The sequence below is a fragment of the Rhinatrema bivittatum genome, chromosome 7 (assembly GCF_901001135.1).
Source record: "Rhinatrema bivittatum chromosome 7, aRhiBiv1.1, whole genome shotgun sequence".
NCBI classification, from domain to species: Eukaryota; Metazoa; Chordata; class Amphibia; order Gymnophiona; family Rhinatrematidae; genus Rhinatrema; species Rhinatrema bivittatum.
The window spans coordinates 216383841-216517908 of NC_042621.1; the positions used below are offsets into that span (position 1 = coordinate 216383841).

At 44.0% G+C, this 134068-nt stretch overlaps 1 protein-coding gene across 3 annotated transcripts; it reads left to right on the plus strand.

The window, feature by feature from the left end:
* The first annotated feature begins 2595 nt into the window (after window positions 1-2595).
* Window positions 2596-119107, plus strand: LOC115095729 (lysosomal acid lipase/cholesteryl ester hydrolase-like). 3 transcript variants are annotated; one of them, XM_029609821.1, is made up of 10 exons: window positions 2596-2856; window positions 34250-34385; window positions 39631-39748; window positions 63130-63328; window positions 65169-65278; window positions 90490-90626; window positions 93052-93198; window positions 106446-106517; window positions 113714-113785; window positions 115822-119107. In XM_029609821.1, the coding sequence occupies exons 2-10, from the start codon at window positions 34257-34259 to the stop codon at window positions 116053-116055; spliced, it is 1218 nt and encodes a 405-aa protein (XP_029465681.1). In that variant the 5' UTR covers window positions 2596-2856; window positions 34250-34256; the 3' UTR covers window positions 116056-119107. The 3 variants fall into 3 exon arrangements, with proteins under 3 accessions (XP_029465681.1, XP_029465683.1, XP_029465682.1); XM_029609823.1 differs by lacking the exon at window positions 2596-2856 and adding an exon at window positions 30338-30364; XM_029609822.1 differs by lacking the exon at window positions 2596-2856 and adding an exon at window positions 30516-30744.
* Window positions 119108-134068: the final 14961 nt, after the last annotated feature.

A 134068-nucleotide genomic window follows, 5' to 3' on the forward strand; every position in this document is an offset into this window, starting at 1 on the left:
GCTCCTCCAGGTCTGCCACTCTAGCCTCCAGAGATCGGACTCGTTCTCTGAGAGCCAGGAGCTCTTTGCATCGCATGCACATGTACAACTTCTCACCGGTGGGTAAAAAATCATACATGTGACACTCGATGCAAAAGACTGGGAAGCCCCCCTCTTGCTGCTGGACTGCTGCCTTCATCTCAATTTTGATCAGTTTCTAGTTAAGTTTTAGGTTGCTATGGAAGTAGGAATGTGTCTAAGTTCCTTTAAATGTATTAGTGAATTCACTATATGTCTGGTAGTGGCCTACTGGGGTCTGATCGAGTTCTCCATAAAGTTTTTGTTGATGGTTTGTTTTTTGTGTGTGTGCAAGTGGCACCTGCCTATAAATTAAGGGATGAGCTTGGGGTGTGTGGGGGAGGGTTGGGAATTACAAACAGTCTAACTTTAGTTAGTCAGCCTGAGTTACTCACAGCTCCCTTGATTAACAAATGTTGTTCCCTATTCAAACCTAATCACACTACCTCAACACCTAAAATGAGGGGGTCATAGAATGAGAGTGAAAGGAGGTAGACTCAGGAGTAATCTTAGGAAACATTTCTTTACAGAGAGGACAATGGATGCATGGAATGGCCTCCCAGAGGATTTGGTGGAGACAAAAACAGTATCTAAATTCAAGAGAGCATGTGATAAATACAGGAGATCTCTGGAGGGAGTTAAGGGAATTATAAAGCTCAATTAATTGGACAGATAGGCCATACAGTCTTTTTCTGCAGTCATGTTTCTATGTTTAAAAAGCTATTACCGAAACAAGCTGTACAAAGAATGAGCCCCTAGCAGTTCCAGCATTCTGTCACACATTTTTTTCTAGTAACCCCATGAATACAATTGATCATTTTTATATTGACCATTGACATACTTATATATAATCTAGTATCTCCCTGAATATTCTTGTTAATCTTTATATTGACTATGAACATATTTGTTAATCCTTTTATGATTGTAATCTGCTTTGAGACTAGCCCTGGCAATGAAGTGGAATATGAAATGTTTGTAAATAAAATAAATAGTCTCAATGCAACACACAACCCTTTTATTTCTATCACTTTAAACTCACAGTCTCAGCTGTTAAGGACTTGGCTTTCACAGCTTCTCAGCTTTAATCTGTTCTTTTGAGCTTTACATTTATATACACACACAGACACAAACATTTTCTGAACTATTTATTAATTTTTAAATTTATAAAAAGCACTGAACTTCAGCTCAATTTTTTTCAGAGGCTCCTTTCATACAGAAGGAAAGAAAGTTTCTAATGAAAGCCTTATCTTTGGTTTAAAAAAACATTTATATTTCTTCTTACAAATCTCTTTAATTTTAAATACTTCTCACACAATTAAAATTAATAAAGCTTTCAGATAGTCACTGTGTGATCTGATAGGTGACTTTTCTTTCCAAAGCAAGTTACATAAACATAACTTAAAAAAAAAAATACTTTCAAAGACTTCAGAATACGCAGCATTTCCGTTTCTAATCACTCTCCCAGTATCTCTCAACGTTTCCTTCCGCACTCAGAATAGAGACAGCCTGTGCCGTGGTGCTACTGCGGCTTTTCTTCAACTCGATCTCTGTCATTCCTCAACTTTTTCTCTGTTTGACTCAGCAGCGGGCAGGGACAACCTCCCCCGCGACAGAGAGGTCCCCAACGATTCCTATCCAGCTTCAGGGTTATTTTATACTCAAGACTTTTACCGACTGTCCCCAAGCTCAGAGTCTCTGCCGTTCCGCTTTGTCAGTATAACACAAGGATTGAACCTTTTCTCCCCTCCCACCCAAGGACTCGTGGGTTGTTTTTTTTTAATGTACTATGTGCCCGGGGGTCTCTCTTTCTTGCAGCACCAGCCCAACCAAAAGTGCTTTGCCCCCGTTTCACGTTGGAGCTGTTTTATTGTTGCACTGCCTGTCAGCCCGCGCACGTCCAGGTTTACTCCGAGCAACAGCACCGTGAGCCTCCCTGCTGCTTTTTTAAATTCTCTCCTGGACTTCTTACTGGTTTAAGTCACCTATCAGAGGTGCTGTGACCGGCTCGCCACTGCTGCACATTCCAGGGCTCGGAATGATGATGGGAGTTGCCACCCTACAACCACGTCACTGTGTCTCACCAGCACAGCTCACGCCCCGTACTTATCCTGCTTTTTCTATACAATTTTTGCACCAGGATGCAGAACGACACTGGCACCCACCTGCCTCCTTTGACCTGTCCCACACTAATCCGGAGACTCCTGATAGGCGCCGAGACGCCCGTCAAACCTGCGCCCGTGATCAGTAAGCGGGACATCGCACCGTGGGGGATATGCAGTCGGGAAACAATGCTCTGGCCGCTGGCAGTGACTCACGCGAACAGGATCGGGACCCCTGCACCCGGCCTCCGCCTTCCGGCTGCTTCACCGTCCTGTTCAGTCGGCCCACTAAGAGAGAGCCCTGAGAACACAGCCTGCAGCGTTACACTTAAAGCAGCACAGTACAAAACTACTATCGAAGAACTTTGAATTGCTGCAAGAGCGATTCTGCCTGCACTTAACCTTAACCAGCTCTCTGTGCGCAAACCTGCTCCTCCCTTCGGGACCCAACTCATAGCAGCCGTGCCCGCCCAGTCATGATGTAATTAAATCAATGCCACCCCTCTTGTTACTGGCACCGCCTTCTCCCCGCCTCACGCTCTCTCAGTGCCGCTTCTGATTGGATGACCCGATGTAGCCTGAGCCAGTGATGCATATGTCCCTACCCTCTCAGTTTGTCTCTCGCTTCGCTCCTCACCCACCAATCTCTTGACGTTTCTTCGTCCTGTGACCTCGACGCTGCCAGCAGCAGGCGCGGTTGGTAAGTGTCTGTGGGCTGGGCTGGGCAGGGTACAGCATGGCACTTGAGCTGCCTGCGACCCTTGATAAGGTTGGAGGGAGCATGGCAAGAATCAGCCCGGGCTGCTTGCCAGTGGGCGTGGAGATGGTGGGGGTTCATGTGGTGCACTTCTCTCTAGAAATAACACCAGAATGCATCAGAAAGCTTTGCCTTGGAATAGGGGAGTGGGTCAGGTCCCGTGGCCTTTCCCACTCGTGCCTGAGGTGCCAGTGTACTGCTGTTACTCTCTCTCTCTCCTCACAGCTTAGAGTCTCTGGCGTTCCCCTAGCCTAGTCGATTTCGCCCGGCTTGAGACTTTTCAGCTCGAGCCGCATGAATAAGGTCTTTTATAATCTCTCTATTGTTTTCCTTGGGGGGGGCTTTTCTGCCCAGCCCAGAAGTGTTTTGGCCGCATTTCACGTTGGAGCCATTTTATTGTTGCAATGCCCCGCTTCCTATCAGCCCGGTTACCTCTGTGTTCGCAGCCCCCCGTCCCCTACACACACGATTTATCCTGCGTTATCCGCAGAGGCTGCAACTGATGCCTCCAGTATTTCCCACCATAGCTCTTACAGACCCTACCTAGCTCAACTCCATAAACAAGCTAAAACAAAACTTTGTATTTTTCTTTCAACTGGCTACTGATTGTAAAACGCTAGGAAAGCATTTATAAGAGGGATGCAGTTTTATTGCAAGAGCAGACTGTATGCATTGCTAATGCTTTTTAAAAAAAACTGCTAATCCTATTTTTCCATTTGTGCATTAGGCCAATGACGCCACTGGTCCTCAGGTTTTCAGGGTATCTCTGAGACAGGAGTAGGCAACTCAGTCTTCGAATGCTGCAAACAGGTATGGTTTTCAGGATATCCATAATGAATATGCATGAGATAAATTTGGAATTTGTGAATATCCTGAACACCAGACTTGTCTGCAGCAGTCCAGGACTGCAGTTGCCTACTCCTGCTCTAAAGAACATCCCTGAAATATATAGGCATGTACTGCCTCCATTGTTTGTAAATATACCGTATACATATTCATTAGGAATTTTTTTGAAAATCTGAATGACCGGGGGAGGTGTCAAGGACCAGTTTCAGAACCTCTGAAACCTGCGATTGGAAAATCAAGTGGAATAAAATAGGCTGCAATTTTGGTTAGAAAAACAGTATTCAAACAAATAGCCCCAGCCTAATGGTTAGAGCAGCAGGCTGAGAACCAGGGAAGCGTGGATTCAAATCCTGCTGCTGATCCTTGTGACCTTGGGCAAGTCACGTCAACTTCCATTGCCTCAGGTACAAACTTTGATTATGAGCCCTCAGGACTGAGAAATACCCACCATATATGGAAGATGAGTCTTAAGACTGTGCCTTTAAAGAGAATCTTAAAAACTTCTAAATCTAGCCAACCATAGTACCATACTAGTCTGAGAGTATTGAAACAGCAAATGCACCACCATGAAAGACTGGTGTAAACATTAAAATAAGTCTCTGCATAAAAATGCCATGGATATCTATCATGTTGCTATTAAGCTAAGAAATAATGGTACAAGCATAAAATGATCCAAAGAAGCTTTTCCAAATAATTACTCAGTTTTCCAACAAGACCCATGTCGCGCCTTATTGAAAATGTATCTTTAACAGCAGATCAGTTTGCAGCCTGTATCATCACTAAAGGACCTATTATCGGAGAAAGTTTCTCCTAAACTCAGTCAGATAGGAAAATACAGATGGCTTTAGAAGATGTTAAGGTTTCTGAACAGAATTTGGCCTATCCTAGTAAATAGATTGCATTTAATACCATATCTCTCTTTCACGGTGCAGAAAAGGATTAGTCTTTTGCTTTCTTCTAAAGCCTAGACCTATGCCTGAGAATCTTGTAAAAAAAATTAAGCTGGACTTTATGGAATCTCTGATTCTGATCAATATCAATCTGACTTCTGCTTTTCTGCCACTTAATTTATAACATGCCAGAATTCGACCACTTTTGAAAAAAGAATCTCTTGATCTGGGAGAAACTGACAACTATTTTTTGTGTAAAAGCAGTTGAGGAAGTTGTGACTGATCAATTACAAAAGGTTTTGGATACTGCTATTGTATTACATCCCAGGCAATCAAGTTTTAGGCAGGGCCAAAGTACTGAAAATGCCATACTAAATGAAATCGAAACATAGACATGGTGGGAGAAAAGGACCAAATGTTCGATCCAGTCTGCCCATCAAGTCTATGGCAGCAACTGCTGGCCATACAAGCCACCTTTATAATTATCAGTTCCCCAAACTGTCAGTCAGAGCCCTTGTTGGTTGCTGTTTGAGTCCAATTCCCCATTACCTCTTGACATTGAAGCAGAGGGCAATGTTGGAGTTGCATTTAGTTTTTGGTACTTGCCAGGTACTTTTCCCCTGGATTGGCCACTGTTGGAAACAGGTTGCTGAGCTTGATGGACCCTTGGTCTGACCCAGTATGGCATGTTCTTATGGGTCATCAGCATTAAGGCTTATTGGTTAAGGATAATAACCGCCGTATCAGCAAGTTACTCCCATGCTTATTTGTTTCCCCAGACTGTGCAATTCAGTGTCCTTGTTGGTTGCTGTCTGAATCTAATTCCCCTTTTCCCACTGCCATTGAAGCAGAGAGCAATGATGGAGTTGCATCAACAGCATAAAGGCTTATTGGTTAAGAGTAGTAACCGCCACACCAGCAAGTTACCCCCATGCACTCTTTTCTTCATTCCCATCCTCTAGCCTTAAGGTAATCAGTGTTTATCCCATGCCCCTTTGAAATCTTTTACTGTTTTTGTCTTCACCACCTCCTCTGGAAGGGCATTCCAAGCATCCACTACCCTTTCTGTGAAGAAATATTTCATGACTTTGGTTCTGAGTCGACCTTTCTGTAGTTTCATTTCGTGGCCCCTAGTTCTACTGATTTCTTTCCAACGGAAAAGGTTTGTCATTGATTGTGCATCATTCAAACCTTTCAGGTATCTGAAGGTTTGTATCATAGCTCTCCTACACCTTTCCTCCAGGGTATACATATTTAGGATCTTCAACCTCTCCACATAAGTCATTAGATGGAGACCCACCAGTATTTTGGTCGCCCTTCTCTGGACCGCCCCCATCCTGTCTCTGTCCCTTTTGAGATACGACCTCCAGAACTGAACACAGTACTCCAGGTGAGGCCTCACCAAGGACCTGTACAAGGAGATTATCACCTCCTTTTTCTTACTGGTTATTCCTTTCTCAATGCAGCCCAGCATTCTTCTGGCTTTTGCTATTGCCTTGTCACATTGATTCGCCATCTTCAGATCGCTAGACTCTATCAGCCAAGGTATCTCTCTTGTTCCGTGCACAACAGTCCTTCACCTCCCATCACATACAGCTGTTTTGGATTTCCAACCCCAGATGAATGACTCTGCACTTCTTGACATTGAATCCCAGCTGCCATATCTTCGCCCACCGTTCAAGCTTTCTTAAATCATGTCTCATTCTCTCTACTCCTTCCAGCATGTCCACTCTGTTGCATATCTTAGTATCATCCGCAAATAGTCAAACTTTACCTTCTATCCCTTCCGCATTGTTGCTCACAAAGATATTGAACAGAACCAGTCCCAACACCAATGCCTGTGGCACTCCACTTAACACAGTTTTTCTCTTCCGAGCAGGTTCTATTTACCATCACATGCTGTCTTCTATCCAGAGATCTGGTCGAAGACATCCAAAAGGTGGGAAAGAAAGGAGAAGTGCTGATTGTTGGAGACTTTAATATGCCGGACGTAGACTGGAGAATCCCGTCTGCGGAATCTACCAGAAGTAGAGAGATCGTGGATGTATTGCAAGGGGGTCTCTTCTTTTGATACAGTCCCACATAGAAGACTCATGAATAAAATGAGAAGCTTTGGAGTGAGTGCCAAGGTGGTGGTGAGATCAGTTTGTAATCTCACCACCACCTTGGCACTCACTCCAAAGCTTCTCATTTTATTCATGAGTCTTCTATGTGGGACTGTATCAAAAGCTTTACTAAAATCCAAGTAAATCACATTGAGCGCTCTTCCCTGATCCAATTTTCTAGTCGCCCAATCAAAAAAATCTGATTCGTCTGACAGGACCTTTCCCTTGTGAATCCATGCTGTCTCTGATCGAGCAACCCACTGGATTGTAGATAGTTCACTAACCTTTCCTTCAGCAGAGTCTCCGTTAATTTTCCCACCACCGAGGTGAGGCTAACTAGCCTGTAGTTTCCAGCCTCTTCTGTGCTCCCACTCTTGTGAAGCGGGACCACCATCGCTCTTCTCCAGTCTCTCGGCACCACTCCCGTTTCCAAGGATCTATTGAACAGGTCAGACAGCTAACCCGCCAGCACATCTCTGAGCTTCCTCAGTATCCTGGGATGAACCTCATCAGGCCCCGTGGCTTTGTCCATTTTCATCTTTCCTAGCTCTTCTCATACATCTCTTCTGTAAATGGAGTTTCGTTTACTCAACCCCCTTACACAGTCTTGTTAACTAGCGATGGTCCTTCTCCAGGGTCTTCTTTAGTGAACACCGAACTGAAGTATTTGTTTAATATTTCCGCTATTTCTTCGTCTCTCCACATATTGATCCTGGTCACTTTTCAATTTCACTGTATCACTTTGGACCTTTCTCTGATGTATCTGAAGAATGTTTTGTCAACTCTCTTTACCAATCCTTTCTTCTGCCAGACTTTTTGCTTTCTTGAATACTTTTTTCATCTCCCTAAGTTCTACCAGATATTCTTCCCTGTATTCTCCTTTTTGGGATCCTTTATAATTATTCTTGAATGCTGCTTTTTTTGCTTTTATTATGTCAGCCACCTCCTTTGAAAACCAGATTGGTTTCTTATTTCGCTTACTTTTGTTTACTTTTCTCACATATAGATTTGTTGCCTTTGTAATTGCTTCTTTTAGTTTGGCTCACTGTTGTTCCACCTCTCCCATTTTCTCCCAGTCTTCTAGTTCTACCTCCAGGTACATCCCCATTTCGACAAAGTTTGTATTTTTGAAATGCAAAATTTGGGTCTTTGTGTGACTTCTCCGTGTCTTATTTGCGATGTCAATTCATGCCCTTTGATCACTGATGCTGAGGTGGGCACCCACCTGGATATTAGAGACACTCTCCCCGTTAGTGAGCACTAGGGCGAGTATAACACCCTCCCTCGTGGGTTCCATTACCATTTGTTTTGAAGAGACCCCCTTGCAATACATCCACGATCTCTCTACTTCTGGTAGATTCCGCAGAAGGGATTCTCCAGTCTACGTCCGGCATATTAAAGTCTCCAACAATCAGCACTTCTCCTTTCTTTCCCACCTTTTGGATGTCTTCGACCAGATCTCTGTCCATTTCTTCCATTTGAGTCGGAGGCCTGTAAACCACACCAGTAAAAATGGATGAGCCATCATCTTTTTTTAGGATGGCCCATAATGCTTTTTCTCTATCCTACTTTTCTGGCAGTACAGTTGCTGGGATATTGTTCTTGACATAAAGAACAACTCCTCCCCCATTTCTGTCCTCTCTGTCCTTCCTTAATAAGTTATAGCCCAGTATGGCCATATTCCAGTCATGAGAATCCATGAACCATGTCTCTGTGACAGCAACAATGTCCAAGTCCGCCTCCACCATTATTGCCCAAACTACAAGCATTTGTAGTCATAGCTTTCCAATTTTTTTCCCTTGATTTGTTGTACTTCGTATGCATCTTTTCTGCTTTTTTCTGCTGATTGGTTTTGTTATTTTCTCCTCCCACATCCTGTATTGCTTGGAGGTGACATGTACATTTTATTGGCCATCTCCTGCCACCCCCATTCTTTAGTTTAAATGTCTGATAATATATGCTCTGAATTTCTCACTTAGCATCCCCCTTCCTGCTACAGACAAATGTAGGCCAGCCTTACTATGTAGCCTTTTACTGCTTCATACATGACCCCAGCCTCCAATGTATCCAAAACCTTTTTCTGTACACCAGGTTTTGAGCCAGGAATTGAAATTATTTATATGGCACAGCTTCTCATTTCCCTTTCCATGAACAGGTAATACTTCCAAAAAGGCAATAGTCTTTGCAGTATGTGTTATTATCTTGCCTAGATTTTGGAAATCTTTTTGTACATCATGGATACCATTTCTATTGAGATCATTAGTCCCCAGATGGATGATAACACTGATATCAAAGTTCCTACTTTAATCTTCACTGACTTGGACTATCTGGTTTGCATTTATACCAGCTGAGGATCCTGGAAGGCATTTAACTGTTGTGTCACCATCAAAAAGTGCCCCCAATTTGGTTCCTCTAATGATCGAGTCTCCTAGCAGAAGCAGTTTTCTTTTATGACATTTGATTTTGTTGCGGGGCTTCTGGGTGCATTGGGTGACTTCACTTTTAGAAATCACTTCCATATCTATTGCTGAGGTTTCTTCATTCTTCAGTGCAGAAAAAGCATTAAGTAGGGCTAACAGTGGGGAGAGTGGGTATCTCTTCATCACAGGCCTTATTCTGTCCGAGCCCACTGTTATCCAATTGTTCCTGGGTTTTTGAATCCTGGATGTCTGACATCTCTGTGGGAATGGGGGTTGATGCACAGGATGCTGTTAAGGTGGGGAAGGTGGGTGTCTGTTTGTCACATGTCTTGTTCTACCGGAGCCCACTGTAAACCATTTTTTTTTTTGGGGGGGGGGGGGGGGGGAGGTTCTGCAATCTCTGTGTGAGATACTGAATGGTTCAATGAAGAGGAGTTAATTGAAACCTAGACAATTCCTCCCTTAGATGAATGAGCTCTATTTTAATTGCAGACAGCTGAAGGCAAAAGGGACAACCTTTGATTCTCCAAATGATAGGTCTTCAACATACGCTCCACAATTGTTGCATTGATTGAAAGACATTTTTTTAATTTATCACTTATTCCTTAAATCAGCTAAGTAAGGTAAGATAAACGTTAGGCCCTAGCAAGGATTTTTATTAGGTATTTGAAGTGAAGACTGAAAGTATTCGTGTTAGCAAGTAAAGAATAATAGGAAGACAGTTTGCGTTTTTATTATCTGAGCTGTAAAGAGCTACTATGTAATGGTAGAAGAAGTAATTGAAGCTAATTAACTAGGCGTGGAAAGAAGACTATATAAGAAAAGTAAACTCTGTCTTTTTTATAGATATGATAGCTGCTTTCAGTACCAGTGATTATTCACTTCTCATGGCAAGAGTGGCTGAATTAGGTATAGACAGCACAGTTTTCTTTTTTTTAGCATGGTTCAAATATTTCTTTCAAATCAGCTGGAGCAACATGTTATCTGAAACTAAATGTTTTGTTAGTGGAGTACATCAGAGCCAAAGTTTAGGGTTCAACTGTTACCTTATATCATCAGCATATATAAATAACTGCTTTTATGAATCCTAAAAACACCAACAGTATTTCTTATTTTAATCACTGTCTTTATCCAATTGCTAATTGGTTAACGTCACATGAGCTTAAAGTCAATCCTAGCAAATCAGGCCATATGGATTACAAGAAGAAGGAACAACCCCATTAGTTTGGTTCCCCTGATGTCTGGAGTTGACAAACCACTGAAACACAAACAGACCGATGCAATATTGGCGCCCGCTCTCCTAACGCGCACTGATCGACCTCTTTCGGGTCCCCGATACAATATGCAAATGGACTACTGCAGTAAAAAGGAGTCACTAGGGGAAATTGTGCGCCCCTAGTGCCTCCTCGACTGCGGGTGCCCAATAGCGGGTTAGGAAAACGGACGTTCAATTTTAAGATAATATCGCCACGGTATTAAGTTGGAGGAAGTACAGAAAAGCAGTCTTTTTTTTTTTTTTTTTTGCTTTTTGCTTTTTTTGTCAACTTTTTGGGCTCCTCAGAACTTAACACTTGCTCTGGGCTTGCTTAATATTTGAGTGTAAAAATTTGCATGTTGGGTGCACATTTTTCTTTTTTGCATTGGGGGGAAATAGCTAATAGCTTCATCAACATGAATTTACTTGTGATGAGCGTTATTAGCTATTGGATGCACTAACCTCTGTTTTGCATCAGGGATTAGGGACCAAAACATGCGTCTAATTGTGTGTTAAGCCGTGTGCCATGGCCAGCGCACAGTATTGTATCGGCCTGAATATTTCTGCATTGGGAAGAAATAAAGTTAGATTCAGAATTATCTTTGTCCCAGCAAATATCATCCTTGATTCAGTCAGCATTTTTAAATCTTTGTTGTATTCGGCAGATCAGATTTACAATCTTTTGTACATTCTTCAGTAATGACCCTTCTTGTATATAGGACTTTTGATGACTGCTTTGAGAAGAATTCAGCTATTTCAGAATACTGCTGCCAAATTGTTTTTAAACTCTTGAAAATGTGATCATGTTATGCCACTTCTGAAAGATCTTCATTAGCTTCCAGTTATTGAACCAGAAGGGCCAGTGAGCAGTTTTGTAAAGATATTAATACCACCCAAAAATGTGCAATTTTATGAATAAGCTTCAAAGCAAGACTAATTTATCTTACTTTTTTATTATTATCTTGAACACTGTTACAATGAGATATCTAATAGAGGGGTGAGCACATTTTTCAAACCATGGATCCCTTCCATTCTGGATTCCTGCCCTCCTTGCCAGCCAATCAGCTCTTGAATCAATTGCCGCAGCTCAAAGGCCCAGTTTTGGCTCTCTTCAAGTTGCTGAAAGGAGCAGACACTCACACATACACACAACACACCAAATAGAGAGAGACCACATCAGGTAAAAAGATTACATCATATCCACAGGCAGATCACACCGAGCAAACACCCAGACAAACACACCACACCCATACATAGAGCAGGTTCTTCTGTTTAGTTGACATATTTAAAAACTAAACTTTTAGTTCAGCTCCACAGCAGTACTACATCACTGGTGTTTCAGTATGCCCCCTGTTTGCACACACCTTTCTTACAGGCTGATGCAGTACTGTGTGCTGGCTGCAGTGCACGGCTCGACCCGAGTCCATAACCCCCAACGCAAAACAGGAGTTTGGACACACGGTTTGGACGTACTATCACGCACTTAGCTAATAGCGCTCATTATATATAAATTCATGTTAATGAGCGCTATTCCCCCGATACAAAAAAAAAAAGTGAGCCCGATGCGCACATTTTTACTCTCCAAAATTAACGCCTGCCCAAATAGTCATTAATTTTGGAGGAAGCCCAACAAGTGTTCAGAAAAGCAGAAAATACTGCTTTTCTGTACGTCCTCTGATTTAATATCATGGCAATATTAAGTTGGCGTAACAAAAAGGAGTAAGGTAAAAAAAAGTATATATATTTTTTAAATGGTCTGACCACCTCCAAGGTCTGGCTTTGTGGGCCGGTCCGGGTCAGACCCGGGTATCCAGTATGTGAATTTGGAATCCAAGATCCTTGAAAACCGCCTTTGTCAGACTGCAAATCTCGTCCCTCCCGACCAGAAACCCCTGCCGGATAGCCTCTTCCGGCAGGGCTGTTCCCCGATGGTCCTTTCACTGACAAATATCAGTGAAAAGAACCAATCACCTTTCAGAAGGCTGTCCTGTGACAGCGAATGGACTGTTAAATGCTTAATATTAATTTATTCACTCCTTCATTTATTGCCGATTGGTCTGTTCACTGTCACATGAAAGGTGATTGGTCCCTTTCACTGAGAAATGTCAGTGAAAAGGACCAATTGGAAACAGCTCTGCCAGAGGAGGGTCTCCGGTAGGGTTTTCTTGCCGGGAGGGACGAGATTTACAGTCCGGCTTGGGTGGTTTTCTCCTAAGGATCTCCGATTTTCAAATTCAGCTACTGGACCCCCAGATCTGACGAAGACCGCTTGGCCCATTGGGCCAGACCTTGGGGGGAGGGAGCTTAGGACCGATCAGCCGCTGGGCGTCCAGCCATGTCTCCTACGCATCCAATGTCCAGGATGTGCTAGGGAAGCACAATATTCCCTAGTGCGTCCTTTTTAGCATGGCAGACAATTTAAATATGAGATTGGGTGCCCAGGAGAGGAGGTGGGTACGCATTAGGAAAGCGGGCTTTCAGCATTAAGCACCTGCTTTCTATTCGCCGATTATTGCATCGGCCTGTTGGACTGTTTTCAAATTATTTTTTTATTAGGAATTAAATCTTGCAAATAAAGACAATGAAAAAAGAGCAATTAACATCAACAGTTGTATAATTGTAAGTCAAAGAATACAATTATAAATAGAAAGCCCACCACATATAGAATAACCCAGAATCCAAAAAAAGCACATCTATTGTAGGTGAAAAGCCAGATAGAAAATAAACATCACTCCAGGAGAGCTTGTTGATGAATATTCAAAAATAACACCAGCTGCTCTGGCTCAAAAAGCTGGTGCCCTGGGAACAATAAACACCCCTGTATTATCAGGCACACAGTAAAACCCTGCAAAAAAAGCCACTTAAGCACGTACCCTATCTTTCATCCAAATGTGTTATGGTGTTAGTGCAGGCAATCATCCTTTTCGCATGCGTTAATGCATTGTAACGCATGGCGCGAATGTAAATTTTGGGGGTGGGGGCAGGATCGGGGCAATATCGCACGGTTTTAACTCCGGAAATAACTACACCTTTTTTCCTGGCGTTAAGCTGGGTGATATGCCTGAAATCGCCATAACGCAATTCACGATAAATTTTTGGAATTGCATTTTGGCAGTTCAGGGCTTGAGGATAAAGACAGTGATTAAAATCAGAAATACACTGGTATTTTTAGGGTTCATAAAAGCAGCTACCTTATATCATCAGCTTGATGGTACCCTGCTAGGCTGAGAGAGCATAGCAGAAATTCCATCTTTGTGAGACTTTCCTCACTCCAAATGACTTCAAATCTTCACTAAGCTGTACTGTGCTGTTGTTCGTCTCACTCTACATGCGAAACTGGCCTCCTCGACCACTACTAACACCTCATCTTGACCTATTAGATGGACCTCCTATAGAGGTATAATACTTCCCTACTAGGAGGCCCTTGTAGATAGTCAGTTAGTCTCTCAGTCTCTCTCTCTCAGCGTAGGATATGAAAAATAGGGACTAAGTTTACCGCACCATGCGATAATACCTATGTGAAGTGGTAAGTTACCACATGGTGTGGTAACTTTAACAATTCCATAAACACACCCCTTTTTCTTATCAATGCGTTATTAACTTCTTTTTTTTTAAGATTCTAGGGGATAGATAGCAAACCTGCCATACCACAACAGCACTAACACATAACTCAAATGACATTAACCCTGTATTACCTCCTGCTGCAGAACACAAATACAACACCTAGTAGGAGAAGCATAGAATATAATGATAGAGCAAGCTGGATTGCTACAGATCCATACACAGAACCTTCACCTAACTGAATCCCTCGCTATGATCAAACATCCATATCATACAGACAAACCCTCACCAAAAGCATAAGTGACCAGAAATAGAAATATGCAGACAAAAACTGATATGGAAATCCAATTCTGCACGTAATGTAATATCAGAAATACAGAAACAAAAATGCATTTCCTCTTGAACTGTGCAAAGTACAAAAACATACCAGAAATGCATACTTCTCAAAACTAACCAAGAAAATCAGACTTCTCATGTATGAAAGAGCAGGAAAAACATGATATAATCCTGAGTAAAGTATGTTGCATCCTGCCACCAGGCCAGAAAAAAAATCTGACCAGGGACAATATGAACCAGCACCAAAACCTGAGAATTGTCCTTGCTATTAACCTTTCTGTACCCTGTAATTTTAATTACTGTTCCTAGCAGTAATTAGTTTTTTTCCATTTTAACAATTCTCTGGGGGTGGGGAAAGGAGAAGGGGGAAAATAGAAAGAGGGGGTTAGGGCGGAAATATATTAAGAGAGCCTAAGCATCAGTCAGACTTTTAGGAGCCAGGGAAATTTCTTCCTTAATGTTTTCTCCCTTTTTCACTATTTTTTGTTACTTAGTTGGGCTTTTTTCCTTTAGTCTTTTTTTTTTTTTTTATAATATATTTTTCTTTCTCTTTTCCTTTATTATTTTTTTTACTTTTCTGAATTTTAGGCCCTTGGTGCAGAATTTTAGGTACCCAGGTGACCTGGCTTCCAGGATTTTTTCAACTCTGGAGAGTTAGGAGAAAAGGAGGGGGTAGAAAGGAGAGAGGGTGGGATTAGGGGGGCAAGGAGGAGGTAGGCAAGAGGGGATTGAAGGGAGGAAGGATGGTAGAGGAAGGGAAAGAGGAGAGAGGAGGAGCAGGGACAAGTACAGGAGCAAGAATGCCCACCCTACACCTCAGTACCCTTGTGCCTAATCCTCGTAGTTTCCTAAATGCTCAGTGGTCACCAATGTGCTATCTTCCCCCAAGCAGTGGAAGGCATACATAAAAAGGAAAAGGGACCCTCCCATCTTACCCACTTTCCCCAGCAACGTTCTCAATCAGGCCAGCTGCCAGCCAGTGAATCCTCCCCTGGCCTGGTCAAACAAAGTGCTGCCTTCACAGATCCACACTTGGCTTCTCCCTGCTTTTCTGGCTTGGGCCCCAACAAAGAGGTCTTAAGAGTTGTGACCCTCCTGCCTCCAGGGGATGGGTGGCCTTGCTGCCACCGGTCCACACTTCCTCCTTCTTTTGAAGAGGAGGAGACTCCTAACTCTGTGGGTGAGGAGGAAGCACCTTGCCACAAATGCTCAGGTTCAGATTTAGCATAGGCAAAATAGGCACGTGCCTTGGTGGGGCAAATTATGAAGGTGCTCAAAACCTGGGACTCCCCTCCAGCTGCTTTCTGAGAGAAGGAGAAGAAGGGAAGCCCTTAAGTCTTTTGCCTATGGGTGCCATCATCTTAATTCCGGCCCTGTGATTGCTGCTTTTCCTCCTGCCTCTAGAGCAGGGGTGGTGAGGGCCACAAACAGGCCAGGTTTTCAGGATAACCACAATGAATATGCATGAGAGAGTTTTGCATACATTGGAGGCAGAGCATGCAGATCTATCTCATGCATATTCATTGTGGATATCCTGACAACCTGGCCAGTTTGTGGCCCTCGGGGACTGGAGTTTGCCACCTGTGCTCTAGAGGCTGGGAGGGGGGCTTTCCATGATCATGCTCACTTTTTTCTGCCTTGAGGGAAAATAGGATCCTTGCCACAATTTGCCTGGCTTCCTCCCGCCTTGGGGGGGAGGGGAGGTCCTTGCTGCAATTGCCATTTCTTCTTACCTTAAAGGTGGGGTGGTATTCTTGCTACGATTGCTCAGCTCTTCCCCCTGCCTTAGGGGGAGGAAGGCTCTTGCCCCAGTTGGCTTACTCTTCCTCCTACCTCAAGAGGAGGAGGGGCCCGTGCTCTGATTAGCATGATCTTTGTCTTGCCTTTGGGCAGATGAGGTTGTCCTTGTTGCAGTTGATCACTCCTAGAAGCTCCTCACTTGCCCATGGAAACTTGCAGGTTGACTCTACTAATCTTGTGCATTGCAAGATTAGCAGTGTCAGCCTGCAAGTTTTTAAAAAATGCTTTCTCATGCTGACAGCTGGCATTTTCCTCATTCCTCTTCAACCACTGGCAGGCCTCATGGAAACATTTGTGTGAAGGGTGGTATGGCTGTGAGCCCTTTGTGCTGCAGCATAGTTGATGCAACCCCGTAGGTGAACCTCCGAGGCTTATGACAGCAGCTGGCAAATGCACCCTATAGTGCAGTGGTTCCCAACCCTGTCCTGGGGACCCCCAGCCAGTCGGGTTTTCAGGATATCCACAATGAATATGCATGAGAGAACATTTTGCATATTCATTGTGGATATCCTGAAAACCCGACTGGCTGGGGGTTCCCCAGGACAGGGTTGGGAACCACTGCTATAGTAGAATAGACTGGAGCTTCACCTATACCAGCTGCCTTCCCCTCAGGTTGAGCCGGCAGGTCTTAAGCAGGTCCCTAGGGTGGTGGCTAGAGCAAGAGTCCAATGGCATGTCAAGGTCAGGGCAGGCAGCAGGCTAATGGAGTCTGAGATAGGCCATGGTTGGGGCAGGCATCAGATAATGGTGGTCAGGACCAGGCAAGAGGCAATTTTGGAAGTCAGGCTAAGGGTGGATGAGGACACACAGAGATATTAGACAAGATGGGTAATATGAGGCAAGGCAGGACAAAAATCAGGAATACAGGACAAAGGAACCAGGAACTCAAAGGCAACACACACTGGTAAGGTAGAAGACCCGTTGCTGAGGCAAGGTAGTACTGCAAAGCTCTTGCTTAAGCAGGCCGTTCAGCCTGACATCATAGGAGGGCTCTGCTCAGTGTTTCCCGCCATGGGATCTATGCAATGTGTGTATTTGCACGCATGCCTAAGGCACGGCAGCAGGAGCGGTGTCTGGCATCATCTCGGGCTGCGCTGGGAGGCTTTCAGAGCAGAAGGCTATATGCCGACCACAGGATGGGTCCAGCCATGCTGAGTGTGAGTGAGGTGGCTTGCAAGGCCCTCTCGTGAGCTGTCGAATATAATAGTTTGGCAGGCCACATTCTGGCCCCTCCGGCCGTAGATTGCACAAGCCTGAATTAAATTATTATCCTTAATGTTTAAAATCTTCTATATTGGTTGCCCAATTTATTCATCTAATATTTTAACACTCTGTGAAATAGTAAGAATATTAAAGTCATCCCAGTATCAGTTGTTTACTATTCATTATCTTATTATGATTAGATTAGAGCATACCAGAGACTCTTTTTTTAGCTATTAGGGTCTCAAACTGTGGAGTTCTTTTTCATGGAGATTCACATCGAAGGAAACTACACAAAATTTAGAAAAGTAGTGAAAACATTACTTTTTAATCAGGTTTTTAATGAGTAATGCTCTCTGCATTGTTTTTTTTAACATCATTGTTCTTGGTATATACATTGAAGTTAATTAATTTTTTACATATATTTTATGCTGTTAAGACATATAACAATGACATCTGTACGGTACTATGCTTATGTTTTATATGTATATTTATATTATGTGTGTGTGTATGTATGTGTATATATATATTGTTGGCTGTTTTTAGTAGTGTAAACTGCTTCATTAAAATTGTTTTAAAAGTGGGATATCAAAGACAAATATAAGCATACTGTATCTAAATGTAATTTGTCTTGAACTACCAATGAAAAGGCATGAGCTAAATCTCTAAAAAAAAATATTCTAGATTATGTGTCTGCCTTGGGACCAGCTAGGGCATCTAGGAACTGCACTGAAGTAGCCTGCCATGGAACAACAAGGCCACATGATCTCCACTGCTATCAAGGCTCCTGCTGTGAAGCAAGGTTGCCCACAAACAGGCACAACTCAACCCAGCATGTGCCATGTGGTATACCCGCAGCGCCACATCCCTATCACAGCTCTTCCCATCCCAACTGAAAATGCCCAAATAAGAGACCTCCTTGCCTGAGCATCACTCTTCGGAGAAGGGCTGAGCTCCAGACATAGCAGAATATCCTAAATTACACATCCCTGGCTCAGGTACATCTGAGCCAGGGATCTGTCTGCTGTAACGACAGGCGTGATTAGATAAAAACAAACCATAAGGTAGGCAGAAGAGAAAGCTCTTCAGAGGTGAGTGATGATGGATTCACCACCGTTCTTACCGCTATCCTGCACTATCAGCCCCTGTGGTGGTTACACAGTGGTGGGGGAGGAGCTGAGAGAACGGCACCTCATTTTGGATGGCCGCCCTAGCCCACTGCCTCTGTATAATGTTCATATAAACGAACATAAGAAATACCATGCTGGGTCAGATTAAGGTCCATCAAGTCCAACATCCTGTCTCCAGCAAGGGCCAGTCTGGGTTACAAGTATTCGGTAGATTCCATAAAGTAGACCTATTTCCTGTTACTTGCTCCCTGGGATAACAATAGCTTTCTTTAGTCTGCCTGGCTAAAAAAGTGTTATGGACACTTCCTCCAGCAACTTGTCCAAACCTCTATTAAACCCCGCTCTGCTAGTCTTCTTGAACATGTCCTCTTGACAACAGATTCTACAATTTAATTGTGCGCTCAGTAAAATAGCACTTTCTATGATTTATTTTAAATCTGCTGCTTGTTAGTTACATGGAGTGTCCCCCTTGTTTTACTATTTGAAATGGTAAATAATTCTCTTATTTACCCGTTTCACCCACACTCTGGCCCACCCCTTCCCCAGGATTCACCTTCCAGCCCTGGAGAGCTGGGTGCAGGCTGGAGATAAGGATGCTAGCTGCTGTGGCATGGAGGCAGGACACAGCTGCAAGGCCACTGAAGGGAGGTTATCTCCAACAAAAACACAGTCCAGTCAAAGCTGTGTTCCAAACAAAGAAAAAGTTTACTTAAAAAAAAAATAGGAAAAATTTCAGCAGATACAAAATTGCATCAGAGAGAAAAGCAACACAATTGGTTCTTTAGAGATCTTTAAAAAAAAATTACTTTCTTACACAATGTAAGTGTTTTCAATCGAGAAATTTCTCAAAGTACTCACATCTGCCCAAGTGGACAAAGTCCAATCTCCTTCTTTCCTCTCATAGATGGGAGTGATCCAGGACTTTCTATCTTCCTATAGAGGAATCCTTATTCTCCCCAGAAGCACTCCTGACAGCTCAGGTCAGGACAAACCGCTCCTTGCTGCTCCTTCCTGTCTTCCAGTTTCTTCATTCAAATCTCAGGTTGTTCCCCCTTCAAAACTCCTATTGCACAGACTCCTAGGAGCCCTCAACCAGGGATGCCAGCAAATTTGCCTCATGGGAATCCTTTTTATACTCCCTCCTTTGTCCCATCCCCTTAGGGGGAAGAAACCTGCCATCAACCCTAATCTAACTAGATAAATGAGGCTTGACCGACGTGCCGCAAATGCGCAGTAGAGAGCAGCTCTACTGCGCATCCACGCCTCGTGTAAACTTTTCATTTTCTCTTTCTGTCATTGTTTCCCTTTTTATATGCTAATGCACTAGTTTTACTTTGTCTTCTCTCTTCTGATTATATCAAATTTGGTTGCATTATAATCACTTTTGCTTAGCAGCCCAGGTCATGCATTCCACTGAGGTCTAAAGTATCTGCCTTCCTCATTGGTTCTAGGGCCTGGTCCATGAAGCAGTCCTTTATAGCAGACAGAAACTTAACCTCTCTAGCATGTCCTGATGAAACACTGATCAATACTGGAGCAATTGGAATCTCTCATAATTATTGTGTTGTCAAATTTATTTGCTTTTTTAATTTCAACCAGTCTTTCACGGTCCGTTTCTTCATTTTGTTGTTTACCTATTGTATTGAAGGAGGTTACAGCAGATAAGCAGCATCTAAGATTGGCAATCTATCTTTGAGAACCTTCATGCTCTCCAATGCTTTCAACTTTTATTACATACTTTAAAAGAAGTTGTTCCATTTTGAGGCTAAGATGTGTGTAGCAGTTTTATGTATTTAGTGTCGTTTCTCTGCCTTTAGGCTAAGTTCTAATTGTAGGGTTTGAGCTGTGAGCTAGACTAGTCCCTTCTTGAATTTTACTGAGATTGAGAACTTATATAATTAGGGAGTTAACTTCTTTCATCGAGCCCAGTCCATTACCAAAGCAGGACTAAGCATTCTGCTGAAAATTAAGAAGTAAATATATTTATGAAATTACTTTTTGGCCTTTTGGCTAAGATTGATGTGTGAGCCTTGAGCTGAGGATCATCCCTTCATGGCCTTTGGATGAAACTGAGGACATGTACAATATGGTGGGTTAACACCTTGCCGCTCAACCCCACTGGTGATATAAAAAGCTTGAACCCTAGCTAAATCAAGAATTAATAAACCTATAAAAAAATTCTATGTAAATATTGGTCCCCAGAGATAGTAAGACTGGCTGAGTAGGTTCGCTATGAGCTGATCATAAGTTTAAGTGGCTAGTGGAGGGCAAGCAGGTTAAATTGTTCAGGCCTCACAGATCAATTACTTCCTGTTTCTAGTAGGGATTGACATTGGGAAGAAACGAAATAGGAAATGAGATGAAATTTACTATTTCATTTCCTTTAGTGTTCAAAGAGAAATGATTTGAAAATTTGAGAAATTTCATTGTTTTTCATGTTTCGTTTTGAAAACAAAAAAGTGATCTGTCGGGTCTAGGCCCGAGCACAATGGGCCTTGCTTAGGCTTAGGTCACGGCTTGACACTGGAGCTGCACCTTAGGTCCAAGCATGATGCAGAGGTCATAGCTGAGACCCCAAAAATTGTCACAACTTACCTACTCCATCAGGGATCCGGTGCCAGGCCCAATACCAGGATCTGGTCCAGAGGCCAGGGCCTGCCAACAGGGTCTTGGCCCAGACCCAGGCCCAACCTGGAGGGCAAGGCTCGAGCCTAGGCCCAATGCCAAGGGGGTAGTCCAGAGGCCAGGTCCTGATGCCTGGACCTTGGATTGATGCAGGGTCCTGGTCTGGAGACCAGTCTCAACACTTGGGCATCGACCCAGGCCCAGAAACCGGGTTCTAATGCCTAGGCCTCAGCCTGAATCCAGGCCTGCCACCAGGGCCTCAGCCCAGGGTCAGGCCCAGACATGTGCCTGGGCCTCAGAGGTCGTCTTTATTCTGTCTGCATCGTTGAAATGACACCATCATCTTGGGAAGCACAGTTAATTAACTCTGGCATATCCTCCCCAGTGGAAGGTGTAACAGCTAATTGAACTCCGGTGCCTCCCGATCAGATGGTATCATTTCAACAGCAAATACAGAAGATCTCCGAGGCCTGGGCACCAGGCTCGGGCCTCCAGGCTCAGCCTAGGCATCGGGACCTGGCCTCCGATCGGACCCAAGCGGCAAGACAAGGCCTCTGGGTTGGGTCTGGTTTGGGCCAAGGCCCAGGCGTTGGGACCCATTCTCCAGACCAGGCTCCCAACATCATTGGGCTGAGGCCCCGGCATCAGGACCAGGCCTCAAACCTGGGCCTTGCTTAGGGCCTAGGCCAAGGCTGCGGCGACATGCCTTGGCCTACACGTGGCCGAGGCTGAGGCCTGGACCTAAGTCTCATCATCCTGTTCCCCCTCCAGGACTAGGTAAATGGGGGCCAGGAATGATGCTGGCCCCGGCTTTTGTTTTGGGTGGGAGGGATGGGTAGTGGGTATTGTTTGTTTTTTTTTTGTTTTTTTTAATTTTATTCATTTAAGTTTTGTGGGGGGGGGGGGGGGGGTTAACTAAATTAAAATAAGCATTAAACGAAATGAAATTCAGGGGAAAATATCTGCCCCTCAGAAAACAAAACATTTTTTTTTCTTCTTCCCACTCCTAATTTCTAGTATGATTTCCCAAAAACGAAAGTCACACTCCCGGTGTTTTCTAAACTTGGCTGTGCTTTATTTACAAAAATCTTCATATGCTTTCAGAACATTTTCACAATGCCAGTAACTTCAATCTACTTTACATTCTTCACAAACATATTTAAAAAGAGCTTTTCTTCAGGCTTCTTTCTCTTCACATTTAAGCTTTGCAATCCAAATGCCACTGCTGGAATTACACCACCAAGAAACATTCAAACTTCAATAGTGCTTTCTGCCACCAAAACAGATTCCCATAGCAGCAAAAAGAGAATATAATCTTCATTTATCAGGTTCTTGCAGAACAGCCCTGGGGATATCTGCATTCTTCCTTTGGTTAATCTCACGACCCCACAAAGATCTTTTCAAAACAAGTAGCTTCTTCTTTCACATGCTTACAGTTTTCCAATGAGAGAGTTTCTTTAGAGGAGCACCTGATCCTAGGTCACCAGCATGATGAGACTAGCGTATTACATTTATACCTACGAGAAATCTCGAGAGATGCTGCTTCTCCAGCTCTCTCAGAAAAAACTCTGGATCTTTCATCAGACTGTTCAATCACAGCCTGGACTGAACCACATGGGCTCTCTCTCAAAGGGGTGTTTCAGGGGCATGCCAACAATACTGTGCGCCAAAGTGTTTAGCACAAGATACTGCCAGATGGTTATAAAACTTTTTTTCTTTTTTAAACAAATACTATTCCAAAGACAAGGCTGATAAAGTCAAGAATGCTTGAACACATTCCTGTTGGTGTGTGTAGTGCTGAAAGTAGCACTGCAATCTCTTTCAAAAGTAAAGATATCGTTTTATTGCACTGTGATTTTTATCTGCATTTTTGGACATGAAATGTGTCAACACTATTCATGGTCTCATGGTTTTCTGACAACCTATAAGCCACATCATTATGCTTGGGCTCTGTGTATGCTTTCTTATTAGGTTCCAAAGGTCCGTCAGGAGTGCCTGACTCCTAGGAGACAGAAAAAAGCAAGTTTGCTTACCGTAAACGGTGTTTCCGTAGATAGCAGGATGAATTAGCCATGCTGTCATGGGAACTGTCATTCAGGGCCCGGGAGGCGGAGCTTCCTAAGCAGAAGTTAGAGCTTTGCTCTTTGCGGCTGTGCCTGAGTTCCCGCGCAGGAAAACAGAATCTCCTTAGTCTGTAATAAAGCTTACATGAACTAGAATAGAAGGTCAACTAACCAGGGAGGAAGGAGGGTCAGCATGGCTAATTCATCCTGCTATCTACGGAAACACTGTTTACGGTAAACAAACTTGCTTTTTCCCATTGATAGCAGGGCTGAATTAGCCATGCTGTCATGGGAGTCTCAAGCTCCCGATCACGCAATGTTATAAGTACTTATTGTCCCCGCGTGATCTAGTCATGGTGGCAGTCGACATGGTTATGTTGATAGAGACTGCAGAACTGCTCACCCTAGTTTGGCGTCGGCAGTTGTTTGCCGATCTAGGCAGTAGTGGGACGTGAAAGTGTGTAGAGAGGACCATGTAGCCACTTTGCAAATGTCCACGGGTTGTACCTGTCTGAGATGTGCTATCGATGCAGCTACTGCCCTGACTTGATGAGCATTTGGATGGGAAGTTAGAGGTAACTTTTGTTTTTCATAGCAGAATTGAATACATTGTGCAATCCAGCTTGAGATCGTTTGCTTGGTCACCGGTAGTCCTGGAGCGTTTGGATTGAACGAGACATAATTGAGAGGCACGGGAGTCGGATTGTGTCCGTTCCTTATAGTAAGCCAATACTCATTTGCAGTCCATTGTGTGCAACAAACGTTCCCTATCATTGTGATGTGGTTTTGGGAAGAATGTTGGCAGTTCTATTGCTTGGTTCAAGTGGAACTGCGACACTACTTTCGGGAGAAAGGCAGGATGAGTCCTGAGCACTGCTTTGTGATGGTAAGATTGCAAATATGGAGCATAATGAACCAAGGCATGTAGTTCGCTAACTCTCTGAGCAGATGTCAATGCCACGAGGAAGACTACTTTCCAAGTGAGGTATTTTATGTGGGCTGAGTCCATTGGCTTGAAAGGGAATAGCATGAGTTGCTCCAAGACGGCATTCAGGTTCCATGGAACCAGTGGCTTAGAGGTTGGTGGTCGAAGGTGTGATTAGACCTCTGAGAAATCGAGATAGCAAAGGGTGATTGGAAATCAATTGACTGTTATGCAGTTATGATACGCTGCTATGGCGCTAAGGTGAACCCTGATTGAGGATGTTGCTAAGCCAGACGTATATAACGTATGGAGATAGTCCAGAAGCAATTCTGGTGAACAGTCTAATGGTTGGATTCCTTTGGACGTGCACCAGGTGGAGTAATGCTTCCATTTAAAACTGTAGTTCCGTCTAGTTGATGGCTTCCTAGATTCTAATACTAGCAATGGTAACATGGAATAGACTTAGTTTTTGGGTACTTGCCAGGTTCTTATGGCCTGGATTGGCCATTGTTGGAAACAGGATGCTGGGCTTGATGGACCCTTGGTCTGACCCAGTATGGCATGTTCTTATGTTCTTATGTAATATGACATCTTGGGCTGCAATGGAGATGCCTCGTGCCGTCAGGAGGAACTGCTCAATCTCCACGATGTTAAATGAAGGGATGAGTGGAGTGGAGAAGGGTTCCCACTTCCTGTACTAGAAGAACCGGTCGATTTGGCAATCGAATTGGCTCCTCGATGGAGAGCTGTAAGAGGTAGCTGGGCCAAGCCAGAGCTATTAGTATTAGTTGAGCTGCATCTGCAATGCAGTGTTGTATTGTCCTTGTAATGAGAGGTATGGGTGGAAAGGCGTACATTAGGTCCTCCGTCCACGGAATTGGAAAGGCGTCCTGCGCTGTCCTTTTCTGACTGGGCCATACTGAGCAGAAACGAGGAACTTGTGCGTTCGCCTCTGTAGCGAAGAGGTCCATCGTTGGAACTCCCCACTGGATGAAAATTTCTTGAGCCACTTGTTGGTTGAGTGACCATTTGTGAGGATGGAATATTCGGCTTAATTTGTCCACTCTGGTATTGACAACTTCTGGAAGGAATGTTGCTTGCAATTGGATCGAATGGCGATGTGTGTAATCGAAGAATAGAAGCGCTTCCTTGCAGAGGGACCATGAACCGGACCCCTCATGGTTTGTTTATGTAGAACATTGCTACTTGGTTGTCCGTGTAGACCATGACCCTGCGGCCCTGCAAGTGGCGTAGGAATGTTTGCAAGGCGTTTCGAATTGCTCTGAGTTCTAGCAAATTTATTTGTAAGTTTTGCTCTTTTCGAGACCATAGTCCTTGTGTTTCTAAGAGATACAAATGTTCTCCCCATCCTTTGCAAGAAGCATCGGTGGTAAGCACTACATTATGTGTGTGTGGGGACGACGACGACTGAACAACGCCCCTTTGGATAGTGTTGACTTGTTGAGCCACCAGTCTATATCCTTCGTCATTTCGGAAGTGAGTACCAGACGTGTCGTTAACATTTGTGAGTCTTGTTTCCATTGTCGTTTCAACCCCCACTGTAGTCGACACATATGCAATCTGGTGTTGAGCACCATAAATATGGCTGCTGCCATGTAACCTAAGACTGTCAGGATTTGATGTGCTGAAGGTTTTTACATAATTTTGAGGGAGCATAGGAGCTGCCACATCTCCCATTTTCTGTCCTCTGGCAGGAATGCTCTGCTTCGTGTGGTATCTAATCGAGCTCCTATGAACTGTAGAACTTGAGTTGGGTACAAGGTCGATTTGTGGTAGTTGATCACGAGTACCAACTTGTCCAAGCATTCGATTACCTGTTGAAGATGCTTGATCAGTGTTGTGGGAGTTGAGGCTACTAGAAGCCAATTGCCCAGGTATGGAAAGATTCTCATGCTCCGCTGACGGAGGTATACCACCACCACCACCATACATTTGGTGAAAACTCTGGGAGCTGCCGATAGACCAAACAGAAGAACTTTGTATTGGTAATGTTCATCCTTGTATCGGAAGCACAGGTAGCGCCATGAGGATGGATGGCTAGGAATGTGGATATAGGCATCTTTCCTATCTATTGAGCACATCCAGTCGTTGGGTTGAAGGAGTGGTAGAATGGATTTGAGGGACACCATTTTGAATTTCTCTTTGAGACATTGTTCAAATCGCAGAGATCCAGAATTGGACGAAGGCCACCGGAATTCTTGGGAATGAGGAAATATGGTGAATAGAAGCATGTGTTCCGGGCATTCGGTGGAATAGTTTGGATTGCCCATTGACATTGGAGGGATGATATCTCTTCTCTGAGTTGGGGATGTGACATCCTTGCTGTCTGAATCGCTATGTGAGGAAGGGAGGGATTGGTTGCAGACTGGAACTGATAGCCCTTTTGAACCCATCGATCGGATATTATTACTTCCCACTCCGGAAAGCAAGATGTGATCCTTCCCGGGGGCGCTTGAGGTATTGGTGGCGGCCATAGCTCTAAAAAGAATGGGTCGGCTTTGTTGAGGTTGCCGGTTGTTGACCTTGTTGTCGTTGGGTTCTTGGTTTGCCTCTCCTGTTCTGTGGTTGGTACTGTTGTGGTCTTTGATACGGTTGGTATGATGAAGGTCGGTAAGGTTGATAAGACCTATAGGATCCGAAGTAGCGTCGAGAGGATGAGTAATTGGACAGAGCAGTTAGCGATTGCACAGCCACCACTTGATCCTTCAATTTTGAAACAATCTCCTGAAAGCGGTCTCCGAAGAAATTATCGCCAGTGCATGGCAGATTGGCCAGCTTATCATGTAGGTCTTCCCTTATTGCGCTTGCTCGGAGCCACGCCATTCTCCAAGCTGCAATGGCTGTAGCTAAAGCCCCGGAAGAGGTTTCAAAGCCTTCATAAATAGCTTGAAGCAGATGTCTCCTACCCTCTTCCATGTCTTGGAGTGGTTGTAGAATCGGGTCTGCAGTGGAGGTGAGCATTCCCTTAGTTGCCTGAATACATTCATACAGGTATTGCACCATGTAGAATTGATGATGCTGTATGCGAGCAGCTAGCATGACGTTCTGGTATGTTCTTTTTGCAAAGTCGTCCAAATAACGATTATCACGACCAGGTGGGTTAGAGGCATGCAGTTTAGATTTTTTAGCATGCTGCATGGCAGACTCTACCACTATGGACGCATGCCTCAACTGTGGCGAGGAGTAGTAAGGCGATTTATGCATTCTGAACTTCAGATCAGTTTTCCTGGAGACTGATGGAAGTGAGAGGAGTTTTCCCAGGATTTTTCAAGTACCTTGGCCAGTACTTCATGAGGAGGAAGGGAGGTTGGCTCACCAGGGACATTGAAAAATTTTAATAAACCTAACTTCTTAGCCCTTGGATCAGGGAGTTTCTGGATATCCAAATGCAGTATAGCTCCCATTTTCTCCAAGAATCTTGGATAGGACAAATCCTCAGGTGGCGAGTATGGCTCCTGCAGTTTTTCTGGCGGGTCTGACGGGTACCCGGCGGAGGAACTTGGCGAGGATTGAGGGGAATCAGAGTCCCAGGATGAAAGAGGCCTGAGCGTCGGTGATGCAGGCCGGAGCGTAAGAGGTGACCTCGTAGGTTCTGGTGATGGTTCTCTTGTGGCCTGTGGTGTTCCTGGAGAACTCGAGGAAGATGCATGAGGTAAAGTGAAAGTCGTCTGAAGAGTTTCTAAGAAACCAGACAGTGCCTCAGACAATTGAGAAAATGCCTGTTGTGTTTGCGGAGGCATTTGCGGGCGACTCTGCTTCGGCGGTGGTACTGCTGAGCCTAATATGTCAGTCTAGGTTCACAGATTCCTTCCCCGATGGCAGGATATATCCCGTGACCTTTTTCTTCTTTGGTAAGGGTTCTGATAGATCATAGTCCAAGGGACGCGGTCTTGATGCCGATGATCTGTCAGAGAATCCCTGTGAAGATGAGGAGGAAGAGGTTACATGCATCCACGCTTCCTTGGAACAAGAAGTGGCAATAAGGTGCCGTGTGATGAACTGGAGTGATGCGAGAGATGTGGGCTAGCTAGCTGTCTGGCTCTGTCCCCAGCCTCATCCCTATGCCGTCTGTGGCTGGCATGTTGGTGTTGGCGTTCCCTAGGGGCAGTGTTATTTTTTTTGGCCGGCTGGTCCCAGGAGACAGTTGTCGATGTTTTTGTGTCTTAGCAGAGCCCTGCGACGCTGGTGATGATGGATGTCAAGACTGTGCTAGAGTTGACCCTCTGAGGTGGAATGCGTCGAGTGCGCCGTGCTGTGAGCCAATTGCGTCCTCTTTCGCACCGGCTTCAGTGCCCGGTGCGTCAGTTTCGGTGTTGAGTGTGTCGACTTCGGCGCCGTGGGAGCCTCCTTTGGCGCCAGGTGCGACATCTTTCCCATTTGATGCGTCCGCGAACCAGTGACATGTTCTCCGCTATGTGCCACATGTTTTGGGTGCGATTCCCGCCCCGGTACAGACGCTTCTCTCTGGGCCTGCTTAGACCTGTGAGGGTCTTGGCTCTTCTTTTTACCTGTGGATCTCACGTCATCTCCAGGCTTGGAGATTTTGGGATCCAGCAAGCAGGCTGTCTTAACTGTTGGGGGCCTGTTTGGAGGGCCCCGGTGAAGAGTGCGCTTCAGATGGCGGGGCATACGATCCTCCAATGCTGCTCTTGAGTCCCTCGATTTTTTTTGGGCGCGCTGTCCCTGGGCCCTTGGCGACATGCGGCCACAATGCTCACATTCGCTTCGATTATGATCAGGTCCCAGGCAGCGGTAACACCTATCATGTCCATCCTGCAACGGCAGGGTTTAAATCCCAAAGGTCTAATCTGTTTTTTGGACATTTCTCTTCAAAAACAAAAAAGTCGCTAAGGAGAACTAAGCTCCACGTGCGTAGAAAAAACAGACTGAGGAGATTCTGTTTTCCTGCGCGGGAACTCACGCGCAGCCGCAGAGAGCAAAGCTCTAACCTCTGCTTAGGAAGCTCCGCCTCCCGGGCCCTGAATGACAGTTCCCATGACAGCATAGCTAATTCAGCCCTGCTATCAACGGGAAAACATTTTTCAACTAAATTTTTAACCTGTATTGCACATGCCAGGAACAATGTTTTCTCCACATTTTTCAGGCAACTTGAACCATAGCATAGGTTCCAGCTTTTTAGGTGCTTCAGAACTGCTCAAGGTTTTGCATCAAACGATTGTGTTCCTGACCCTGACAACTCAGTGCTGCAGGAATGCTTTACCCATTTTTAATGTGGATGCCTCAGAGGTCCGCTTTTTCTTGAATAAACAGTTGTAACAATCATGCTGTGGCCCCCACATCCCATGAGATGCCACACAAAAGATATCCTATCCAACTATAAAACTAATTGCCTTAGTTGGCATCAGGCATGGCACTTTTTCCCAGCTCTCATTCATTGCCCTAAGGGGAGGAAAGGAGCAGTAAACATTTATATTAAACACTGTCCGAAGGCAGAAAGGAATCACCCATTTATAATGGGTGACCTTTTTTAGCTAATCATCATACTTTACCACTCTTGGTACAGGGATCCCACTGCCCAAAAAAAGCATAAATGAAAAAAAGAAAAAAATGTGCAAAATTAAATTATAAGTGGGGGGAGGAGGGGGCTGGAGCACAGGACATTGTGAATGGCCTAGGCATGCGGTAGTTTAATCTTAAGAGGATGGCTTTAATGATCAGCACATTTAACACCAATGGCTGCAGGAAGAATCTCTGCAGGAGCTGGGTACTCTCCTTTCTCCTGCAGGAGACTCATAGGATTTCTGACTACCAACAGGCTCCTGGATTGGCCCAGCAGGAAATGAGGGGGTGCCCATGGGCACTAAAGTGATTTAAATGTCCTTGCATGCTGAGGATGGAAGTTGCAGCTTGGTGGTAGTCAGAATTTGATTGCTGGGCCCAGATGGAGTGGCTGAAATTGTATCCCCATAATTGGCAGGGGGTTGAAAACCCCCGAGAGCTGGGGGGCTGGAACTAGTTGTATGTGAATAGACTGTGGTATTGGTACTGTGGCCGACTGGATGGTTGGTGTAGCTGGTGTCTCATCAACTATGTGGCCCCAGGACTTCATTGACTGGTGGGAATGTGAATATATCTGGCTCAGCTGGCTTGCCCTTTTTGTTAGTCTTGGCCATGTTTCTGAAGTTGTAGTATGCAAAAACACTTGAAAAATATTTGAAAAAGGGAGGCGTGTGTGTGCAAGGCCAATAAAGGCAGTAAGGTGGGGAAAAAAGGTGTGAGAGCTGGAGAGGGAAGCCGGGGAAAAAGAAAAAAGGTAAGCCTGACTTAACTGCAGTCAGAAGCCCACTGAAGCCTGCATTGAGCTGGTAATTGGGGGGGGGGGGGGGGGAGAAAAAAAAACCTAATTACTGCCTAGAATCTTAAGGCTTTGAATGGGAGAAGAAATGAAAAGGTGCCTAAAACCTTCTAGGCTGTCTTGGTGAGGGGGAAAGGAGAGGTAAAACAGAAAAGCTAAATGCCTATTTGGCCAGTGAGAAAGGAAAGGAAAAAACCTAAATCAAAAGGAGGAAATTACCCAGCTGGGTGGGGCACTCACACCAACAAACACCCAGGGGAACTAAGAGAGAAAGAGAAACCTTTTTCAGTCAAGCTGTGAAACTTGCCTTTTAGGATAAATGGATAATAGAAAAAAAGGTAAGTGAAAAAAAAATGTCTTATCTGCTCCAGAAATAACAAAAAAGCAGCCAACTGTGATTCCTTCAGCTGCACGCACCCCACCCCCACTGCTCTACCATGCAAAGAAGAAACCTGCTGTTGTAGCAGGGACCGTGCTTGCTTCTGAAGGAATCAAGGGCAGCTGTAGGAGCACCTGTGAGGGCTGAGAAGGGTGGGGGAGGGAGAAATCTGAGGAACCAGGGAGGGGGGAGGAGAGACTGAGTAGTAGTCTTTGGCCCACAAGCTGCTGGGGGCAGCAGTTGCCCGCTTCCCTCCTTCCCAAGAAGCGCCTGTGTCTCCTCTGTTACTGCTCCCTCCTTCCCCTGCAACCTTTTTGCTGGCTATGAATGTCTGACCACGGGGGGGGGGGGGGGGGGGGGGGGGGGGGTGAGGAGGCAATAGAAGACACAGCTTCCTGCCTTTGGTTATCTGTGGTGAGAGGAAGAGGAGCTGATAGAAAACTGGGAAAGAGAGTGAGAAATGGAAAGATGACTTGATAGAAGGGCTATGAGGGGAGAAGGAGATAGCTGGGAGGGGAGAAGAGGAGGGACTACTGTAAGGGCTTAGAAGAAGGACATTGGGCTGAGGGGGGATACAAGCTGGGAGAGGAGATGGGGAAAGGAAGAGAGTCGAGGTGATGGGGAGGGGATCAAGGGGCAAAGTGAGGAGCTTAGAGGGCCAGGAGAAGGGACTAAGACAGGGAAATAGTCTGTGAGAGTGGGGAAAGAACTGAGAGGAGGGAGGGGACATCAGCTGGTAGAAAGGAAGAGAAATAGGTAGATAGGGCCTAGTAGAATGGACCCAGGTAGTGAAGGAGACAGAAGGTGAGAGAGGACATGGGGAGTTGAGAAAGGGGAATATGGGCTGAAATAAGGACTGGGAAAGGATGAAGAGATGATATATGAGATGAGAGGGTAAAAAGAAGGCTGGGAGAGGTGCTGTGTGCAACTGTAAGAGGAGGAGGCTGATAGGAGAGGTGGTCATGGTGAAGAAAGGGAGGGAAGAGAAAAATAGGATGGGTGCAAGACTAGAAGATGAGAGAATTTAGTGCAGAAGCAGCAAGAACAATTGATTAGAATAGTGGTTCTCATCCCAGTCCTCAGTACATACTAATCGGTCAGGTTTTCAGAGTATCCATCATGAATATGCATGAGAGAGGCAGTGCATGCAAATAGATGTCAAGCATATTCTTGGTGGATATCCTGAAAACCTGACTGACTAGGTATGTCCCAAGGACTAATTTGGGAACCCCTGGAGGAAAAAACATGAGTGGAGTTTTGGGGGAGGGAGGCAAGAAGTTCCTTGCCTCCCCCATACTATGGGGTAGATTTTCAGACGAGCGCGAACAGCCTACTTTTGTTTGCGCTCCAGGCGCAAACAAAAGTACGCTGGATTTTAGTAGATACGCGCGTAGTCGCGCGTATCTACTAAAATCCTGGATCGGCGCGCGCAAGGCTATCGATTTTGTATAGCCTGCGCGCGCCGAGCCGCGCTGCCTCCCCCCGTTCCCTCCAAGGCCGCTCCGAAATCGGAGCGGCCTTGGAGGGAACTTTCCTTTGCCCTCCCCTCACCTTCCCCTCCCTTCCCCTACCTAACCCACCCGCCCGGCCCTGTCTACACCCCCCCCTTACCTTTGTCGGGGGATTTACGCCTCCCGGAGGGAGACGTAAATCCCCGCGCGCCAGCGGGCCTGCTGCGCGCCGGGCCGCGACCTGGGGGCGGGTACGGAGGGCGCGGCCACGCCCCCGGGCCGTAGCCACGCCCCGGACCCGCCCCCAAAACGCTGCCGACACGCCCCCGGAACGCCGCGACGACCGGGCCCGCCCCCCGACACGCCCCCGACACGCCCCCCTCCGAGAACCCCAGGACTTACGCGAGTCCCGGGGCTCTGCGCGCGCCGGGAGGCCTATGTAAAATAGGCTTCCCGGCGCGCAGGGCCCTGCTCGCCTAAATCCGCCCGGTTTTGGGCGGATTTAGGCGAGCAGGGCTCTGAAAATCTACCCCTATATGCATTTTCCAACTAGGCTCTTTGGCTTCCTTCCAAACTTGACTACCATATCCTAGTTCCCCTCCTCGCTCCTGGTCTTTTATCCTGACTCAGCTCTTCAGATTGGCTGCTTACTGCTTGCCCAACAGGGCTGTATTTGGTAGGCAGGCTGTCATGTGGACATGCTGTTTAATCCACTGAAGCTAGCACCATGTCTGGCTCTATCCCTCAGAATGCGATCCCTTGGCTTCCCAGCTCAAGGATTGGAAGCACTACACGCAGCTGCAGCCCAGGGATCGGAGAGCTTCTGGCTACTAAGCTGCCGGGGTTAGGGCATGCATGAGTCAGAGTGGTTCACATGAACTCTGTAGGCATGTGACTGCCACTGGTCTGAAATAGGAGTACATGCAGATATACTGCAGGAGCTGGAGCAACAGGAGTCACACCAGAGAGCAGGGAAGTGCCTGGGATCTGTAAGGGCTTGTGAAGGAGGAAGAATCACAAAATGAGAGGTGAACTGAGCTTTGTGAACACTATCTCTTCCACATCAGCAGCTCCAGCCAGCCCAAGGAGCAGAGAGAGCCCTGATCAGGAATCCCGGTCAGGGCCTCTGCATGATACCATCACAGCCAAGGAGATCGATCATTTCCCCTGTCCATTTTACAGTAAATGACTTAGTTTATTGGAAAAACTAATTGGCTATTACCGACTATACTTTTCCTATTGACAGATTAGCTCTAGTGCTTGGCCTTGAGAAAGGTTAAATAGTTTACAAATTAAAGTGAACTTTGTAAAATGTGTGATTGCTTTATCAGTAATGCTGTTGGTAAACTACAATTTGAGAGAAATATTGTTGGCGGGTCTTTTTTTAACCAGGGATTCCAGCCCTCAGTGGGCGTGCCACCTTTCGTTCTTTCTCATTCATGCGCTACGCACACCCCGACTTGTCTAGTTCCATGGTGAGTAGTGCTAGCTGGCAGAGAGCTGGGGGACGTTCTGCACATAGGCAAACGGTGGCATCCCGTTCTCAGGCTAAATAATGAGCCCAAATGTTTGCCTTTGTAGGACATCCTGGATGTTCGGCAGGGAGTAAACGTATTTACATGCTGGTAGATCAGACCGATATCGTGAGACAATTGAACCCAGGCTGCCAGGAAGGGAATTTTATAATCTAAGAAATAAAAACTGTCGTGCTTTTTTCTTTACTAATCATGTTTTCAGCGCTAATGTTGTGTCGGAGGGAAAATGAACTTATATTATTGAGAAGAAAGCTTTTCCCTAGTGGATCATTTGCTTGGAGTTGATCATGTCTAGACTCTTAATGAGACCGCCTCACCGTCTTTGGAAACCCTTGCAGTTGAAATGGTGTCCTGCCAAGTGTATTTTCTGTTCAGTGTGTATTCTTTTTTTTTTCTTTTACAGTAATGGATCCAGTCACTCAAAGCCAAACTGTATCATTATGAAACTATTAATATGTATTTGTCTTATTTTTCACAGAGCCAAGATGTGGCTGTTGCTTGCTATGGTGTGTTTGATCCAAGGATTTGTAAATTCAAAAGAGCTCTTCAGAAGACAAAAAGACACAGGCAACCTCTTTCCAGCTGATGGAGATCCTGAAGCAAGAATGAATATTGTACGTAATCTGCTTAAAAAATCATTGAGAAATATTTAGTGTTACCACTTCTATCCATTGGTCAATGGAAAGCTACTTTGATGAAGCCTGATTCAGATCTTGTGTTACTTGGGAGGCAGAGGTGAATCCACGAAGGCCTGTGCTAAGTTTTCCACAGAGCTGAATTGACTCCTGCTGCATCAGGGTGTGGTAAATCCAAATCTAGATTAATAATGGGGTAGATTTTTAAATGAGCGCATGCGGGGTACATTTGTGCGCACTACTGTACACCCATTTGTGCGCACAAATATACACCCGATTTTATAACATGCGCGCGCTGCCACACGCATGTTATAAAATCCGGGGTCAGCGTGCGCAAGGAGGTGCACACTTGTGCACCTTGCACAAGTGTGCACCTCCTTGCACGTGCCGAGCCCTAAGGGAGCCCCGATGGCTTCCCCTGTTCCCTCCGAGGCCGCTCAGAAATCGGCCTCGGAGGGAACTTTTCTTCCGCTCCCCCCCCCCCACCTTATTTCAAGGAGTTGCGCCTGCTGGCATGGCCACTATGCCACAGGCATTGGTCCCGCCCCCGGACTGGTGCCACACCCACGACCCCGCCCCTTTTTCAAAGCCCCGGGACATACGCGCGTCCTGGGGCTTGCGTGCGCCGCCGAGCCTATGCAAAATAGGCTCGGAGCGCAGGGGCAGGTTTTTGGGGTTACGCGCGTAACCCTTTGAAAATCTACCCCAATCTGTTTTGTTATTACACAGCACTAGTTCTCTTTTTGCATACTGTACAAGGTGCATTATTGCTCTTGTGGGCACCTCTTTTTGGTAGCTTAGAGGGGATGAGTATTTGCCATTCTCATAAAGGAGATAGAACAGAGTGAGAAGATGAACCACAGACCAGTGAAGAGGCGACATGGTCAGAGTCAATAAAGCAGGTCTGAGGATGCCTAAGACTGCTCTGTGTCAAACATTAGCAATTTCGATTAAGTCACTTTCTGATAGAGACAGGTAGAGGGTGAGGAGTGGAAAGGAGGAGAACTGGCATTCAGCAGCATGACACCATCCAGGAGTATAAAAAGCTGCTGTTGATTGTAGCATAGGATTATGGTGTGCAGTTTGCAAAAACCTGGGAATCCCTGTTATTCTTGTAGCTAATTCTGTCTAATAGCAATGGATCATTCCACTGTGTTGAATGAGGAAAACTGTTTTTCTTATATTTCGCTCTCATAATTTTTTTAAGTCAGTGAACTGATGGTGCATTAAGTTAAAATCGCTCAGTTGGCTGACAGCTAAAAGACTTATGAAGGAACATACAGAAGTGAACCCTTCTGCCCTTTGGAAGCAGGACATGTCCTTGTTTTCAAATTAGTACATAGAAAAGTATATAAACTACTGTGAGGAGAATATGCCTTCTGAGGGTGGTCTTACGGTTTTTGAATAGACCGGGTCTACAGTCCTTTCATCCAGTTAGCACAAGTCTAACATCGTAATGGGCCATCTTGTCCGGACTGGATTCTAAATTAGTGTGTCCTGCAGGAGTAACTCCTCTGCCACCAACATATTCTATCACTCAAGTTTGAAAGAAACATGAGGCAAGCAGTTTAGTATGGCCTAAGGTGCTTTATTTATTTGGTAGATAGGCTACATTTCAAAAAGGGAAAAGTACACTTTCCACAAAGCTCACCCTGCCCCTCACTATATATTAAATTTAAAAATGCCTATAACCTGACTTAATATCTGAACTCAGAGCATGTATCTACAAAGACAATCTCTTTAAGAACATAACAATTGAACTAGCTACCACACTTCATCCCTACTATGCTCCCTAAATGTACTAGAACAGTGATGGCGAACTCCAGTCCTCGAGTGCCACAAACAGGCCAGGTTTTCAGGATATCTGCAATGAATATGCATGAGAGAGATTTGCATGCACTGTCTCCAGAGTATGCAAATCTCTCTCATGCATATTCATTGCGGATATCCTGAAAACCTGGCCTGTTTGTGGCACTCGAGGACGGGAGTTCGCCATCACTGCACTGAAACATCCTTGTAGACCTACATCACCCCTGATTCTGATCTGTAATCTGTTAGTCAATGCATGTGTCATATGTTCACATTAAGCCAATGCTCATGTCAAATCTTGTATGTTATGTTGTAAACAGTTTTGATCTTCATTTGGAACAACTGTATATAAAATGGCTGAATAAATAAATAAAATAAACTGGGAAGTCCAGCTGCCATTGTCAATGTTGTAGCAACACTAAAAAAAAACACTAAAGAGCCAGCCCCTGCACAGGTCTTCTGTGTAATCAGAATTCAGTCTAAACAGATATTCTGACTACCACAGAACTACTGCAGTCTTTACTGAAACTTTAAAGCATTGTTCAACCGAAACCATACTTGGTATTCAGTATTCTTATGAACACATAAAACCTACAAACCGGTGAGCTATGCGGAGAGTAACTCATATGTATGTAATATTCTGATTCTTTAAAATACTGTTGCAATTTAAAAAGAAGTATGCAAATTAATGTGGCAGGAAATTAAAATGTTAGCTTTCTCTGTTATTAGTGTATTGCAGGAAAGCTAAAAGTAGTTTACCAACAGAAGACTTGGGGACTCATGCTGCAATAAGTGATTTAAAGACGCTCTCTTGAGATTTGTCTCAAACACCCTGCAGTATCCTGCCTCGCACATCCAGCAGCTGCGTCAGCCTGACCCACACATACATCCTTCTTCCTCCAACCATGTCTCTCACAACACCCACCCTCAAAAGGCAGACCCAGTGTGAGTCAGCACAAAACTTGTTTCCTCGTGATACTCTACGGAGGTTTTTAGAGAATCACATTTTTGCCTGTAATTCCCTTGGTAACCAGAATACCCGATATTCAGTTCCTTCTATCTGACTTCCTCAAAAATACAAAACACACAACTGACCTCAATGGAATACAGTTCAATCATGAGACAAGTTCTCAAGAGTTGCCCTGAATCAGCAACAAAATGTTCACAGAAATGCTTCCAGGACTGGAATCCCTTCAAACCTCAGTAAGAGTCTGCAGGTAATTTTCAGTACAGGATGCACATGAATAAACATTTATTACTGCCACATCAATACTTACAACATATTTTACACAGCAATCCTAGATACCTATGATAGGATAACAGGCGTTAATGGTTATTAAAACTTTACATACTGGTATAAGAGAGAGTGGAATATAGAACAGGCTAAAGAATCTGCTAGGTCCAGCCTGTGATATTATTGTTAGAGACTAACTGTTGTCACCTCTGAGAGGAGCTTTCATTAATTAACCTTTAATATTTTCTTATAAACTATACTTCTGTGGAAGTAACAATTTATATGATGTTTAGCTAATCTTTATTAGCTAGAACATTTTTCAGTTTTGCAGACTCATCCAGATTTTATGAGTGCTTAGCCCTTGTTATGACCCAGACTGACACTAGCACTTTGGACTCTGAGTCATCTTCCAGATCTGCTGCTGGTGCCTGAGCTGAAGTGATTTGGCAGAATGTTCAATCTGAATTCTCATCCTGTCATAGTTGAACATAATGCTTGCCTATTTTTCCTTCCCTGCGGAATATTTTCCTTTCTAGAAGCTGGAGAAACTCTGTTTCAAAACTCTGCAAGCATAGCCCAGTTGTTGGCATTTTGTACTTTTGTTTGTTTCTTTAAATCCCAAGTACTAGCTATTGTAACAAATGACATGGCAAAGTGTGCGGTAAAACTGGAAGCTGTAGGGCTGCCCCTGTGACTCAGGCTGCAATGCTGAGGCACAAGGGATCCATTTTTGGAGTATGATAAACATGTATGTATGTATGTATTTATTTATTTATTTATATATCTATCGAGTTTTATATACTGTCGTTTGGTTTAGCCATCACAACGGTTTACAAAGTTAAAATGTTTAACAGTGTTTCCAAAAAGGTTCATATGGTTGCTAACATAGAAGGTATCAATTATGAACTTGGTTTGTAGATTAATTAAAATATATTACGGAACTGTAATATGAACATCACACTTCCTTGTCATAGAGATCTCTCAGCTAAGGTAGCTACAATTGAGGAGGTTCATATTCAAAAGCCATTTAGACGGATAACTCAAAAGTTATCTGGTTATAATTTAGACAGATTAAAAAGGGGCATTTGGGGGGGCATTCCAGGAAGGGGCAGACATATCCAGCTAACGTAGCCAAATATTGGTTATATCCAATTAGGTTAGCCAGATAACTTTTAGACCTTGAGTGGCCGCATAAAACACTATTTAATTGGATATCTTTAAAAAAACATCCGGCTAAGTAGCACTGTCATTCCCCCTAAAAACAAATGTTAAGACTAGAGAGCGGCCGGTCCCCTTCCCCACCAAAGCTGCTGCTAAAGACTTGCCAGGCCGGGGTATCCTACCTCCACCCCCCTCTCCACAAACCTTTTTAAATCTTGAGAACGTGCCCGGGTCATTTAAATTCCCATTCAGCTGCCTCCCCGCCTTCACCCACCCAAAATGAAGGTTCATGGCTCCCGACCCTCCCCATCCCGGCCAATACCGTCTTTATCTGTGCCGGGAGCGAGGGACTCTGCCCCACACCCGGTGCTTCCATCGCTGCTTTGGAAGCCTAAGCAAAGTTGTTTTTCTTTTTATGCTTCCAGCGCTGTCGCTGTCGGAGCAGGGCTGGAAGCGCCAGGCGTGGGGGCAGAGTCCCTCGCTCCCGGCACAGATAAAGACTGTATTGACTGGGATGGGGAGGGTCGGGGAGTGAGGGGGCAGGCACCATGAATCTTCATTGGGGGGGGGGTAGGTGGGGAGGGGAATGGGACTGTGGCCCGGCATTCGATGCCAGGCACTTTCTCAAAACTTAAAAAGAGTGGGAAGAGGGCGGATGGGAGAAGGATACTACAGCCTGGCAAGACTTTAGCAGCAGCTTTGGGGGGGTGGGGGGGGAATTGGCCACTGCTTAATCTTAATCTTTGTTTCAGAAAGTAATGACAGTGCTGCTTAGCTGGATCTCTTATAAAGATATCCGGTTAAGCATCATGTTATGTGGCCACACAAAGCTGGATAACAAAAACTTAACTGACTATATTCAAACATAGCCAGTTAGGTTTTTATTATCCGGCTGGAAAACTTTTTAGGCTGGTCATATTCAGACAGGGTATCCGGCTAAACTTGTCCACTAACCGGCTTACTGAATATGGACCTCGTTGGAAACATTCTCAGGCTCACGTCAGTGATTTCTTCCTCTAGAGTGAACTCATCACCTACAGGGGATATCTCAGTGAGGAGTATGAAGTGGTGACAGATGATGGATACATCCTGAGTGTTAACAGAATTCCTTGCGGGATAAAAAAGGTTGGGAATGAAGGTATGAAATATTTGTTTGAAGATTTGTTGGGAATTAAAATAAGGTTTTTTTATGATGTTGTCTGGAATTTTAATGCTGAATTATTACCAGGCAAGTGAAAGAGAATAACTCCAGTTCCTTTCCTTCATTTGGGTTACTTTCCTTGCTGTGCATGCCAATTTTAGACCTCAACATATTTTTCAGGCTGCACTGACTGCTTTAGTAGGAAGAAGGAAGAAAGCTGATTCTCCATTTTTTTTCTCCCCCCCTTGTTTGCATTTACCCAGTTCACTCAGCACATCCGCAGGATTGTGGAGCAATGCCAAGAGTCTTAAGGCTTGGACTTCCGTATTCATAGCAGCCTGAAAACCAGATCATTTTGTGATCCTTGAGGGCTGGAATATGAGATCCCTGAGCAAAATGTTTGTGTTGCAGCCACCCTTGCCTGTTGGCCTAAGAGCCCCATGGGTCTTGTGATGCTTTTATGTTACTTTCCCAGTTATATGCCATTATGTTTCTTGCCCAGTTTACTATAAGCAAAGGCGAACAAGTATGTTGTACCATTGGACATCAGCTGGATGCTACAAGGGTTTTCCTTGGGCACTGCTTGCCCAGGCACAGGATCCCAAATCTCTTATTTCTGTGCAGGTTGAGTAAACGTTAGTTAGTTATGAAATTTGTTTTCTGAGCCATGTAACTTTTAATTATTCTGGGCAGATCACGGTTTAAATCTAAACAGCATATATTCAGGTGAAATACACTAAGCAGAGCATGTTTGGCTAGGCATAATACAACAATAATATATACAACAAATAGCTTGTATTTTGTGGAGAACAGATAACATCAGACATGAAATTCAAGAAAAAAAGAGTGATTTAAAGGAGAAGAATAAAGATGAAAGTTTGGCAATAAGTTATTGCCTTTTGCTACTGCTGTGACCAGCTGTGTTCCTGGTTTGAAAGCTGTAGTTCCATTACTCTCACTGTAAAATAAGTTCTATTGCGAACATAGTGTATATGCTTCCTCATTAGATTCAAACTTTAGTTCCAGTTTCCATTTATTTTCATTTTAGGAACGTAGAATAGCCCTCATTAACCAGTACAATTTGAGGAAAATCTTAGGAGGTTTCTGTGCAGAAAACAAAGCCAACAAGCTACAGTTTTCTTGAGTTCAGATCCTACTTGCTGCTCATGAGCCACATTCTTGTGAGAGAGGATTGTCCAGGTCTCGCTCACAGAGCCATGTCTGCTAACTCACCTTCAGGCAACACAAGAGGCAGTCGTAGTGCCTGGCTAACGGGCCAATACAGTAAAAGTTGCGGGATGCGCACAATTTAGTATTCAAATGAGGGCCCGTGGTAAAAAGAGGCGCTTGGGACACTAGCGCGTCCCTAGCGCTTTCTTTTTTGACAGGAGTGGCGGCTGTCAGCGAGTTTGACAGCCGATGCTGAATTTTGGCGGCGTCTGTTCTCAAACCCGTTGACAGCCACGGGTTCGGAAACCGGACGCTGGCAAAATTGAGCGTCCGATTTTCAAGCCGCGGGCTGATTTAAAAAAAATTTATTTTTTTTTTAATTTTTTATTATTTTTTACTTTTGGGACCTCTGACTTAATATCGCCATGATATTAAGTCGGAGGGTGTACAGAAAAGCAGTTTTTTTACTGCATTATGAAGGTCTAGTGCAAAGATGATTTCCCTTCCTTTCTTGTTCATATTTATTTATTTATTTAACATTTTTATATACCGCAATTCATGTAGCAGAGTTACATATCATTTCATATGTTTGTGCAGAAATATTGATCCCTCTAGAGAGAAATTTTATAATTGCTGCTTTTTCTGTCTAGCATGTAATATACTTATTCACCTATTGGGCCAGTAATTTGAGAGCCAAATGAACCTAAAGGGCTTCAGCGCTCACCAGTAGACACTGTGGGACTTAGCAACACTTTCGTCATTATTGGTTTTATATGGCACCTTATGAAATATGTAGAAAATCTATCATTAGACCGAAGAAATGGAAACAGCGGGACAAGGAGGCACTTCCAGTTTGTGGCTGGCAGCACTGAGAGAAACAGCATTATGAACATGAGGAGATAACTTGTTCTGCAGTGTGGCGGCCGGATGAGAAACACTAAAACGAGATGAAGTTTGTTTTATACAGTGCAGTGTGTGTGACTAAAGGAGTGGAGAAATTACTTACCTAGTAATTTTGTTTTCCTTAATGTAGACAGTTGGACTCAGGACCAATGGGTTATGTGTGCCCCTGCTAGCAGATGGAGACAGTCAGGTTTCAAAACTGAATTCACCCTAGATACACCCCTGCAGTGACCTCAGCCATTCAGTATTCTCTTCAAAAGTCATTGTGGACATACTATTGAAAAACTCGATTAGAATTTTTGGATAAAACTTTATAACTTGATTAAAAAAAACTGGAGACCGCAACTGTACTCAACCAAACCTAAGCGCTGAATCCCAGCAATACTATGGATGCCCTGAATTAGGGATAGGGCGACGGCTTACCCATAACCTCTTGGAATCGAGATTCACCTCATGGGCGATTCCTTGGTACCGTTCATGGGCAGCCGTGGGCGGGATGCTGAGTCTATCTGTCTACACTAAGGAAAATGAAATCATCAGGTAAGTAATTTCTCTGTTTCTTAGCGTGTAGCTAGATTGACTCAGGACCAATGGAACGTACAAAAGCTACTCCCAAACGGGGCAGGAGGCTGCCTGCGGTCCGGTTAGCACCACCGTCGCAACGGCTGCGCCCACAGTAGTTTTGCTTCCAGATCAAAGAAAAAATCTTCTTCTGGAGATTCTGAAAGGTATACATTAAAATGATATCAGAAATTGTCTGAAATAACTAACACAACCTAGGTGTTGCGTCCGTCGGTCGCAGATGGCTGCAACTGCTCTGCCTCCCCTCTCTTTTACCCATTTCCTCCTCCATTGGAAGAATGGCTGCCTCCACTGCTGTTTGCCGAAACCCTCGGCATCTCCGAGCCAGCATGGGCGTCCCAGTCCGCCACGCTTCTTCCTGAGGCATCCTAGGGCACGCACGTGTACGCTGCCTATGTTTTGAATACATTATGGTGGGAACCTCGGGGGCGGCCCCACCACATGACATCAGTATCTCCGGGTATTTAAACCTCTGCTCTACTCCAGTTGAACGACTTAGCAAGGACTTTGGTTTTGCTACTCTGACTGCTTCTAAGCTGCTCACTTGGATTCCTCACTGCCCTTCAAGGTATCTCGCTACTACAGATGCTCGGGTACCCGCTCCTTGGGAGCCTCTTGCTTCTACTCGCCCTCCGGGATTAATCTGCCTAACCTTAAGGACACCCGCTCCTCGGGGGTCCTGTCTGCTTTCTTTCAGGAACCCTCGGCGCTCCTAGGTACTTGCTCCTCGAGGGTCTATTCTGCTCAGGGTATCCTGCACCTTGGTCCTCAGGTCCCTCTTTTCATTCAACTACCGAAGGAAGTTATCAGCACTGCTACTCTGTGAGTACCACTACGTTCCAGCTCTCCTCATGCCACCCTTCAGGTTCACGGCCTATCCCGCACTGCGGAATACTACCGGACCTTTGCTACATCTGGATGAGACCATCATCTACAGAGACCAAGCACTGTGATATCTCTGGACTACAGCACTGTCCGCTCCTTGGGCAAGATTCTACTCATCAACTGCAGTATAATAAAGCTTTTTCTCCTCAGTGTCTGCTTACTAGAGTCTAGCCAATCGTTGTGGTTCCCCACGGGGCCCCTCCCTGTGGGAGGAGTCATCGCCACTTCGACCAAGAGTCCACAATATGCCACAAACCCAACACTAGGTAAGATATTCATCTTAATTGCAGCAATCCTTCCTAATCAAGATTAAGACTATCTATCCCAGATATCAAGATTGTTATACAAAGAAATCAGTAAGGAATCATAATTAAGTCAAAATAGATGTGAAAAATCCCTACCCAAATTGACACCTAAATATCTTAGTTTCTCCTTTGCCCATCTAAAAGAAAATTGTTCTTGCAAATAGAGTGCTTCTAAATCCTAGAAGAAGAAATCCAGTAGCTCTAGTTTAACCATATTCATTCTGAACCCAGAATCTTGTCCAAACCTCTCTACTTCTGCCACAATAATCTTTCGAGACTTTTCTAGCTTGGTAAGAATAAACATTGTCATTCTCATATAAGGAGATTTTATGGCCACCCCCAATGCTAAGGCCAAATGTATTGGAATGTCCCCTAATCCTCTCTGCAAAAGGTTCTATACTAATAGCAAATAGAAAAGGAGAAAGTGGGCATCCTTGTCTCAAACCTCTCCCTACCCCAAAGTCAAGAGAATAACCCCTATTAACCTCTGTACAAGTTTTGGGATTCTTATATAATTCCCCCACCCAATGCACAAAGTGACTTCCTACCCCTGTTTTTCCCATCACTTTAAAAAGAAAGGACCAGTGAACCCGGTCAAATGCTTTTTCTTCATCTACTGCCAAAAGTAAAGATGACAACTGACATTGTTTAGCATAATGGGCCAAATTAATCATTTTCCGCACATTATCACAGGCATAAACCCTGACTGATCTTTGTGTATCAGGAAGGGGATAATAAACCTCAACCTCTGGGCCGAAATCTTAGCCAAAATCTTTAGATCTAGATTAATAAGAGAGATTGGGTGGTAAGAACTACAAAAATTAGGATCTTTCCCTTCTTTAGGCAAAACCGTACACTCTGCCACATTTGCCCCTGACAAGAACTAACCTCCCTCTCAAATAATTAAACATGTGTGTTAAAGGAGACACCAGCCACTCCTTGAAAGTCTTATAAAATTTTGGGGTGTAGCCATCAATACTAGGTGCCTTACCCGATTTCAAATCTTTCATTGCCAACAACACTGTTACGCTGGAGGTGGATCCTTGGGCTGAAGTGGGGTTGATGCAACCCGTGGCAAGGGCCCACGGGTCCCCACCGTCAGCAGGTGGAGTGGGCTGAAGCTAGAGGCCACTGGAGCTTCACCTATACCAGCCCACATTCCCCTCGGGTTGAGCCTTTGGGTGCCGGGGCCGGCAGGACTTAGGCGGGCCACAAGATAGGAAGATGAAGGTAGCTGGCTCAGCCCAGAGACAGCAGCCAGCAGGTGGCATAAGTCTATCCGAGACGGGTTGCAGAAATGGAACCCAAGCACCAAGGAACAGAGAGCGGCTGAAGGTGCTTGAGCAAAGAAAGTCCAAAGCCTTGAAAGTCCATGTCCAGAGGATAGAGGTAGAGGCGTCTCTGTCAAACTCAGATAAAGGTTGGCGGCCAATGGAAGCTGTGGTGAGCAACGTAGAACTCTGGACAAGTAAGAGTCTTTAGCAAGGTTATCTGTAGCAATGGTCAGGGCGCGGAGAAGGCAGGCATGGTCAGGCGTAACAATGGTCAGGGCACGGAGAAGGCAGGCGAGGTCGGACGTAGCAGAGGGCAGGCTTGGAGAAGGCAGGCGAGGTCGGACGTAGCAGAGGTCAGGCTTGGAGAAAGTCATAAGACAGAGTCAGGCAAAGCAAAGTCCAAATCCGTGAAGTCAGACCGAAGCAGGGAACGAGGAATCGGGAACACAGGGCAGAGACGAATCTCTAGAAGCAGCAAGCACTCGATCAACAGGGAACCGAGGAGACCTGTTGCAAAGGCAACGCTTAGGAGCGCTGCCCGAGCTTAAGTACGCTGAGGGTGATGATGTCAGCATCCGGGTCTGCAGCCAGGTTCCCGTCGCGGGCCCTTTAACCTTTTAGATCCTGCTCATTGAAGGAATTATTTCCTGATGCCCCTTTTTACATATCTTAGTTAACTAGACCCAAATATGGTATAAAAAAATTTGCAAGTAATTAAAAGTATATGAAAAGATGTTCCACTCGTGGAACGTTGGTACCTAAAAGGTTAAAGGACTTAGAGCTGCATGCGCACCTAGGAAGGGGCACGGCACCGTCATCAGCGTATCTCCGCGGAGCAAGCAGAGAGGCCTGCTTGGAAGAAGAATCCTGGCTGGAGGTCCCGGGCAGCATGGCAGGACCAGGAACACTGGCAGGGGTCCGAGGTCGGAGCCAGCAGCCGACTACCACCAACGACTGAGAGTTGAGCACTGAGGTCTGTCTGGGAAGGTGAGAAGGCCGCACTATTTATTTGCAATTTTTGTATACCGACATTCGTTCGGGGAACATCATATCTGTTTCCATATAACATAAAGTAGCCAACTGGGCTTTACAATGAACTGATAGGCGGGCAGCAATCATAACAAACACTTCCCCTGAAGTAACGGAACCACCCAATTTTTCTCTATCCTTTACCCCCAAAGTTGGTAAATTAATATCCCTTAAATAGGCATCTATCTTTTCCTCAATGTCCCTATCCTGTTCATATAGTTCCTCATAAAATTGAGAGAATCTCCGCCAAAGACCAGCCCCAGCTAATAAATAAGCTACTTCCCTGGTCTTGATTTTCATAGTTTGTGTCTGTGTAAATTTTGCTTTTAAGTGTGTGAGCTAAGAGTTTCCCAGCCCAATTTCCCAATTCATAATTTGATTGTTTGACCAAATCTAATTGATAAGCTATATCCTTAGCTTCCACTAGTTGTAACTTATGCCTTGTCTTCCAGCTCCCTAAGAATATTGCATTCAGATTTTGTTTATGCTTCAGCTCTAATGCCAAGATTGCTTTCTTCAATTCACATTTAATCCTATTGGTCTCTTTCTTTTTATAGGACGCCAACGCTATTAGTTTCCCTCAAATAACTGCCTTGAGACAATCCCACACAAGTGTCGGTGTTACCTCTTCAGAATCATTAGTCTCTAAATATTCTACAATAGCTGCTTGTATTTGTTGGCTGACATTTATTTCCTGCAATAAGGGTCATTAAATTTCCAGAAATGTCTGCCTGAATCATTTATAACAAGGCTAACTTCCCACCATACTAGTGCATGGTCTGACCACATGATGGATCCAACCTCAGCCCTCTTCGTCTTAGCCATTTATCCACAAGAAAAAACTGTATCCTTGTATAAGAATTATGTGGCTTTGAATAAAAGGAGTAATCACTAGAGGAAGGATGTAGAATTCTCTATACATCTATTAATTGTCATTTATCCATGACAGCCTTAAGTCTAAGTCTCAAAGCTTTTAAAGTGCAACTGGACCCTGAGGAACTATCAAGAGATGGATTCCTAATAAGATTAAAGTCTCCTCCTAATATCAAATGACCACTGACATGTAACACTACTTTCTCATCCATAAGATCTAAAAATTTATTTTGATGAGAATTAGGGCAGTATTCTTTCACCAAAGTATATTTCTCATTGGCAGTTTGTAGCTGAACAAAAACATATCCCCCATCCAGATGTCTATGCACACGATCAGTACTTTCAGTGACATCCCTACTCCTCCATATTTATTTTTGGAAGTGCATGGAGCAAGGAACATGTTAGGATATTGCCTAGATTCTATCAGCTCTCATCCCATTTACGTAGATGAATCACCAGATTAAAGGCAACCATTGCTCCCAAGGATCTCAGTTCTTTAAACAGCATTTTTTTCTTAAAGGGCGAATTCAAGCCCTTTACCTTTAAAGACACATTTAAACCCCTGCATTGAATCGTACAATAATTCCACAAAAAATATTATCAGACCATATCCCACCATTGCATTCCATTTATCCCACCTCCACACTTACCAAGCATACCCTCTACTCACCCCTCCCCCATCCGTACATCCACCCTATCCTTCCCATACACAAAGGAAAACTCCCCCTTTCCAACCTTCCTTCCACACAACTGCCCCCATATTCTCACTAACTTCCCATTCCTGTCCCCTGGCCCCATTACTAGTTGCAAATAGAGCATCTATTTCTTCCTCTTAACCATACATAGAAAATAGTAGAAATGCCAACTATTATTTTTCAACCCAACATTCTCCTAAGATATCAAACTGTCACAACATGCAACATGAATTCCTGCACAAAAAAGAGAGAAAAAGACAGCAACTTATAAGCTGCCCACTATCATCAAATAATGCTCTACGTTACGGTCTCCCAGTCTAGGACTGAACAGATGGGATGCAGCTCCTTCCAAATTTCTTCATAGCTGGCGTCCCCCCCCCCTTTCCCACTGTTTGCCACTTTGGTCTTTCCTGCTCTATATGGCCCACGGCTAATGAGGTTCCCACCAGAAAAGATAAATCGGCAGCTTGCAGAAATACCATGGCCTCAGCATCAGTTCTGAATCTGGAGGTGACCCCACTGATTGTAAGTACTAAGCCCACTGGGAACAGCCGCCAATATCGAATGTTTCTTTGCGTAACAGTAAGGTCACAGCTTGTAGTTCCTTGTGATTTTTTATTGTGGTGGGGGCCAGATCATTATAGACCACTATATCCTTTCTTTCCCATGTCCTTGATCCCATCTCGCGCGCTTGATTCATAATTTTCTTCTTCAATCTGAAATCATGTAAGCAGGCAATGAAGTCTCTTGGAGCATTTCACGGGGCTGCGCCCAGAGCCCTGTGTGCTCGATCAACAGCAATGTCGACCTGACGTGGCTGCTCCTCAGTCTCATCACTGACCATTAAGATGGTCCTGCAAATCCGCTGCACCACCTCTGCAGCATTTTCATAATCCTCTGTCTCTGGCAGCTCCCAGATTCTCAAATTAGACCATCAAGAGTGATTTTCTAAGTCCTCATATTTATTAGCCAACTCGGTGTTGGCCTTCTCTAAATCCTTCACCAAGGATTGCAACTGCATTGCCAGAACTGATTGCTCTTCCATTTTGGCCTCCACCGCCTTCACTTGCCTTGCATATTCCACTTGCTCCACTACGCTGGCCAGGCCCTCGAATCATAGGAGAAGTGGCTCAGATTGACCGTTTTTTTGCGGCTAGACATTTCCATGATGCCTTGGAATTCAGGTCAGTAAAGATCTGGAATATTTTCCACCAATAAATCAGTTTTATTCCACTTGTTTGAGAAATGTGGTGGGGAGTCTATTGCTTAGGCATCCATTTTAGCAGGCTGATGTCACTTCCCCCGTGCCTATGCTTTTGAGATCATGTAAGTCCCATCTTCAACTGAATGACCCATGTCTTGAAAGCTTGTGTACAACAATATTTTGAGATCATTCTTAGTTGGTTTTGTCACAGCCTGCAAATGATCTATTTTTCTCCCAATCTAATACAACTACTCGATCTTTGCACTATAGGTAGTAGTTGTGAGAGAAGAGCAAAGTTTGCATACATTGCATAACTGAAGCTATAAATACCAAAGACCAAAAATATAAGAATGAAGAAGAAAGGGGGTCTGGAGTGACCCCTACAATTTTAGAAGAATCAAATATAGGAATAGAAAAAGTATCAGAAGGAACATTTGAAGGAATGCAAGTCTTATTGTGTTCAGCATTAAGAGGTGTGAAACTACCAAAAGACATGATGACAACTAATGAGACACAATAGAGAGATAACAAAAGGAAAGAGAGATTGGTGTATCTTCAGTATAGGAATGCTGCCTTGATTTTATAAAACTCTCTAAAATTGGTTCAGCTGTAAAAAATAAATAAATTATAAAATTGTTTGCTTTTTTTTTTATCTGTCATCTTTAAGAAAGGGCGCAGATACTAGGGATGTGAATCGTGTCCTCGATCGTCTTAACGATCGATTTCGGCTGGGAGGGGGAGGGAATCGTATTGTTGCCGTTTGGGGGGATAAAATATCGTGAAAAATCGTGAAAAATCGTGAAAAATCGCAAAACCGGCACATTAAAACCCCCTAAAACCCACCCCGACCCTTTAAATTAAATCCCCCACCCTCCCGAACCCCCCCCAAATGACTTAAATAACCTGCGGGTCCAGCGGCGGTCCGGAACGGCAGCGGTCCGGAACGGGCTCCTGCTCCTGAATCTTCTTGTCTTCAGCCGGCGCCATTTTCCAAAATGGCGCCGGCCATAGACGAACACGATTGGACGGCAGGAGGTCCTTCCGGACCCCCGCTGGACTTTTGGCAAGTCTAGTGGGGGTCAGGAGGCCCCCCACAAGCTGGCCAAAAGTTCCTGGAGGTCCAGCGGGGGTCAGGGAGCGATTTCCCGCCGCGAATCGTTTCCGTACGAAAACGATTCGCGGCGGGAAATCGCTCCCTGACCCCCGCTGGACCTCCAGGAACTTTTGGCCAGCTTGTGGGGGGCCTCCTGACCCCCACGAGACTTGCCAAAAGTCCAGCGGGGGTCCGGAAGGACCTCCTGCCGTCCAATCGTGTTCGTCTATGGCCGCCGCCATTTTTCGGCGCCATTTTGGAAAATGGCGCCGGCTGAAGACAAGAAGATTCAGGAGCAGGAGCCCGTTCCGGACCGCTGCCGTTCCGGACCGCCGCTGGACCCGCAGGTTATTTAAGTCATTTGGGGGGGGTTCGGGAGGGTGGGGGATTTAATTTAAAGGGTCGGGGGTGGGTTTTAGGGGGTTTTAGTGTGCCGGCTCACGATTCTAACGATTTATAACGATAAATCGTTAGAATCTCTATTGTATTGTGTTCCATAACGGTTTAAGACGATATTAAAATTATCGGACGATAATTTTAATCGTCCTAAAACGATTCACATCCCTAGCAGATACCATTCCCTCCCAAACTAATACAAATCATCTTTTGTGACTGAAAATGCTATAACATTTTTAAGATTAGTACGATCTTGCAGTTGACCTACTGAAGAATTTTCAAATTGTAATATTTAGTCAAGAGACCGTACTTTCTACCCCATAGACTTGCACTTCATTTTTAAATTCTTAAAAAAAATCACGTATGCAAATATTAAAATGTTTCTCCAGAATCCAGATGTTGCTCCCAGTTACCTGGTTTATACAATGACAACAAGGCTGACCCCATACCTGGCTTCTGCTACCTGGGCCATCCTGGACTGTGGATAATCCATAGGCATCATTCACAGTCTCAGAGGTAGGGTTGACCATCGTTCAGTAGTGACACCTAGTGGGCAGACTTATTCCACATCAGCTGAGTTACTGAGAGAGTTGCTGTTTGTTTCCCATGGCTAAGGGCTGTTGCTGTGATAACTGGACTGATTTGGCTGTGAGATATTTCCCCTGTAAATGTGTGGTAACATTTAAGGGGTAAAATGTGTTTTATTTTGTGTTTTTTTCTTTTTAACCTTCACAATTGACAGAATTTCTTAATGATAAATGTCCGTCAGATCCTGCTCCTTCTATGGCAAATTTAGAAGTTCCTACCCTCCAGGAGAGTTTGGCGCATTTGTATAATGAGTATCCTTACTCTCTCTTCGGCTTTAATTCCACTGTTTTTCCTTCTTTCAGTTTGAATCTTCTCTTTCTTGTGGTCTGACTGAGCATAAGAGTTGTATATGATATTCCTAAAAATTATGATTTTGTATTTTTTTATTCTGTTCTTTTATATACTATTTCTGTGCAAGTCTGATTACAGCTGCCTATGGGGGAGGAGGAAATCATGGTTATTGCCAGTCAAAAGGCCTCTAAATTTGTACCCAAGGTCACAAGGAACATCAATGGGATTAGAACATAAGAACATAAGAAAATGCCATACTGGGTCAGACCAAGGGTCCATCAAGCCCAGCATCCTGTTTCCAACAGTGGCCAATCCAGGCCATAAGAACCTGGCAAGTACCCAAAAACTAAGTCTATTCCATGTAACCATTGCTAATGGCAGTGGCTATTCTCAGCCTGCAGCTCTGACCATTAGGCTACTCCTTCACTCTCTTTTTTTTCCCTCAGCAGTAGCATTTTCTTTTCTTTCTCTAGTTCAGGTCTTTCTTCCTGTTTTGTTTTGTTTTTTCTCTATATCTCTGGAGCCAATGCAGTAAAGTGCACCCAGCCTAGCGCACAGTTGGGCACGTGTTTTGGGCGTGCTACGCTAGCACCCAATGCAGTAAGGAGATTAGCGTGCCCAAAACGTGCACTCTAACAAATGCGTAGCCGATAGTGCCCTTCACATGTAAATTCCATGTAGATGAGGCTATTAGCTATTACCCCCCCCCCCCCCCCCCCCGCCCCGTCCCCGCTGCAGGAAAGCACTGGGCGCCCAACATGCACATTTTAACATGGCAAATTTAACTCCAGCCCCGGAGGTGGAGTAAAGTCAATTAGCGAGTCAAAGGCTCGTGAGATATAAAAAAAAAAAAATACAGTCCTCTATGTTGCGATGTGTCATCCTACTTAGTATCGTTGTGACACTTTTTTATTTACTGCCTGTGTTGGAGAAATAATAAATGTATATTGACTTGATTTAAAAAAAAAAAAAAAAGTTTTTTCTTCTGGCTGTACAATTTACATGCCCCTAGCAAGGGGCGCTGTATATAAAGCACTTCAGCATCCTCAGCAAAATAACAAAAAATTCAGCCTGAAGAAGTGGGATATAAACAAGCGTTTATATTGAGCTCCCGTTGCAACTGAGCGCTATGGACACATCATTCTCCCCTAGCGCGCCCTTTTTTATGCAGCCCATCATTTGAATACTGCATCGGGAGCCCAGGAGATGTGGCTGCGCCTGCATTAGGAAAACGGACACTCGATATGAGCGCCCATTTTCAGCGCGTGTCTTGTTGCATCGGCCCCTCTGTTTTTGTTTTTTTTTCCTCACAGTTCATTTCTTTTCTCCTTTTCCTTCCCGCCAGTCTGACTCATTTTTTTCTTTCCTCCTCTCCCTCTCTCCTCTACCTTTTTCCACATCCTTATGCTCCAGTCTCTCCCTCTTTTTGCCACTCCTGTGTTTTTTTGTCCCTTCTCTCCACTTTTATTTCCTCCTCCACCAGTTTCTTCTCCCCATTCTTTCCCTCTAGTGACAGTTCCTTCCTTGCCCTCTTTCTTCACCGCTTGCTGCAGCGTTGCTTGGTTCCGTTTAGTGTGAGTCACACCCACACAGTTCCGGCAGGGGTAACTCCCTTCCTCATAGTTCACTGCTAAGCCTTATAGAGTGTGAAACGAGCACAGCAGCTAGTGAGAGGAAACAGCCTGAGCAGTGGCCACAGGAGGCAGTGAAACAGCCCAAATGGCAGCAGCAGGCATGGTGATTGAGCAATAGTGGTAGCATTGCTGAATGATGAGCGGCCATGCTGCCTTGCTTCTTTGGCAGCCGGCAAAATCTGTAGCAGTTACAGTGAATGCATGGTCCTGCTAAAAATAATAAAAGTATTCATCTTTGCCAGGTGAACATTTCTTAAGTTTTATAGCATTTTCATTCATAAAATCTGCAGCAGCTTCAGTACCTTAAAATTGGAGTGTGGCCAAAGTAACGCCAGTTTTTAAAAAGGACTCCAGCGGTGCAGATACAGGCCAATACAGTTTTTAAAAAGGACTCCAGGGGTGATACAGGAAACTGCAGATACAGGCTGATACAGTAAACTGAAAACGAAGGACCCTACAAATAGTCCATGCAGATACAGGACACAGTAAAGTGTCCTGTGCGCGCGATTCAGTAAACTAAAATATTTAAATTAGGGCCAGTGGTAAAAAGAGGCGCTAGGGACACTAGCACGTCCCTAGCACCTCTTTTTGGACAGGAGCAGCGGCTGTCAGCGGGTTTGACAGCCGACACTCAATTTTGCCGGCGTCAGTTCTCGAGTCCGCTGACAGCCACGGGTTCAGAAACCAGATGCTGGCAAAATTGAGTGTCCGGTTTTCAATCCATGAGCCGCGGGCCAATTTCTGATTTTTTTTTTTCTTAACTTTTTTTAACTTTCGGGACCTCCAACTTAATATTGCCATTAGTCTCGGGGGGGGGGGGGGGTGTTAGACGTGCGTTTTCGACGCGTTATTACCCCTTACTGAATAAGGGGTAAAGCTAGCACATCCAAAACGCGCTTCCAAATGCAGGTTAACACTGTACTGTATCGGCCTGTAAGTGAGCCTGATGACAGTGCCAGGGAAAATGGCTGAAACTATCATAAAGAATAAAATTACTAAACATATAGATAGTCCTAGTTTAATGGGACAGAGCCAAAGGAAGTCTTGCCTCACCATTCTGCTACGTGTTTTTGAAGGTGTGAATAAAATTGTGGCGAAAGGTGAGCCAGTTGATGTAGTGTATCTGGATTCTCAGAAAGCATAGTAACATAGTTCTCATGGCAGAAAAAGACCAAATAGTTAGGGACCTTCATTTTCAGGTTTAATTGTTCTTTATTTTTCCTGGGAATTTATCAGTGTATTATGAGAAGAACAAAAACAGGAGAAAATCAGTTGGGGGAAAAAAAAAAGTCTTATTTTTCTTGGTAAATATCAGAGTTATTTTGGTGGACAGAAGCCAGGACAAAATATTAAGCAGAATCTCCCACCCAACCACTCAGCAGCATCTCTGTCTCTGCCTACCCCTGCGCTGCAACAGCGTTCATCCTTACTGGATAACTCCAGGCTTCTCTCCGTCAGCTGCATTCTTACTGAGGCTCCTGTGCTGTGCAGGGCCAGGGAACCTGCCAGGAAAATGCTTCTGGTGGACAGGGCCTGCTTCAGATGCTTTCATGGCACCAGACAGCAGCCACTTTGCCTGCTTGGGGGATGAGGCAGGTCTTGAAATACAACATGGGCAGCACAGGAAGGTGAGTGCTTTCACTGGTGGGGGGATGGGACATGAAACTCAGCATGTACTTTGGCCCATACTGGCTTCCAGCAGTAGCTGGATACCTTGAAACACCTCATCTGCAACTCTAAAGGAAATTTTAAATCATCCTAAAATTAGGGTGACTATCGGTTTAAACTGATTGTCACCTTTGGAAAAATCTGGGAATTTATGAGTGAAAATCGGTTGAAACTGAAATTGAAGGACCCTACAAATAGTCCATCCATTCCACCCAGCAAGTTTTTTATGGTAGTTACTGCCACTCCGAGCAGGTTACCCCCAAGCCTTATGTTAAGGGTAGCAATATTAGCAATTTAAACCAAGCATCTATAAAGCCCATATCAAAATTATTGCTAGCAAGATTTTTACAGGGTGAGCAGCCTTCTTGATAATTCATACAGTGCTGCTTGAATGTGCTTTTCTTTTGGACTTTGGCCGTAGAGTAGTCCTGTGCGTTTTCCCTAATATCTGTCTATCAGTACCCCGGACCATAAAAGTCAGGGCCCAGCATCGGCTGCCGTCTTAATCCAATTCCCCCTTTTTCCCCCCCACAGTCAAAGTGGAGCGCGATGCTGCTTTTGCATCAAAATCATGTAAGCTAATTAGTTAAAGGTAATAATCCCCATGCCTTCTGTTAGGGGTAGCAACTACCACTCCATGCAGATTACAGTCTATGCACCCTTTAACAAAATACCTCGAGAGACTCCTTGAAGAAATTAAAAAGTAATAAGATAGGAGGCAGTGGTCTATTGTGGACTGAGAACTGGTTAAAAGATAGAAAACAAAGAGTGGGGCTAAATGGTCAGTTTTGTCAACAGACAAAGGTGAAAAGTGGAGTGCCCCAGAGATCTTTACTGGGTCCGTTGCTTTTTAACATATTTATAAATGAGTGAGGTGATCAAAATTTACCGATACAAATTTTTTCAAAGTTGTTTAATCACAAGAGGACCTTATGAGACTGGGCATGCAATTGGCAGATAATATTTAATGTGGAAAAGTGCAAAGTGATATAAGTAGGGAAGAGCAACCCAAATTATAACTACAAAAAGCAAGGGGTAGATTTTAAAAAGGTGCGCACGGGCATACATGTGCGCGAGCTACCCGGCGCGTGCACATGTACACCCGATTTTATAACTTGCGCGCGCAAGTTATAAAATCAAGGGTCGGCGCACGCAAAGGGGAGTGCACAATTATGCACCTTGCGCGCGTTGAGCCGCTCTGCCCTCCCCCGTTCCCTGTCCCCTAGCCTGACCTTCCCCCCCCCCCCCCCCCCCCCCGGATCTTTATTTTACCTTTTTGCGCATCGGCCAATTGCCGGCAAATGACCGCTGTGCCAGGAGCCGCCGACACCCCCCCCCCCCCGCCCCTTTTTTCAAGCCCCGGGACTTACACTCATCCTGGGACTTTATGCGCGCCGTAAGTCTTTGAAAATCTGCCTCCAAGGTTCCACAATTGGAGTAGTCATTCGGGAAAAGAATCAAGGCATTATTATAGATAATATGTTCATAGCCTCTACTCAGTATGCAGTAACGTCCAAGAAAGCAAATAGAATGCTAGGAATTATTAGCAAAGGTATGGAGAAAATAACAGAGAATGTCATAATGCCTCTGTCGCTCCATGGTGCCACCTCACCTTGAGTATTATGTGCAGTTCTGGTCACTACATCTCAAAAAAGATATAGCAGAATTAGAAAAGGGACAGACAAGTGTGACCAAAATGGTAAAAGGGGATGGAATAATTCCCCAGTGAGGAAATGTTAGAGAGATTAGGGTTCTCCAACTTAGAGAAGAGATGGCTGAGGAGAGATATGATAAAGATCTATAAAATAATGAGTGGAGTGGAATGAGTAAACGTGAATTTGTTGCTTACTCTTTCAAAAAGTACAAAGACTAGGGGAGACACAATGAAGTTACTGGGTAGTACATGTAAAGTAGGAGAATTTTTTACTCAATGCATAATTAAACTCTGGAATTCATTGTCAGATAATGAGGTAAAATCTGTTAGAGTAGCTGGGTTTAAAAAAGGTTTGGACAAATTCCTGGAGGAAAAGTCCAGAAACCATTATTAGGGTGGACTTGGGAAAATCCGCTTCTTATCCCTGGGATAAGCAGCAAGGAATCTTTTGACCTTTTGGGATCCTGCCAGGTACTTGTGACCTGGATTGGCCACTGTTGGAAACTGGATACTGGGCTTCATGGGTCTTTGGTCTCACCTAGTATGACGAATCTTTTGTTCTTATATACTGTGGCCATGGACTCACTACAAGTTTGGAGTTTAGTCATATGGCTTATCTTGTATATAATGGTGTACGTTGACACCAGAGTCTACATGTATTAGTATTACTATCTTTGCAAATCGAGATTTCCAGGCTAAACTGTTATTTCATTCTCAATAATCTAAGTTGTAAAATCAAGTTTATGCAAGAGATTTGAACAGTTTAGAATCATCGAATGTGTCAGAGGAGGTGTTATGATACAGTTTTTCAAAACTTTCACAAGAGTGCCAGGGGCCAGCCATTTTTGAAGCGGCCTTTTTTAAACTTTTGTTTTATGTTTGCATCCAGAGGCTCTACAGTGGGGTTTCTAGTCACAGATCAGTGGTCTAAATGTGAAATAGGCTGCATAAAGCATTGGTTGTTTGGACCTACAAGGTAATCCAGAGTTTCTGGACCTCAATTCAGAGGTTTCTTCACAGTTTTCATTAACTTAACTCTAATTTAATGTGTCAGAAAGTACTTTTTGGTGACTTTAGTGATAACAAATAGAGCTGTTAAATATTTTAAGGTATCTATCACTTTTTTTTTGGCTTTCGTATAATATTGCAGAAATTTGCTGTTTGATCAATGACTTTTATGTTTCCTTTGGCACTCTTTGTTTAGTTCTGTGGTTTATTGATTTTTTTTTTTTATATAGAAATGGCAAGTTCCATTTACCTTGGGTTTTCTTTCTGCTTTTTTCTTTTTGTTTAAAGAAAAACAGAAAAGAAAAATTGAAAAAGCTTCAGGCTATTCTGGTTAAAAGTTTTGCCCAGCAGTGTTTTGGGTGTAAGTATATTTTAGTGTTCAGACAGGTGAATCCAGAACCAGTGGGTTATGCACCTCTACTAGCAGACGGAGACGGAGCAAAGCTGACATCGCAGTATATATACCCCTGCAGTGACATCAGCCTACCAGTATTCTCCGTCTCCAGCAGATGGTGAATGTGCATCTCCCTACTGGGGATGGCTAAAAAAAAAAAAAAAAAGAATTTTCCAAAGGAGAAGAGAAGAATTATTCGCCCTGCTCTCTTATTTTATTTATTTATTTCTAACTTTTTATATACCGAGGTTCAATTAACAAGATTAATTATCACTTCGGTTTACATTATGTGATGATAGCTTATGGTCCTCCCTCAGTTAAGAATTCTTGAGGTGATTTCTTTGGATCCTTCTCTCAGATGAGTGCCTTGGTCCGGTAGCTGGTGTTTCAGCCAGCATGGACTTTAGCTGTAAAAATAAAAACAGCTGGAAGGCAAACGGGTGCAGGAGACAACGCAGTGGTGAAGGTCCTTGCCCTCTCCCCCCCCACAGCTGGAGACCGACCTTGTATTCAGCTGCGGGGGAGCTCAGGTTAAGGGAAATTAAAAAAAAAAAAAAACAAGAGAAGAAGGGACATTAAGTAGAGATTCCTCCTCCACCCCAGTCTCTGTGCTCAGCGCACCAATCCGATGGTAGTTCCCACCTCTGGGGGAGCTTAAGGGACATGGGCAGCTTGGCAGGTTGAGCAACCCTTTTTTTGGGCCTGGTCCCACTCTCAGCCTTGTCTTGTTTGCCAAGTGGCAGTCCATGGTGCCATTTTCACACATTTTCTCTGTGCAAAGACTGCCCTCTTCAGTTCCGTCGGTCTGTGCTTGTGCGCCTGGCTGTGCGTCCGGTTGTGCGCTTAGTTGGGTGCCTAATTGGGCGTAGATGTAGTTATTTGGCGCAAAACTGGCGGCGATAAGGGTCCTTACCTTTCGCCGCCAGCGATGTATCCGCAAAGTTGGCCCCGACTCCGCCCCCATTTAGTGATCGCACGCGAAAAGTCCCTTTTCGCGTGCGATCGCTTTTGAAAATGACCACCTTAGTTAGGTGCATAGGAGTGCCTACCGGGGTGCTTAGTTGTGTGTGCACTCACACGCACACACTTATTTGTGCACACTATCTGAGCATCCTGGTAGGAGCTCAGTTTGTGCGCTTATCAAGGCAGCGTGTTACGCGTCTAAATTTTGGGCACATTATCATCAGACGCCTGTTAGGGCATATTGACAGACTGATGGTGCCCATAGCAAAAAAGCTTAAGTGCCTTGCCCTATGAGTTGCTTGTCATATTTGGGCAACCCAACCTGGCGTTCCCTCTAGCTTGTGTCAGTGCTGTTTGGAGGCTCAGTGAGAATTGCCTCCATCTGAGTTTGCTAAGCTCAGTTCTTTCCAGTCTAGTGCAGGAATGGAAGAAGAGCTGCCAGAGGTGTCATCTGATTTTGGGACTTCCCTAACTGGTTTGTCAGCGAAGGAGGGTGGTTCAGTGGGCGCAGATCTGATGCCACCTGGTTTTGGCATGGATTCTTGCATAGAATTTTTTCAAGAACTGCAGTCTTTTTTTTTTTTTTCAGGTGCAGTCCTTGGCCCCGGCCAATCTTGACAGGTCAGGATCATAGGCTGCAGATCCCCGCACATCTGGTGCTGCGGGTAAGCGTCAGAGTAAGCTTAAATCTGCTGCGGGTCTCCCTGATAGGGACCCAGATAACACAGATTATGAAGCCGATCCTTCCTCCCTGGAAGATGGGAAAATTTTTCTGGGATTGGAGCCGTATAGAACTATGTTTCCTTTCCTTCATAAGGATAAGTTACCAGCTCTGATTTCCCAGACCTTGATGATGCTGGGAGTTCCGGGGGGTGTCTGATCCAAAGAAAGATCCCATTTTGATTATTTTGCATAAAAGCCTCTTGTTTCTTCCCTATTATGGAGGCCATTCAAGAATTGATTGAACTTGAATGGGGTGCCCTGGAAGCTAATTGTAAAGGGGGATGAGTCTTGGAAGGACTATACCCCCTGGATCTAGCTGCGAGAGAGCAATTGCTCTTTCTGAAGGATGATGCACTTGTGTTTACTGTTACCAAGTGGATGACTATCCCCATGGAAGGGGGAGCAGCCTTGAAGGATGCACAGGATAGGAGAATTTAGGCTATCCTTAAACAGGCTTATGATAAAAATGGCAATGAATTTGCAGATACTTTCCTGTTGTTCCCTGGTGGCTTGCTTTTGTTTACTTCTCTCTCAATAGGTCAGTGAAGCTAGTGTGAATTCCAGGGCAGTGATGGAACTAGCAGCCGCCTTTTTGGCAGATGCGGGCTGTGATTTGGTCTGCACTTCGGCCAGAGGGGTGGCTTCGGTAATAGCGACTAGGCGTCAGCTGTGGCTGTGGCTGAGAAATTGTTCAACCTGTACAACCCATTGGGTTCAAGTTTTTATATTACAATATAGGTCAATAGTAGATGAGTGCTGATGTATTTATTTTTATGATCATTTTTTTGCAGCTTAAACGGCATAATAGCACCCTCTGGTGGGAAGTGATTGGTTTTTTTTTTTTTGTTTTTAATCTAAAAAAGTACTATATATTCTGTCAAGTTCTCTAATTAGGAGAGAAAAAATAAAACAAAAGTAAGCCGGATAAAAAAAAAAAAATGTTTCCGATTGGAGGCTCCATATCCATTTAATGATTCTCACTCTCCTTCCAAACTTTCCAAAACTAAAAGGGGAATTTTCCAAGGCAAATATGTATTTACCTGACCACACATTTCTCTCCCCACATTACATAGCGTGTGTACTTTTAGCCACATTTAATGGAGGCGTTCTTGTGGGCATGTTTAGGTCAGGGGAAGAAGGGAAGGAAAGTAGCGTGCACTCATGGCCATATTATGGCTCCATTCTTACCTGATTCATAAAGTTACCCCATATCTTTTTACAAGAGAATTAAGATTGTCCCAGTTACACTTATTTTGTGTCCTGGACTACCATGAAGTTAGGCTAGAGAGAAACTGGCTGAGCATGTTTTCTGTTGCTGGCCCCAAATTGCCCCAAATAGGGTTCCTATTCACAGTACAGTCATCAATGATTTCCCTACGTTTCAGAAACAGCTCAAAGCCTGGCTTTTTAAGATTCATTACTGCTGAGGTTTTAGGTTGTTCTATTGTTGTTATTGAATAGAATCTTAAATATCTGGTTTTATGATTTAATTTTTCTTGTATTTATTTTATTTATTTATTTATTTATTTATTTATAATTTTCATGATATTCAATCATACAATTGAATCACATTAACAGAAAAGAAGATTAGATAGCCACCTAATCATTGTTATTTTTACATAATAATAACACAAACAAATTACTATCCTTCAAATCTGAATTTACCAAACTACTAAATTCTGGGAGTCCTGTATATGAGCAGTTATAAAACAAAGATAACATATCCTTTAATCTTGGATAAGCATATGTGGAAGAAATCATTTAAACTAAGCCTTATTTAGGTAACAGATTCTATTCTTCACCCTGGTTTCGTTGTGCCTCCAAGAATCTCTCCAATTGCTCTGGTTCATAATAAACATATCTTTCACCCCCGTTATACATTATGCACTTACAAGGAAATCTCAATTTGATTTGTAATCCAAATGTTCTAGCCTGATTTACTAAAGTCAAAAACCTTTTTCTTCTCTGTTGAGTATCTTTAGATAAATCTGGGTATATCCACACTTTCTGTCCCAAGTATAAAGAGGTTCTCTTTAATATAAACATTTTCAAAATTTTATCTCTATCAGACATCTGTTTAAATTTAACCAGCAGAGTGCCTCTTTTCTCTACTTGGGAACTGAAAGAAGTTTCAATTAACTCTGTAACATTAAGTGATGTTTCTACTTCATTTGGTACTATTACACTATCATTTTTCCAACTGATAAAGTAGGCATTATAAATTATAGGAAAATCTTCTCCTGACATTGATAGTATTTCTGAGCAATAGTTTTTTAATTGCTCACAAGGGGAGATCATTTTACACTTCGGAAAATTTACAATTCTTAAGTTTGTATACTTAATAGTATTCTCAATACTTTCAATTCTCTTTGATAACAAATTTTCACCTTGAATAATTGTTGTTTGTACAGATTTTATCTGGGTTACTTCTTGTTCTATTTTATTCATTTTCTCAGCCTGACTTGTCACTGTTGGATTGATATTAAGCAAAACAGCTTGCATATCTTTAATATTAATATTTAAACTTGCAATATTCTTTTGTAGTGCAACTATAGCATGCCAGATTATATCCATTGTTATATTTGAGGGATTTCCTGAGAATACACCTAGTATTGGAGTGTCTAATTGGTTTATAGGGGATTCTTGCCTAGCACATGCTTCCACGGGTGGATTTGAATCTTTCCTATTAGTAGGTGTACTAACCCTACTAGGTCCCACCCCCGGAGAAGGGAGAATTGCTTCTCCCTGCTCAATCTGCACTGACTCTTTTACGGCCACGAACTCCTTAATCGGGCTCAAAACCCCATGCGCAATCCGCAAGGGGAGTGAACCTGTTTCATGGACGGATACAGCGCTACAGGGGGGGGAAGGTGGTAATGGCGCCCCGGGACTAAGACTTATTTCTCCCGGAAGGAGAGATGGCTGCTCACCACTTCCTCCTTCAATGGGATACTCTGAGGCTATCCCTTCTGCCACCGGATAATATCCTGTAATGGCCGTTTGAACAGAGGTTGGTCTCACAGGGGTTAAGGCTTCCTGTCTGACCTTACCTTAACGTTTAGAATGAGGCATATCGTACTAAAATAATGGTACAATAACAAACAGCTCTATACAAGATAATACTTATCCTAGGTAACCAAATTTATACTTAGAAGAGTTTCCAGCTGGAGAGAGTCCTTCTCGCACCATACATCAAAGAGTCCCGGCAGCCTTCAGCCTTCGCCAGCCTAAGCCGGACCAAGCCGGCGCGCCCCTTACGGAGCGCGCGGCTTAGGTAGCGCGCCTACAGCGATAATGCGCCGTCTGTCGCCCCAACTTATAGCTCCAGGCACTTCCTGCTGATGTCACTCAGGCTCCGCCTCTCCGCTACGCCCGCGGCAGGCACGTGGGATGTTCCGGGGTCTCTCACCTCCTAGGAGCACCGAGGTAGGCCTCTCTGAGTGCTGGTACGAAATTGGAAAGTCTCTTCCTCTCCTCGGACTCCCGTTTCTTGTATTTAATTGTATTGGTCTTTTTTTAATAAGGAAAATGTGCTGTCACCTCTGCAGTATCTTACTGTTTTCTAGGTATTTCTTGCTTTGCTGAATCATACAGATTAAATTAGGTAGGATTTTATAGTGGTAGAAATGAAGCAGCACTGGGCTTAGTAACTGGACTGGGAAAAGTGTTTGGCTTGGCATTGTGTTTCTGTGAATTGGTGCATCGAACAGCAAACCAAGAAGGCTTCCAGAAAACGGAATGAAGGCTTTTCAAACATCTTTGTTTTTTCAAGTATTTTTTTTAAAAAAAGGACACTCAGAAGTCCATATTCAATGACTGTCTGGTTAGCAAAGTTAACGGATAAACTTATCCAGTTAATTTTGGAGATGTATTCAATAGTGCAGCCGCTCTATTAAATATAACCAGCTATTTTAAACCTCTGATTTATCCAGCTAAATGCCTCTGAATATGTGAGTGGAAATCTGCTGTAGAAATAATGGAAAAATTGTTTGGCATTTTGCAGGATTATTTATGTTCAGGTTAACTTTAACATATTTGTTTCTCAGGTTCGAAACCTGTGGTGTTTCTGCAGCATGGCTTACTCGCAGATGGTAGCAACTGGGTCATAAATCTTGCCAACAACAGCCTGGGCTTCATTCTGGCCGATGCTGGCTATGATGTTTGGCTAGGAAACAGCAGAGGGAATACCTGGTCAAGAAAACACAAGACCTGGTCAGTCAAGCAGGAGGAATTCTGGGCTTTTAGGTAAGCTAGAACTTGAAGTGATGGTACCACTAGTAACTTGGCAAGCTGAAAGCAAACAAGATCTTTGAGATTTCTCTTTCACAGTCAGATTTCTGTTTGATATTTAAAGGATCCATTCTAGAAGAAAACAATGTAAACAAAGCTTAAGTTAGCAGTCCCTGGGATACAGACTTTCATCATAGTCACTGAAAAAGTTTGGTTACTTAATCACCTTGATTAAGGTGGAATAATTTCACCACATTCAAAGGAAGGGATTTTTTTTTTTTACTTTAAGAATTGTTAACTTATGGAACATTTTGCCAGCAGAAATAGTTATGGCTACTATACTAAATCATTTCAGAATTAAATTAATCATATTTCTAGAGAAAACAAATATTGGTGAGTATGATAATATAGCTGCACAGCAGGGAAAAGCAACGACCAGTAGTTTTTTTTTTCCCAGTTTCAGATGCACAGTGATATTTTGCCTTCTCCTGGATTACCAGGTAGAGAGAATTGATATGAAATCTGAAGGTTGGACTCAATAGACCTCTGGTGGTCTTTTGACGTAATCAGCTATTTTGTACACCATTGTGGCTTCTGGTATAAATATCACCTGCGCACATTAATATCATGAAGCAGTTGAAATTTTTATGAAGGCATATTTATCCCAAAGTCTTGCAAATGTAGTTGGGGATTATCCCCATCCGAAATAGAATTGTTTTATTCATTTTCACAGAAATGGAGCCCTTTTAGTCTGAGGTTATATTGTAAAGGCCATGATTAATTCTCTTCTGTAACCAATCAAGAAAGCAAAGATGAGCATATCATGTGTGTCCATAGTACTGACATAGATATGCAGAAAATCCCGACTACCGATCCTAGCACCGGAACTCCAGCTTCCACCCAAAGACTATTAGCCCTAGACACTTTACTCCACCTCAGATTAGAAGTTAAATTTACATTGCTAAGAAAACATGAGATAAGCCAGTGTACTTCTCTGCATGGGGGGGGGGGTTCGATAATAGCTAATGCTATTGTTAGCATGGGATTTGCATGAGAGGGCACTAATCTCTATGCACATTGTTGTGCGTGCATTTTCAGTGCACAAAGCTCCTTGGTTCATTGGTAGTGCAGGTTAAACTATGTGCTGTGCTGCGCTCACCTTATTACATTGGCCTTAGAGCATGCCCTACATGTAGGAAGACCTCCCAGGGGTGTCATGCATAGTAATATCACCCAAATCCTGTGATGCCTTTCTGTCCCTGATGTTCCTGTTGTGAGATAATGCAAACTTCGGGCATTGAAGAAATGTCTAATGTAACTTTAGCCTGCCCAGTGTTTATGGATTGGACCAAGAGGGAGGTTACAAACATTGATCTGGGATGAGGCTAGGAATATGGACTTTTTAAAAAATTGCATTACAAATATTTAAAGATAATTGATTTGGAACCCATGATTAAAATATAAAGATTAGAAAGCAAAGGAATGTTCCATAGCTTTGATTCTTGTTTGATTGTTCCCTATAAACAAAAAATAATTTTTGTATATGTTTGGATATTATGCAGATTGAAGTTTTGTTGAACGGATATTAACCACTTTACCATACATTCTGGCAGCGCCAAAGTAGAAAGCATGTCCTAGCAGAACATATTTAAGCATTCATAGAATCACATTCACCTGTTTCAACAATGAATTTTCTCTCTGAAAGTATGGGGATGAAGCACACTTTTCTATATTCTGTCTGTGCCATTTACCTTATATTTCATAATGTACATGGGAATTTCAGTATGTGCACTTTCAGGTGCAAGGCAAGCTTATAACCTTTCCAGATCTAACTTTTTTTCTATTCATTTCATAGCTTTGATGAAATGGCTAAACAAGACCTTCCAGCAATGATAAACTTTATCGTTCAGCAAACTGGACAGGAACAAATATATTATGTTGGCCATTCACAAGGCACCACCCTAGGTAAGGAAAACAAGTCACTGTCTTGCTAGTCCTTGAGGATCTGCTTTATGCTGTTTCCAAGTGGGCACTGTCATCACAAATGATTAAACAGCTGAAAGATGTTTGATCAAGGCTTTAATGTATAGCTCCATCTGGAAGACTATCCTAACTTTCACAGCATGAACCTTAATATCTACTTGATGAATGAAGTAGTAGAAAAGGAAATGAATGCAGAACTGTCAAACTTAAGTTTTTGAGCAACGGGTACAAAAAGGCTGCAGTCAGTTTGCTTATACAATCTAGTGCCATCTTTTTAATTCCAGAATTTTAATTTCCTACAGCTAGAAAGAAAACAATATGCAAATAAACTCTTTTGCAAAGAGTACGGTGGGACTTCTGCCCAATTCTTAAATTTAGCACTTTCAGGAAAAAATTCCTGCCATGCTTTTTGCAGTAATTTTTTTTTTCCTGTGGAATATTTGCAATTTTTGTCTTTGCAGAAAAATTAATCCTTGTCCAGATTCTAGACATTCCCAACCCCTTTGGCAAGAAATGCACTGTTTCAAAATTGTCAGAAAGGATGCATTTGAAGGAGTAATCTCAAGAAAATACTTACTTAATCTGAATGTAACTCATCTTGAGCTACCAATGAAAAGGCATGAGCTTATTACACATTAACTAATAAAATAGAAAAATATGATTTTATGACATTTTATTTTTATACAAAAAAAAACCCCATGCAGGCATGCATGAAATTACATCACATACGTAATGAATGCATCAACAAATGGAGTTATGGGACATTTTATATAAGCATTGCATACAGAGAAATGAAAACCTACCATGAATCTGACACGTGTTTCGGTCTAAGACCTGTATCAAGGGTTAGTCATGTATGGTTTTTCCAGAAGTAAACATTGTCTGACGAATCTGATCAATTTCTTTGATTGGGTGACCAGAGAGTTGGATCAAGGGAGAGTGCTAGATATAGTGTACTTGAAATTCAGTAAGGCCTTTATTACGATTCTGCATAGGCGTCTTATAAATTTCTTGGAGGACAAGCAGGATGGTAGTCCTCACGCATGGGTGACATCATCAGATGGAATCCCGATGCGGAAAACTTTGTCAAAGTTTCTAGAACTTTGACTCACACAATGAGCATGCCCAGTATGCCCTATAGCACGCATCCACACGGGGTCCCTCTCCGGTCTCTTTTTTCGCGGAGCAGTAAGCTTCGCAGTGTGAGCTCACTTTTGACTGTTTTTGGCCTTGTGGAAACTTCCTTTTTCTCATAGTTTTTGTGCTTTTTGTCTCGTGGTTCCATCACCGGGTACCTCCCCATAGTATTACTAGTTAGTATTTTCGGTGATTCTGGACAGTTTCCTTTCGCAGTCGATTCCACACGGTGGTGGTGCCTCGGTGCCTGCTGGCCATTGACACCTGCACCTTCGTTTTGGTTTGCACCCCTTTTGTTTCATCCCGACATGGCCACATCCAGTTTTAGGCAATGGCCTGGTGGTCGAGGACCATGTTCATCACTGACCCGCATGACATATGTGTCCTCTATCTGGGACCATTGCATGACATAGCCCAACAGCCTGACTTAGAATTGTTCCATCACTTATGTAAATAAACAAACGCTAAATTACGCTCACAAGTTTTCATGAGGTCGGCTCCTTGCCTCCCTCCCATACTCTATTGCAGGGGTCAGGAACCTTTTTGGCTGAGAGAGCCATAAACGCCACATATTTTAAAATGTAATTCCATGAGAGCCATACAATATGTTTAAAACTAAATACAAGTAAATGTGTGCATTTTATGTAAGATCACACTTTTAAAGTACAATAAGTCTCTGAAAATATTACACCAGGCCTTAAGATACCAATACATCTCCTATTAGGAAAACGGACCAAGTCAGGCTGCTATAGAGTCCTACACAGAAACTACACACCAGCAGAAAACCTCACCTGAATCACATGTGCTGTCCCTCACCTAACATAGAATAAAGAGACCAAAACGCATAACAAGAAGCATGCAGAAAAAACTGAATTGGAAACTGCAACAAGCCAGAGTCTCTATATGCAGTGTAACAAAGGAAAAAAGAAATATCACCCATCCGTATAAAACAAATCAAGAAATATAAAATCATCAGCAGTAAAACTGTACTAACAAAAAGAACATATTTCGAAACAGCTGATGAGTGGAATATCCAATAATTAAAAACTCATATAAAACATTTTCAGATACCAACAAAATATTTCAAAATAGCAGACACAAAGACCCAGTAATGAAAAATAATAAGGATACAAAAATTTTTTTGCTCTGCATACCTGGGAACGTTTGATATCCAGGTGTCCTGAGATTGTTCTGAATTAACAGGAGGTGAGGTGGTTTGCTTGGAACTTTCTCCTCTCTCAGTCACATACCAGCGCTCTCTCTCACACTGGCTCTCAATGACACACCTATACACACATGCTCTCAGTACTCACATATACCCATGTTTTTTCTCTCTCACTTATATAGGCTCTTAATTACACATTTACACACATGCTGTCTATCTTTTCACGCTTACACACACACACACAGGCTTTCAATCACATAAATACATGCTGTCTTTTTCTCTCACACACAGACTCTCATTCACATGCTTACAAACATGTCCTCTCTTTCTTTCATTTACACACAGGCTCTCAATCACATACTAACATGCTCCCTCACCTAAATCAGCTCTCAATCACACACAGACACACATGGTCTCTCTCTCTCATTTACACACAGGCTCTCAATCACATACTCCCATGCTCCATCACCTAAATCAGCTCTCAATCACACACAGACACACATGATCTCTCTCTTATACACACAGGCTCTTAATCATACATACACATGATTTCTCTCACACACAAAGGATCTCAATCATACACACATACTCTTTCACACAAACAGGTTTTCAATCACAAACTTACACATACAGGTTCCCAATGGTAAACTTACATTCATGCTCTCTCTCTCTCTCTCACAGGCAGGCTCTCAATCACAGACATACTCTCTTTCAAATGTACAGGCTCTCAATCATTCACATACATGCAATCTCTCTCTCTCACACACACACACACACACACACACACACACACACGCCCCCCCCCCCCCCCCCTCGGCCTGGAAGAAGAAGTGGAGAGTATCGGGTGCCTGCGCGGCAAGAAGAGGCCACGCTAGTGCCTCGGCATTGGCCCGAAGAAAAGAAGACTGCAGCGCGGCTCGGAGGAAAATGAAGAGGTTAAACCGCGGCCGATGGGACTCCGCCTCCGGGAGGGCTGAAAATGAAGAGGTTAGCGTTGGGAGGAGGCTGCTGCTGCCGCGAGTTCCCGGGGTGGGGGTGGGGGAGAGAGAGAGTGAATGAGCGAGCAAGCTGTGTTTGCTCGCTCATTCACTCTCTCTCTCCCCCACCCCGGGAACTCGCGGCAGCAGAAGCCTCCTCCCATCGCTAACCTCCTTCATTTTCAGCCCTCGCGGAGGCGGAATCGCAATCGCCGCGGTTGAACCTCTTCATTTTCCTCCGAGCCACGCTGCAGTCTTCTTTTATTCGGACCGATGCCGAGCGCACTAGCGTGGCCTCTTCTTGCCGCGCACGCACCCGATACTCTTCACTTCCTCTTCCGGGCCGCGGGGGGGGGGGTGCGGGAAGAAGAGAGCACGCCGGTGCCGCTGACTCCAGCTGTCCTGCCTCGTTCCGCCCGGGCTGACAGCATTTTAAGCCCGGGCGGAGGAGGACCGGGGAACAGCTGGGTCAGCGGGAAAGTGTGGCGACTGTCTGCGAGCCAGATGCAGCCCTCAAAAGAGCCATATCTGGCTCGCAAGCCATGGGTTCCCGACCTCTGCTCTATTGTATATAGTACTTTATCTTTGTTCCCTCTCTTTATTTCCTACTCCCAGTTAAGGCATCCTTGTTATAATGTAACTTTATGCTCCTTTAAATTGTCTCTTGTTGATTGGTTGGCTATAGTTACTGCTTAGTTCGATGTAAACAGAGTTGATTTGATTTGTATCAAGAAAGTCGGTATATAAAAGCCTTTAATAAATAAATAAATAAATCTGGGGTTGCCTTTTATGCGCCCAGATGACCCCAAAGGGATGTCTGCTTCAACTCGACTAGATGGAGCACTCTTCGTATCGAAGAAGTCTAGGCCATCAGCATTGGCGGCATCAGCATAGATGGACCTGGGACAGCACGCTATCAACATGTGCTGGGGTGTCTGTTCTGTCAGTGCTGTTGGCAGATAGGGGCGCCAGAGTCCGACCTCCGTCAATCTCCTCCATGCTGAAAATGTCTGGTTCCTTGTTATCAGGGAAGGACCGAGCCAAGCATTGAGGGAAGCTGAAGAAGCATCGGCACTGGCCCCCATCAATGCACGGTGCCAGGCATGGTGATGCACGGCTCAGGCCGAGAAGCCCCCGAAGTGACCCCGCAGCGAGGAGAGCCAGTCCTCCATCGATGCCGGGGGTCCAAAGGGTCTCTACTAATCCGCCTCGTGGGTCTGAAGAAGATCTGGCCATCCTTCCTCCTTCCCAGTCTGTGTTGCATCAGCAGTGTTTGAGGAGGCACTGGAGCGCCAAGTCTAGCTGGCGGTGGATCAGGCGCTGCAGGGCTTCAGTCCTGTGGCACTGACAGCACTGGATCAGTGCCGCCCGTCCTCGTACTGCTGCTGAAAAAGCTCAGTGTGCTCCTCAGTGCATTACCAACCCAGCTGACATCTGTTCCCATTCTGTGGGTGCCAATTCCTGCTGCAGAGACTCTTGATGCTATCTCAAAAACATCGTAGGTCTCTTGGACCTCGTGTTTTCCAGACTCCAAGTCCTTGTGCACCAACAACATGAGGGTGTCCTACTGCTGCTGAAGCAGCTGCTCGGCCACCTCCTGCACCTGTTTCCACCTGGCTCATGTAGAACTGGTAGGCAGCTATGCATTCAATGAGCATGGTGCCTTGAAAGATCTTCCTCCCAAGAGCGTTCATTGCTCTATAGTTCTTCCCCAGGGGCGCCGAAGAGGGAGACTGAGATCACTTGGCCCTCTTGAATAAATCTCCAAAATTAACTGGATAAGTTTATCCGTTAACTTTGCTATCCAGACAGTCACTGAATATGGACTTCAGAGTGTCCTTTTTTTAAAAAAATACTTGAAAAAACAAAGATGTTTGAAAAGCCTTCTTTGTTTGCTGTTCCATGCACCAATTCACAGAACACAATGCCAAGCCAAACACTTTTCCTAGTCCAGTTACTAAGCCCAATGCTGCTTCATTTCTACCACTATAAAATCCTACCTAATTTAATCTGTATGATTCAGCGAAGTAAGAAATACCTAGAAAACAGTAAGATACTACAGAAGTGACAGCATATTTTCCTTATTAAAAAAGATACTATCCAATTGGCTAGCTGCCTACCAGTTCTACATGAGCCAGGTGCAAACAGGTGCAGGAGGTGGCCGAGCAGCTGCTTCAGCAGCAGCAGGACACCCTCATGTTGCTGATGCACAAGGGCTTGGAGTCTGGAAATCACGAGGTCCGAGAGACCTACGATGTTTTTGAGATGGCATCAAGAGTCTCTGCAGCAGGAATTGGCACCCGCAGAATGGCAAGGCTGCGGGCCTCGAGTCTCTGACCAGAGGTACAGGAATGACTTGCCGACATGCTGAGTATTGAGGAGAATCTCTTCAGAGATAGGGTGAACGATGCTGTGGCCTAACTTAGGAAAAACCATGAAACCCTCCAATAACTCTCCACCAGCATTCCCGACCCATCCTCCTCTTCCAGGAAGCCAGCAAGACAGGGACAAAGGAAATCTTTCTTTTGCCAAAGGACATACTATCTTCCACCTCCTCGCTCCCGTCAACACCATCTGGGCTCCCGCAGCCATCCCAGGCACCAGAGAGCCCCCAAGTCTGAGCCTGCACTTCAGTCAACTCCAGGAACGGGATTTTGACTGGGTCATAGGGAACATAGGCCACTCGCCTGTACCCAGGATGTTGGACCCTCCAATTGGGGGAAGACTGTGGTTCTTTGTAAACCAGTGACCCAGTATAACCTCAGACCCGTGGGTTCTTTCCATCATCCGTCAAGGGTATCAATTAAATCTATTGGGTATCCCGCCAAATTGCCGTCCAAGCCTGTTTTGGGGGCCGGTAGCGCATCAGAAAGTACTGCTAAGGGATTTCTGCTCCCTCTAATGGCCAGAGCAATTGAGCCTGAAGCTCCAGGGCGAAGATTTTACTTCAAGTGCTTCCTGATTCCAAAGAGAACAAGAGGACTCTATCCCATTCTAGACCTAAGGGCCTTGAACAAGTTTCTAAAAAAAAAAGAAAATTTCAAGATGGTTTCCCTGGGCACCCTAATCCCACTTTTACAAAAAGAAGACTGGCTATGGTCCCTTGATCTAAAGGACGCATACACTCACATAGAGATCTTTCCCAGTCACAGGAAGTATCTCTGATTTGTGGTGGGAAAACGGCACTTCCAGTACTGAGTGTTGCCGTTTGGGTTAGCGTCAGCCCCACGTGTCTTCATGAAATGCCTGGATGTGGTGGTGGCACACCTCTGCAGGCTGGGAGTGCATGTTTTCCCCTATCTGGACGATTGGCTGGTCAAGAGTACATCTCAGGCAGGGCTGCCAGGTCCATGCACTTGACTATCCGGGTGTGGAGTCACTAGGATTAGTCATCAACCACTCAAAGACCCATCTCATCCTGTCACTTCAGTTGAAATTTATAGGAGCCCTCTAGACATAGCTCAGGCCAAGGCCTTCCTGCCTCGTCAAAGGGCTGTCACTTTGACAACCATCGTGGCAGAGATTCAGCCAGCAGGTATCAGTCTGGCACATGTTGAGGCTGTTGGGCCCCATGGCCGCAACTGTCCACGTCACTCCCTTGGTATGTTTACATATGCACAGAGCCTAATGGACCCTGAGGTCACAGTGGCACCAAGTCACTCAAAGTTTCTAGGATTGCATCCAAGTCACCCCGTCTCTCTAGGACTCATTTTCCTGGTGGCAGGTACTTTCAAATCTGGAACAGGGGATCTGTTTTCAAAGTCCCCCTACCCAAATTTTCCTAACCACGGATGCAGCCACCTTAGGGTGTGGAGCTCATGTAGATGGGCTCAGCACCTATGGTCTCTGGTCCACTCAGGAACGCTCTTGTCAAATCAATTTCCTAGAGCTTCAGGCAATCAGCTATCCAACAAAGCTGACCAGGTAGCCATGTGGTAGGTCAATAAGCAGGGAGGCACAGGATTGTACCTCTTGTGTCAGGAAGCGGTTCAGATGTGGTCATGGGCCGTCCCATGGGATGGTGCTTGGGCCATGTACCTGGCTGGGACAGAGAACGTGGTAGCGGACAGTCTGAGTTGAGCCTTCAAACCCCATGAGGGGTCACTGGACTAGGAGGTAACGAATTGGATATTCCACCTCTGGGGGAGCCCAGACGTAGATCTGTTGCATCCCCCTGCAACAGGAAGGTGCCTAGGTTCTGCTCCCTGTACAGGTCAAAAGGCAAACCAGCCTCTGATGCCTTTGCCTGTTATTGGGGCAAGGGTCTTCTGAACGCTTATCCTCTGATTCCCTTAGTGGCAAATAACTCTCTTGAAGCTTCTCAAGGACAAAGGGTCTATGATCCTCCTAGCCCCTTATTGGCCGAGACAGGTCTGGTTTCCACTGCTACGGGAGTTGCTAGCTGGAGACCGAACAATCTGTGGACTTCTTCAGATCTAATCATGCAAGATAGAGGCAGATTGTGGCATCCTAACCTTCAGGCCCAGATGTTGAGAGGTTAATTCTGCAACCATTCGATCTCTCAGAGGATTTGTCTTGTGTCCTGGTGGCTTTTAGAAAGCCTTCCACTTGAAAGTCCCATGGAATGAAGTGGAGGAGGTTTTCTGTGTGGTGTGAGCGGAAGGCCCTAGATCTTTTCTCTTGCTCCTTCACAAAAGCTTGATTATCTTCTACACCTATCGGAAGCTGGCTTAAAAACTAAATCCGTTAGAGTTCATCTCGGTGCAGATGGGGCATACCACCAAGGTGTAGATGGTATGTCCATCTCTGTACAGCCTATTCTTGTACTGTTCATACAGGGTCTGTTTCAATTGAAGCCTCCCGCTGTGTCTTGGGTCCTCCAATATGGTATTAGCTCAGCTGATGAAAGCTCCTTTTGAGCCGCTGTGCACCTGTGATCAGAAGTACCTGACCTGGAAGGTCATATTTTTGGTGGCAGTCACCTCAGTATGCAGTGTCAGCAAATTCCAGGCCTTAGTGATTTATCCACCTTACACAAAGTTTTAATCTGACAGGTAAGTTCCTGCTTAAGGTGGTGACAGACTCCCATCTTAACCTGTCACTCGTCCTGCCAATATTCTTTCCCAGGCCCCATTCACACCAAGGCAAACGAGCACTGCACAGTTTGGATGCAAGCGAGCCTTAGCCTTCTGTCTATCTATCACCGGTATAAAAAAGGTTTTAAATAAATAAATCTGGAGTGGACAGAAGCCCAAAGAGAATCCACCTAACTTTTTATTTCTTTCGATAGCTATAGGTTGGGTATTGCAGTCTGCTAGCCAATTGGATAGTATCTGTTTGGCAACGGCATCTCCTTCTATTATGTCCAGGCAGGACTACATCTTGCGGGGTCATGTCAAGGCTTATTCTGTCGGAGCCATGGCAGCGTCGGTGGCCCACTTGCGAGCGGTTTCCATGGAGGAGATCTGCAAGGCTGCGACATGGAATTCTCTCCACACATTCACATTGCAGTGTTGTCTGGCTAGGGATGGCTGACGTGACAGTAGGTTCGCCCTGTCTGTCCTTCAGAGCCTGTTTGAGGTATAGAACCCAACTATCCCCGTGTAGGGACCATTGTTTGGGTGCAGGCTGTAAGAGACAACCGGGGGGGGGGGGGGGAGTGTTGCAGACAGAGGGGTTAAGGGTGCGCAGAGAGTAATTCAAACACTTCAATTGCATTTTATATATACATTGTGTCAACTGATTTTTAGCTGATGGTAGAAAAATCTGCAGCAGAGTGGACAGCAAGGAAGGGGTGGAAAACATGAGGGATCTAGAAAAGCTTGAGGAATGGTCTAGGACCTGGCAGTTAAGATTTAATGCTAAAAAATGCAGAGTAATGCATTTAGGCTGCAAAAACCCAAGGGAGAGATACAGTATTGGAGGTGAAATTCTTCTAAGCATGAAAAAAGAATGGAATCTGGAAGTGATTGTATCTGATGATCTTAAGGTAGCCAAACAGGTGGATAAAGCAATGGCAAAAGCCAGAAAGGTGCTTGGCTGAATAGTGAGAGCAGAAAAAGAGAGATGATACTGCCCCTGTATAGGTCCCTGGTGAGACCTCATTTGGAATATTGTGTACAATTCTGGAGACTACTCCTTCAATAGGATATAAATAGGATGGAGATGGTCCAGAGGATGATTACTAAAATGGTAGTAGTCCTTGTTCTAAAGTATATAGGGATAGATTAAATATCTAAACATAAACATTCTAGTGGAAGACGAGTTCCCTGTACATACCCAGATCAGTTCAGACTCCTGGGTTTTGTACTTCTGTCAGCAGATGGAGACTGATAAAGTTTTATTGAAACTGCTATATAACAAACAGGCCGATACAGTAAAAATCGCGGGAGAGCGGGCGAGCGCCCGCTCTCCTGTGCGCGCGATTCAGAAAAAAAAATTATTCAAATTAGGGCCCACGGTAAAAAGAGGCGCTAGGGACACTAGCGCGTCCCTAGCGCCTCTTTTTTGACAGGAGTGGCGGCTGTCAGAGTTTGACAGCCGACGCTCAATTTTACCGGCGTCGGTTCTCAAACCCGCTGACAGCCACGGGTTCGGAAACCAGACGCCGGCAAAATTGAGCATCCGGTTTTCAACCTGTGAGCCGCAGGCCAATTTTAAATTATTATTATTTTTTTAAAATTATTTTTAACTTTTGAGACCTCTGACTTAATATTGCCATGATATTAAGTCGGAGGGTGCACAGAAAAGCAGTTTTTACTGCTTTTCTGTGCACTTTCCCGGTGCTGGCAGAAATTAACACCTACCTTTGGGTAGGCACTAATTTCTGAAAGTAAAATGTGTGGTTTGCTGCATATTTTGCTTTCTGTATCGCGCGGGAATGACTAATAAGGCCATCAACATGCATTTGCATGTTGCGGGCGCTGTTAGTTTCGGGGGGGGGGTTGGACGTGCGTTTTCGACACGCTATTACCCCTTACTGAATAAGGGGTAAAGCTAACGCGTCAAACACGCGTCCAAACGTGGGTTAACAGTGCGCTTATCGGCCTGATAGTGAGCCACCTGCAGTCCCTCAGTATTTTTCTCCGTCTCCAGTAGATGGCAGATAGTGCAAAACCTGCAGTCTGAGTAAAAAAAAAAAAAAAGGAGAAAAACAGAAAATTTAGAAGATCTCAAAGGAAGCCTCCCAGGGAGTTGTAAGGTCCTGCTGAGGCTATCCTCCCTGGTCAAGGCGGACGAGCAGGAGGTTGCTGTGGGGCTGACATCTAGTGGTCCAGATCCCCCAGCTCACACGAGGCAGTGCTGTAACTGGCTGGTAATCCTGTCTACTTCATCAAGGATGCAAGAAAGTATTTTATTTGTCTTCCCTTGTTTTGCTTTGCTTGGTAAAAGTTATAAAAATAAATAAGGAAGAAAGGTGATTCTTTGTTTTATTTTTCTGCAAGGGTTCACTGCTTAGATCAGGGACCCAGGACAGTTGTGGTGCAATGAACAGGTTTCCTGGCATCAGTAATTCACGGCACTGCTTCCAGCTCTAATCACACGTTTAAAGTCATGCTGCATGCTTCGCTTTGCTGGGACTGCAGGGGATCGTGTTCATGGCTCAGTTGGTAAAGTTTATGCACTGGGTGTGCTGCTGTTGGGGAGGGTGCACCCATAGGGCCCTTGCCTCATGTTTGCGCTGCATCTTCGGCGCACCATGCCAGAGCTTTTCCCGGTGCCTCCCCAGCGCAATGGGGACGGTTGCCATTTTGGATGCTGCCATGCGGTCGGCCTAACAGTCTCCCGTGGTTTCGGGGGAGCCTGAGCCTCTTCCACCGTGCCTGTCCCCAGCTGTTTTATGGGTCTTGGGATGGATCAGGACAATTTTGAAGGGAAGGATTTCATTCTGGACGTGGGGCCTGCAGATATTGGATCCTCTCAGAATCAGGATTCCGATGACTCTCAGGTTTTTTCTTCTGAGTTTGTTCCCCTGATGCAAAAGGCCTTTCTGGCCAGGAAAGCATCAGGGGGGCTTGGTGACTCATGGCCTCAACTCTTGGGGGGGGGGGGGGGGATGGGGTTCAAAATGCTGTAAAGTCTAATCCTCCTAAGAGAAAGCATACAGATGGAGTTTGTTGTGTCTTGGGCCTGGCTTTGGGTTCTGGTAATCCGCATGGAGATACAAATGATTTGGAGGATCTGCGGGAGGCCCCAGGGATGGTCCCTGGGGAGGTTCCATTGCAGGATGTGCCAGACTTGATACAGGATCCGCAGGAGATGCCTGTGGATGAAGGGGATGATCCCAAGGTGGTTTGTCTTTTTCGCAGAGAGAAGTTTTGGCCGTTGATTCCACAGGTTCTCCAGGAGCTTGGAATCAAGGTGCCTCAGGAAGACTTGGACTTGGAGGGCGCAGATCCGGTTTTGGATGGCCTGAGAGGGCTGGCTAAGGTGTTTCCATTTCATAAATCTGTGAAGAAGCTGGTGGTCAGGGAGTGGGATACTCCTGAATCTGGTCTGCGAGTTGGAAGAGCCATGGCAAAGCTCTAGCCTCTACCGGAGGACACTTTGGAGTTGTTCTCTCTGCCCAAAGTGGATACTTCGTTATTGGCAGTCACCAGGAAAACTACTATTCCAGTAGCGGGCTGCACCGCATTTAGGGATGCACAGGATCGAAAGTTGAAGCTCATTTCAAGATGATTTTTGAGGTTTACACTTTGGCCATCAGGGCTGCGGGGTGCAGCAGTATGATGCTGAAGGGCTGTCTCCAGTGGATCCAGCAGTAGCAGGAGTCACATCCAGTGGGAGCATCGGAGGCTCAGCAAGTGGATCGTCTGGAAATGGCAGTGGCATATGGAGGCGATGCCTTTTATGATCTTATCAGGACCTCTTCGGATTATGATGTCAGCAGTGTCCGCTAGGATTCTGCTATGGTTGTGGAATTGGTCAGTGGATGCTTGGTCCAAGTCACAGCTTGGAGCACTTCATTTTAAAAGAAAGCAGTTGTTTGGAGAAGGCTTGGAGCAGATAATGAAGCATCTGAGTGAATCCAAGGTACACAAGTTGCCAGAGGATAAGCCTAAGGGTAATAAGTTGGTGCCAGTGCGGGATAGGTTTCGGGACAACAAGAGGTTTTGTCAGTCCCAGAGTTCTGGTGGTCCGCAGCAGCAGCTTTCTGCCAGGGCTTCATCCTGGGGGCAGTCCTTTCAAGGGGGCAGAAGGCCCGCCCAGAACAATTCTGGGACCAGTTCAGGAAGTACAAAGCCTTCGCAATGTTGCGAGGCCGGCTCACTCTTCTGGGTGTCAGAGGGCTTTTATCACTTTTTTATTTTTGAGGAGTGGGTCAAGATTACCATGGACCAGTGGGTCCTCGAGGTGGTAAGAAATGGCTATGCTTTAGATTTTGCTCGTCCCATCACAGATCCCTGTGTCATTTCCCCTTGCAGTCCGCTCACAAAGCAGTTGGTGGCCTGAGGAATGGTAGATTGAAGCTTCTGGGGATTATAGTGCCAATTCCTGTAGAGGAATAGAGAAGGGGGAGGAATTCCATCTATTTTGTGGTAGCAAAGAAGGAAGGGTCCTTTAGGCCCATTCTGGATTTAAAGAAAGTAAATTCGCCCCTCAGAGTTCTGCAGTTTCACATGAAAACCTTAAGGTCAGTCATTGCGGTGGTGTGCGGAGGAGAGTACTTGGAGTCTCTCTAGATCTGACAGGCTTATTTGCACATAGCTATCAGGCAGGAACATCAAAGGTTTCTGTGGTTTATGATTCTCGGAGAAAATCTTCAGTTTCGAGCTCTTCCCTTTGGGCTAGCAATGGTACCACATATGTTCACCAAGGTGATGGTGGCAGCAGCATTAAGAAGAGGAGTGCTCAGACGCCCTCAAGATGGCCGACTGAGAGGACGTGTCGGCAAAGAGCTCCCGATTATTTCCTTGCTTTTTTGGATTTTCATGCCGCATACCAAGCGAAAAGCAAGGGTACGGGGAGGTGAAAGCTCCTCTACCCTGCTGGAAGCTGCTCAGCCTCGCATAGGAAGCTTTTTCCCGGCTACACCACCATTCATGCCGAGCGGGCTGGCCCATGAAGGGGCGGGAGTGGAGCCTGAGCTGTCCCTTCGGGCCGACGAAACTTCTTTGAGCCCCGGCTCACCTACCAGACCAGCACTTCCAGGCCCTGATCTGGATAGAGGAAGGACGGAAACCGCCGACCCGACGGGAGGATCCCGGGAAGGAGTCAGAGCGGACTGGCAGGGATCAACAACTAAAGGACTTGCTATCGTGGAGACTCCAACTAAGGTACAGCCCCTCTGGGGTAATGGAGGAGAGGAACTGAGCAATGTCAATAGCCTGGGTGTATCTAGCCTGGGTAATGGTGCCGGTGCTGTAAAAGGAGGAGAAGGAGAGAGTCGGGGAACGCTGAGACTGGATACAATATTGCAGCCTACCTCTGAAGTGACACTCTCTACTATCTGGATTGCGCTGCAATCATTAGAGAAACCGATAATAGCTCTTACAAAAGAAGTTTCTGCTATTAAAAATCAGGCTTTTTCAAATGCGAATCAACTTACTCTGCAAAAACAAAAAAATGATTTGATGGAAGGTCGGATGGAAAAATTTGAAAAAAATACAAGAAAAATCAATGCAGAAGGAGATAGAAGTGGATAGGAGGTTGGAGAAAATTGAAAATAACCTGAGGTCTCATAACCTAAGATTTATAAACTTTCCTGTTTTGAAGAATGTATCTCCGATTGATATCTTTAAGTTATGTGATTCATAAGAACATAAGAAATTGCGATGCTGGGTCAGACCAAGGGCATCAAGCCCAGCATTCTGTATCCAACAGAGGCCAAACCAAGTCACAAGAACCTGGCAATTACCCAAACACCTAGAAGATCCCATGCTACTGATGCACTGATGCAATTAATAGCAGTAGCTATTCCCTAAGTAAACTTGATTAATAGCAGTTAATGGACTTCTCTTCCAAGAACTTATCCAAACCTTTTTTGAACTCCAGAGGAGATAAAACCTGTAGTAACTAAGGCTTATTACCTTCCCTATAAAGAATCTGTGCAGAAGGTGCTGGACTGGTTGTAGTTGCTAGACTGGATGGTGAATGTTCCAAAGAGCCAGCTCGTTCCCTCTCAATCCCTGGAGTATTAGGGGTGCGGTTAGACAGGCGGGAGGGAAGAGAGTTTCTCACGGAGGAAAGATGCAGACGTTTCAGGGGCAGATTCGTCACCTGCTGGGGCTTTCGATGCCCAGGGTTTGGGAATATTTGCAGGTCCTGGGTTCCATGGCTTCAACTTTGGAGTTGGTCCCTTGGGCATTTGCACTTATGTGACCTCTCCAGAGGGTTCTTCTCTTCCAATGGAATCTTTTGTCAGGAGAATTTCGTATTCCTCTTTCACTAGAGTGGGGAGGAAGGAACAGTCTCTCCTGGTGGCTGATTCAGACCAATCTGGAATGGGGAGTAACATTGGAAATTCCAAATTGGGTGGTGGTCACTACCAATGCCAGTCTCATTGGTGTGTCAGATCAGGTGACACAGGGCCGGTGGTCAAAGAAAGAGGCTTCTTGATCTATCCGTTAGTTAGAAACAAGATCAGTGAGATTTGCGATGCGTGCTTTTCTTCCAAGATTACGAGGTCGTTCAGTGAGAGTTCTGACGGATAATGCAATGATGGTGGCTTATATCAACCGCCAGGGTGAAATCAGGAGTCGGGCAGTGGCTCTGGAGATGCAAGAATTGGTTCTCTGAGCAGAACAGCATTTGAAGAGGAAAACAACATCGCACATTGCCAGAGTGGACAATGTACAGGCGGACTTCCTGAGTCGCAAGGCATTGGACACAGGAGAATGGGAGCTGTTGGAGGCAGCAATGTCTCTAATTTGCAAGATAAGGGGATCACCTCATATGGACCTAATGGCTATCAAAAGAAACATGAAAGTGCCTTGGTTCTTCAGCCAAAGAAGAGACCATGGTGCGGAAGACATCAGAGTTCTGGTTCTATTGTGGGCTCTCAATGTGCTGTTGTATGTCTTCCATGTATGGCCTCTGGTGGGCAAGGTGATATGGCAGATAGAGAAGCATCCAAGAGATGAGATTCAAGTGACTCCAGAGTAGCCGCACTGTCCTAGGTTCGCGGATCTTGTCAATATGGACATAGACGGGCCCCTGAGGTTCAGCCATCTAGAGAATCTTCTCCATTAGGGTCCTATATTTTTAGAACAGGTGGCTCACTTCAGTCTCACTGCCTGGCTTTTGAGAGGAGACAGCTAAGACAGAGAGGTTATCCTGAAGCGGTTATTACTATCTTGCTGCAGGCCAGGCGGACTTTCATGTCTCTATCTTATGTGCAGGTCTGGAAGGTCTTCGAGTCCCGGTGTATGGGTCGAGATGTGCAGGCATTGCATGCTACAGCATCGCGTATTTTGACCTACCTGCAGGAGGGTTTGGTAAAAGGTTTGGCTTTTAATTCTCTGAAGGTGCAGATGGCAGCCCTCAGCTGGCTCCATGATAAAGTACAAGGTTGTTCCCTGTCTATGCATCCGGATGTTGTACGTTTTCTTCATGGGAAAATAACTTGTGGCAGCCAGTGAGTAAGCCGTGTCCATCTTGGAATCTGAATTTGGTGCTTACAGTTTTATGTACGGCTCCGTTTGAATCGCTGAAGAGAGCGATTTTGAAAAATTTAACTCTTAATGTGGTTTTTCTGGTGGCCATTTGTTCAGCAAGGAGAATTTCGGAGCTACAGGTGTTATCCTGCCGGGATCTGTTTTTGCAGATTTCAGAGACAGGGGTGTCGTTGCACTCAGTACCCTCCTTTCTGCCAAAGGTAGTGTTGGGGCCTCCATGTTAATTAGACTGTAGAACTCCCGGCCTTTCCTGAGCTGGATTCCTCAGCCCCTCAGGCAAGGGAGCTGAGGCTTTTGGATGTCGGAGGGTGGTGGTATGATATCTGAATGTCACTAATGATTTTTGTACTTCACATCACTTTTTCATTCTCTGGTATGGCCCAAGGAAGGTGTGTCAAGCTTCCAAAGCTAAGATTGCATGTTGGCTCAAGCAGATGATCGGTTCCGCACATGTTTCTAAGGGTCAGTCAGTGCCTGAAAGTTTAAGGGCTCATTCAAAGTGTTCACAGGCAAGTCTCTTGGACTGAGGCCCAGCAGAGGTCTCCTCAGGAGATCTGCAGGGCAGTGACTTGGAAGTCGCTGCACACTTTTGCCAGACATCGTTTGGATGTCAGGGCTCCAACTGTGGCCTGTTTTGGAGAGAGTATTATGTGAGCAGGACTCTCCAGGTCCCACCTTGTTCAGTGGGCTTAGGTACATCCCAGGAGTCTGGACTAATCTGGGACATACAGGGAAAGGAAAAGTTGTTCTTACCTATTAATTTTCGTTCCTGTAGTGCCACAGATCAGTCCAGACACCCACCCATGATATGAGGGGAGAGTCATCTGTTCGGTTTGTAGTTATGACAGAGTTATTGCAGGGTTGTTAGCTGGTCACTATGCTGTTTTCACTTTACTTGAGTTTCTTTCTCAGAATGTTACAGCATCACCTCCCTCCTGTTCGTGGGGAATTGGGTGGGCTGTTAAACTTAGTGCTTGGTTTGGCATCTTGCTTGGATACAGTTCCATACTGAGGAACTGCAGGTGGAACACTGTTATATAGCAGTTTCAATAAAACTTTTATCTGTCTCCGTCTGCTAGCAGGGGTACAAAACCCAGGAGTCTAGACTGATCTGTGGTACTACAGGAACAAAAATTAGCAGGTAAGAACCAATTTTCCTATAGGGAAGGTATGATAGTCATTTAAATATCTCAAAGTTTTCCATGCACAGGATGTGAGCCTTTTTCAATGGAAAGGAGACTCTAGAATGAAGAATCATGGGATGAGGGTGAAATATTTCTTTACAGAGAGGGTGGTGGATGCATAGAACGGCCTCCTAGTGATTGAGAGAAAAACAGTATCTGAATTCAAGAAAGCATGGGATAAATACAGGGGATCTCTGAGGGAATGATAGGAACTATAAAGGCTAGATAAACTGGACAGATGGCCAGACTAGATGGGACATAGTCTTTTTGTGCTATTATGTTTCTAAGTTGTGATAAACAACATGAGAAGTGTAAATCCAAAATTCTTGAGCTTATAAACTGCCATGAGGAATTTTTAAAGATGTGCATTTTCTTTAGCTTAATTTGTAGAGTCCAGACAACATCAGCTGGAAACAAAATCTAAAAGGTTATTATTTAAAACAAAAAAAAAAAGCTCTCAAAAAAGTGAAATGAAATGTATGTATGCAACAGGCACTACCATTCCGTTACCAATAAGTCCTTGGTAACTTATGTTTCAGAGTGTCAGTATATGTTAGTAATTATGAGGAGGCACCATTCATACACAGCCCCTCCCTTTGAGGGATCTGGAATGGCCGGCCTCTAAAAAGCTTTATAACAGTTCTCTCCTGAGAGTCTTTGGGTATTCCTTTATGGTTTTTGAAGAGTTAGGAGGGAGTCAAGGAGCTTAATCTTGTTTAATGGAACAAAGTCAGCATGGCTTTACCCAAGGCAAGTCTTGCCTCACAAATCTGCTTTACTTTTTTGAAGGAGTTAATAAACATGTAGATAAAGGTGAACCGGTAGATGTAGTGTATTTGGATTTTCAGAAGGCGTTTGACAAAGTTCCTCATGAGAGGCTTCTAGGAAAAGTAAAATGTCATGGGATAGGTGGCGATGTCCTTTCGTGGATTACAAACTGGCTAAAAGACAGGAAACAGAGTAGGATTAAATGGACAATTTTCTTAGTGGAAGGGAATAGGCAGTGGAGTGCCTCAGGGATCTGTATTGGGACCCTTACTTTTCAATATATTTTATAAATGATCTGGAAAGAAATATGATGAGTGAGGTAATCAAATTTGCAGATGATACAAAATTGTTCAGAGTAGTTAAATCACAAGCAAATTGTGATAAATTGCAGGAAGACCTTGTGAGACTGGAAAATTGGGCATCGAAATGGCAGATGAAATTTAATGTGAACAAGTGCAAGGTGATGCATATAGGGAAAAATAACCCATGCTATAGTTTTACACAATGTTAGGTTCCATATTGGAGCTAGCACACAAGAAAGAGATCTAAGCGTCATAGTGGATAACACATTGAAATCATCGCTTCAGTGTGCTGCGGCAATCAAAAAAGCAAACAGAATGTTGGTAATTATTAGAAAAGGAATGGTGAATAAAATGGAAAATGTCATAATGCCTCTGTATCGCTCCATGGTGAGACTGCACCTTGAATACTGTGTACAATTCTGGTCGCCGCATCTCAAAAAAGATATAGTTGCGATGGAGAAGGTACAGAGAAGGACAACTAAAATGATAAGGGGAATGGAACAGCTCCACTATGAGGAAAGACTAAAGAGGTTAGGACTGTTCAGCTTGGAGAAGAGACGGCTGAGGGGGGATATGTTAGAGATGTTTAAAATCATGAGAGGTCTAGAACAGGTAGATGTGAATCGGTTATTTACTCTTTCAGATAGTAGAAAGACTAGGGGGCACTCCATGAAGTTAGCATGGGGCACATTTAAAACTAATCGGAGAAAGTTCTTTTTTACTCAATGCACAATTAAACTCTGGAATTTGTTGCCAGAGGATGTGGTTAGTGCAGTTAGTGTAGCTGTGTTTAAAAAAGGATTGGATAAGTTCTTGGAGGAGAAGTCCATTACCTGCTATTAATTAAGTTGACTTAGAAAATAGCCACTGCTATTACTAGCAACAGTAACATGGAATAGACTTAGTTTTTGAGTACTTGCCAGGTTTTTATGGCCTGGATTAGCCACTGTTGGAAACAGGATGATGGGCTTGATGGACCCTTGATCTGACCCAGTATGGCATGTTCTCATGTTCTTAATCTGATTTGTTTTTTTGAGGCCTAGTCTGAGGAAGCAGGCTAACCCAACCTGGGGATCCTGACCAGAGTTGGGAGGGTTTTTCCTTCCAGTCTACTCTTTAACTGGTTGGGTCATGCATCTGGGTTGTTTACAGACTTTAAGCTTTTTCGTGAAAGTCTGTACACCCCCTAGATTTAGGCAATGGGGAACCCTGTTTCTGGGATTGTGCAGGTTAGGGAAGACAAGCCCTCAAAGAGGACAGAGGTGACAGTGACCTGCTGGAAGGAGAAACTCTGGTGTTAATCTTGTTTGAAAGGGAAAGGACATTAAGTTAAAAGATCTAGGAGGAAGTTTGTTTTTGTCTGCGCCTTCCTTCCTGCATTGTAAGGGTGAGTCACCTGCATCCAGGGATCCCGAGGAGAGACTGTGAGAAACTTAAAAAATCCTGAAGATCTGCTAACCATGAATAAAAGAACTATAAAGATCATTAAGGACACCCTCACCCCCTGGGGAGACAGATATTTGAGCTCTCTGTGCATAGACAGTAACTACGTGGTGTTTCCAGCAAGCATTCGGCCCTAATTCTCAGGAAGACAGTTGAGTCATGTCTTTAATTTCCAAGAGGATAGTTGAGAGTCACGGCAAGGCACTAAATTTTTTGATTAGTTTAATCTTTATCTCTTATTATTCTTAAGTTTTTTAGAATTTTTAGTATACTTGTATTTTTAGTTTTTAGCTTTTAGTTTTAATAATTGAAGTTTTAGTATTATGAATATCAAATAGAGTTTATAATGGATTTTATTGTATTTTTTTCTTTTTCTTTTTTGAAATTTATTTGATGATTGTTTCTTTTTATAATGTAAACCATAGAGATATAAACTTGTTTTCTGTGCCACGGCATATAAAAACTGCATAAATAAATAAATAAATAAACTACATATTTTGCCAGTTTAGAAGTGGTGTCCTGCCCATCTAAGGGATACTCTGCCCACCTGGGAGCTCTATTTATTTATTTTTAATTTTTTATATACCTCTTAAACAAACAAATGTATAAAGCGGTTTTCCATGCCCTGGAGGGTAGAAGTTTCCTGATTCTGGTGCCAGAGATTACTGCACAGATTGAGGAAATAGAATGCAAAAGCGAAAGACTCTATAGTGCTGTGGATTAAGTTGTGCCATACTTCATCAAATTTCAATAGTAAAGACTTTATTTTGGACACTTAGTGGCTCCAGTGGTTTTATTTGGCACAATCAGCACACATAGTGAAAGAAAAATACCCCTCTCCCAGGGACAAGAACAAAGATACAAAGGGTTATGCCCAGTCCTCGGGGTCTTGGAAGTAATCTCCCCCTCCCCGCTACACACGCACACACTCAACCAAGAACCAGGGCCCTGGGATTAACAGACTATGTTCAAGCTAGCCTGGTGAGGTTCAAGTCCAAAAGAGTCAAACAAAAATCTTTTATGGCCCCAGCGGGTTGCAATCCGCATCTAAGGATGGGGTTACATGTATGAATAACAGTGAATATGAAAATAAAATGATGGTATGGAAATAAAGTTTTAAAAGCAGAGTCCATCTGGTATGAATAGTGATGATGAAATTATTTCTTATTACCACAGAAGGGCTGCTGATTTCTGCAATATAAACCGAAAAGTAATTTCAAAGTAGTAAAAATACATAGATCACTCTCTGGAAGATCAAATAATAGTACAAAAGGAAACTACTTTATAAATGTCATCTTTCTTTTTTTTTTTTCATTCAGAATTTAGCCAATTATACAGTAAATCTTCCAAAAAAAGATGTACAAAAGTAAAAGTGAGCAAGAAAAGAATATTCTCTTTGCCAGATACCCCAGCCCCCATCTCCCACCCTTGCACATCGCAAGTCAGTTCTCAGGTATAATAGGGAAGATCAAGCACAGAGTCACTCATTGCATTAAGTAATCATGTAGCAAAAGGAGACTAAATCTTTTCAAATTTGTCCTGAGTCATATGTTTAACCAGAGTGAGCTTTCCCAGATGATTGCTGCATGGCCTCCAACGAAGGGGCTGATACCTTCATCCAACAGTAGGCCAATTCACAATGTGCCACAAGGAAAATCTGCTGAATGAGATGCTGTGTCGAATAAGAGACTTGAGGCACTGGAAGGCCCAACAAGGAACATTTAGGGTAATGAGCTTAGGCAACCCCAGTTATTGAAGCAATCAAATTAAAAATCATGGAGCAGAAACTGTATATGATAGGGCATTCTCACCAAATTTGATGGAAGATATCCCTCCCCCACATCCCCTCCAGCATTTGTCATTTATGAAGCCTATCGGGGGTGTGAGGTACCAGCGAATGAGCACTTTGTACCAATTTTCCATTAACTTAGAAGAAACAGAGCATTTACCAACAGTCGTAAAATAGAAGACCCACTCAGACTTGCTCAAAGATTCACGGGGGTCTCATTCCCATGCCCTAATGTGACTAGGTTTCTTATTTATTTATTTAAAGGCTTTTATATACCGATGTTCATGTACTAGTACATATCGCGTCGGTTTACATAGAACCAAAGTTGGAAACCGGTTTATATAGAACCAAAGTTGGAAACCAAAGTTCTTCCCAGATCATTATTAAGCATAGCAAATATTTTGGAGATAATGTCTTTAGCATTTATCAGCTTTTTCACAAAGAGCCTCAAAAAGGGTTTTGCCTTTTAAATGATCAGCTGTAACCCGTACTTGCTCCACAAAATGCTTAACGAGCATATGAGCCCTGATCTCCTGGTGTTAGGTGGAACTTTTCTTACAACAATGCAGAAGGAATCAAAGACCACCCTTCCCGTGCATGCTCTAACCTAGAGATTCCCCCATCCTTCTAATGTTGAAATATACTAGAAAGGATCCCAGATTGATAGATAAAAAAAAAATCTCTTTATCAAACAATACACTCTTTCCATTTGTTCCAAAGATTGAGGGTAAGAGAAGTATATGAAGATTGTAAAAAAAAAAATGTAAAAAAATGGGCAACCACGACAGTTTAGGTATTCATATCAAGGTGCTCAAAGGCATGGAATCAACAAGTTGTTGTTCAGTGTAGAACCATAGTTTAACTTCATGTAGCCTGTACCAATCTTCCACCGCATGAAGCTGGGAGGCTGTAAATTACCAGTTCAGATTGGGAACACCAAGCATAACAAGTCTCAAAGCTTTAGGCGCCCTGACTTGCCAGATATAATCAAACATCTTTTTTTTTTTTTTTCAACAGAGGACTAGAGATCGCTATGGGAAGAATCTGAAAAAAAAGAAAAATGGAGCAAAATATTCATTTTTACTGCAGTGATTCTGCACAACCATGGCAAATTATAGCTCTCCCACCTACCCATATCTTATGAAATAGTCTCAAGCAGAGATGGATAATTCATAGTAAACAGCTGATCTGAGCTAGCCCCAATAAAACCTCCTAAATATTTCACCTTGCTTTTAGCCTGTCTAAAAGAAAATTGACCTTTTAAATAATCTGCTTGAGAAACTGTTAAGGAAATATTTAAGATCTCAGATTTATCTGCGTTTACCTTAAAGCCTGAGACTCAGCCAAATTCCTTCATTTCATCAAACACTCCAGGGAAAGAGAATTCAAGTGCAATTCAAGTAAACAAGATGGCATCCATATGATAAATTTAAACCCAGATTTCATCTTCTCCAAAGTTTTGAACAAAAACTGCCAGTGAACCCTATCGAATGCTATAAGAAGCAAAGAAGGCAATTTCTTTTTTTTTTTTTTACCCACCATATCAAGTCCAGAATCTTGCACACATTATTAGACACCATCCGTCCAGGAATAAATCTGGATTGGTCTTAGTGAATCAAAACCACAACCAGTATGCCCAAACGGTCCGTCAACATCTTTGCCAGAATTTTTAAATCTACATTAACAAGTGAGATGGGCCTGAGTAGGATCTTTAACACTCTTTGTAATAACTGTGATTCCGGCCAGGTTAGCGCCAAAAGAAATGGAGCCTCTGGAAGGGAGACTATGGAAAATGTATTCATTTATGTTATTTTAATTTAATTTATATTCTGCTTTTTTTTTGGCACTTCTCAGCATATTACATTCTGGTATTATAGATATTGAACATACTGACCATGAGTTGGACCAAGATAGGAGCAAATTGTTTATAATACTTTGCTGAAAACCTGTACTTACCTTAAGACCCTTTATAACTTTAAGAACTTCCAACTCCATAACCTCCTGATCAAAGAAGGATTGATGGTCTGGGGACAGGACAGGCAAATCAATTTCTTCTAAAAATTATCAATTGTTTCCTTACTTATAGATGTATCTTGTTGGTATAATTCCTCATAAAACTTCCTGTTTGCTATATTAGTAGTCACAGATTCCTCTGAGTTAATCTTTAATTTTAACTATATGATTCTGGGAAAATGTTGGTCTTTAATCTCCTAGCTAAAAGCTTGCTAGTCTTATTGCCCATTTCAGAGAACTCCTGTTTAACAAGATTCATCTGATGAGCAATATTATCAATGTCTAGTGAGCATAGATCATGCCTAGCTCTCTCAAACTTAATAAGTGTGGCCGGGTCCTCTCTATGTTTATGTACATGCTCCAAGTCACTGATCTACTGCAATAACTAAGTCCTAGCAGCCTCCTTCTCTTTTCTTAAAGACTGCCCTAGATACCTGTTTCTCTTGAACAACTGCTTTAAGGCAGTCCCAAGGGACCATTAGGTTAATGTTATCCATATCATTAAAGTACAGATATTCTACAATGGCTCCAGATAGCTGATCACAATAGTCTTATATCATTCAATACATTGTCATTAAGTCTCCAGAAATATCTGCCTGTGACCATATTTTAAAAAGAGTATTCTATCTACACCAGAGGGTGATCAGACCATGTAATAGTGCCTATGGCAACATCTGACATTCTAGAGCAGAGGTTTTCAACCGGTGTGTCGCAACACTTCCTGGTCCCCCGCTGACCCAGCTGCTCCCCCTACCAAGCGAAATAGGTCCTCCGCCTGGGCTTAAAATGCTGATAGCCCGGGCGGAACGCGGCAGGAGATCTGGAGTCGGCGGCACCGGCATGCTCTCTTCTTATGTAGCAATCAGAAAACTAACTGGTAAAAACTATAGAACTAAAATTTAAACCTCTCCCCACCATACCATTGTCCAGAGTCTTTCAAAAGACTTTAAAGTTTTTTCTTTATCCTATCAGTGATAGTTTGATCTGATCAGTTGTTTCTCATTTTCCTCTTAGCCAGAGTAAAATCCTTCGTCAGCCTATTTTAATTATCTCATAAACACTGCATGGCAATGCATGGTAGTGTCATGCATTGCCATGCACAAGGTCCCAGGTTTGATCCTTGATTTGCGTCTTCCGCTCCCTAGATTGGCTGAAATTGGTGATGCTGTGGAGGCAGCGTTCACAGCCCCTGGGGTGTGAGGAGAAGGGAGTCGTGGTCATTGCCTAAGGGTGACACCTAGTGGCCAGATTTATGGCCCATGATTGTAAGATTCTGAAAGGAGCCCTGGCAGATGGCCCCAAGCCGAAAACTGTCACTGTAGTGACCAGACTAGGTATACTGGGGGGGGGGGAAGAATCTTTGAGTGATTGTAAATGAAGGCTCCTGGTGCCAGATCCTAGCCTGGGTTCAATCGAGTCAGACCCAGAAGAGCAGGAGGAACTGCTGGATCAAAAAAAGAGCCCTGATAATATTTAATAGAACTCTTGAAAACATGTAAGAATTATCCTGGCCTTATCAGAAACATATATAGTAGGATGTGTGTTCAGTGTATTTTATTGCAGACTAGCACTGGCTTTGATGGTTTCTTGGCTCTTTACATCAAAGGGAGTTTGTACATGTGTGATTCTATCAAAGAAAAATCTTTTCTGTGTTATCAACTTGTATTCTTTAGCAGCACTGATTTCTTCCAAAGAACACGGGAAGTGAGGCTCAGAGTAGACATTTATTTCTGTTTTCAAAAGAATTGTTTGAACAGATGCAGTGCGAATTTTGTTTCCAAGTTTTTTTTAAGTTGTAGAACATTATCTTATTCACTAATCTTTTATATTTTCTTAGCTTTCATAGCATTTTCAAGTCTGCCACAACTGGCTAAGAGAATCAAAATGTTTTTTGCCCTGGCTCCTGTGGCCACAGTTAAGTTCGCCAAGAGCCCTCTGGTGAAACTGGGGAAGGTTCCTGAATTTATTGTCAAGGTATGTGACGTTCTATCTAAAGGTTTAAGTATGTAAATGGAAAACATTTCTTTGGATTTAATGAATACTGAAAAAAGATTCTGACTTTTAATAATGCATACAGAATTTGTACAGAAACATGCTGGAAAAGTGCAGTGTAACTTTAACATTGACACCTGGATTACGACAGAAGATAAGGACCCAAAGGCCCATCTTGTCTGACCAGTTTCGTTCCTGGTGCAGTGCCATAGATCTCAGTTTATCTTCTGACTTTCCCCTTCCTTCTTTGCCTCTGTGCTTATCCCAGGCTTAACTTTAAAACAAAAGTTTTATACTGCAGTTTTTGGCTAGCCTGAAAGGCTATGGAAAGAGAAGAGTCTCCTTGAGGGCGAACCTGTCTAAAATCAAACTTGGAGTGACAGTAAGCAATGATGGCCTTATTGTACCATACATTTATAATTTTAAATAAGTTTTATTTCACCAGAAGTCATGTTCTGCCCTTATTCTCTGAGGACAAGCAGGGTGCTTAGCCTTCACATATGGTCATCCAGTGGAGCCAGGTGCAGAAAGATTTCTTCAAACCTTCTAGAGTTTTCAGCATGCTTCCACAGAGCATGCACAGCCTTATAAATCTTAATTTTTCCGTATAGCCCATCGGTCACAGCATTTCTCATCTTTCTGTCTGATTCCTACAAAAAAATTATTTTTCTTGGTACAGGAGCTGTTTTTCAAGCTTTCTTGTTTGCCGGCTGCATGGCACACCAACATAGAGGCATTGATTACACCAGTCGTAATTTTTGTTTTTTATCATCCAGTCATTTGATTTTTGCCTTGTTAATTTTTCACAAGATGCCCCAAAAAGAGAAGAAATCCAGCAGCTTCTATAAGTGCCTTCTGACTGTCCTTTTTATGCCAAATCTTTGCGAGGGCTTTATACTATGATAGAACTGTTAAAGCTTCTGTAGTCAGATTTGATTGAGAACCATTGATTTGGCATGATTCTTCCACAGCTGTAAAGTAGACCCCTTCACGCTAAGTATGAGGGAAGTTGCTGTGGGAAGATATTTGCTTCAGACAGGCCCTGAATCCACTGACCTGCACCGCTGCTGACAATGCAGAGTTTATGTGCAGTAAGCCTTGGAACTGGGCAGAGGGAGGTTGATATTCAGCAGGCCAGTGAGTGGGAAGGTTAACCAGATAACTTTATGTAGATATTCAGCAGAACATGCCCAAGTAAGTGTTCTGTTGAATATACCCAACTAAGATTACATGGGCAAAGTTACTCCGGTGACTTTAGGGCAGCTATTTTTTCCAAGCAGATTTACCCTGCTAACTTTAGCCAGGTAACGATGAATATTGGCACTCGCCAGCTAAAGTTTAGTTTCATTCCCAGAACGCACCCCCTTCACCGTCTCTTTTTCACCCAGCTAAACGTGGGGCAGGAAATGGGGGGGACAGAATTTTGATATCTCAGTTTTTGTCTAGGTAACTCCAAAAGTTACCTGGACAAAGCATTTGAATATCAACCTCATAGCGGCTATCAGTTCATTACAGATTTGATCATGTTTCTTCTCTACTACAGGATCTTCAGTGGCTTCCAGTTGCTTCCAGAATTAGATTTAAATTTTATGTTTAACTTTTCAAGCTTTATACTCTGGCTTGCCCCCTTACCTTTCTAATCTCTTGATTTGTTACCAGCCTTCATGATCATTACAGTCCTCACATCTAGTTTCTCCTACTTCACCTTTTTATTTTGTGGAACTCCTTCCCTCTTGCTGTTCATTTGGAGAAGGTTTAATTTAAGTTTAGAAAGCAGACCAAATCCTGGCTTTTCTCTCAAATTTTCAGTGTCTAATAATTTGCCTGGGTTTTATTTTTTTCTATTTTACTGTATTGAAATAGTTTAATGCTGTTTTTTTAGCATGTGTCTGTTTTAATTTATTCTGTATGTTTTAAATTTTGTTCTACTTTTTCTTTTATCTGTTTTAAATAAGTTAAATTTGTTTTAGATTGTTTTATTTATTTTGATTTATATTCTACATTGCTTTGATGTCTTTATCAGGCGATAAATCAAGTTAATAAATTAAACTAAATCATTATTGTTTATTCATTAAATAACCTAAAATGTTTTTAAAATTAAATTATTACCTTTAATGTTTATAAATAATAATTGATAAAGAATATAATAAAAAAAATGAAATGTGCATGTGCTATAAACAGTCTTGGCAAATGGTGCACCCAAGCTCAGGGAGGAAAGGAAGCCATTCTGCCAATGAGCAATGTTGAAGACTGCACTGGAGGGAAGTGCCCCTCAGGCTGGTAAAAGTCCTCTGAGCCTCCCAGGCATGCCTTTCATAAGAAGAGGAAGCAGCAGAAACTTCTGAGGAGAAAAATGACAAAAAAAAAAATCCCTTTTATAGTGAACTCTGTCTTTGTATTTTTGTAGGACTTGTTTGGCAAGAAGGAATTCCTTCCACAGTCTCTTTGGCTGAAGTGGCTAGCTACCCACTTTTGTGACCATAAAATTCTGGATGAGCTCTGCGGCAATGTCTTCTTTATTATCTCTGGATTTAATGAAAAAAACTTAAATATGGTATGTATAACCCAAAAGCTCAGCCTTTTAGATCTTATAAGAACCTGAGATTTCTAAGAAGCAAAGAGGCCCATTTTCAGCCACTGTACGGCCAACAAAGTTAGCCAGATAAAGTTATCCAGCTAATTTTGTTGGGATATTGAGCTGTGTGGCGACACAACTGAATATACCCAACTAGCCAGCAAAATTTACCTGGCTAACTTTAGGACAACGCAAGTTAGCCAGATAACATATCCGGCTAACTTAACTCCGCCCTGAAGAGTCCCCAAAATGTTCACAAGTTATCTGGCTAAGTTTTAATCGGCTAACTACTTAGCTGGATAACTTGGAGGCAGTCAGGCAGCAGGGATTTTCAAATACCGCTATTTATCCAGTTAAGTCCAAACTTAGGGCCATATTCATTAAGACTTTTCTCCCATTTTGGACCTCATTTTCTAAAGTATCGCAGGCCTGCGATACTTTAGATGAGGGGCGGGGGCCGAAACGGGGGGCGGGCCTGTGCTAGCCGGCAGCGATCGTACAGTCGCGGTGCGATCGCTGCCGGTTTCGCACCCAATAGCACCACCATAGGAGGAGAAGCTATTGGGAGCGAAATAGGAAGCGAAAAGGCACCTACCTTTTCGCTGTCCGCGGCATCGGCGCAGAGTCGGCCCCAGTGACGCCCCGACTCCGCCCCCATCCTGGTATCGCACGCGATAAGGGACTTTTCGCGTGCGAAAGGTCCCTTATCACGTGCGAGTGGCTTGGAAAATGAGGCCCTTTATGTCTTTAGTAAAAACTCTTAGTGAATCAGGTACTTAACCAAACAAAAGGGTTCCAGTTCTTCATACTCGGCATGCTGCCCATTAATTACCACACTCGAGGTAGCTAGGAAGATGTTCCCAGAAAGGAGTCACTATCAGTTTAAGATCTACTGCTGGTGTGTCTTGTTGCTGCAAAGTTCTGAGAACAGAACCCAAGTGCAGGGTTGGATCTGAACATCAAGCAATGGTGACTTTTCCGTGATGCACCTGCAGGTCTGAAGTTACACCAGTGTACCATCTAATCACACTGTGTTTGCAGTTAAGCAGGCTATAAGCTCTGGGCATAGTTCAGACATTTTAGTGTCACAAGGATGAAGAACATGCATTGGAGAAAATTGAATTGGCCTTTGGGCAAACAGAGGCAAAGTTTGATTCTAAACTTCTGTGTAGATCATGAAACCAAGTCATATTTTGTTCATGTTCTTTAACGTTTTTACTTTACCTTTAGCCTTGAGTTTTTTTTTGTTTTTTTTTTGCAATTAAGATTTTATCGAGTTTTAAAGTGTACAATACAAAGGCTATCAAACAGAAGCCACATCAGTATCAAACAATCATTAGTTCAAAAATCCCCTCCCCCCACCTGGCAGAGTTCTCTAAACCTCAAAACTAGGGTTCCAATGAATAATACAAGTGACCAAGAGTTATCCTCATAACATAGTTATATAAAACCAAATACTAATAGACACTCCCCCTTTGAAGAGAGCCAATGTCTGGTATCAAATACACCCTTCAACTAAAATGACAGGAGTAGAAAATATGAAGTGCGTCATAAGCATTACAAACAAAAATCTAAAAAGGACAAGAAGGAAGACATCTCCTTATGTTTAGCAATAGTTAAAGAGGCTAGGCAATAGTTTATATGCAATTTTTTGGTGACCTCTGTAATGCTCTGTATATATGTTGCTTTCCACTGAGAAGCTATAACACTGCTCGCCGCTATAAATACCTGAGCGCAAAACTTCTACTGGTGCTTATTCAGCTCAGGAGCAAGCATATTAAGCAATGATGCCTCCGGGGAAGGAGTTAACATTATACCCAAAACTTCACCTAGCCAGGAGAACACCTTATTCCAAAAAGGGGAAATCTGCTTACAACTCCACCAAATATGAAAGTGACCCTAATTCCCCGCACAATCGCCAACATACATTGGGGAGTTGAGGGTAGATTGTATGAAGTTTATCTGGAGTGAGGTACCATCTGTAAATCATTTTATAATAGTTTTCCTGTAATCGAGTAGATATGGAGCACTTGCTAGCTGCTCTTGTAATTTTCTCCCACTCTTTTCCTTCCATTTTTCCGGTCCAAATCAACTTCCCATTTTGCGATATGAGAGGGAAATCATGGTTCAGCATCAAAAAATAATTTTAAAATTTTCGCTATGGAACCACAAATGGAGTCAGAATTAGTATAGAAATATTCAAAAAGGGATCTGCTACTTCTTTGTATTCGATGTCTTCTTCTGCATCAATAGGTGTAAGTTCAGGTGTCTTAGTTGAGAACTCGCTAAGGACTAGCTGTTTCAGTAGTGAGACATGGGACGCATTATGAATCTTCAATGCTGGTGGAAGTTTTAGACTGTACGTAAGAGTACCTAGTCGTCAGAGAATGGGAAAGCGTCCGACAAAGCGTGGAGCAAAACGAACTGATGGTAGCTTGAGTCTTAGATGTTTTGTAGACAGCCAGACTTTGTCACCAGGCTGGAATTCTGGAGCCTTGCAGGATGAGCATCATAGCCTTTCTTTGCTCATTGCCCTGCTCTACAGAACATCTCTTTGGTTTTAGTCCATAGTTGTTGGATATCTTTGGCAGTAGATTGAGCTGCCAGGGACGACACTGAAAGTGGAAGTGGTAAGGATGGTAATGGTAGTCGTCCGTAGACCACTTCAAATGGTGTTGATCCAGCTGATGTTGCTGGATGAGAGTTGATGGCGAATTCAGCCCAGGGAAACAGTTCAGCCCAGTCATTTTGACGAGTACCTACATAGGCACGAATGAACTGCTTGAGTGTCCTATTCATTCTCTCTGTTTGCCCGTTAGACTATGGATGGTATGCAGAGGTGAAGTCGAGAGAGATATCAAACATTTTGCACAGTGCTTTCCAGAACTTAGCTGTGAATTGGGTTCCTCTGTCAGAGACAATGTGCTTTGGCATGCCGTGAAGGCAAAAGATGTGAGTGATGAAAAGCTTTGCAAGCTCCATGGCTGAGGGCAAGCCAGGGAGAGCCACGAAGTGAGCCATCTCCGTGGTAGAAAATAAAGCTATGTCTGAATACATACAGGAGAATCTTCAGAAAGGCTTCATAAGACCCTCCAAATCTCTTGCCGGTGCAGGTTTCTTCTTTGTGGGGAAGAAAGACGGGATGTTGCAATGACTACAGAGGTCTTAATGAGATCACTGTGAAAGACCACTATCCCTTACCACTCATCTCAGAGCTATTTGATAGACTACAGGGAGCCATGATATTCTCCAAGCTTGTCCTCAAAGGAGCCTACAATCTAGTTCGCAGTCGCGCTGGCGATGAATGGAAGACAGTCTTCAATACCCGGATGGGCACTCTGAATATCTAGTGATGCCCTTTGGCCTGTGCAACGCCCTGGCTGTCTTCCAAACCATGTTGAACGACATTCTACGTGATCTACTGTACAAGTGTGTCGTCGTGTATTTGGATGACATCTTGATATTTTCCTAGGACTTGAACACTCATCTGGAAGATGTCAAAAGAGTACTGCTAAGACTCCGCGAGAACCGTCTATACGCCAAGCTGTCAAAATGCGAGTTCCCTGTACGTACCGGATCAGTCCAGACTACTGGGTTATGCCTCCGCACCAGCAGGTGGAAACAGAGCAAAACTTGACGAGCTCCACTATATATACCAGGGTGCCACCCTCAGCCTGTCAGTATTGCTGTTTCCAGCAGGTGGTGCGGGTGCATAGCTCACAGCCTGGTCTTAAGTTTTTATTTGAGAAAGGTTTGTAAGTTAAGGGATAGCTAGGCAGGTTGATTGTCCTGGTTGTCCCTCCAGCCTCCCTTCGTTACGTTTTTTAGTCTAAAAAAAAAAAGGGGGGGGGGGTTGTTTTTCAGCTTGGCTGCAGTTTTCAGCGCTCCCAGGAGGTGGGCAGGCCCTGAGAGGGCCATCCCTCCTGGTAGAGCGGTCCGCTGGTGCTAGGGGTCGAGGATCCCGCCATCACAGCCCAGCCGGGGTGATACCGAGGAGCCCGGCTCACTCACCCCCAACGGTCCGATTCAGTACTTGTCGAGGGACAGCGCCGGTGAGTTGCGGAAAAAAAAAAAGGTAACTTTAGCTTTTGAAAGCCTTTCATCCTCCAACCCCGACGGTTCTTTTCTTCGCTTGTCCCGCTCCTCTCTCCCTCTTCCTCCGCGCGTTTTCGCGGGCTTTTCTCGTGGCTCTTTTTAGTCAGCCCTGACAGGCATGCCACGCGGTGCGGCCTGCACGGCATGCGGATCCCGCAGCGCGCGCCTCTCCCGGGATGGGCTCTGCTCGGCTTGCGTCCCGGGGGGCGAGGGGACGTCAGGGGCATTCAGGGGGGTCGTCCTGCGGCGAACCTCCGTGGCCATTGCAGTTCATAGGTCGGCTAGGGGGGAGGTGATCTCTCCCCCCGCTTTACCACCGGTCCCCGCGATCCCTGGGCCTATTGGGGACACTACCAGGGGCTCTCCTCCCTCCCTCTCACCACAGCGAACCCCATCGAGGACGGCTTCCCCCACGCGGTCCGTGGGGCGGAGGAGGGGTGGGGATTTGGATTTGGACGGTTCCAGTACCTCTTTTTCTTCGGATTTCATACTAGCCATGCATAGGGCTTTTAAAGCCCGCAAGGCTCTTAAGAGGCGCTCTTCGCAGGAGCCTGGGGGACACCCCCAGCGGCACCCAAGGGACCTCCGGGGGCAGAGGAAATACCAGGCCCCCCCAAGGCCAAACGGCCACTGCGGGCTGTCCCACCTAGGGATGAAGTGGACTCTTCGGACGCGTTGGAGGACCCGGAGGAGCAGGAGGACCCTTCCCTGCCCCCGAGGGGGGCAGAGGGCGAGGATGCTACCGCACAAGGTTCGGCACGCCAGGGGCAGGCCTCGGAGGGCGATGACCCGAGGGTCCTTCGCCTCTTCCGCCGGGACGAATTGGCTCCCCTTATCCCCGCTATTTTGGAAGAATTGGGGATACTGGAACCTCCGGGGGAGCCCCGGGGTGGTTCCATGAATCCTGTGTTTTTGGGCCTGAGTGGTCCCCCTACAACTTTTCCCTTTCATTTCTCTTCCACTGACCTGCTTTTTAGAGAATGGGACACGCCGGATCTGGGCTTGAAGGTCTCAAAGGCCATGGAAAAACTGTATCCCTTGCCGGAAGACGCACTGGAGCTACTGCGGATGCCGAAGGTAGACACGTCGGTCTCGGCGGTGACGAAGCAGACCACCATCCTGGTCACGGGGACCACGGCATTGAAGGATCTTCAGGATAGGAAGTTGGAAGTACAATTGAAGAAGATCTTCGAGGTCTCAGCGCTGGGAGTACGAGCGGCGATCTGCAATAACTTTGCGTTACAGGCTGGTCTCCGTTGGGTCCAGCAGCTCCTCGCCAACGAGGGTCTCTCCGAGGAGGAAGCCAGACAGCCCAGACGTCTAGAGGCGGTGGTGGCCTATAGTGCGGATTCCCTACATGATCTTCTCCGAACTTCAGCTCGGTCCATGGTGTCCGCTGTCACGGCCAGGCGTCTCCTGTGGCTGAGAAACTGGGCGGCGGACGGGGCTTCCAAGTCTCGTCTGGGCTCTCTTCCCTTCAAAGGTAGGCTCCTGTTCGGTAAGGAACTGGACAACATGATTCAGCTGCTGGGCGAGAGGAGGGGTTACCCTCTGCCAGAGGACAGACCGCGCTCTAAGGGGTCTTTCTCTTCTCGGTCCCGATACCGGAGTAGCCGGAAGCCCCGTTCCTCTCGCCCTGGTTCTTCGTCTTCAGTTTCCTCTTCTGTTTCCTTTCACTCCGGAGGTGGCAGACAACAGTCTCAGCCCTTTCGGGGGAGGCGTTTTGGCAGGCCTGCCTCCTCTTCCTCGGCCGCGCCGAATGGCAAGTCTACGCAATGATGTCAGGCCGGCCCAGGGGTCGAGTCCAAAGGTGGGAGGCAGGCTGTCTCTCTTTTATGAAACCTGGGCCACAATTACCTCAGACCAATGGGTCCTTTCAGTGATAAGACACGGCTACACGTTAGATTTTGCTTACCTTCCTCGGCCAAGGTGTTTCCCCTCTCCTTACGGACATCCGGACAAGAGGCAAGCGGTCCTGCAAACGTTGGTCCGTCTGGAAGAACTGGGAGCAATTGTCCCAGTCCCGGCCGCGGAGCAACGAAGAGGACACTACTCCATATACTTCGTCGTACCAAAGAAAGAAGGCACGTATCGACCCATCCTCGATCTGAAGGGAGTCAATCGTTGCCTCTGGAACCCGCGTTTCCGCATGGAGACCCTGAGGTCCGTGACCGCATCAGTCCGTCGGGGGGAGTTTCTGGCCTCTCTGGACCTCACAGAGGCATACTTGCACATCGGGATCCGGAAGGACCATCAGAAATATCTACGGTTTCTCGTTCTGGGAAGACACTATCCGTTCCAAGCATTGCCTTTCGGCCTTGCGACAGCCCCCAGGACGTTCACCAAGATCCTGGTGGTGGTGGCGGCCCACCTCCGCTGGGAAGGCCTCCTGGTTCATCCATATCTGGACGATTGGCTGATCCGGGCCAAGTCAGAGGAGCTCTGTCAGTTGGCGGTCCAGCGGGTTCTGCGCCTATTGCACTCCCTTGGTTGGGTGGTCAATACGGCCAAGAGCCATCTCCGACAGTCACAATCCCTGGAATTTTTGGGAGCGTTATTCGATACACGTCTTGGCAGGGTCTTCCTCTCCCGGGACCGTTGCCGCAAGCTGCAGGATGAGGTCAAGGCCTTCCTACGGATGCGGCCTCCAACGGCCTGGGACTACTTGCAGTTGATTGGGTTCATGACCTCGACGTTGGGGCTGGTTCCGTGGGCTTTTGCGCACATGCGGCCTTTGCAGACGGCGTTGCTGTCCCGTTGGTGACCTGTCTCCGCACAGTATCAACTCCCACTGCCCTTGCCGGCGGTAGCGCGGGCCAGTCTGCGGTGGTGGTTCAGAAAGGACAACCTTCTACAGGGAGTCTCCCTCGTGACTCCGGAGTGGACGGTGGTCACCACGGACGCGAGTCTCTCCGGCTGGGGTGGGGTCTGTTTGAGACAGTCAGCGCAGGGACAATGGTTGGCAACAGAGTCCCGCTGGTCGATAAATCGCCTGGAGACCAGGGTGGTGCGCCTGGCCTTACGAGCTTTCCTTCCTCTGGTCCGAGGAAAAGCGGTCAGGATCTTATCGGACAATGTGACCACGGTGGCCTACATCAACCGTCAAGGTGGAACACGGAGGAGGCCAGTGGCTCTGGAGGCTCGCCTGCTAATGCAGTGGGCAGAGAAGCATCTACTTCAGATCGCCGCGTCCCATATCGCAGGGGTGGACAACGTGCAGGCGGATTTCCTGAGCCGTCATCATCTCGACCCAGGCGAGTGGGAACTGTCGGATGTCACGTTCCAGCTCATCTGTGACAGATGGGGACGGCCGGCCATGGATCTGATGGCGACCTTCCAGAACGCGAAGGCACCGCGGTTTTTCGCTCGTCGCAGGGAACCTGGGGCGGAGGGGGTAGACGCCCTGGCGCTCCCGTGGCCTCCGTCGATCCTCCTGTACGTCTTCCCCCCGTGGCCTCTCATAGGAAAGGTATTGCGTCGCATAGAAAACCATCCCACGGAGGTTATTCTGGTGGCCCCGGAGTGGCCACGCAGGCCCTGGTTTGTGGATTTCGTCAATCTGTCCCTGGAGGCGCTGCTCTGGCTCCCCGTCGCTGTCGACTCTACTGCATCAGGGGCCCGTCTGTTTCAACCAGACGGCCCACTTCTCTCTAGCGGCATGGCTTTTGAGAGGCGTTGTCTGAAAGGTAAAGGGTATTCGGATGCGGTGGTGGCCACACTGCTCAGCTCTCACAAGGTGTCAACGTCTCGTTCCTATATGCGGGTCTGGAAGGTCTTTGAATCCTGGTGCATGGCTAGGTCGGTCCACCAGGCTGCCATCCCTGATATACTGTCTTTCCTACAGGATGGTCTGTCCAAGGGACTCCTGTAGTTCCTTGCAGGTCCAAGTAGCAGCCCTTGGGGGCCTGCGCAGTTCAGTGGATGGGAGGCCCTTAGCTTCCCATCCCGATTTGATTCGTTTTTCTAAAGGGTGCAACACATTTGCGTCCTCCGCTCGTCTCACCTTGTCCGTCCTGGAACTTAAATCTGGTGCTCAGGGCCTTGTGTCAGCCTCCCTTTGAGCCACTGAAGAGGATCACCTTGAAGGATCTCACGTTGAAGACTATCTTCCTGGTGGCAATCACCTCCACCAGGAGGGTTTCAGAGCTGCAGGCTCTCTCATGTCGGGAGCCGTTCTTAAGAATCTCGGAGTCAGGGGTCTCCCTCCGGACCGTTCCTTCTTTCCTGCCCAAGGTGGTGTCTGCGTTTCATTTGAATCAGTCAGTAGATCTCCCTGTGTTTGCCCATGCCGAGCACTTGGATGCGCCCTCTAGAGATCTGCAGAAATTGGACGTGCGCAAGGTCCTCTTGCGCTACCTGGAGGTTACAAATGCCTTCCGGGTGTCGAATCATCTATTTGTTCTTTGGAGTGGGCCTAAAAAGGGTAATATGGCATCTAAGACGTCCATAGCTCACTGGCTGAAGGAAACCATAAATTCTGCTTATCTCCTTGCAGGTCGCCCCCTACCGTTAGGGCTGAAGGCACACTCTACGAGGTCCCAGGCTGCGTCCTGGGCCGAGTTTCAACAGGTCTCCCCTCTAGAGATCTGCCAGGCAGCAACCTGGAAGTCGTTGCATACTTTTGCACGTCATTATAGACTGGATGTGCGGGATTCCAGAGAGGGAAATTTTGGAGCAGGGCCTCTCCATTTCCCCCCCTAAGTAGTGCGCTCTGGTACATCCCAGTAGTCTGGACTGATCCGGTACGTACAGGGAAAAGAAAATTAGGTCTTACCTCTGTTAATTTTCGTTCCTGTAGTACCAAGGATCAGTCCAGAGTTCTGCCTGTTGATCTTTCTGCTGTTTAGTTCGGAGAGTCCGCTGTGGTGGATGAAAGGTTTTCTTCTCTGTCGTTGGCTGTTTTGCCACTTCGGTTTTGGTCTCTGAATCTGGGTTCCTTTGGGGATAAGTGACCCGTGGTTCCCCTGGTTGGGTTTTATGTAGATAGTTTTAGTTACATGGGGAATATCCACTGCTTTGACATTGAGTAATACTGACAGGCTGAGGGTGGCACCCTGGTGTGTATATATAGTGGAGCTCGTCAAGTTTTGCTCTGTTTCCACCTGCTGGTGCGGAGGCATAACCCAGTAGTCTGGACTGATCCTTGGTACTACAGGAACGAAAATTAACAGAGGTAAGACCTAATTTTCTTTTCCACAAGGAATCCGTGCCTTTCTTAGGGTACATTGTTTCCAACCAAGGTTTCCAAATGGACCCACAGAAGCTGGAGAGCATTCAGAAATGGACACAACCCACAGGTCTAAAGGCTCTTAGACAATTTCTGGGATTTACCAACTACTACAGAACATTCATAAAGAACTATTCCTCACTAACTGTTCCGCTTACAGCAATGACTAAGAAAGGTGCCAACATCGTGCAGTAACAGCATTCCAGAAACTGAAAGATGCCTTTTCGTGCAAGCCATGCCTCCGACATCCAGATCCAACCAGGCCCTTCATCGTTGAGGTCGATGCCTCAGATGTAGGCGTAGGGGCCGTGCTAAGCCAGGCCGGTGATTCTAAGACCTTACACCCATGCTCATTTTTCTCCCGTCGCTTCTCGCCAGTGAAGAAGAACTACTGCATAGGGGATAAAGAACTCCTGGCAATAAAGATGGCATTTGAGGAGTGGCGCCCCTGGCTTGAAGGTGCACAGCATCAGATCACAGTTTTTGCAGATCATAAAAATCTGGAGTACCTCCGCCACACACAGCGCCTAAACCATAGGGCAGGCAAGATGGTCCCTGTTCTTTAACAGATTTGACTTTGTGCTGAAATACCGCCCTGGAGATAGGGCATCTGCTCTAACGTTCTTATCTCGCTCATTTCTCTCAGAGGACGTACCTGATGAACCCCAACATATCATCGACCCGAAAAGAGTTATCTTGTCAGCTACTCACCCAGTACCTGCGGGTAAGACCGTTGTACCCAAGAACCTTAGGAAAAAGCCAGTCTCACTGGAGCTTGATCAGACCAAGTAATATCATCAATAATAACTTTATGGACATTAGGTATTAAAGTTTTCTCTATTAAGAAAAGGACTATTCAGGAGTAGCTATCATGAGGGACTGAATAAAAGGTATAAGATCTTGATGTGGGATAACGATGCCACCAAGCATCATCCAAGCTCCAATCAGTTACAAAGGTGAAAAAAGCCTTCCTGATTTTTTGCTGTGTTGAAGCTATGGGTATAGAATTATCCAGGGCGGGGTTAGGCGAAATATTAAAATTCCCCCCCCCCCCCCCTAATATGAGATATCCCTCTACATGCGCTAGTAACAAATCATTGATTTCCCCTAAGAAAGTATCCTGATCTTGATTGGGTGCATTTAGCGATAATATGATTGATCCCCTATTTTCACTTTAAGTAGCACATACCTCCCTCCTGGATCAACTACTTGTGACTGAAGGTCAAACACTAAATCAGCGGATATAATACTGCCTATGCCTGCATAATGGTTATTCTTCCCTGCAGCGGCCAAAAGCATATGAGGGAATTCTTTAAAGGCTAATAAAGGCTAAAAAAAAAAAAAGTCAATCAGATTTCTCTCACCAGGGGAAGGTCCTGTCAGACAAATCTGATTGACTTTTTTGACTGGGTAACCAAGGAATTGGATCAAGGAAGAGCACTCAATGTCATCTACTTGGATTTCAGCAAAGCTTTTGATACGGTCCCGCACAGGAGACTGGTGAATAAAATAAGAAGCTTAGGAGTGAGTGCCGAGGTGGTGGCCTGGATTGCAAACTGGTTGAAGGACAGAAGACAATGTGTGATGGTATCCAGAGAGAGTTCTCTGAAGAGAGAGCGGTTTTAAGCGGTGTACCGCAAGGATCGGTGTTGGGACCGGTCCTGTTCAATATATTTGTGAACGACATTGAGGACGGGATAGAAGGTAAGATTTGTCTTTTTGCGGATGACACTAAGATCTGCAACAGAGTGGACACTCCGGAAGGAGTGGACAGAATGAGACGGGATTTAAGGAAGCTGGAAGAGTGGTCGAAGATATGGCAGCTGAGATTCAGTGCCAAGAAGTGCAGAGTCATGCATATGGGGAGTGGAAATCCGAATGAACTGTATTCGATGGGGGGGGGAAAGGCTGATGTGCACGGAACAGGAGAGCGACCTTGGGGTGATTGTTTCGCCGACTTCAGATCATTAGACACTATGTGACAAGGCGATAGCTAAAGCCAGAAGAATGCTGGGCTGCATAGAGAGAGGAATATCGAGTAAGAAAAGGAAAGTGATTATCCCCTTGTACAGGTCCTTGGTGAGGCCTCACCTGGAGTACTGTGTTCAGTTCTGGAGACCGTATCTCCAAAGAGACAGAGACAAGATGGAGGCGACCAGAAAGGTGGAGGGTCTTCATCGAATGACTTATGAGGAGAGATTGAAGAATCTAAATATGTATACCCTGGAGGAAAGGAGAAGCAGAGGTGATATGATACAGGCTTTCAGATACTTGAAAGGTTTTAATGATCCAAAGACAACGACAAACCTTTTCTGTCGGGAAAAAAATCAGCAGAACCAGGGGTCACGATTTGAAACTCCAGGGAGGAAGACTCAGAACCAATGTCAGGAAGTATTTCTTCACGGAGAGGATAGTGAATGCCTGGAATGCCCTTCTGGGGGAAGTGGTGAAGACTAAAACTGTAAAGGACTTCAAAGGGGCTTGGGATAAACACTGTGGATCCATAAAGTCTAGAGGACATGAATGAAGAGTGGGTGGCTCGCGGGAATGACTGCTACTGCCTGGAGATAATACCCTTATTCAATAAACATACACACGGTTAATGCGACTCCAACAATGGTCTAAGCTTCAACGGCAAGAGGAAATGTGGAAAAAGATTTGCATTCACAAAAAGCAGGGAGTAGCTTGCTTGTTACGGCGGTTACTACCCCAAACCAAATAAGCCTGATACTTCACTTTCAATACATATCCAGCAGAGCTCTCTGCTTCAACTGCAGGGGAGAAAGACGGATACTTTACGCATATCCAGCATAACTCTCTGCTTCAACGGCAGGGGAGAAAGACCGATACTTCACGCATATCCAGCATAGCTCTCTGCTTCAACGGCAGGGGAGAAAGACAGATACTTCACGCATATCCAGCATAGCTCTCTGCTTCAACGGCAGGGGAGAAAGACAGATACTTCACGCATATCCAGCATAGCTCTCTGCTTCAACGGCAGGGGAAAAAGACCGATACTTCACGCATATCCAGCATAGCTCTCTGCTTCAACAGCAGGGGGAATGAAGAAAAGTGGATCTATATACTGACAACAACCAACAAGGACTGAATTACATAGTCTGGGTGAACAAATAAGCATGGGTGTAGCTTGCTTATTGCAGCGGTTACTACCCCTAACTAATTAAGCTAGGTATTCACTTAGATGCAGTTCCAACACTGCTCTCTACATTAATGGTGGGGATGGAAGGGAAATAGAACCAAAAGGTTACTAAGAGCCAAGACTAACAGAAGTATGAGAAAAAAATAAATAAATAAAAAGTGCAAAGCTTGCTGGGCAGACTGGATGGGCTGTTTGGTCTTCTTCTGCCGTCATTTCTATGTTTCTATGTAATAAATGCTCATATCTTTTGCGAAGGTGTGTCTCTCTTGAATAAAGGCAATGCTAACTTTTTTTTCATTAACAGCTCCCTTCGTAGTAAGAAACACTTTTTATAGGTTTTAAGCCTTTTACATTAAGGGAAACTAAATTAACCATACCAGTAAAGTATAAGAAACATGGGTGAACTGCAAAATCCAAAGGTTGTTCATTAATATTGGCCCTAATGGAACTTGGTCCCAGGCTAACACATACATACAAAAATAATATAGATACACTGAGAACTCCGTTACATCCCAAAATTCCCCAACTCGTGATTCGCTCTCCTCCCCTTTCATATCCTGACCCATGGAGGGCTTGCCCGTGTGGCGAAATGAACCCCCAATGAGTAGCCTTTCGTATTTTATTATAAAGATACTTCTTTTCTTCAAAACCGTTCCATGCTCTTTTATAAGACGCAATCTGGCTAATCCTATCAGCTCTGTGGGTGGTTGATAACTTTTGGATGATCATTTTGTTTCCTTACAGAGTCGAGTAAATGTATATTCCTCACACTGCCCAGCTGGGACATCAGTGCAGAACATGATACACTGGCTACAGGTAATGGGGAATAGTTATCCTTGGCTTTGTTGTTGTCTACAATACAGTTGTACTTCAAATGGCACAACTTTGATAACTAGTTACTACATCCTACCCTAAGACTTCTGGTAGTGCTGACTGTGCTCAGACCAGAGGAATAACCTTCATTACTCCAGGACTGGGATTTTTGGATTAAATTGCATATGAAAATTTGTTTTGGTGGGACAGGGGTCATGTTTACACATGTGAATCTCCTGTTTTAGGTCACTCATAGTTCATGCATGAATACTAACTAGAGCCTTCAAATGATCTTGCCTAGATTGCTTCATTCAATGGTCTTGTTCATAGGTATTTGGGGTGTTTTGTCCTAATCTGTTTTCTTAGTCTTACATTTTCTAGAAACAAAAGGTGGCATGTTTTATTATGGCCAGTGCTTTTTTGAAACATAAAAGTCCCCTGTGAGTCTACCCTTCACCTGTCCCTACTTTATTCTTTGTTTTGTATATCTGAATGATGCCACAGAGGGTTTTGTGTGTTCATGGGCAGGGAGGAGAATTAGTACACCAGTTCTCTAATTTACCTACATTAACAATGGCAGAAAGGACTAAGTAGAAGCAACTTTTCAAAACAATTTATTTCTCCTCAGAAATGAAACAAAAGGATTGTAATGATTTTGTTTGCTTTAACTGGCAGCTATTTTTTAGCATCCAGTCAGATGAAACCAGAACCCAGTGGGTTATGCACCTCTACTAGCAGATGGAGACAGAGCGAACTGACATCACAATATATATACTCCTGCAGTGACATCAGCCTATCAGTATTCTCCGTCTCCAGCAAATGATAGACGTGCATCTCCCTACTGAGGATTGCTTCAGCTTTTAGAAGGAGAATTTGCAAAGGAAAATTAATTGCCCTGCTCTCCTCTGGTGATACCAAATGGTCCCTCACCCAGTTGGGAATTCCTGAGGTGATTTCCATGGTCCCTCAGATGTATGCCTTGGTCCGGTAGCTGTTTTTTAGCCTGCGTGGATTTAGTTGATTGTACAACTTAAAGGCAGGGGATACAGGAGGCCGAGCGTGGCAATGATGGCATATGCCTTCTCCACCCGCAGCTGGAGACCGTCTCTGTACTCAGCCAGGAAGGGCTGAGCTCTCGTAAGTGTTATATATATAAAAAAAAAAAAGAAGAAGAAAAATTGTTCAGAGATAGAGTGGAGGGGTTAGTTTAGGACTTCCTCCAGTCTCCATGCTTGGCGCACCATCCCGACATCTGTTTCCGCTCCCTTGGGGGTTAGGGGAACTTGGCAGCCTAGCGAGTTGAGCGGCTCCATTGGGCTGGGCTCCGCCATTAGGCTTCTTTTTTGTGTGCTACCTGGTAGGCTGCGGTGGCATTTTTCACGTGCTTTTTTCTGCACGGTCGGCTGCCCTCTACAGGATTGTCTGTGCATGCATATGCGTCCAGTGTGTCCATTTGAAGTTTCTCACATATCTGTTGTGTGCCAAGGTTTGGAGCGGTAACAGGGCAGGTAGCTTTTTTGTGCACAAACTTGGGAAGCTTAAATTAAGTGTGCATAAAATTTGTGCGCATAAATTTTGTTTCAGCGGGGCTTCGGTTGGATGCACATCTTCAGTTGCCTGTTAAGCATTCTGAAGGATTAAGGGTGGCAGTGGCTAAGAAACCTAAGCATCTTTCTCTCTGTGCTGCCTGTCATATTAGGGCATCTCAGCCTGAAGGGCCCTCTAACTTATGCCAGTGCTGCTTATAGGCTCAGGGAAAATTATTCCTCCTCTGATTTTACTAAGCCTGGGTCTTCCCACCTGATGATGGCTGAGTTAAGGATATGTCAGGAGGGATGCCTAACCTTGGAACTCCCGTGACTGGTTCCTCAGCAGAGGATGGCAGCTCAGTGAGTGCTGCACAGGTGCCTCCTATTCTTGGCATGGATCATTCTGCCTTTTCTTGGGTGGAGTTTTTTCAAGGATTGCAATCCTTCCTTCAAGCGCAGTCTTCAGCGCTGTCCAAGCCTGTTGCTGCAAATCCTCAGGCAGTGGCCTTACCTTCTTCCGGTACATTTAAGTGCCGAAATGCACCTCGAGCTGCAGGTGTTTCTGTCAGGAATCCGGATGGTACTGATGATGAGGAAGATCCTGACACCCCTGGAGGATGGGGAAATCCCGCCGGGCTGGAACTGTATAGAGAGCTATGTTGAGGTTCTTTCATAGAGATGAATTGCCGGCTCTGATTTCCCAGACATTGCAGATGCTGGGACTTCCTGGGGCAGATTCCATGTCTGAACCAAAGAGGAATTCCATTTTGGTTTCTTTGCTAAAGTCTCATGTTTTTTTCCCAGCTATGGAGGCCATTCAAGAACTGTTTGATCTTGAACGGGATGCCTCGGAGGCAAATTTTAAAGGGGGTCGGACCTTGGAAGACCTGTACCCCCTGGATCTAGTGGTGAGAGAGTGTCTGCATTTTTCCAAAAGTGGATGCGCTTGTCTGTGCTGTCTCTAAACAGACGAGGGAGGAGCGGCCTTGAAGGATGTGTTTGATAGTAGAATTGAGGCTATCCTTAAGCAAGAATTTTAAGCAGTGACATGACATTTCAGATAGCTTCCTGTTGTTCTCTGGTGGCTTGCTCTTGCTTGCTTCTCTTTCAGGAGGTTGGTCACTCTGGAGTGAATTCCAGAGAAGTTATGGAACCCGCCACTGCCTTTTTAGCAGATGCGGGCTGCAATTTGGTCCGCACCTCAGCTAGAGGAATGGCTCCGGTAATATAGCGGCTAGGCGTTAGTTATGGCTGAGAAATTGGACAGCCGATGCAACCTCCAAAGCTAATTTAACGAAATTGCCTTTTAAAGGATCGCTCTTGTTTGGGAGTGAGTTGGAGATGATAGCCAGTAGGTAGAGTGAATCCCCGGTTCCTCGATTTCTGGAGGATAAGAAGCAATCACCATGCCCCTTTGCTATGAGGGGGGCCATCTCAGGGGTTCCAGGCATTTTCGTCCCTTTTGGTAGGCCTCAGTCCTTTTGACTCAGACAGCCCAAGCGGGGAGCAGGCTTGGGTAGTGGATGGGGGGGAGGACGCCTCTCTCTCTTTTATCAGAAGTGGGTCAAGATTACATCAGATCAGTGGGTCCTGGAGGTAATACGAGAACGATATGCACTGGAGTTTCACAGTATTCCTCGGAACGTGTTCATGGTGTCTCACTGCCACTCTCCGCAGAAGAAACAGGCAGTCAAGAGTAAACTGTCAAGGCTCCTCAGTCTGAGGGCTGTGGTTCCAGTGCCCTCATCTCAAGAAAATATGGGGTGATATTCCATTTATTTCTTTGTGCCCAAGGAGGACTCCTTACCTACCTACCATCCTGGATCTGAAAGGGGTCAACTGTCATTTGCGGGTGACTCTCTTGCATGGAGACATTGTGCTCAGTGATAATGACTGCCAGTCAGGGGAATTTCTGAACTCCTTGGATCTGTCCAATGCATACCTCCATAGTTCTATCTGATTGGAGCAGTACTGGCGTGCCATTATTATTTCGGGCGCTGCCTTTTGGTCTAGCTTCTGCTCCCAGAACCTTTTCCAAGGTTATGGTGGTAGTGGCGGCAGAACTAAGGATGGGATCCTCGTACACCCATATTTAGATGACTGGTTGATTCAGGCCAAGTCTCTGAAAGAAAGCCATCTGGTGACCCACAAGATGATTTCCTTGTTGCAGGAACTTGCTTGGGTGGTGAACCTGGCCAAAAGCAGTCTTCAAACATCTCAATCATTGGAATATCTAGGTGTACATTTTGACAGATTTTTTCTTCCAGAAACTCATATTCAAAAGTTCATGGTACAGGTGCATCTCTTGGTGAGCACTATATGCCCGACAGCGTGGTCTTATCTACAGGTGCTTGGGTTAATGGCGGCAACCCTGGAAGTAGTACCTTGGGCAAGGGTGCATATGGGTACGCTTCCTCGTTCCCTGCTGTCTCATTGGAACCTGCAGTCTCTGGACTATTCGATTCGGCTCCATCTGCCAATGGAAGTCTGCTCTCACCTCTGGCATCACAGAGACCTGGTAGAAGGAGGATAACCAATGGGACAGTGCTATATCAGGGTACAAATTATATTGCAATGATAGGGAGGATCAACTTGGTGGGGATGAGGCACTTTATGTCCAGAAGGGTATAGAGTCCAACAGGATAAAGATCATACAAGAGACTAAATGCTCAGTAGAATCTATATGGATAGAAATCCCATGTGTATTGGGTAAGAGTATAGTTATAGGAGTATACTACCATCCACCTGGACAAAATGGACAGACAGATGATGAAATGCTAAGAGAAATCAGGGAAGCTAACAAATTTGGCAGTGCAATAATAATGGGAGATTTCAATTACCTCAATATTGACTGGGTAAATGTAACATCAGGATTTGCTAGAGACATAAAGTTCCTGGATGTAATAAATGACTGCTTCATGGAGCAATTGTTTCAGGAACCAACAAGAGAGGGAACTATTTTAAATTTAATTCTTAGTGGAATGCAGGATTTGGTGAGAGAGGTAATAGTGGTGGGGCCACTTGGCCATAGTGATCATAACATGATCAAATTTAAACTAATAACTGGAAGGGGCACAATAAGTAAATCTACAGCTCTAAAACTAAATTTTCAAAAGAGAAACTTTGATAAAATGAGGAAAATAGTTAGAAAAAAACTGGATGGTGCAGCTGCAAAGGTTAAGTGTTCAACAGACATGGACATTGTTTAAAAATACAATCCTAGACACGCAGTCCAGATGTATTCCACATATTAAGAAAGGTGGAAGGAAGGCAAAACGATTACCAGAATGGTTAAAAGGTGAGGTGAAAGAGACTATTTTAGCAAAAAAAAAAAAAAAATCCTTCAAAAATTGGAAGAAGGATCCATCTGAAGAAAATAGTATAAAGTATAAGCATTGTCAAGTTAAACATAAAACATTGATAAGACAGGCAAAGAGAGAATTTGAAATGAAGCTGGCCGTAGAGGCAAAAACTCATAATAAAAAAGTTTTAGAATATATCCGAAGGGTGTCAGTTGGACCGTTAGATGATCGAGGGGTTAAAGGGGCTCTTAGGGAAGATAAGGTCATTGCAGTAAGACTAAATGAATTCTTTGCTTCCGTGTTTACTAATGAGGATGTTGGGGAGATACCAGTTCGGGAGATGGTTTGGACGAACTGAACCAAATCACTGTGAACCTGGAAGATGTAGTAGGCCAGATTGACAAACTAAAGAGTTGCAAATCACCTGGACCAGATGGTATGCATCCTAGGGTACTGAAGGAACTCAAAAATGAAATTTCTGATCTATTAGTTAAAATTTGTAACCTATTTAAAATCATCCATTGTACCTGAAAACTGGAGGGTAGCCAACGTAACCCCAATATTTAAAAAGGGCTCCAGGGGTGATCTGGGAAATTATAGACCAGTGAGCCTGACTTCAGTGCCAGGAAAAAAAGTGGAGCATATAGAAAGATATGGTTTAATGGAACACAGTCAACTTGGATTTACCAAAGGGAAGTCTTGCCTAACAAATCTGCTTCATTTTTTTGAAGGGGTTAATAAACATGTGGATAAAGATGAACCGGTAGATGGTAGTGTATTTGGATTTTCAGAAGGTGTTTGACAAAGTCCCTCGAGAGGCTTCTAAGAAAACTAAAAAGTCATGGGATAGGAGGCGATATCCTTTCATGGATTACAAACTGGTTAAAAGACCAGAAATAGAGCATAGGATTACATGGTCAATTTTCTCAGTGGAAAAGGGTAAACAGTGGAGTGCCTCAAGGATCTATACTTGGACCTATGCTTTTCAAAATATTTATAAATGATCTGGAAAGGAATATGATGAGTGAGGTTATCAAACTTGCGGATGATACAAAATTATTCTGAGTAGTTAAATCACAAGTGGATTGCAAGGAGGACCTTGCAAGACTGGAAGATTGGGCATCCAAATGGCAGATTAAATTTAATGTGGACAAGTGCAAGGTGTCGCATATAGGGAAAAATAACCCATGCTGTAATTACACAATGTTAGGTTCCATATTAGGAGCTACCACCCAGGAAAAAAGATCCTAGGCATCATAGTGGATAATACTTTGAAATTGTCAGCTCAGTGTGCTGCAGCAGTCAAAAAAGCAAACAGAATGTTAGGAATTATTAGGAAGGGAATGGTTAATAATACCGAAAATGTCATAATGCCTCTGTATCGCTCCATGGTGAGACCGCACCTTGAATACTGTATACATTTCTGGTCGCCACATCTCAGAAAAGATATAGTTGCGATGGAGAAGGTACAGAGAAGGGCAACCAAAATGATAAAGGGGATGGAACAGCTCCTCTAAGAGGAAAGGCTGAAGAGGTTAGGGCTGTTCAGCTTTGAGAAGAGATGGCTAAGGGGGGATATGATAGAAGTCTTTAAGATCATGAAAGGTCTTTAAAGAGTAGATGTGAATCTGTTATTTACACTTTCGGATAATAGAAGGACTAGGGGGCATTACATGAAGTTAGCAAGTAGCACATTTAAGACTAATTGGAGAAAATTCTTTTTCACTCAATGCACAATAAAGCTCTGGAATTTCTTGCCAGAGGATGTGGTTAGTGCAATTAGTATAGCTGGGTTCAAAAAAGGTTTGGATAAGTCCTTGGAGGAGAAGTCCATTAATTGCTATTAATCAAGTTTACTTAGGGAATGGCCACTGCTATTAATTGCATCAGTAGCATGGGATCTTTTTGGTGATTAGGTACTTGCCAGGTTCTTGTGGCCTGGTTTGGCTTCTATTGGAAACAGGATGCTGGGCTTGATGGACCCTTGGTCTGATCCAGCATGGCAATTTCTTATGTTCTTATAACAAATAAAAGCTTTGACTGAGAAAACATATATCCCTGCTTAGCTATTTAGCAGCTTCCACAGTGTCTGGTAAACATGGAAGCTTATTAACATTTGCTACTTCAGCTGGATAAATCATAAGGCAATAAAATCACATAAAACTTTAAAGATAGATGTAAAAATATGTTTTTCTTGTATAGTTCCTTCTATCTAAACAGCATGTCATACCATTACCATAGATTATGCAGCCATTGCTGAGAGTGGTAAAAAGCTTATTTAGATGTTTCTGGAGGCTGAATGTTAATCTAGTGCCTGTCAGACTGGTATTAAAATATATTCTTTTGAATATTTTTCCATTGATTTTAGGCATCGAAATCAGGAGAACTCAAAGCTTTGGACTGGGGCACTAAGGCGAAAAATATGGTTCATTACAACCAGGTAAAGTACTTTTCACAAAAGCATCGGTTTTTTAGAGACAGAGGGAAGATATAAAGTAGCATCCTTTCATTTGATAGCAAGGTGATACATTTTCAGGAGGAGGATTTTATAGGAGGAGACCTGGCATTCAGGATGACTGATTTCTCTGTCATGAAGTGGTCAAAGGCAGATTGTGTCAACGTGTCTCACTTCTTCACTGAGACACTGGTTCTCCTTCCTATCAGTGCTGCCCTTTCTTACATTTGCCCATACAGACAAGTGCACCCCTCCTACGCTATTCATTCCTGACACAGTAACAACAGTTACCTAGGGCCTGGCTATATGTTCTGTATGAAGATCATTGCTTCTCTGGAGACTTTGAATTGTAGGTATAGAATATTGTAAATGGCATATGGAATATATTTTGAGTATGATTCCCTATAAAGTTGGTGTCTGTGTGATAAGCTGCCAAAGGAAAAGAAAAATTGAAAGTGTAGTTTTTGAATCTGCTGTCTTATATTCAACCATAACATATTTTTAAGTTATTGATCATGTTTTTAAACTTGTATTTTTATTCAAACTTAGTTTATTTTATTTTTAACTTGTATTTTTTATTTTATTTTAAATGTTACTTTTGTTGTTTTGTTATAATTATATTGTTGTAAACCGCTTTGGTCAATGTCATATCCATAAAACTGTATATAAATAAGTTAAATAAATAAATAACCCGACCATGAGAGAGCCTAGAGAGTCAATATTAGATTGAATAAATGTTATTTATTAAAAAGTTCTTTTCCTGGGCTGGCTCAGTGTCAGAGCACTGCAGCTTGGGAGATTCGGGTTTGGATCCCCCATCAGACAGGGACAGCAGGCCTGGAAATGCCACGGAGGTGGTGCAGCCACCTTGGAGAAAGCAACCTTACAGTCCTGCGGCCAGGAAAAGATTTCAAGCCACATGGATAGGATCATCAGGCAAGGGGTAGGGCAGCAGACACTGCTGAGGGTACAAAGTGATAAACATTTAAAAAATGAACAAAGGTGGCTTATGGATCGTTGACTGGGAGAGTACAGAGTAATGTACTGTTTTACCCAAGCACCACCTGGACTTTGATCTAAATTCCTGCGCTGCTGTCATATTAATGGGTGGAGCCCTTCTTTATGAAGAATGATTGATTTTTACAGCAGTCTATGAAACCAGCTATGCTTTCCTGTGCCTATCTTTTCTGCAACAATAGATTTCAACAGTGCCATACAAAGTACACAAAATTAAATTGAAGGTATTGCCTAGCAATGGCCTAGAGCAGTGACGGCGAACTCCAGTCCTTGAATGCCACAGACAGGCCAGGTTTTCAGGATATCCACAATGAATATGCATGAGATAGATTTGCATACAGTGGAGGCAGCACATGCAAATCTTTCTCATGCATATTCATTGTAGCTATCCTGAAAACCTGGCCAGTTTGTGGCACTCGAGGACTGGAGTTTGCCATCACTGGTCTAGGAAGAACTAGTGAAACTAGGGTTTGAATCCCACTTCCCCCCACTGACACTCCTTATGACCTTGAGTGTGCCACTTTCTCTCCTGTTCCCTCAGGTACTCAGTTAGATTTAAGCTCTTTGAAGCAGGGATGTAATGTACCTGTATTTTAATAATGTTATAAGCTGCCTTAAGCATCATTAGACAAGTTGGACTAATTAAAAATTAAAGGCAGTTGTCCAAATCAACCAACACAAGTCAGTATTCTCAGCTATGGCCAGAATGTGCCAGTTTGTGTAAATGATGGACAGTTGCATGACCAAGTATGTTAATATCTTGCATCAACCGCAAGTAACCTAAAAGGTGTAATTCTTTCAACTATACAAAATTGTGTACCTAGCTGCATGTCTTCAGTGCTCAGCAAGTTAAAGTTGAGCAGGTTAATTAGGATTTTTAAGAACTGTAGGATCCAATAAGATTTGATGAGTTGTAATTTTATCAATCTCTACATTTATTTAATTCTTAAAATACTCAACTATTGAGCCTTTTCCTAATTATTAAACTGTTCTTTCTTTCTTAGTCTACCCCTCCCAAATACAAGGTGAAAGATATGATAGTACCAACTTCAATTTGGACTGGTGGGCATGACTGGCTCGCAGATCCCGAGGACATTGCCATGTTACTTACGCAAGTTACCAATCTCTTCTACCACAAGAATATTCCTGAATGGGAACATCTGGATTTTATATGGGGTCTTGATGCCCCAGAGCGCCTTTACAATGAAATGCTTAACATAATGAAAAAATATTTATAAACCTACCTAGAGGAGTTGCTAGGATAAGCAGACCCACTGAGGCCAGTTTTCTTCAGTTTTGGTAACAAGGCATTTCCTATACTGTTATTTTTTTAAGACCAAAAGAAGACTCTTCTCTATGTTTTCTTATCTGTCATTTGTAATCATTTGTCTCCATTTTAGAAGTTCTGAAAGAAAAAAAAATTAAGTGTTTAATTAATTTCCCAAGGGGAGTATTTTGAAGCCAGCCACATTTAATATTACAGAGAGCTACCCTAATATCTGGTGCAGGCAGATGAGTTGAAATCAAGAGCTTAACGAAAGCTCTGATTGAATCTGTTGGCTGAGCCAGTCCAATACTGAGGAATAATCAAGACCTGAATATATTTTCATTGCTTGAGAAAATATTGAAATACTGTGATCTGAACTTACCTCTCAGCTCTCTTGTTATTCATGACAAGTCATAACACACACACACATAATAACATAGTAATAACAGCAGATAAAGACCAAGAGATCCATCCAGTCTGCCCGGCAAGATGCATAAGGAAGTATCTGGCACTCCTTGCAGATTTACCCCCATGTGCTCTGATAAGGGTGGTAAGTGCTGCTCAATGCAGGTTACCCCCATGCATAAATGTTATACACCAAAAGTTAATTGTTCATTTCCAGCCTCTAGGGATCCACGGTGTTTATCCCATGCCCGGTTTTGAATTCATTCACCATTGTGATCTTCACCACCTCTTCTTCCAGGAGGGCATTCCAGACATCCCCACCCTTCTCTGTGAAAGAAATATTTTCTGATGGTTCTGAGTTGTCCCTCTTGGAATTTCATTTTGTGACCCCTAGTTGTACAGTTTCCTTTCCAACGGAAAAGATTTTATGTTTATGCCTCATTAATACCTTCAGGTATCTCCCCTTTATGTGTTATCTTATATCTGGAGGCCAGCTAAGAAGCCACTGATACTTAGTGTTTGGTGCTTAGATCAGAAGTCTTTACGTGTCACAAGTGCCCCTTCCACCCCTTCCCCACTCAAAAGAAAGCCGGGGACTCAACATAGGTTGTTATATTGTCTTCGCAAAGAAGGCCCAGCCATGATAAGTTTTGACCCTTATTGAGTTTCTTTGTTAATTGTCACTGGGCTGGAGACAAGAAGTTGAAAGAGTGGACAGCAATGTGAGCATTCATCTCCATTTACATTAATAGAAAATAACATTTGTTTTTGAACAAGTATACAAACTAGCTGCTAATGCTGTATATTTTTATGTGACTGGGGTGAGGGTTTAGCTGGAAATGTCATAAATTTGAAAGTGTTTAAAATGTAATGTTTATGTGACAGAGTAAAGTAATAAGTGGAACAAATAGAACAACCAGGTCAAAATAAGTTGGGTTTTTCTACTGTCTGAGCTAAGGAAGCTGCCCATTGCTAGACTCCCTGGTATGGTGCCAGAAGATTACAGAAGTCCTACAATATGAAGGATGCAGTGTTTAAAGTAAAATTCTTCACTATAACAGAGGAGTATATATATATATATATATATATATATATATTACAATATAAAATCAGTTAGCCATGTTAGTCCTTTTTAAAATGATCAGGGGTTTTCTTCTGTATTGAGATCCTTGGAAAAGAACCTTGTATAAAAGAAGCTTTGGTGGTCTATTTTGTAGTCTCTGATTTTAGTCCTGAGAGAATATTAACTTAGTAGATGATGACAGAAAGATGAAATTGGCCTATCCAATCTGCTCAGATGATATTCTTCCACTTTGGATAGATGAGCATTTCATTTTCCCATATACCACTCAATTTCCTGCCCCCCCCCCCCCCCCCCCCACTAATTCCTCAATCTTGTGTTTACCTGACCTCTCAACCCTTGACCTACCAATGCCCTCTCTATTGGGCCCAAGCATGGACACAGTTTACTAAAAGTGCTATTTTCATTGGTAGGCCATTTCAGGCCTTAAACAATCCCCTTCATTATCTGTGATTACAAGACAGATAATTATTCCTACACCCAGCCACTTGCATGTTTTATTACCAACTTTAATAATAATCCTCACAGCCAACAAAATTAATGAGGCCATTTTAACATCATTGTTCCTGATTTATGGTAAGTTTCTGAGTCCAACAAAACAATAAATTAGAGCCATAGCAATATACTACACCAAATCTAATATTAAAAAAAAAAGGTAAATTCCATTTTTTTTTTTACTGTTTGAGACTATCAAAACGTGTTTTGGGGGGGGGGGGGATTTTGCTCTTTTCTTACAAGAACATAAGATATGCCATACTGGGTCAGAACAAAGGTCCATCAAGCCCAGTATCCTGTTTCCAACAATGGCCAATCCAAGTCACAAGTATCTGGCACGTACTCAAACTTTAAATAGATCCCATACATCTAGACCACCAAAACTTTACAATCATATAGCCATATAATTAAACAATAATTGTTTTAAATGGTCCCATACATGACATGCAAAAAATAAAATTTAAAAGCATAATGTGCATTCCAGATATTGCATAATTACTTATAAAACAAAGAAAAACATATTACTTTGCTTTATCAGCACACTTTTCTCTGTTGCTATATATTCTGGAAAACACCAACTCGGTATTTTTTTTGGCAGAAAATACCTTCATCAGTGTCATAGCTGTAAAGGTGAACATTTGTAAGAATGCTCTAATTCTTATAAACACTTTTTCAAAAGTCTACAAGGGTCTGGTTTGGTTTTTTTTTAAAGATAAACAACCTGGATGTCATCTTTAGAAACAGTTCAGATCAGAAACCAACCAATCAAAATCAATGCCAAACGAATCTCTTGGAATATACTGCTTTTTTATGTATTAAATTTCTAGCCCAAACATGACTCCTGAGGATGCACATTATAGCTCCTGACCAAGCTGTTGTATTGCAGTTGAAAGAAAAAGTCTCTAAAAGAGAATAGAGCATGTTACTCAAAGCTGTTCTGTGTATCAAAGACATCTGTTTTAGCGGTATTTGTAAATCATTATCAACAAAGCTAAGTTGTGCAATATTTTTAATAAAGCTGGATGATCTATTTTGCAACGTACATGTCCAGGTTGTTCTGTTTGTATTAATCTGTTACTATAGTCACATAAGTCAAGGCTGTTATTTACTATTGGATTCACAGATTTTCTTGGATTGAAATAGAATTTTGTTTGAGATTATACATGAAAGCTGCTGAAATCCTGAGTGCCTGCTCACCATGGTGACCTGCAACTCAGCCTATGTGTAGCAGAGAAAACAGCTTTCAGTGCTGCATCTCATCCCATCAGCCACTAAGAATCTCTTTCTGGCTTCCCTTTCATGTATGTCTAGGGTTACCACTACTTTGTACTACTTCTACAGTGCTACTTAGCATATGCAGTGCTAAGTAATATTTCATAAAACAGACTGTAGTAAGCTTATCTTTTTCACAAAAGTAAATCATATCAAATTTCTTAAGTCTAATTCTGTTTTTAAACAACTGCCTTTATAACATACATTTTTAGCTTCAAACCCAATTGTCAAAAAAGGATAATGTTTTAAAGGGCTTGTTTAGATGGTGTGTTTCCAGATACCATGCTCTTGAAAAGACCAGTTTGTTTATTTAAATTTAATATACTGCTTATAAAGCAAGTTAACCAAGCAGATATACAAAGTCAAACTTATGTAAAAACAGTTAGAAAAAAACATAAAAATACAGTTATGCTCACAAGTTTACATACCCCTGGTAGAATTTAAAAGATGTATAGCATTGTAAGAAGACATAAGTGATCAGACAAAATTATTATGCATTACAGAATATCACAATCATTAAACAAACCATAGCAATAAGGGAAATAATAAAATGGTCCTGTTTGAAAATGTACATACGCTTGAATGTTTGGGTTATACACTCAAGTTGATACACACAGGTTGAGATGGCAGTGAAGGGTAGGTATCCACACCTGTGCCTTGTTTAATTGTAATTGATGTCTTTAGTGGTTACTGAAACACAGGGAATGCAAACGAACTGTCAAAGGATCTGCAAACAAAAGTAATTCAACTTTATAAATCAGGAAAAGGATATAAAAAGATTTCTAAAGATTTGAAAATGCCAATCAGGTCTACTATGAAATTGGTGGACAAGTAGATCCAGGGTTCCCTGGGGGCTGGCAATGGCTGTAACAACCCCCAAGGTTGGTCCAACAAAGTTTTCTGCTGCGCACAGGTGGGGCAAGAATCCACTTAGGGATTTAACATCTTGCTTCATTTGAGGCCACAATAGTATTGTTGAAGCAGTGCAAGGGTTTAGGCCTGTCCAGGTTGGCCTGCAACATGGGAGTCATGGGACCATTTCAATACATTTTCTCTGTCTGTAATGACAATCTTCCCTGGTGGGATGGTCTTGGAGGTGGCTAGTAGAATCCTGGCTGGGTCAATTACATGCGTAGGAGGTTCTGGTGCATCCTCAGCTTGGAAGGAACGAGAGAGGGCATCAGCTTGGATGTTCTTGAGAGCCGAGTGATATCTCAGTTCAAAATCAAAGTATGCAAAAAAACAGGGACCAGTGAGCCTGTCATGCATTCAGTCATTGAGCATGATGAAGATATTCCAGTTTCTTAAGATCCATGTAGATAATAATATGGGGTCTGATTTTAAAAAGCATTTACTCGAGCAAAACTGGTTTTTGCTCGAGTAAATACACTTTACTCAAGTAAGTGGGCTTTTCAAAATTGCTACAATATATGCCATTGAATTGTCCATAGGATTTACTCAAGTAAGTGCACTTTACTCGAGTAAATAGCTTTTGAAAATTGCTACGATAGTATGTCACATTTACATAAGAACATAAGAAAATGCCATACTGGGTCAGACCAGGGGTCCATCAAGCCCAGCATCCTGTTTCCAACAGTGGCCAATCCAGGTCATAGGAACCTGGCAAGTACCCAAAAACTAAGTCTATTCCATGTAACCATTGCTAATGGCAGTGGCTATTCTCTAAGTGAACTTAATAGCAGGTAATGGACTTCTCCTCCAAGAACTTATCCAATCCTTTTTAAACACAGCTATACTAACTGCACTGACCACAATCCCCTGGTAACAAATTCCAGAGTTTAATTGTGCGTTGAGTAAAAAAGAACTTTCTCTGATCAGTTTTTAAATGTGCCCCATGCTAACTTCATGGAGTGCCCCCTAGTCTTTCTACTATCCGAAAGAGTAAATAACCGATTCACATCTACCCGTTCTAGACCTCTCATGATTTTAAACACCTCTATCATATCCCCCCTCAGTCGTCTCTTCTCCAAGCTGAAAAGTCCTAACCTCTTTAGTCTTTCCTTGTAGGGAAGCTGTTCCATTCCCCTTATCATTTTGGTAGCCCTTCTCTGTACCTTCTCCATCGCAATTATATCTTTTTTGAGATGCGGCGACCAGAACTGTACACAGTATTCAAGGTGCGGTCTCACCATGGAGCGATACAGAGGCAATATTACATTTTCCATTTTATTCACCATTCCCTTTCTAATAATTCCCAACATTCTGTTTGGTAACTCCTTTGAAAATTACCCCCATGGTTTAGAGCAGCTTCTAACCAATGGGGCCATTCTTCTAGCTCTAGCTTGATTGCAAGAAGTTCCCTATCCCCAATGTCGTAGTTGTGCTCAGGTGGTGAGAACTTCTTTGAGAAGAACAAGCTAGATGGAGAACCCCTTTAGGGGAATGCTTAGTATGGCCCCCTACAGCCACAGTGGTGGCGTCCATCTCCACAATGAATGGGCATATGGGATCTGGATGGTGAAGACAGAATCTCTGTAGGAAGGCATCCTTTAGTTCTTGAAAGGCTGCTATGGCTTCGGAAGGCCAAACCTTCGTGTTGGCTCCTTTAAGGGGTAAAAACAGTGAGCAGTGCCACAATCTTGGAGTAATTTGCGATGAAGTGGTGGTAATAGTTGGCAAAGCTCAGAAATCTTTGCAGGCTTGTAATCCTACTGACTGGGGCCAGTTCTGGATGCTCTTAACCTCTTGATCCATATGGAAACCTTTTCTGGAAACAATGTACCCCAAAAAGGGAGTCTCTCTCTTTCAAATAGGCATTTCTCAAGTTTCACATATAAATTGTTGTCTCGTAACCGCTGCAGAACCAAACCAAATGGACATCCTGGTGATGGGAGCTGAAATCCTATGAAAAATCGGGGATGTTGACGAGATATACGACCACACAGATGAGGAGGAGATTCCGGAAAATCTCATTCATGTTTTGGAAGACAACTGGGGCGTTGCATAACCCAAAGGGCATCACCAAGTACTCATAATAACTGTCCCAAGTGTTGAATGCTGTCTGCCATTCATCACAGGCTTAATTCAGATCAAGTTGTAGGCTCCTCGGAGATCTAGTTTCATGAAGATCTTTGCCCCCTGGACGGGGACAAAGAGTTCTGAGATTAATGGTAAAGGATACTGATCCTTCATGGTGATGGCATTTAATCCCTGGTAGTTGATGCAAAGCTGGAGCAAACCATCCTTACAAAGAAGAACCCGGCTCCAGCTTGATCCCTGACTAAAGGGGTGGGCAATTTGCAAATACATTTACATAGGGAAATGCCTACCCCCTTAAAGAGCTCTTGAAAATTGTTCAAAGTAAAAACACCAATGTCTAAGCAGATTTGCAAAAAAAAATGTCACTGAAGTGGCATATGCAGCTGTGATATCCCCCAAAAATTCCAGGATGTGGGTAGAGAAAACATCCAATAATAAGATAGCAAACAGAATCTTCCCATTATGTATACTAGAATGTGGATTTGGATTTACATGCCTTCCCAAGTTCAATGCAAGTGATATTTCAGGTACGGCTTTTGGCAGGTATTTCCCCTTCCCAGAAGGCTTACAATGTAAGTCTCCTTTCTGAATCAGTCCTTCACCGCTGCAGACCTGGGGCAGCTAATCCGTGGATTTCCTAAACAGCTGCGTGGCAGGAAATCCCCATGTCCACATTCTTAACTGACTGCTCTGCACTAGTATGATTGCAGCATAGGCAAACAGCTGAGTGCTGCCTTCTTACCGCTGCAGGGCCAGGGAGAGTCACTTCTGCAGTTCCCAGCTTGTCACAACTCTGCTTTAATAGCAGCATACCAGCTGCCATGTGTGCTGGGGGTGGGGGTGAGTGAATGAGACTGAGAGAGTGAGCCAGCATGTGTGTAAGTGTGTGAGAGAATGTTTATGATTAAGACTGTGTGCAAGTAAGAGAGAAAGCATGTATGAGAGAGAGTGGTCAGGGAGGTGACTAGTTGTGTGTGTGTGTATGAGGGAGAGAGATTAGTCAGGGAAGGTGACTGCTGTGTATGAGAGAGAGAGAGAGATTGGTCAGGGCGGTGACGTGTGTGTGTGAGAGATAGATTTGTCAGAGAGGTGATTGTACCTGAAGACTGGAGGATAGCAAATGTATTAATATAACCCCAATATTTAAAAAGGGCTCCAGGGGTGATCCGGGAAACTACAGACCAGTTAGCCTGACTTCAGTGCCAGGAGAAATAGTGGAAAGTGTTCTAAACATCAAAATCACAGAACATATAGAAAGACATGGTTTAATGGAACAAAGTCAGCATGGCTTTACCCAGGGCAAGTCTTGCCTCACAAATCTGCTTCACTTTTTTGAAGGAGTTAATAAACATGTGAATAAAGGTGCACCGGTAGATATAGTATACTTGGATTTTCAGAAGGCGTTTGACAAAGTTCCTCATGAGAGGCTTCTAGGAAAAGTAAAAAGTCATGGGATAGGTGGCGATGTCCTTTCGTGGATTGCAAACTGGCTAAAAGACAGGAAACAGAGAGTAGGATTAAATGGGCAATTTTCTCAGTGGAAGGGAGTGGACAGTGGAGTGCCTCAGGGATCTGTATTGGGGACCCTTACTTTTTCAATATATTTATAAATGATCTGGAAAGAAATACGACGAGTGAGATAATCAAATTTGCAGATGACACAAAATTGTTCAGAGTAGTTAAATCACAAGCAGATTGTGATAAATTGCAGGAAGACCTTGTGAGACTGGAAAACTGGGCATCCAAATGGCAGATGAAATTTAATGTGGATAAGTGCAAGGTGATGCATATAGGGAAAAATAACCCATGCTATAATTACACAATGTTGGGTTCCATATTAGGTGCTACAACCCAAGAAAGAGATCTAGGTGTCATAGTGGATAACACATTGAAATCGTCGGTACAGTGTGCTACGGCAGTTAAAAAAGCAAACAGAATGTTGGGAATTATTAAAAAGGGAATGGTGAATAAAACGGAAAATGTCATAATGCCTCTGTATCGCTCCATGGTGAGACCGCACCTTGAATACTGTGTACAATTCTGGTCGCCGCATCTCAAAAAAGATATAATTGCGATGGAGAAGGTACAGAGAAGGGCTACCAAAATGATAAGGGGAATGGAACAGCTCCCCTATGAGGAAAGACTAAAGAGGTTAGGACTTTTCAGCTTGGAGAAGAGATGGCTGAGGAGGGATATGATAGAGGTGTTTAAAATCATGAGAGGTCTAGAACGGGTAGATGTGAATCGGTTATTTACTCTTTCGGATAGTAGAAAGACTAGGGGGCACTCCATGAAGTTAGCATGGGGCACATTTAAAACTAATCGGAGAAAGTTCTTTTTTACTCAACTCACAATTAAACTCTGGAATTTGTTGCCAGAGACTATGGTTAGTGTAGTTAGTATAGCTGTGTTTAAAAAAGGATTGGATAAGTTCTTAGAGAAGAAGTCCATTACCTGCTATTAAGTTCACTTACGGGCGGATTTTAAAAGCCCTGCTCGCGTAAATCTGCCTGGATTTATGCGAGCAAGGCCTTGCGCGCCGGCGCGCAGAGCCCCGGGACGCGAGTAGGTTCCGGGGTTTTTCGAAGGGGGCGTGTTGGGGCGGGACCGGATGACGCGGCATTCCGGGGGCGGGACCGGGGGCGTGGTGCTGGCCCGGGGGCGTGGTTCAGGCCTCCGGACCAGCCCCCCGGTTGGAAGACGGCACGCCAGCAGTCCGCTGGCGTGCGTAGATTTACGTCTGCTTCTCGCAGGCGTAAATCTAGGGACAAAGGTAAGGGGGGGGGTTAGATAGGGCCGGGGGGGTGGGTTAGGTAGGGGAAGGGAGGGGAAGGTGAGGGGAGGGCGAAAGGAAGTTCCCTCCGAGGCCGCTCCGATTTCGGAGCGGCCTCGGAGGGAACAGAGGCAGGCTGCGCGGCTCGGCGCGCGCAGGCTGCCCAAAATCGGCAGCCTTGCACGCGCCGATCCAGGATTTTAGAGGATACGCGCGGCTATGCACGTATCTTATAAAATCCTGCTTTTGTTTGCGCCTGCTGCGCAAACAAAAGTACGCGATCGCGCTTTTTTAAAAAATCTACCCCTCAGAGAATAGCCACTGCCATTAGCAATGGTAACATGGAATAGACTTAGTTTTTGGGTACTTGCCAGGTTCTTATGGCCTGGATTGGCCACGGTTGGAAACAGGATGCTGGGCTTGATGGACCCTTGGTCTGACCCAGTATGGCATTTTCTTATGTTCTTAGAGAAGTGCTTCTCCCCTGCTCTCTGCTTCAACGGCAGGGGAGAAGAAAAAAGGGTTCGCACTCACAAAGCGGGGAGTAGCTGGCTTGTTACGGCGGTTACTACCCCAAACCAAATGTGCCTGATACTTCACTTTCGATGCATATCCAGCATGGCTCTCTGCTTCAACAGCATGGGAGAAGAATAAACTGATACTTCAAGCATATCCAGCATAGCTCCCTGCTTCAACAGCAGGGGAGAAGAAAAATAACCAATAAGGGCTGTATAACATAGTCTGGGTAAAACAAATAAGCATGGGTGTAGCTTGCTTATTGCGGCGGTTACTACCCCTACTACCCCTAACTTATCAGCTAGATATTCACTTGGATGCAGCTCCATCACTGCTTTCTACATTAATGGTGGGGGTGGAAGGGAAATAGAACCAAGAGCTAAGAGAAACAGATAAGTATGAGAGAAAAAAGTGTGTTGAAGCTTGCTGGGCAGACTGGATGGGCCATTTGGTCTTCTTTCTGCCGTCATTTCTATGTTTCTATAAGTGACGTGTGTGTGTGTTGTGTGTGTGTGTGTGTGTGTGTGTGTGTGGTGTGTGTGTGTGTGTGTGTGTGTGTACTATTTGCCCTCAAGGGAAAGGAGTAGGAGAGTTTCTGGAGAGGGTAATTAAAGTAGCTTTTTAAGTTTATCTTTCTTGATTGACTGCCATTTTAATTATTGGGTATTATGTGATGTCTGATGTTTGAAATATTTTATTAGTGTTTAGAGAATTTTTTATAATTTTTTAAATTTGTAATGGTTGGATGTTATTCTATTTATCAGCAGTTTTGAAACATTTATTATATATATATATTATTAATATGTTGTATTACTTGAGAAATGTATAAATAGAAATGTGGAAACAAAAACTGAACTGGAAACAGCAAGAAGCCAGACTAAATGTATGCAGTGCAACAATGGAAAAACAAAAACATTAATTTGATGGTCACTTTATTCAGTATTTGGTGAGGGTCTGTATGTGTTCTGTGTGACCCAGGTAAGGGTATTTTGTGTATCTGTGTGACCCAGGTAAGGGTATTTTGCAAGCTTGTAGTTTTCTGTATAGGGATCTATAGCAGCTTGGCTTGTTCTGTTTCCCTAATAGGAGGTGTATGGGTGTTTAGGGCCTGGTTAAATATTCGTAGCATTGCCTTTTCATAGGTAGAGTTGTTACTGTTTGAATGAGTTCCTTAATGCAGGTGTAACTGTAGCGCATTAGTTTGTGCACAATATTGCAGATCCTGGGAGTTGTTAGGAGCTATATTTCTGTTTCCATTTCTTCAGTTTTACATTGAATGCAGAGTGGCTTTTTTTTAATACATAAAGCAGATGTGTTTCTTCAGAAATTGCAAAATAAAAAAAATCACCCTGATGCAGCACCGATTTCGGAGCAGTCTTGAAGGGAACTGGGTAAGCCATCGAGGCTCCCCTCGGGCTCGGCGCGCACAAGGTGCACGTGTGTGCACCCCTTTGCGTGTGCCGACCCTGGATTTTATAACATGCGCATGGCAGCTTGCACATGTTATAAAATCGGGCGTAGATTTGTTCGCGAACAAATCTACGCCCGCGCATATGTTTAAAAATCTGGCCATAGTGTTTTCTCAATAGGACATGTATTGGTGATAAATTACTGTTTTTTCATAAAGAGGGCTATTGCGCCTGGTAGGAGAGTATGTTTTATGTTGCTATTACTGAGATACCAAAACTGAAGAAGGGGCACCAAATTATTTATGAAGGATTCCTAACAAGATAATTAAACCACGATTTTGAACCCTCCAGATCAATGTGTTGAACAAATATGTAATGTTCCAAACCCAAATGTTAAGTGACACGATTCAAACAACATATAATTAAAGATGTATGTTGAAAAAATTTTTGGAAAAGAGAGGAACGTTTCATATATCGCTTTCATAAATCCCCGCGAGGGGTAGTATGATTGTGGTTGTAATCATAAACGGACCTCCCCATCCGATATTTTTCTTGCACAAAATAATATCACCAAGCGTAAACCTTTCTGGTGTTTTTTATTTGTAATTTTTATGAAATCATTATTAGCGACGGTGAAAAAATCACTCCATAAATATTATAAAAGTATTAGATGACACCAGAAATATCTTTTTTGTATGGTAAATTAAACGAGGAATGTCCTAGTTCTGTTTCTGCATCCATTGTTGGGGGGATCGGGGCGATTCCTGTATGTTATATAATTAGCCCCGTGACGATCATGCGTTCAATGTTTAGCTCATGTGAGAACCATCTGTCAGGTATGTCCCGACAGAAAAAAGGTTGAGAAACCACTGCTGTATTGGTGAAGGTTTGTCTGTGTTCCGCATGTGCAACTAAGGTGGTGAAGTGTTTTGTTAGTGTGTAATTTCTTTAGCAGTTCAGTTTGTTCTTTTTTCATAATAAGAGGTATATTGGAATTTTAGAGCTTGGTGTAATATTTGTAGTATTACCTTTTCTTTTCTTTTTTTTTTTTTTCTTTTTTTCAATTTTTTATTTATCAATTTTTACAATAATTAAACAAAGATTACACTTTGAATGAAACATGGTTAAAGCAGTGACAAGACATTCTTTTAAGGTAATATTATTCAAGATTAACATAATAACATAAGGAGTACATTCTAACCATGCCCCCTTACCATCACTCTTTAACCTCAAAAAAGAAAATCATGGGAGAGTACTTTCTAATACTGAAGGAGTGTTACAACTCATAATTCTTGAAGAAACAAAATATAGGCGATAACAGACACAGCTATAATTTTTCTCCTAGATATTAATCTATGGCGGCATTCTGCCTTCTACTGACTAGGAATTGTTTCAGGTGGTCAGGAATAAAGAAAACAAAAGTATTATTAGATATCTTTACAACACAGCGACATGGGTAACAAAGTTGAAATTTCACCCAGTTGCAATTACTTCGGATTTTCAAAGATAAGAACTCTTTTCGTGTAAGCTGTGTGGGTCTTGCTAGATACGGATACAGTCGAATAGTTTGCCCATGAAATAAAGCATTCAAATTTTTAAAGTATGCCTTCATTATAAGAGCAAAATCTTGTTCAGAATAACATGATACAAATAGAACAGCTCTATCTACAACCTCCAATTCTGAATTTTCAAGATATTGGGTCAAATTAAGGAAATCAGGTTTTATTTCTCCCATATTTTGTGCATTAAGGGGCAGATTTTAAAAAAGTACGCCGGATTTTAAAAGATACGCACGTAGCCATGCGTATCTTTTAAAATCCGGGGTCGGCGCACGCAAGGCTGCGCAAAATCAGCAGCCTGCGCATGCCGAGCCGCACAGCCTGCCTCCATTCCCTCCGAGGCCGCGCCGAAATCGGAGCGGCCTCGGAGGGAGCTTTTTTTTGTCTCTCCCCCCCCCCCCACCTTTCCCTCCCTTCCCTTATCTAACCCACCTCCCAGCCCCTAACTAAACCCTCCTTCCCTACCTTATTTCGTTGAGTTACACCTGCCCCTGGCAGGCATAACTTGCGCGTGTCGCTGGCTCCCTGCCCCGGCACAGGCCGCTGTGCCGGAGCACTCGGCCCCGCCCCTGGACCGCCGTCACACCCCCGGACATGCCCCCGAATGCCGCGACACCCCAACACGCCCCCCCAAGCAAAGCCCCGGGACTTATGCGCGTCCCGGGGCTTTGCGCGCCGGCGGCCTATGCAAAATAGGCCGCCGGCGCATGTAAATCAGGCAGGATTTAGGCACGCAGGGCTTTTAAAATCTACCCCTAACTGCTCTCTGAACCAGAAAGCTTATTTTCTTTATTGGAGGTATTTTCTCTTCTGGGATCTATAAAACCTCTAAAAAAATATCTTTTCAGTGTCATCAGCGGTAATTCACCCAAATCTTTGGAAAGTTCAAGAATCTTATGTTCAAATGTCTCAGGAAATTTTCAACTGCCTCCAATCTTCGTGAAGTGTTTGAATATTCACGAGCGAGCCCTTCAGTGGTCTCTTGTAGTTTTATAACATCAGTCTTTATATTCTCCGTAACTTGTGTCTGCTGTTGCAGAACCAAACAATTTTCTTGAACTACAGAGTCCATTTTCTTTTCCAAATTACCCACCCGAAAGGTTTGTTCCCGCAGCAGTCTCGACATACCTGCCATAAGCTCCCATAAGGAGTCCATTGTAACCGCCTCCGGTTTGGGTAAATCCTCTAACTGCAAGCTGGATATTTCAGGACCTTCTCTCACCGCCTTTTCCTCTCCCATGGAAGAACCAACACCTCCAACCGCTCCTTCCTCTATGGAATCCAAAAGCCCTGAGGGACCTGAAGCAGCATGTACTTCCGGGTTGTCTCCGAAGATCCCAGCCGACTCGGGCCATCCGATGGCTGCACTGTGTCCACCTTTGCCTTTGCATTAACGGAGATACTCGGTGAGGAAGCTGTTGGGGGTAGTCTAGGATCCGGCGAAGACAGTGTAACTTCCCCAGGCGACAGCGGGTCTCCTCCATTCACTCTGCCAATGGGGCTGAGCCCCGACAATCCCTGCATCGGGACGGTGTACTGAGATATTAATCTCTGCTCCGGGATAGCAACGGGCTCTGCTGGGTAAACCTGGACTTTCCCTTTACGCTTGTGAGGCATTTTTGAAAGATAACAACTCAGGCTATAATAAACTGGGTTCAATAAGGAAAGATCTTAACGGGAGCAGCAGCCAGCACAACCGTTCAAGTCGCCATCTTGAAAACTCTCCCGATAGTATTACCTTTTCATAAGTAGGATTGTTACTGCTTGAATGCTTGCTATATTTACTATAGGTTTACTATATTGTAATTGTAATTCAATTTTTTTTCCCGAGGATTCATTGTCAATTTGTTTTCAGCATCAAATTAAAGACAGCACAATTTTTATATCTTTACAATACTGAAACCCAAACGCTATATGTAAATGACAGTGTTCTGTGCTATGTTATGTCTGGATCCCTCAGTCAGCTGTTAGGAGCACCTTAAGAAGAGATCAGTGAAGAGTGTGGATGATTGATGCATGCATAATATTTCCGCAACACTGAGGAAAAATGAGCAATGCACTCATCATACACGTACACACACACACAATTACTGGAATGCAAGCATCTATGCAGATTATGCTCTGTCATTCTCATATTGTTTCATGTTGAATCATGAGTTCATCATTTAGCATTGATAGCCCTATTAGTTCATTTGATCCATTATTACATTGTTTATTGCCACTGTCCTGGGGATGCTAAAATAGAAGGAACAGAGGAATGAGAGAGATGAGGCTGGTTCAAGGGCAGTGGTGGCAAATTTATGTAAATGAAGAGAGGATCAGGTGTCAGGTTCCCCTTCTCCCCAGTCCTCTAGTGTCCTGTTCTGATCTGTGGAAAAGTGGCCATCTCTGGGGGGCCGAGGGAAGGAAAGGAAAGACCTGTGAGCGCATGCCCCAGATCTTTGGAGTATCTAGCAGTGCCCCTGCTCTGAGGAAAGGGGAGTTATCAGTGGTGTGCCACAGGGATCAGTCCTATTCAATATTTTCATCAGCAACATTGCAGAAAGATTATCAGTAAAGGTTTGACTTTTTGCAGGTGCACCAAAATTTGCAACAGGAGAGACACCCTGGAAGATGTGGAAAACATATGGAAGGAAGCTTGAGGAAAAGTCTAGAATCTGGAAGCAATGATTTAATCTAAAAAATGCAGGGCCAAACATTTAGATTGCAAAAACCCAAGAGAGCAGTACAATATAGAGGGTGAAATTATGCGCATGAAAACCAAAGCAGAATATCAGGCTGATCATAGCTGATGATCTTAAGGCATCCAAATAGATGGACAAGGTGATGGCAAAAGCCAGAAGAATGCTCAGATGAACAGGGAGAGGAATAGCCAGCACAAAAAAAGATTATATTGCTTCTGTGTAAGTCTCTGGTGATACCTTATTTAGAATACTGTGTACAAATCTAGAGACTGCATCTTCATAAAGATATAAACTATTTAGCGTTGATCTTGAAGGCAATTACTAAAATAGGTAACGGTCTTTATCATACAGTACGTGGGAAAAACTTAAAGATCTAAACATGTATACCGTGGAGGAAAGTAGGGAAAGAAGAAGTGTGATAGAGACATTTAAATACCTCCAGTAAATAATGCATAGGAGGTGGGACACTCTCAATGGAAAGGGGGGTCTGAAACTAGGGATCATGGGATGAATACCTAAGGGGATACACTCAGAAGTAATCAAGGAAATATTTCTTTACAAAAAGGGTGCATGGATCAACCTTCCTTTGGCGATGATAGAGAGGAGGACAATATCAGAATTCAAGAAAACATGGGACAAGTACAAAGGATCTCTGAGGGAGAGGAAGGGGACTATAAAGCTAAACAGGAGATATGGATGGGCCATATGGTCTTTATCTACCATAATGTTCTATCTTCCTATGTGTTAAATTGTTTTCAGACAGGATAGAGTAGAGCTGTTATGCAGCCAATCTTTTAAGCCAGAGTCAAGCTAATGACCGAAATTGTAGTTGTTGTGAGCAACCCCAGACAAGTGTATTTGGAAGTTTAGAGAATTTTACAAAGTACCGCATGAGAAATTCCACTGGAAATTAAAAAGTCATGGGATAAGAGGTAGTGCCCTATTGTGGATTGGTAACTGGTGAAAAGACAAGAAATGGAGAGTGGGACTAAATGGTCAGCTTTTCAAATGGAGAAAGGTCATTAGTGGAGTACCACAGGGATCAGTACTGTGACCTTTGCTGTTTAACATATTCATAAAGGGAGCAATGAGTGATAGGGATGTGCAGCAGGGACGGTTCGGTATTCATATTCGTCAGGACCCAAATCCGTTGCATCCGTTTTCAGGGGACCCCGATTCGTCCATTAGTTACATATGTATTTGTTTCCCATTAAAGTTGAAAAAACCCCCATCCCAACCCTTTAAATGTAATAAACTACAACCCCCCACCCTCCTGACCCCCCCCCCCCCAAGACTTGCCAAAAGTCCCTGGTGGTCCAGCGGGGGTCCTGGAGCTATCTCCTGAACTCGGGCCATCGGCTGCCGGTATTCAAAATGGCGCCTATAGCCTTTGCCCTTACTATGTCACAGGGGCTACCGGTGTCATTGGTCTGCCCCTGTTACATGGTAGGAGCACAAGTTGGCACCAGCCATCAATTTCTCCTACCATGTGACAGGGGCAGACCAATGACACCGGTAGCCCCTGTGACATAGTAAGGGCAAAGGCTATCGGCGCCATTTTGAATACCGGCAGCCGACGGCCGAGTACAGGAGATCGCTCCAGGACCCCCGCTGGACCACCAGGGACTTTTGGCAAATCTTGGGGAGGTCAGGAGAGTGGGGGGTTTTATTCGTTAATGATACTTTGCATTCGTGGGGGTTCGCCATATGTTTCAGAACCCCATGAATGCAACGAATAGGGACATATACATTGCGGATTGCACATTCATTCAAAATGAATGCACATCCCTAATGAGTGAGGATCAAATGTGTATATATCACAAATTATTGAAAGTTGTTAAAAATAGTAGTGGATTGTAAGGAATTGCAGAGGGACCTTGTGAGACTAGGAGACTGTGCTTCTGAAAGCAGATGAAATTTAATATGGAAAAGTGCAAAGCGATGCAGATGGGGAAAATCATCCCAACTAGAGGTTTTACTCTATGCTGGGTTCTGTATTAGGCGTTATCACCCAGGAAATGGACCTTGGAGTCCTTGTGTATAAAAAAAATAAATAGAAATCCTCCGCACAGTGTCTGGTAGTGATCAAAAAAGAAAATAGAATGATAGGAAAATGATCTTGCTTAGCAGGTATGATCTGAAAAGGAATGAAGAGTAAAACAGAGAATAGCATGTTGCCCCCGTGTCAAGCCATGCTGTGACCACATCTTGAATACTGTGTACAGATCTGGTTGGCCCATCTAAAAAAAAAAGGCATCATGGAACTAGAAAAAGTGCAGAGAACAGCAACAAAAATTATAAAGAGGATGGAACTGCTCCCCTACAAAGAATGGCTGCACAGGTTAGAGCTCTTCAGCTTGGATTAAAGATGGCCGAGAGGAGAACATGACAGAAGTTTATAAAGTCATGAGTGGGGTGGAACCAGTAAATAAAGGAGAGTTATTTACTCTTTCAAATAATTTAAAAACAAAGGAACATTCCTCAACCAGCAGATTTAAAATGAACCATAGAAAGTACTTTTTCACCCCCAGGACAAACTAGAGTCTGTTGCCAGAAGATGTGTTCAATGTGACTAGCACAGCAGGATTTAAATGAAGTTTGGACAAGTTCCTGGAGGAAAAGTCCTTAAAACATCATCCAGGTAGAGTAGGAAAGTCATCACTTATGGGATCTTCCGGGTAATTGTTACTTGGTCAGGACACTGTCAGAGACAGGATGGTGGGCTCGATGGACCTTGGTCAGACTCAACATGGCATATCTTATGTTCATGTAATCAGTTCTCGCCAAGAA

Coding starts and splice junctions, on each gene's coding strand:
- LOC115095729 (XM_029609821.1), top strand. CDS start 34,257: ATGTGGCTGTTGCTTGCTATGGTGTGTTTGATCCAAGGATTTGTAAAT. Junction 39,749..63,129: donor AAAAAAGGTTGGGAATGAAG/GTATGAAATATT, acceptor TTTGTTTCTCAG/GTTCGAAACCTGTGGTGTTT. Junction 63,329..65,168: donor GAGGAATTCTGGGCTTTTAG/GTAAGCTAGAAC, acceptor TTCATTTCATAG/CTTTGATGAAATGGCTAAAC.